General features: G+C 40.1%; 1 protein-coding gene across 3 annotated transcripts; it reads right to left on the bottom strand.

Moving 5' to 3' along the window:
- Positions 1 to 59,077: 59,077 nt before the first annotated feature.
- On the bottom strand, positions 59,078 to 142,778 carry Znf280d (zinc finger protein 280D). Of its 3 annotated transcripts, XM_059268216.1 has the most exons (22): positions 142,646 to 142,778; positions 128,113 to 128,156; positions 127,420 to 127,481; positions 124,196 to 124,342; positions 121,012 to 121,077; positions 120,772 to 120,911; positions 116,584 to 116,701; positions 111,712 to 111,879; positions 111,251 to 111,360; positions 103,632 to 103,855; positions 99,406 to 99,563; positions 98,886 to 98,986; positions 97,602 to 97,748; positions 94,865 to 94,999; positions 92,792 to 93,099; positions 92,533 to 92,673; positions 88,643 to 88,705; positions 83,946 to 84,064; positions 83,763 to 83,799; positions 70,331 to 70,376; positions 63,184 to 63,239; positions 59,078 to 60,944 (listed from the first exon to the last, which is right to left on the bottom strand). In XM_059268216.1, the coding sequence occupies exons 3-22, from the start codon at positions 127,445 to 127,447 to the stop codon at positions 60,344 to 60,346; spliced, it is 2,913 nt and encodes a 970-aa protein (XP_059124199.1). In that variant the 5' UTR covers positions 127,448 to 127,481; positions 128,113 to 128,156; positions 142,646 to 142,778; the 3' UTR covers positions 59,078 to 60,343. The 3 variants fall into 3 exon arrangements, with proteins under 3 accessions (XP_059124199.1, XP_059124200.1, XP_059124201.1); XM_059268217.1 differs by lacking the exon at positions 92,533 to 92,673; XM_059268218.1 differs by lacking the exon at positions 70,331 to 70,376 and having other exon boundaries at positions 60,737 to 60,944.
- Positions 142,779 to 144,179: the final 1,401 nt, after the last annotated feature.

The raw sequence follows: 144,179 nt of genomic DNA, 5'->3' as shown, positions 1-144,179 counted from the left end.
CTCGTAAGGGCCCTAGGATGCCATGCTGAATCAACTTGCAGGGCACAGTGGCAAGGGGAGATGGTAGCTTTGACCTTCAACAAGTCACTTAACCTTTCTGGCATCTGTTTTCCCCCCTCTAAGATGAAGAGGGTGAGTTACATGATCCTCGAGGCCTCTTCCAGCACTAACATTCTATGAAATAAAAGTCAGCTCACAGATTAATTGGGTTTCTGAGCCTCAAGCAATTAATTACACTGTGGCTGCCCTTTAGCAGTCCCATCACAGAAGAAAATTAGATTCAACTGGCAGATTGTAATCTGCACCAACTCACGTTCGCTTTTAAGTTCAACACTGTTTTTAAGATTGGTAAATTAACATGTTCGCAAGGAGTTCCAGGGAAGGAGTCGGGCCTGATAGACAAATGGTAACACCAAGTCCTCAGATCTTTCTGTTGAAAGCAGGGGCTGTGCAGACTCCTCCCCACCCCCACCCCATTCCAGACCTTGGAAGGCACTGGAGAGGTCTGTAAATCGATACAGGGGTCTTGTGAAATCCTTCATCAATTTCTACAGTGCTCAGGGCTACCTGTGGTCCAGGATTCCAGTCCTGCCTAAACCTACCTTACGATGCCTCCTTATTCTTTGCTTTTCTGTGCTGTCTGTGTGTGTGCTTTGTGGATTGTACATGAGTGTGAGTGTGCAAGTACCTGTCACTCCACACACAAGTGGAGGCCAGAGCAGGATGTCTGGCGCCTTCCTTTACCATTCTCTGACCGAGCTGCAAGCTTCCTGTCTAGGTGAGGCTGGGTGGCCAGTAAACCCTCGGGATCTGTCTCTGTCTTGGCTTCCAGTGCTGGGGTTACAGACACAACCAACTGTGCCCAGCTTTTATTAGGTGCTGGGGATTTGAACTCGGGTCCTCAAGCTTTCCCAACCAGTTCTCTTACCCACCACACTGTCTCCCCAGACCCCATTTTTCCTGTGTTCTCTCACTTTGCCTTTACCTGGACTTGAGCCAAGATGGAACTAGGAAACAAATGTTACTTTTTTAAAGAAAACCACAAAATCAGTCTTGATTTCCAGTTAAACTATTTTATTCTCTTTTGAATGCCCATCTAATTAAACAGTACTGATACTGAATATTATAGCTTTAATGTTATATATATAACACTATATATAATGTTATATACACATATACACACATACACACACACACACACACACACACACACACACACATATATATATATTAGACTTAAGAACTTAAATCCCAACTGGGTGTAGAGGTGACATCTTTGATCCCAGCGCTCACACACATCATACATACATACACAATGATAATCACTAAAATTAAAGCATGTGACACCATTTTACATATATATATACACATATATATACATATATATATTGTTTGTTTGTTTGTTTGTTTTCATGACAGGGTTTCTCTGTGTAGTTTTGGTGCCTGTCCTGGATCTCGCTCTGTAGACCTGACTGGCTTTGAACTAACAGAGATCCACCTGCCTCTGCCTCCTGAGTGCTGGGATTAAAGGCGTGCGCCACCACTGCTAGGCCTCATTTTACATATCTTAATTAAACTGACTGGGCATCTACATCAAATCGCCGTCAACTCTCTATTGGGTTTGTGAGACAACTTTCTACCACGGCATGCAGACCACTGTTGCACTACACTGTGGCTCATGTGTGTCTTTCTCGAAGATACTTTTTAGTGCACAGAAAATTTAAGTTTATTGTAGTAAAGTTTACCAAATGAATTTGTTTAGTTTTACTCTTAAGATTTCTTTGAAAATGTGAGATGATGAAGCTTCTAAAGACATAACTTCAACTCACCTGAGACTGTACACATTTAGAATAATATGAGCCAGGTGCCCAGTTTTACTCCAGGCACCCTGTGGACACACTGCAGGTTTGGTTTCTGACCACCAGAATAAGGAGACCAGTGTAAGGGTTTTTTTTGTTTTGTTTTGTTTTTTGTTTTTAACTCTTTTAGCTCTTCTTTGGGGAGGCCTGCAACCCAGCTCCTAAATAAATACACATGGAGGCTTATTCTTCTTTATGACTGCCTGGCCTTAGCTTGGCTTGTTTCTAGCCAGCTTTTCTTTTTTTTTTGTTTTTTTTTTTTGTTTTTCGAGACAGGGTTTCTCTGTGTAGCTTTGCGCCTTTCCTGGAACTCACTTGGTAGTCCAGGCTGGCCTCGAACTCACAGAGATCCGCCTGGCTCTGCCTCCCGAGTGCTGGGATTAAAGGTGTGTGCCACCACCGCCTGTCTATCCTTTGCCTCTGAGCTTTTACCTTTCTCTATTTCTGTATATCTTTTCTTTCCTTCTTATTCCATGACTGTCTGTGTGGCTGGGAGGCTGGCCTGTTCTTTTCTAGCTCCTTGATATTTTCCTCCCAGATCTCTCCTCCTATTTATTCTCTCTGCCTGCCAGCCCTGCCTATCCTTTCTCCTGCCTCGCTATTGGCCATTCAGCTCTTTACTAGACCAATCAGGTGTTTTAGAAAGGCAAAGGAGCAATGCTTCACAGAGTCAAACAAGTGCAACATAAAAGAATGCAACATATATTTGCATCATTAAAACAAATGTTCCACAGCATAGACAAATGTAACACCTCTTCAAATAATATTCCATAACAGACTGGTATCATCAGTAAGCCACACACAGCTTTGCTTCCTAGAGGAGATCAAAGTCACTTGTGCTCTGTGTGTAGTACGATTCCATTGCATGCAATAACAGCATGTCTAAAAACTGTGTACATGCCTGGCATGATGGAGCACATTTTTAATCCCAGCACTGAGGAGGCAGAGGCAAGCAGATCTCTGAGTTCAAGGTCAGCCTGGTCCACAGAGTGAATTCTAGGCCATCCAGGGATATACAGAAGCCCCTAATTTAAACACACACACACACACACACACACACACACACACACACACACACACACACGCACACGCACACGCACACGCACGCACACACTTAAAACCACTTTATTGAATAAAGATATGCTATTGTCTGCACTTTTACCATACTGTATCTTTTTGATGGTGAACAATCTTGTCTTATGTTGATGACTACAGATTGAAGGCTGGGCGTCTGTGGCAATTTCTTAGAATCAAACAGTAAGGACAGTTACCTTCCTTTCATAAAACAGTCCCTTGTGGCATGCAAGACTATCTGGCAGCATCTCATCCTCATCTTCAAAGATGGAGTCTGTTCTCACAGAGCCACCAATGTTTGATCAACTAAGTGTGTGTGGTTCTATTTTGTTGTTTCTGGGGTTTTTGGTTTGTTTGTTTGTTTGTTTTGGTTTCCCAAGACAAGGTTTCTCTTTGTAGCCTTGGCTGTCCTGGAACTGACTCTGTGGACCAGGCTGGCTTCTAACTCAGAAATTTGCCTGCCTCTGCCTCACAAGTGCTAGCACGCACCAGTACCACTTTTTAAATTTAATTTAACTTTTAAAATTGTATGAGTGGTTCTAAGCCCTCGTATTTCATCAGTGTTCACAGCACCTTCAGAAGGTGATTCTGCCCCAGGAAAACCACTTTCTTTGTTTGTCTATGACACAGTTCTTTCCAGAACATTTGATGATGAGCTCACCTTAATCCCATCTCTTCTCTCGTCATTTCCTCCACATCTGAAGTCACTTCTTCCCTAAAGTCTTAAGTCTCTCAGAGTCACACATGAGGACTGAAGTACGCTTCTGAAATCCCATTTTTTTTTTAACCCTTGCCCCATTGTGACGGATTGGATGAGAACGGCCCCCATAGGCTCATATATTTGAATGTCTGGTTCCCAGTGGTGGACTGTTTGAAGGATTAGGAGCTGTGGCATTGTTGGAGGAAGTGTGCTACTGGGGGTGGACTTTGAGGTTTCAAAAGCCCATGCCAGGCCCAGTCTCGCTCTGTGTAACTTACAGATCAGATGTTAGCTCTCAGCCACTGCTCCAGCCATGCCTGCCAGCCTGGCACCAAGCTTCCTGCCATGATGGTCATGGACTCAGCCTCTGAACTTGTGAGCAAGCCCCCAGTTAAATGCTTTCTTTTATAAGTTGACTTTTCATGGTGTCTCTTTACAGCAAAAGAACAGTAATCAAGACACCCATGAGCCTTGTGTCCTCAGTGGCATCTACAATGGTGGACTCTTTCTAGAAGGTCCAGATCCATCAGAGGAGTCCCTGCTCATGGCTGCTGTGGCTCTATGAAATGTACTTTTTATTTGGTGTGACTGAAAGGGCTAGCATGCAATGGGTAATACATATCTTAAATAAGACTCAAAAGCAAAAGTTCTCTTGAGCTGTAGGCTGCAGAATGGATGTTATGCAGGAAGGCATGAAGACAACATCAGTGTCATTTTACATCCCTACCAGAGCTCTCGTGCAGTCGACCATGTGTGCTTCAGGAAGCTGTAACGTTTTGGAAGGACTCATTCTTCTGAGCATGTCTCCAGCATGAGCTAAACACAGTCAATATAGTGTATATATCAGCTACTTTCCTGTTGCTCTGATAGAATACCACAACCAAAAACAACTTATGGAAGAAATATTTTATTTAGGTTTGTGGGTCCAGAGAGATGAGTCCATCATGGCAGAGTGGCATGGTAGCAGGAAGCTGATTGGTCACACCTAAACTTCAAGCACCAAGTAGAGCAACATGGAAATCGGGTGAGACTAGAAACTCTCAAAATCCTCCCCCAGTGACACACTTCCTCCAGCAAGGCTTCCTCCTAAACCTCCCCAAACAGCACCACTGACTAGGGACCAAGTGATAAATACCTGAGCCAATGGGGGACATCCTCATTTGAACCGCCACATTGTGGCATCATGCGGGCTGTGGGCTTCATTTCCAGAGCATGTGCAGAGTGATTTCCTGTAATTCATAGGAGCCTGAAGATGTTCAGGATGGTAAGTAGCATTTCAACTTTACCAGCTGCGTTAGCTCTTAACAAGAGAGTGAGCCTGCCCATTCAGAATCTGAGACCAGGTACATGTCTCTAGCTAAGGAACTCCTGATGGGATCTTCCAGGCTGGGGCTGGACTTTGAAAATCCATGTTCAGTATGGCTCCAGGCATCCACTGGTGGCCAGGCCTTCTGGGTAATCTCCTGCCAGTTCACCTGTCAACTGTATGCTATGGAGAAGGTGCCGTTCTTTAAATGACACGGAGTGACTTCTGCTACCTTCAACTCCCGTGGAAGCATCCCCACAGCCAACAACGCACATAAAACCTGTTCTCAATGACTATTTTCATTAGTTTAGTTGTATAAATTCAAAATGCTTTCAGATTAGCCGAGGCTGGAAGCTCCACCCTTACCCCAGAAATGGCACAAGTGTCTCTTGGCATCATCCTACACCTCTAAACCCAACCTCAGCAAATAAAGACCTTGTGTTTACTGGTCTTACTATGCGCTGCCAGCACTCCATATTTATTGCCGGATTTTACCTTTGAGCCATGCTAGGATTAGGTAGTATGGTTGTTGCTAATTTAGAGTTGGGAAGAAAGACCCAGAGCCGCAGATTTAGAATGTGTCCACTCATTCACCTGTGAGGTGGTAAAGCTAGATTTGAATGTCCACATGACAAGCCAGTGGGCCACACTGCCATCCTAACAAAACACTGATAGCAACGGCAGAGGCTGGAGGGTATCAGGTTAACTTCTGACCTCATCTCCAAACGCTTAGGGCTGTTCAGGGAGAGAAGCCCGGACCGAGGAAGCGCCTGGTACCAACTCCTAGCCCAGACCACAAAATTAGATTTTTTCTGGCAAGTAGATCATACCTAAAAACCTGTGATACACTGATTCTAGGTCAGAAAGGGGCAGAATTTACTAAACAAAACTTGCCTTTTCGTGCTCAGGTTTTGCAGAATGCTGAAGACGAGATGCAACTGTGTCTTATTTCAGAGACTAAACTTTCCATGGCAAGAATTCACAGTAGAACATTATCTCCTCTGGGCAAGCTGAGAAATAAAGCCCACAGCCACACTGGTACAGGAAGAATCCAGGGTTCCTTATGCAGGAACCTCCATTTTCTTTCCCTCTGCGCTACAGAATGATTCACTCCCAACCCTGCTTACTCGGTTCCCGGTCTGTGACTCTTACACAGGTAACTATGAGATGTCCAGATAATCAGCCTTCTGACGTCATCCACACTGAGTAGTTAATTTTGTTTATTTTGAAGAAAACTCGTAAGACCTGAATTCGGATGAGTTTGCTCATTACTAAGAGTTGGATCTCATTGTTCTAACCAGACTGGCATCCCAGGACCTGAGATTCTGCATATGCTGGGATGGAATGAGGATGGGATTGCCATCAGAAACACTCCTGCCTGTGTATGACTCTATTAGCACAGAAGACAGAAGGTGTCTTGGAAGGAGAGCACCAGCACGGAAATAAAGCCATTTCAGTGGAGACGCTACACAGTTTACCCAAGACGTGGACACACGGGACGATGGGTGTGAGATGAAGCCAGAATGGTGAGAACAAAAAAGATCATCGAAGAGACAGAAAGAAAAACGGTGCAGCTGCGTCCTGGAGGCTTTGAGAGGTCTGGATAAAACGGCAAACAAGGCCAGATGCTGACGAGAAGCTAGGAGAAGAGGGCTGGCCAGGTGTTGGGGACAGAGACATGAGAACAGTTGTCAGAGTGAAGGCCTGCTAGCCACAGTGTGGACACTGAAGACATGATCACAGCTGCTGTCTCTGTGTCCCGCTACCTCAGATCAGGATCACCTAAGTCCTGGACTCACTTTTAGTCTCTCGGGCTACCTTTAGTCCAAGGGCTTGGACACTCAAGTGCCTTCAAATAACACTATCTCAACAACTAACTCAAGCAACAGGTATTTCTCAAACTCATTCAGTATGTTCAGCTAGCTCATATTGCAAGCTGCCATTTAGATATATGTATATGTACACACACACACACACACACACACACACACACACACACACACACTAGGGGCTAGAGATATGGCTCTACAGTTCAGAGAGCATACTGCTCTTGCAGAGGACCCAAGTTAAGTTCCCAGAGCCCACATCAGGCAGCTAACAACTGCTTGTAACTCCAGCTCCAATGGATCTGGCACCCTCTTTTGGCCTTCATGGTTACCTGCACACAAGTGCACATACACACACATACAAACAAAAGTAAAATAACTTTAAAAAAATAGATATACTTTTCTTGTTCTTACAGAATTTCCAGTTCACTGACACACAATGTAACAGGTAGAAGGCAATGATCTTGGTACCCATTGTGCAAATCTGTTCTCCACACTCATTTCCACAAATCTAGTTCTGGCCTTGACATTGACAAGATGTCCTCACCCTTCCTCTTATATCCCTTCTGACCTGCCTCAATATATAGCTAAAAAAACATTGACAGTTTCTTCTTTCTACATCACAGTTCTGTTCATATAATTTGTTTATTGAAGAAGCATTAAATGGGGACCTACTAAACACAAAAATAAATTTTAAAAAATCTTCCCAATGTAGGCCTAATTTCTATTTCAAACATCTTAAGTATAATCAGATGTAACCTTAGTGGGCATCTGGTTCACTCATGAATCTACTTTTTAGGAATCTCTTTGTAAATAAGCAGAAAGCTAAATAAACGCACATCTACCTTAAACTCCCCGAAGGTGCTTTCAGGGGACCACACTTCCTCCCTGTTCCCACAGAATCCTACACATCTTGCAAGGTCAAGTTTTAGGGCCACCAGCTCCATGAGACCCTCCAGGGCCTCTGAGCTGATACCACCCTTCTCAATGGAGTTGATGTACACATCCTCTTCTCTATGCCTCCCTGAAAGGTCTGAGAGGCCTGGGCCAACCTACAGACACCTGTGCCTCCTCTAGTGAGGTGACTTCAAGTTCACTGGCTTCACAGACTTAACACAGCAGCACTATGCACCTGGCTTCCTAGTTTGTGGAAGGAGGTGACCGCATCACAATTCCCCGTAACTCCAGCTTTTTCTGGTCCCTAAATTTAAAGTGCTAGGTACTTACTACCTAGCACTGGAGTCCTCATTTCAAAGGTACAGTTGTGATTTCTGGGGGTAAGGGGATAATGCACAAGAAACAGAGACATTAGTTAAATAGATGTTCGTTGAAGTAGAAGACGTTAGCTGAAGGTAACAGGTTCACACACAGTCGCTGTGGATAGATCAGCACCTAAGACCCGCTGCAGAGTGGGAAGAAGCAGCTGAAGTGGGCTTTGACTCCTCCATTAGGTAAAAGGTATAGATTCTGAACTCTTTAATCCTGTGGAACACAGGCTGAGCCAAGGACACTAGAGGGAGCCAGGGTATGCGAGCTGGAGCAAAGGCTTCCAGCTCAGTGAGCCTCACGTTCACCGACTCCAAAATAGTTATTCACCATACATCCAAATGCTTACTCTTTGGGTCTCATTTCTATTCTCACTGGTGCTGAACCTCTTATGAGGAGACAAATGTTAACTATTTAATGTCTGTGCTGTTAATGTTAGTTTGGCCAGTAGCTACCTCCTGAATCTTAACCATTAACTAATCTGACATTAAGCAATACCCTGTTAGGGGTTGTAGGGAGTGGGAGCAGTCACTGTACCTCCCCATACAGACTAGACTAGCTCAGAGCTGGGCTATCCCCAAATGCCTAAATCCTAGATGGCCACACCCTAGCAGGGCTGGAGTCTAGCCATTTCTTTCTACATATTCTGAAACAAAGGTCATAGGACTGATGGCATGGAGGTCAAGTTATCCCATTGCCTTTTCACACCACCCAAGCCCACAGACAGCCCTAGGCTAGCAGTGTTTCAAAGGGTCTGGATGTTCTGGGCAGCGGGATGAGGTCAGCCTGTCCATCGTCACAGACAACCCTGGTCCTGGGTCTTGATGGACAATTCAGACCAAGGTTGAGGCTCCTATTAATGGTCAAGTAACACAAATAAAGAGCATTTGGGAGATGAGGAAAATTGAATTGGGCAAATCTTGACATATTGCCCTCCTTCAGAGTGCCGCCTTAAACAATGTGAAACTATACATCTGCTAGAGCATTTGATTATTATTTTTTTCAACTGTATAAAGGTGGATTTGTCCTAAAACTTGAGACATAAAAATAAAAGATGACATGATACTTGGACCCTAAAGTCCAGCTTCTTAAACTGTGGGTTGTGACCCCCACCTGGGGGTAACCGAATGTGGGATTGAAAAAATATGGGCAACAATGAAAGATTTCTCTACATGCAGCAGTCAAAAAATAACTCATGTGGGGCAGTGGTGGTACAAGCCTTTAATCCCAACACTCGGGAGGCAGAGGCAGGTGGATCTCTGTGAGTTTGAAGCCAGCCTGGTCTACAAAGCAAGTTTCAGGACAGCCAGAAAGGTTATATAGAGAAACCTTGTCTGAGAAAACCAAAAAAAAAAAAAAAAAAAAGAAAAGAAAGAAAAGAAAAAGAAAGATAGAAAGAAAGAAAGAGGAGCTGGAAGTTTTCCTGTGTCCTGTAGCCACTGGGTCCCAAATAAACACACAGAGGCTTAATATTAATTGCAAACTGTTTGGTCTATGGCTCAGGCTTATTGCTAGCTAGCTCTGACATCTTAAATTAACCAATTTCTATTAATCTATATTTTGCCACGTGACTATGGCATTACTGGTCTTCTGGCATCTTGTTCCTTGGGCAGTTGGATGGCATCTACCCTGACTCCATCCACCCTCTTCTCCCTGTCTCTCTGCTTGGATTCCCCGCCTGGCTCTATTCTGCCTTGCCATAGGCCATAGCAGCTTCTTTATTAACCAGTGGTAGCAACACATATTCACAGTGTACAGGAAGACCATCCCACAGCAAGAAAGAAAAGAAAAACCTCACAATTAAGCATGAAATACATCCTCATGTTTCTGGCAGAGAGCGTCTTTGTTGCTTCATACGACTTCGTTGTAGTCTCGGATCTGAACACACAGTGTTCCAATCCGTACCAAGCGAACAGTCACACTGTGCATCACCCATGATCACTGTCTGAATAACCTCAGCTCAGGTCAGAGGTATTGTAGGAGTTATGTTTTAATGTATCCGTACATTAAAGGACATTTAATAGTTTTGTCTCATAATTCCTCACCATGTGAGTGTCAAATTAGCATATTGGTTTGGATTGTGTTAGAATACTTGATTTTTAAAACCTGCTTGTATCAATTGCTGGACTGAGTTTCATAAAAGAAACCAACATAGAAATTTTGGCTTCAACACTTCTGAAATGGCTCTAAGGATGCTTCTAACATTTTGTGCTACACATTTATGCAAAGTGACATTCTCAGCTTTTGACAAAAATGATAAAACCGAAGTACTCACCCCACGGAGCAAACTCTTATGACTGAGTTCAGATGTCACTGCCCCTATAAAACCAACCAAGTCCCTCAGATGACCTGTTATTTCCCTGACTGAGCTCTCTCTGATGTCTTTACCTTCCCTAGAGGGTTCCTCCTCTGACGATCCATTAACACATCCTCTTTGCCAAGCCGCATGGGAAGGCCTGAGACCCTGGCTCACCTCTCAGATGCCTGTTTCCCAACAGCACCCAGAGACACTTCCCTTAGGACAGCTCCCCATCCTGGTAAAGGAACAGCTGCATAAACGTTTCCTCAAATCCTGTGGAATGAGCCATATATTGGTCCTGTGCGTTTCTGACGTCAAAGACACACAGACAGGACAAACAAGGGACACTTTGATGTTAAGACGGAGAATAAAGTGGTGAATGACACAACCCTAAGAGGGGCCGAGAAACCGGAGCGAGGCACGGGGTCCGAGGGAGCCGCTGAGAGAGAGCGGTGAGTTGAGCTCTTGAGTGGGGAGCTGCAGAGGCGGTGGCAGTCCTTGCCTCTGCTGAGCGGTCAGTCCAGCACTTCACTGATCACTGACGCTCGCTCTGACCACCGAGAAAACTGAAGGGCAGCCCGGAGCCCAGAGTAGCCCCTGGCAGAACAAGACGTCTCATTCTCGGGCTGGGTAGTAAGCCCCCAGTAGGACTTTGAGCAGTTATTGAAAGGGTTCAAGGCCTTTTTTGATTTCTCTCACAGAGATCTGGAGGAAACCGGCATGGTCTGATACTTGGTCAGAGCAATGAGAAAAGTAACCAGGACAGACAACATCTCTGTCTGCAAGTTCCTAGCAGCAAGTCTGGCACTCAGCTTCTAGATGATACTGAATCCCAAGGGAGATGCCTGGCAGGTGAATGACACCAGCCAACACAACCTGAAAGGCCTCGTGCCATGCGATGATAAAAAATAAGTATCCTCTATCTCACTTCAGACAGTCCCTCTGAAGGCCGTCTTTTGGAAAAGCGTCATCCCCATTGAGAGGGTGCCAATGGTCCTGCTTTAACAAACTCCGCTGTGCGGGTGTGGGAGGGGCACCTCTGGGTCACCGATTTACCTTAAGGGGTTCAGTCACATCCAGTCACATGCTCGGCTGGCAGCCTGTTTATCAGGGTGAAGCATTCTCTCTGGAGCGAGCCTGAAGGCAGGATGGGCTGAGCTCAGACGACAGTTTGCCCTGTGGAGATTGGCTTTAATGAAGCAAGAATAAAAAGGGAGATTAAGTACAAGCGGAAACCCGTGACAAGTTCTGAACTCACCTCTCTGCTGGAATTGAAGGCCTTTCTGCAGCTGAGCACCATCTCTGCTAAGAGGGAGGCGTCCTCTGTTCGGTCGCTAAGGATCCCATTATCCACATTGGCTCCTGTGTGAGCAAAGAAAAGTTTTCTCTCAATGTAGAGAGCAACTCCTGTGAGATTTATTTAGATCTGCCCACAAGTCAATTTTTTTTTGAGATTGGTTTGAGAACATATTTTGTTGATTGAAAATGACATTGTATTAGGGATTAACAATCACTGGTATTACTCTGCTGTCTACACTGAGCACTCAGGCTTAGCTGTTCGTGGCATACACATGGCTAGTTCTGTAGGGACACCTTTTAGAAGAATGAATATCCTAGAATAAACACACAAACCAGCTAGTCTTCTTCATTAAAAGCTATCTCCCAGGAGCCTACCCCATCCCAATACCCTACTGTCTCTGGTTCTTCATTTCATGGATGGTTTTTGAAAAATAAACTTTAAAAAGCTGTGTTGCCAACCAGCCAGTGAGCAAGTCTGGGATTCCCACCCACCTTTTGGAGATGGAAGTTTCATTTATCTCCTGAGTAGAGGTATTTTCTTTTCTTCACTATTGTTTCCCTATTGAAAAATAAATAGGTCTTACTAAAATGGGAATGAAGTCTGACTTGGCTGTAGCACATTTCATATTACTTAATTCATCTGGGAGATGGTTCATGACTGAGAGTGTGTAAATGTGTGCCCGAGACACCTGAGGATGCCATGTAGCTGGCGGTGCTTGGCGCTTGTACCAGTAGATGGCACTCCAATCCAGACCGATGCTCTACCCTCCCTCTGAGAAGGTTTATGGGTGGGTAACTAAGCAGGACACTGCTAATCTATCAGTGTGTACCCAAGTGAACACGTGTGGTAACCCCAAAGCAGACCAAACATTTGCTGACTCCTTTATGAAAGCTGATGTGTGCAGCCCTGCTATGCCCACATTTAGCAGAGGAACCAGAATGCCCGTAACCAGATGGGACCGGCCGAGTGTGCTTTTCTGGAAGGGGTTGGTTAACCAGCCTTCTCTGGATAGAACAGAAGGGACGTGAGGCCTCAAGGCAGACATTCTGGGTAGAAGTGGCTTCTAAAAAGGTTTGGTGGGAGCCAGAGAAGTACGTGTGAGGAAGATAAAACAGCCTGGGCCTGCTTCGAGCAAGCCATGTGAGACCCACTCACAGGGTAGCCAAGCTTCCTCTAGTGAGAAGGAAGAGAAGAAGTGGGTAGGAGATACAGCCAGATAAAGTTCTGTCTTGCATTTTTGTTTTTGATTAGCAGGAAATAAAATTGAAATTAGCTCAAAGTACTTACATTTTTACTTTACATTGTATAACTGGAATATAAACATATATACATACATATGTATGTATATATGTATATAAAAAATTAAACGTCTAACAGATGGCTGGAGACATGTGAATTTTTTCATTACTATAACAAATGATTTCCTTCTAACTGCATCCTGCAATCGTTATGTGTGCTTTTTTCTGTGTGAGAGTATAAGTGCATACATGTTCACATGTGTTCATGCCTGTGTTAAATATAATAAAAGAAGTAATAAGAAAACAGGAACATTCAGTCCCTTCAGAAGATGCATTCATTAGGAGAAAGGGCCTAGAAGCCAAGAAAAAAAAAATCGTACTTTTATAAGTTTTGGGGAGCAGACGGGAAGTTTCACATCATGTAATTTAGTTCAACATACTGTATGTGACAGAGTATGGAAGAGCCAGTTATCACAAATTAAGAGCTGTCAAGGTACTGCACAGACCGTTTTTTAACTCTCTGTCCCATAGAGAGAACAGCAGGAAGGTGTTCCCTGATCTCTTCAGGCTGTGCATCTGGTCCTTTAAAAGCGACTATTGTCTTGTAGGGGCGGGTCTGTGTTCTAACAGTGTAAATGTGAGTGTGAGTGTGTGCACGGGCCCGTGTGTGGGGGTGGGTATGCACCAGAGGTCAGCGCTCAGCATCTTTCTTGTTCTCCACTTACTCATTTTTAACACCAACCTGTGCCTGTGGAGGTCAAAAGACAATCTGCAGGAGTCTGTTCTCTCCTGTCCACCATGCGGGTCCCCACGATCAAATTCTGGGCGTCAGGCTTGGCAGCAAGTGCCTCTCATCCCACCACCAGTCAGTCCACTTGACTTCTTGTGAGAAGGCCTTGCTGAACCTGGAGCTTGCTGATTGGCTCGACTGACTAGCCAGCAAGGCCAAGGGATCTTCCCGTCTCCTCGGGGCCGAAGTTTCAGGAGGGTGCCACCTACACTGACTTTCTACACAGGTGCCGAGGATCTAACCTGGGTCCTCATGCTTGCACAGAGAAAGCCCTACATGTGGTTTATTTATTGTACCTCAGCTTGGAACAACAGAAAGGTCACAAGCGAAGACAGGTGTCACATCCAGCATGGCTCCAGGGATTGACCTGCCTGGGGCATTGAGGGAATGAGGACATGAGAGAACACACAGATTCACCCGGAAAAGCTGGGATAGGGCGGGCTGGGTGCTGACAGAGACGCTGTGGTACCCATGAGCTCAGCGTGTTTATTATCTACAGTTGAGCACGAAGGCAGGGCTATTGCACACAGCTGGATCAAGGGGACAGATAGCTAATCGTGGTAGGAGCAGTGTCTATAAGTGAGCAGTTTTCAGGCTGTAAACATCTGGGTGGAGAAAGCTATGGTGGACGTTTTCTGCACACACGATCAACATCCATCAATATCGACACTAACAAAATCAATATTGCAGCCCAGAGGACGGTTTTGCCATTCCTCTGAGCCTCACTGGGTCAGAGAGGGGCTTTGCTTTTCCCATGGGGTTGAAGGACTGGGGTCCTTGACATGGTTGCACGTGTCAACAGAACACATTCACTCAGGGCTTCCTCTGTTCCCCATAGGTGTGTGTGTGTGTGTGTGTGTGTGTGTGTGTGTGTGTGTGTGTGTGTGTGATTAGCATTAGCCGATTCTGGTTCTGAGAGCCCTTCACGGGTGGAGGAGACTTAATGGTATGGTACTCTCTGATGTAAATTCAAAGCTAAGGCAGGAAGGTGGGGCTCTCAATAATCCAGCAGAAATGACACACACAAAATGACTAGTGAAATTAGCACCAAGTGAATGAAATGTCTTTGGGATTTCTAAGACAGCACAGAGTCAATTCACCTTCTACAGAAAGGGATTTCTGTTCCCGGTGGAACCAAGACTATTGTTAAAGTGGTCACTGGCAAGGACAAGCCTGTAAAACACTGTGCTGGGGCCCCCAAGTTCTGGAACCACTGGCTGGGTCAGCATTTTGCTTATGGCTTTGAGCAGTGTTATGTTTTTGGTAGGAGAAAAAAAAAAGAACAAAACAAAAACGAAGATCATTAATTCTTGAAGCGCCTCCAACTAAGAAATCAAGTACTTACCCTTCCTCTAGAACAGGGTGGGGGAGCACCCTTTAATGGGCTAGATATGTCATTGGCTAGCCTAAAGAATAGCAGCTCCCTGAATGCGAATGGATGTTCCAGGTTGCTTCATTACAAAGCATTGGGGTTTGCTGAAGGAGGGATTCATGGCTGCCTTCTGACCAAGAGTCTGCAAGATGGAGCAATGTTAGCAGAGTCTGTGGGAAAGGCGAGAGGAACAGTTGACAAGCTCAGGACCTTCGGCCTAGTCAGCCTTGTTCTCTTGAGCTCAGAGCTCTACCCTACTGTCACAGTCCTGTGTGGTTGGTGGCCTAGGCACTCCTCACACAGTTACTCCCAAATACCCAGAGGCCTCACTGGAGATGTGGGCGGAGTCAAGGGCAGGGGGGGCGATGAACAGAAAGACAGGCAGGAGGTGTCCCACTGCCGAAGGCCTCTGCTACCCAAGAGTTTCCTCTCTCCTCTCTCTCTCTCTCTCTCTCTCTCTCTCTCTCTCTCTCTCTCTCTCTCTCTCTCTCTCTCTCTCCTTCCCTCCCTCTTTTTCCCCTCCTCTCTCCTTCTCTTCCTTTCTCTTTTCTTCCTTGCTTGCTTTTCAGGGAGGGTCTCATATCCTGGGCTGATCTCAAACCTGCTTTGTAGCCAAGGTGATCTTGAACTTCTGTTTCTTCTGTTTTCACCTCTCATGTGCTGGGATGACAGACTTGCACCCCCATGCTCAGTTTGGGGTGGAGCCTAGAGCTCTTAGCATGCTGGGCAAGCACCTGAGCCACATCCTAGTCTTGGAGGAACAGAGTCGGGACCAAAGCCACACAGACTTTTCGTCTTGGCAGTTTATTACGTATTTGCCAAAGCACTTGCAACCTAAAATTTTTATTTCCAACCATAACCCACAAAAGAAATTGTACAGCCCCTAAAATATTCATGTTATTGCTGCTGCTAGGATTTGAGGGCTTGCTTTTGGCGATACCTTAGCATAAAAGACAATGTACTGAAAATCACTGGCATGAAGCCATCCGCCAGCTCATTTGCTCTCTTTCACTGTAAGACAATAAAAGAATTAAATGATGTCTCATTTGGCTTTACACATTTGCATACTTACATGTTTGGATACTTCCCTGTTAAGTAAATGGAGCCTGATAAGACAGACTGCTAGCGTGTGAGTACCTAACGTCTTCAAATGGATTCATTCTTCCTGGCTGTAGATTATTAGCACTTTTTGACTGTTATACTATGAATGATGTGTTGTTGAATATCCAATGCAAGATATTATCCAAGCTACACATAACTGTGAAAAAAATTATGTGGACGTTTACATTTTTCTAAATACATGCAGCGTGGAAATACACACTTAAAACCACCGAGTCCCCGATTAAGCCATGTTAACATTTAATAGCAGATGACAGTGGCCCTGAGCCCTTTTCCTGCTTAATTACAGAGGTTTGCTTTGACCCAGGCAAACTCTCAAAACACATCCAAGAGTCCCCGGAGTATTCATGGGCATTAAAAACAAAAAACAAAATTAGCTTCAGGCCCAGCCACCCTGTTGATGTGGGCTGCACACTACATCTGCATTTCTGGTGAATTCCAGATTAGTTAACATGAGGCAAGAACTATTACGAAGACAAGTAGACGGACTTTAAATATCCAGTTCAGCCACCTGAAGTCTAGAACTATCTTAGGCATCGGTACAGAGGGGACATGAAGATTTTTCTCTTCTCTTTCCTCAACTGTCTGCTGGTGTCCCCATGCAGAGCCGTGTGATGCCCACCTGTTCTAGCTCACAAAAGGCACACACACTCACATACACATATGCATACACACACTCACATGTGCCTATGTATTACTGTCTCTCTTCAGACTGTGTACTGCTCACATATCCTGGGCTTCAATGGGAAACCTAGAGGGTCATTTAAGCAACTTTTAAACACTTTCTTGGTGGAGCCAGTGAGACGGCCAAATAAAAGTGTCTGAGATGCAGGCCTGATGCCAGAGTTTGGTCCCCAGAACCTACAAAATAAGACAGTGCCCATCTGTGGTCCCACATTCCTAAAGAAAAGTGGAAGACAGAGAGACAACAACTCCCCAAACCATCCTCTGACGCCACACATGTTCTGAGGCACACACACACACACACACACACACACACACACACACACACATTGTACACATACATTAAACACACACACTGTACACATACATTAAACATAAGTTTTACACCCTCTCGAACGCCCCATGGAGACATTCAGTAAATCTTCTTTACATCCCCTCCTTCCAAAACAAAACCCACGAAGCACACACCTCAATTTAGTGAGCTCTCAATGTAGCAGACTCAAGTTGGATAAAGAGGATAAAAGCAAACAAAGAAATTCAACCCCTTCCTGCATCTCTCAGCCCACAGTCTGTGTTTTCTCCTATACTAAACTCTTGGATTATGAGACTTAAGTTCCAGAGGCCACTTTCATTCCGACAAAAAAAAAAAAATCCATAGAAGGAAGATTTACATAATAACATTAAGAACTTGGGTCTGTTGACATAGCATTTGTGTTTGTTGGTTGGTGTTTTAGACAGACTGGCTTGGAACTTGCTACACAGCCCTGGCTGCCCTGGAACTGGATTTGCAGACCAGGGTGGCCTCGAACCTGTGGTGACCCTCCTGCCCCTGCAGCTTGTTGGATTACAGGTGCAGGCCACCACTCCTGGCTTCAAGTTACCGATTATGTATCTATCATCTTGAAAAGAAAACACACTTCTGTTTCGTGTACAACTGAAACATTCACACTCATCACTATATAATAGAACACAGAGGAAGTCACAATAAACTCCGAAGACTCAAATGGTGTGTTACCTGACTATAGGCGATAAAATGCAAAACCAATAATATGAAAAATTTAAAGACACATGCCTAGAAAAAAAAATGTAACAAATCCCTTTGGAAAATGAAGTGGTATGCACCAGAGAAAACCTGTAGGGCTCATTAAATCATGAGTTAGAGGGAAATGTGTAGCTTAAGTGCTCATCGGGGGGAAATTCTCCAGGTTAGCCTGGGAAGAGATAGAAAAATTTAAAAAAAAAATATTCTGGGGAGAGAGTTGGAGGTAAATAAGATCAAGATACTTTGTATACATGTATGAGATTTTAAAAAATGAAAGTTTCTTAAAAATAAATAATAAAATATTGGACAATGGTAAAACACACATACAGAGAGAGAGAGAGAGAGAGAGAGAGAGAGAGGCAGCCAAAATAAACCTAAATTTTAAAAGCTCAGCCAAACAAGCTTATAGCAAAATTAATGAAAAAAGACATTGCTAAGGCCTGTGGGGCTCAGCAGGTAAAGGTGATTGCCGCCAAACCCGAAGATCTGTTGGACCCATATGGTGGAAGGGGAGTACCGACTCTCACAGTTGTTTTCTGACCTCCAGATGTGTGCTGTGGCACACGCCTGCACACACACACACACACACACACACACACACACACACACACACGACACTGCAAATAAGATACAGAAAAATTACAGATGTGAAATTACATAGACATACAAACACATAATGTAGTAAAACATAGACAAAAGCAATGTGTTAGAAAGTATGCAGCACCAAAAATGATACAAGATAAAATATAGAGAATAGACTCAATGAAACTGGAAACATAATTCATTCTTCTTTTATAAACCAAACCAAACCAAACCCCTCCAGCTCCAGAATCAGACAAGTTCCACCAAATTTTATAGAAATACCAATTCCCACCGCATGATGGGCAGAGGGTCAAGGAGTAGGAAAAGAAGCGGGCTGCTCACATACCCTGGGCTTCAACACAGAATGGAAAACCTAGAGGGTCATCAGCCTGCCAGAATTCTAAAAATCAAAACGGTTTTTAGAGGTTTGCCAAATACGACATCAATTCATAAAAACCCAATAGTGTGTCCATCATAGCAATAATAATTAAGGAATATGATTTGAAAATGATGTCATTTATGATCGCAACAACTGCTAACCAATATCTAACAGTGAAATAATAAAGCACATAGAAGACCAATGTGGAAAAGGAACTAGCTCTTTTTTAAGAGTGTGTGTGTGTGTGTGTGTGTGTGTGTGTGTGTGTGTGTGTCTGAGGGGACCAGAAGAGGGCATCAGATCCCCTAGAAGTGAAGTTGAAGGCAGCTGTGGGCCACCCTACATGCGTGCTGGGTCATTGGCGAGAGCAGTACTCTTTCCTAACTGCTATTGGTCTCCAGCACTGTCCTAGTGCTTCTACTGCTGTGAGAGACACCATGACCACGGCAACTCTTTTTTTCCTTTTTGGTTTTCGAGACAGGGTTTTTCCCTGTAGTTTTGGTGCCTGTCCTGGATCTCGCTCTGTAGACCAGGCTAGCCTCAAACTCACAGAGATCCGCCTGGCTCTGCCTCCCAAGTGCTGGGATTAAAGGTGTGTGCCACCACCCTCCAGCAACCATGGCAACTCTCATAAAGGAAAACATTTAATTGGGGTGGCTTACCGTTCAAAGGTTTAGTCCATTATCTTCATGGTGTGATGAGGTCATGTGCAGGCGGAAATGGTGCTGGAGAAGGAGCTAAGAGTCCTGCATTGTGATCCTACAGCAACAGGAAGTGCAGAGACACTGGGCATGGCTTGAGCATATGTGAGATGTCAACCCCTACAGTGACACCACACTTCCTCCAACAAGGCCGCACCTACTCCAACAAAGCTACACACCTCTTAATAGTGCTGCTCCCTCTGAGCTTATGGGGGTCAATTACATTCAAACTACCAAGAACTAAAACCTTGAAAGATCATTAAAAACACCTAAAGAAATGCAAAGACTTACTTGCTAATGGGTGGAATACTTACTATTTTAAGATAACAGTTTTCCTCAAGTCAACCCATTAAAAAAATAATTCAGATCTAAATTTCAACAGCAGTTTTTGAGGAACATGACAAGCATTGCAAGTATACCTGCTTTAGGACAAGGCTGCATTTTTAGTTATTTCGTACAGAGTCTCTGTTCGCTTTTTTCTGTCATTATAACACAGGTGATATTTAGAAACATGTTAATGTGCTCACTTTATTTGCCTTGTGAATGTAGTCTTCCCCCCACCTCCTTGGGACACGTGGGCATAATAAGCTCCTGCATGTGTGTTGGAGAGGAGTGTGGTTGGTTCCAAACATGTACAGAGAGGGGAGGAATTGACACTTGGAGCTTTTGATATTCAGAACAGAGTTTGGCAGAAAGATGTCAGTCCCCAGATCCAACTATTTAATCACAACAGAAATGTAAGAACTCTTACTTCCCTTTGAACATGTTAACAATGAAGTCTGGAGAAATCACTCAGAGCTCTCAAGTTACACAGAAGATTCTCTCATTCTGTTCTTTCCCCCTCACACACACACACACACACACACACACACACACACACACACACACACACTCATACTCACACACACACACACCCCTTACTCCACAGCTACACCTAGAAGTATGTTGCTTTATGCTGAGGAGGAATATGCTAGAAAAAGAGGCTCCAGGAGGAGACTCCTTCTCACATGGAGAAAATGTAAGAAGAGAATTAGACACTGGGGGGCTGTAGAGTCTCTTCCCCTTCTCTCTCTCCCCCATACACACCACGCCCTCTTTTCCTGGGAAAGTCATTTACTCGGGATAAGTCACAGAAATGCCCAACTAAACTACATGGTATACTATGGTCTCTGGGCCAGAGATGCCAGCTGAGCCTCTCATTCAGCCATACCTGACTGCTGAAAGCGCCCCTGGCTGGGCAAACCATCTCCACACCCAAGGAGGAAACATGTACCACACACTTAGGAGTGTGGGGAGGAGGGGTTACCTACCTACTGCTGGATCCAGCTTAATCCTGTCTGCCTACACCAGCTGATTCCCATTGAGGTAGACGCTCCTGGGAGCCACTGGAACCAAGGCACCGGGCTCTGGCATCCACACAGGTCCTCTGGTCACCCTGCATGGTCCCCACCCCCACCCCCCCACTTTGGGAAGCTGCTGCTATGGTTCTTTCCGCCATAGGATCTCTTACAGTTGGCACAATGGGGGCTCAGCAGTATTTCCCTAGTGTTTCCCTCTGGTTACCAGCTGTGGGCTTTAAAGCCTTCTAAAGATCACCGCCACTGGCTTCTGTCCATGTCCCCCAATTCAATGCAGATGCTGCTGCCACATGTACTTTTCAGTGGCCCAGAGGGTCCCTTCACTGCCTTTTTCTTTTTCCTTATGCACTCTTGATTGCTTTTGCACTTTACAAACCCTCCTCGCATGTCAAAGTCGCCCGGATCCTCCAGGTCTCTCAGCTGCCCTATTGAAATCACCGCAAGGCTCAGCAAAGCCCCCCAAGCTGCGGGGCCCTCGGGAACTGACTTCCTTCCTAGTCGCCAGTGCACACCATCTGGCTGGCCCCCGTGAACTGACGCCACACATCATCTCTCATGCTCGCTTCCCACACAACCACTTCTACTTCATCCCCCCTCCACCCTGTTCCAGGTTCTTCCCATGGGCTGTTGCGGGATATTTGTTCCCACTGACACTCCGAGACTGTCAATGAAGTTTACCTTGAATCATGGGGTAGAGATGCCAACTAGTTGACCAGAATTAGCCATAGATGATCTGGAGGACCCAGGATACAGATAGAGACACAGGAAGTGGTAAGGAGGGACTTAGAGTCTTGGACCTTTTGGATCGGGGAAGGGGAGAGAGGGGAGGTCATTGGTTACTTCTCCCACACTTCTCTGATCAATCAGGTTTTTACCCTGATAACTGACTCCCAAGTTTTATTTAATAATGGAACAATATAAGTAAATGCTTCAATGGGCTCCAGGTTTTAGGGTCACATGGAGTGTTAAAACGGACGTATAGCATGGTCTTTTTTCTGTCACCTCAGCATTCAGCAATGCAAGCCAACATCTCCATTTCTTGCTCCCTTCTCTTGCACTGATGTTGTCATTTTGGAGGCTGGTGCAGGGTGGCTTCATGTCTCTTTCTGTGCTGTGTACCAGTGAGTTCTCTCTAGGCGGACCGCTCCGTCCCAACTGACGTCTTACAGGAGCAGGGTAACGTCTGTGTGAGCTCCCTGGTAACTCCGCTCCTTGCACATAGGTTCAGAAACTGCAGGTCTGGTCCATCAACCGTTCTCAGGGTGGTGAACCTGAGGACTCAGCAAGGACTCAGAGGTCGGAGAGGAAGATGACCCCGCTGAGACTTCCCCCCGGACTTCTTCCCAGCTTCACTTTCCCTGGGAAGACAGCCTTGTTGCATGTCATACCATCTGCTCAGGGCAAGGGTCACCGGTAAGGAGACACGCCATGCCGCACTCATGGAGAGGTCGTGCCGGGATTCCTTCTGTGGATGCGAAACCTTAGCTTAGCTTTAGTGACATGTCTTATCTCCCACAGCAGGAACAATGCAACTGCTCTTCCCCAACACATCCTGGCTCTGTCCTGTCCCTGTCTGGGCATCAAGTATTGTAAGAACCTGTCCCGGAGAGATGTAAAACACTCACCCTAACAGGTACCAGTGACAAACCAAAGGATTCAACCCAAGTCTAACGTAATAAACCAATCAGTTTTATTGGGTTTCATTACAGGAACCTAGTGCCCCCCCCCCGCACCCCCAACAACTGTATCGCCCAAAAATCTCACCCCGGTGTGGATGATGACTTCTCTGCAGCTGCAGTAGAGGGCATTGTCCCCGTCCTCCTAAATTAACCTCCCACACTCTCTACACAGTGGTTCTCAACCTTCCCAATGCTGCGACCCTTTAATACAGTTCAAGTTGTGGTGACCCCCAACCATAAAATTATTTTTGTTGCTACTTCATAACTGTAATTTTGCTACTGTTATGAATCATAATGGAAATATTTTTTTGGAGATAGATTTGCCACAGGGGTCATGACCCACAGGTTGAGAAACACTGTTCTTCATCCTGTAGCACCTCCCAATACTACATGTAGCTGGGCCAGAATTACATACAGTTGGATGCTCAGGAGGGGCAGGCAGAGTATCTGGATTCTCAGCTGGGATCCAATGTGTGAGCCAAGAAAGCTCTAGGGGTAGATGAAATAAGGCCTGTGGGTCAGACCCATTTCTGTAAACAAACACCCCCTCCTTTCCATGTTATGGACAGGTGCTCTGGGGCTGCAGAATTAGGTGATTTCAGCAGAGATCCCATAATCCTCCAATGCCTAAAATATCTCTTCTCCGACCCTTTGTGCCCCAGGCCTTATGAAAGTCAGCAGAACAGACAGACAGGGCAAGAGATGGGGGGCCGTGGAGAGTCAGGAGTCAGAGGACATAGGAAGCCTAAGGAGACGGACTCCTTTCTTCAGTCATGACGTCATATAACCAAAGCAGTGCCCTGCTCCGGACACACAAAGCCTTCCATGAGAGCAGCTGGGGTTCCAGGCCTGTCTGGCTGACACAGCCAGACCCTAAGAGTAAATGAAGAATGATAAAAGACTGAGCATTTTTACCTATGAAAGTGTTGCGCTGTCACGAGTCAGCCTGCATATATTTTCCCCAGCGAAAGGGTGGAGGCTCCCGCGGAAGTCCAGATCAGTGACAGGTGAAAGAACAAAGCTATGAACTTCCCAGATGTAAGTTTTATAGTGTACAAAACACCTGCCAGTTTACAGATTCTGAGACCTGATGGAAGCCTTAGTAGACTTCAGACTCTGTCTCCATTTGCAGGTCAGACATGCCCAGGAAGGCCCTTGTTCTTTGCTAGGTAGAGAGTAAACTGGGTCTAGAATTCAGTTTCCTGATCCAGTAGTTTCCAAAACACCCAGTGTTGGGGTCTGATGAGTGCTGCATCTTTGAGGTCTCAGAAGGGAAGAGCCCATTTGAGCATCACGGAAATTCGGAGAGTTTAATAAACTTTGCAAGGCACACCCACAAAGTGGAAGCATGTGCAGGGCATGCAATAGAGCAGCATTTTTACCTGTTGAGGGCTGTGAAGATGTGTGCAGGTACTTAGGAGAGGCAGACCAACAGGAGTAACTCATCCATGATTGTAAAACCAGGTGTTTACACTCTAACATTCCTGTTTGTCTCAGTTTTCATTAGCTGAATCCAGAATACATAGAAACCCTGAAGAGCAGAACACAGAATCCAGTCTTCCCAGACACAAAAGGATGAACGTGAACCATTCTAGAGAACCATGCCTGAGCCACGACTACAGTACAGGAAACACACCACTGTGTTTTGCATGGAAGCATGGAAGAGAGAGACAGACAGACAGACAGACACAGAGAGAGAGAGAGAGAAATGGAGAGAGAGAAAGAAAGAGAGAGGAATGTTACTACTGATTAGGAGACCCTTTCGAGGTTTGTAGGGTTATTGAATAGTACAACATCCAGCAAACAAGCCACTAGTCCCAGAAAGTTCTAGAAAAAGACTTTTCTTCCTCTTTTCTTTCCTTCTCTTCCTCATCTCCTTTGTTCTCCTCCATTTCTGTCCCTCTTTTCCCTCCCTAACTTCATTTTTTTTAGACAGGCTCTTGCAATGTATGCCTGGCTAGCCTAGTACTATCTGTGTAGCCCAAGCTGGTACTGAACTCTAGACAATCCGTTAATCCTAAAGATTCGAGGAGAAAGACCACTGACCCAAATCATCATGGCCAAATTAATTAAAGCAAAATTTTTTATTCATGTACACAGGCTGTCTCCTCCTAAGGTGGGGTGTGGTGGTATTGTGTTCCCCAAAATATTCTTATCTGGGGTCAGAGAACAGAAAAGCCACTAGATACTTAGGATAGGCAGTGGTAGCACACGCCTTTAATCCTAGCATTCCAGAGGCAGAAATCCATCTGTTCAAGGATACAGCCAAGCATAGTGACTCACGCCTTTAATCCCAGAAAGTGAGCCTTTAATCCCAGGGAGTGATGGTAGAAAACAGAAAGGTATATAAGGCGTGAGGACCAGAAACTAGAAGCATTTGGCTGGTTAAGCTTTCAGGCTTTTGAGCAGCACAGTTCAGCTGAGAGCCATTCGGATATGAGGACACAGAGGCTTCCAGTCTGAGGAAACAAGATCAGCTGAGAAGTTGGCCAGGTAAGGTTAGCTGTGGCTTGTTCTGTCTCTCTGATCTTCCAGTGTTCACCCCAATAACTGGCCTCAGGTTTGATTTTATTAATAAGAACTGTTAAGATTCCTGCTACATTGGGGTTTGAGAGAACAGCCTTGGATGTAAGGAAGACAAAGTTTTTGTAGCTCGGGGGAGGGGTTTCCAAATGGGGGATTTGGCGGGCAAATAGGCAGGGTTACAGAAACAGAATACAGCAAGGTGGCTGTAACAACTGTTTTAAAAACAAAAGCAGGGTTGCAAAATGGCCATTACAACTTTTTGAAACAGAGACACAGTTGGCATTTCCTGAAACAGGCTGTAGAGAACCATTTGTAGTTACAGTTACAGGTGGGGCATAGCCCAATCCTTGAGAAACAGATTTAGTCATAACCAGGAAGGAGCCTAGCTTGTCTTTACTACAAGATGGCTTTCAAGCCTAAGATGGAGGCAGGCTGGTTCATCGGTTTCTCCAGCCTCAGCCTCCTGGAGCGCTGGGATGATGGGCACGTGCCACCCTACCCGGCTGTAGACGCGGGCTTCGGATCTGTGATTGTATTTTTGTTTTCTGTTGCTGCTGAACAAATGGTCACTACGTGACTCATAGCAACAAAACTGCACGGGCTCCAGGTTTGGGCAGGTTAGGAAGCCAGTCACAGGTCAGCAGTTTTTCAGTTCACCAGACAAATCAAGATGTTGACTCCAGTGGGGTCTCATCTGGATTGTGGGGTCTTCAAGTTGTTGGAGACTTTCCTCTCCTTATGGAGAGAGGGCTCTGGAACCATCACCCAACCCTACCCTGCAGCTCCTGAACATACCAGGGGAAAGAATACGGATCAGAAAAGGCGGCATTCTCGATTTGCAAAGGGTCTAGCTCCTAATCTTCCCTGCAGTATCCGTGGCCCCCTGTTCAGCTTCTGTGAGTCTCAGGCATGTCACGGACTCAGTACAGAGGGCCCCACGGTGCCAGAGTGTAGAACTTACAAGCGACAGTGAAGAAGTGGTTGTCACAGGATGATGAATAGCTGCCCTCAGGAGTTTTGTTTTGTTTCTGAAATGACAAAGCCAGACAGACCCACCAAGGCAACTTGGTCATCTTCTCAGCTACAGAGTGGCCTCCCGGTGGACATTGGGTGTCAGCCACCAACCCTCTGGTAGTGGCTGACACAGCAGCTGTAATTATAAGAAGCAGAGAGGAGACTCTAAAAAATCTCTTCTGAGTGGCAAAATTTCTGAAAAATCAAGATAATTACAACCCGAGCTCGCCCTGATTTGCATGGCTATTTATAGCTGGGAGGCGCTGCTGCTCGGGGAGGGGGTGGGGAGCTCTCCCTTCCTTCCGATTTTCCATTTGCATGAAATCCTGTGTGGCTCTTCTCTGAAGTGTGTGCATATGCTGAGTCCATGTGAGATGCCACCACGGGCACTTGTCATAAGAATTAAATCCCTCTCAAGGTTGTTTACAGCTCAGTGCCTGTCATTCTGCTCCCTGGAGCTTCATAGCTGGCTGGGCTCTCCCCCACCCCCAGCTCTGCGGAAGATTTAATTTCTTTTTTTGTTTATGTGTGTACTTACCCTCGCAGGTGCAGGCTAGGAAAAAAAAAATTGCTGTACCCAGATGTTTTGAAGCTGCAGCAGCATACATACAACTCAGATTAAATAGAAAAATTGCATAAGATACGGCAGGCATTTCTAGAACAGTAGCCTATAGGGTATTTAATAAGCCCATCATGTTTTCTTGACAATAAGACTCTCAAATATAACTTCAGGAGCAGAGGAATAGTTTAAGGCATCGTTACCTCAATTCATTTACAGGTGACTGTACAATGAAATGTGTCATTTCTGAGTGGAACTCATTACAGGGACCCCATTTTCACTTTGCAAATATCTTCCCAGAACAGAAGAGCCTGGGAATTGGGTGGAACCGAGGCCCATCACGCTGTCGCAGTTCATTACTGCATTAGTTAGACCGCAGGGATCCCAGGCCAGATTGCACCTTTGCTTTGGAACACAGCAAACATAATCCAAGCTCAAACAGCCCTCTTGCTGCTTGTTGGGATCTGCACTAATATGCAAGAGCCATGCCCAAGCCGCAGATGGATAATGCTTGCATGGATCCCGATTGGCTTTTCATTCACCCAAGGCGCTGGGTTAACTTACTTTGTACATAGCAACTAACTGTCAGATAAAAGTGGACTCGCTCAGGAGAAGAGGCGCATGCTTAGAATTCTCAAGGAGGTCTGCCAGCTTCCAGAGCTTATTTCCCAGGACTGCATGGAGGGTGGCTCAGCCCCTTTGGCAGCTAGCAGTTGTAAATATTCCCTCACAGCCAAAAGCTAAGCCATGGAGCTAGTCATCAAGCCTTTCTGATAAGCCCTCCCCTCCACCCAGGACAAGCTACTGTGTGTAATTTCTCCAGGGGACCTGCCTAAGGTGTTAGTTTAAAAGACAGCCCTTTGCTCATTAAGCAAAGACTCTCAGGAGTATTAGAGAGTGGGAATTTTGGACTTCTATTTCTTTGTGGAAGAGGGGGTGGTGCAAAAGGAGGAGAGAGGAGCTCACATGCTCATTTTAACTTCAGCCTCCGTCCTGGGGCCCAGCTGGAAAAGCTGTTACCGTCACTTCTTGGCCCACAGTTCTGCTTCTGCAAGATCAGAGCTAATTAGCATCATTTCTTACTTGTTCCTCCCAGTTCTGCCAACCAGGGACCGTGCAGGGATCAGATCGCACAAGCTGAACGTTCCCTAACTGTCACAATGCAGGTTTTCTGCTTGCGCTGAGAGACCTGTATTCCCCGAGGCAGACTAACAATAGTACACACCCAGATTATCTTCTACGTGTCTTCTAGAACCTCACTTAGGACTCAGTGTGTGGTGGGAATCTACATCTCTAGAAATGGCCATGTGGGGATTATTATTTAGGGTTGGTCAAAGATGGCAGGATGAGCCAGGCAGTGGTGGTGCACACCTTTAATCCCAGCACTCGGGAGGCAGAGGCAGGCGGATCTCTGAGTTCGAGGTCAGTATGATCTACAGAGTGAGATCCAGGACAGCCAATGCTTCACAGAGAAACCCTGTCTTGAAAAAAACAAAACACACAAACAAACAAAACAAAATAGCAACAACAAGGCTCAAAAAAAGAAAAAACCAAAACACACACACACACACAAATAACAACAACAAAAAAGGCAAGATGGCAGGATGTGGGAAGCATCTAGATTCTGACAAAAATCCTTCTGCCTGAAAACCATGGATCAAATTTTATAACAAAATCATCATATACTTTAAACACTATTTCTATTTTATCTCTTTAATTCACTCAAAGTATCCCATCAAATATTAATTACTCTCAAGATAACAAGCCATGAAGTCTTCAAGATATAGATGAGTTTTATGGATGAAACTTTTTGTTGTTTATGTAGTTAGTTGAGGGTGGCCTTGAACTTCTGGTTTTCCTGCCTCCACTTTCCAAGTACTGGGGTTACAAGTATGCATCATCTTGCCCTATTGTTCTGAGTTGAGGATCAAACCCACAGCTTCACACATGTGAGGCAAGCACTCAACCAACTGAGCCAAATTCCCAGTCTTTACTACCTCTCTGCATATATGTGTATGGTGTGTGCATGTGTATGTACAGATATATGCACCCGTGTGTGCGTGTCCTCAACAGTTGCTCTCCACCTTATTTTTGAGGTAGGGATTCTCATACCGAACCCAGGGCTTCCCTTTTTTGTTAGACTGGCTGGTCAGCAGCCTCCAGTGAACCTTTCGCCTCCACACTCCAGCACTGGGCTTCAGATCCACATCCCTGCATCCAGCTTGTTCATGGGTGCTGGGAACCCAGCCCCAGGTCCTCATGCTTGCATAGCCAGCACATTAACCCATGAACCCACCTCTCCAGAGCTTTCCTACAGCTTGAATAGAGCCCATCAGGGATTTCAGAGACAAGAACCTTCTACGCCAAAACCCCGTTCGAGCACAGCTATTTACAGCCCGACAGTCCACAGGTGACTGGGCTACAGCCAAATTGGACATCAAGATGGCAGAGCTTAGAAGGCAGCCAGCTCCTCACTGTGGCATGCAAATCCAAGTGATGGATTCAGACCAAGAAGTGTCTTTTTTTCCTGTCCCCAGAATATCTGCATAGCCACGCACACAAACACGCATGCACCTAAGAACTAGATCCAAAGTTTTACGCAAAGCAGTGAACACTTCTGCTAAGATTCAGATATACTGGCTTCAGAAGTAGCATGGTGAAGGCACTGTGCTTCTTAATGCGCTTACCAGATTCGTTTCTTCCAGAGTAATGGAAAGCCAGGGAAGGGGGGCGGGGGAGTCTGCAGCTGGCTGACTCAGACCACAGAATAAAAGGACCAGGAAGGTAGATGGGAGACAGAGGATACACTTGGGACGGATGGAAGGAAAGCAGAATGGGACAGAGGTCTCACTGAACCCGGAGCTTGTTGATTTGGCTAGTCTGGCTGGCCATCAAGCCCCAGAGACCCACCTAGCTCGGCCTCCAACGTGCTGCAGCTACAGGTGTGCACTGCCAGGCTTTGTGGGAGTGCTGGGGTCCTCAAATCTGGTCCTCGTGACAGCATGCTTACTGACTGAGTCATCTCTCCAGCCCCCGCGCTGCCCTTTTTAAGAGACAGAGTCTGATGAGATATTAACACGTGAGAACGCGTTGCTAAGGTGCCAATCCAAGCGCCAGCTTCTTTGTTTCAGAAGTTCAGTGTTTCCCCCCAGACAGGTGATTCTCAACACTTCCATGTCAGAGCTCTAACCCCGGTTAAGTGCCACAGCCTGGCAAAACCCTGGGAAAAGGCTCGAGACCCTGACAGTTCGGAGGAGAATTTAATACTGCTAGCTCACGTTGCTGCTTCGTGCGTTTGATGGCACGGCTGCGTCTCGCACCTGGCTGCGGCTCCGTCTCTGATCTCCTTGGTCTCTGATCTCCTTGGGACCGGCTGCAGCACCTGTTGACCACAAGGGTGCGGTTCCTGTCTTGGCCTCATCTTGCTCTGACTGTTGCTGCGACGGTCTAACCACAGCCTTGCAGCTGCGGTGCTGGCCGCCGTCCCAGGTACAGGGGCACACGGCCCTCAGTGCGGCAGATGTCTCCCTCCCTCTTTGTTCATTCTTCGCCTGGGATGCTTCATCACACTTCATCAGTCACTTATGCGCGCCTCTCCCTCCTGGACCGCAAACCGTGTGAGGGAAGCATCGAGCACTATCCAGCTTTTTTTTCCCCCCTCACACTGACCAGTGCTGACATTGGAAGGAGGAAGGGAGAATGAATGAATGAATGAAGAATGGAAATGTCCTGAGAGTTGTTTGTTGAAACTATAATAACTCTTCATTCCTCCCGTATGGCAGATTGCCTTTTGTTACTTTATTTTTCCCTTTGCCCTGGAAACAATCGCTCTTGATTATTGACTACGCATATCAATAGAATGAAAGACAAAGGCATGTGATCATCTCAACATGGCAGAGAAAGCATTTGGTAAGATTTAACATTTCTGTATGGTGGAAAGGAAGCAAAGAGGAATGCAGCTCATCGTTTTAAAAAGGGCCACATCTGATAAGTCAGCATCATACTGAACGCAGCAAAAAGCGGAAGGCTTTCTCAGTGAAGCTTGGAACTGATAGGGATGCCGGCTTTCACATCTCATGCAAAACAGAACCGGAAGTGCAAGCCAGAGCAATCAGGAAAACGGGAAATAAGAAGTCACGCTGTCACTGCTGTAGTTGATGAGAACTCTCAGAACTCCACCAAAGGCCTACAGAACTGATACACTCAGCAACATTGCTAAGAGTGGACTATCTGGAAAAGAAATAAGAAAAGCAGTCCCATTTCCAACATCTACAAAGTATATCCAGCTTTAAATTTAACCAATAAGGTAAAAGATGTCTACAAAAACACTGATGATTATTAAGAATATGCATGAAAACATGGAAAGACCTCTTGTGTTCATGGGTTGGCAATATTATTAACATTCGTACCACTCCAAGTGATCTACAAATTCAATGAGATCTCTATCAAAATACCTACTACATTCTTCTCAGAGTTAGAAACAATCGCTAAAAATTGTATGGCATCACAGAGCACCCCCAAATAATTAAAGCAATCTGGAGTCAAAATAAAGAAGCCATTGCACTATCTGATTTCAAAATATACTTACTACAAGATACAGAAATTGTGCCGGGCTGCGGTGGCACACACCTTTAATCCCAGCACTCGGGAGGCAGAGGCAGGTGGATCTCTGTGAGTTGGAGGCCAGCCTGGTCTACTGAGCAAGATCCAGGACAGGCTCCAAAACCACACAGAGAAACCCTGTCTCAAAAAAAAAAAAAAAAAAAAAAAAGGTATGGAACTCGTGACAGCGCGGTGCTGGTGTACACACACGATAGGGCCGACGGAAGTAAACCCACACACCTGCCACCCACAGATCTTCAGCTAAGGTGTTAGGAATGTACACTTTAAGAAGGGCAGTCTCTTCAAGTGTGTGCTAGAAGAACTGGGTATCTAAAAGAATAAAATTAGGTGTCTATCTCATCACAAGTAAAAATCACTTTAAAAAAGTTTTAAAGACTTAGAGTTAATACCTAAGTAAATGGAACTACCAGAAAAAACAAGGACACTGGAATGATTAAGAATTGTTTTGGATAAGACCCCATAGTCACAGATACCAAAAGCAAAACCACACAAATGAAATTCTTTATCAAGCTAAAACATTTTCTGTATGGCAGAATGGGAGAAAATACCTATACACTAGATAGAAGGCCAATATATAGCATGAACCGTAATCAATAGCAAAAATAAAAACAATAAACAGAATAAATAATTATGTAGAACTAAATAGATACTTCTCAAAAGAAGATATGCAAATGTCCAGTGGGTACATGGAAAACCATGTAGGACCTCCAGTTACTATAGGCATGCAGGGCTGGTCAGTGGGTGTTAGTACAGACAGGAGAAATGGGCTCTGGTATTCTGTGGCATAGAGTGATCATAAGGAAATGACAGTGTGCTGTATATTTAAAATAAAAACAACCTAAAAGATGGGGCTGGAGCGATGCTCAGTGGTTTGGGGAACTGGCTGCTCCTGCAGAGGACCCAGGTTCAATTCCCAGCACTCAACATGGAGGCTCACAACAGTCTCTAACTCCCGTTCCAAGGGATCCAATGCCATCTTCTGTCCTCTGTGGGCATCGGACACACATGTGATACTCATACAACCATGCAGGCAAAACACTCATATGCATAAAAATATAAAGCATTACTAAAATAAAAAATTGAGTGTTTTCATCACAAGAGAACAAGGAGTCCTTCTGGAGACAGATGTGTGCCCTGCTTTGAATGTTATAAAATGCACACAAATGTTGAAGCACCACGTGGTACCCCATAAATCCTATCAGTTTTGTGTGTTCAATAAATTAAAGCCAAGTGTGGTGGCTCATGCTTGAAATCCCATCACCCAGGAGGCTGAGGCAGAAAGATCACAAGTTCAAGGCTGGCTTCCACTACACAGTGAGTGTGAGGCACTGGCTGCACACACACACACACACACACACACACACACACACACACAATAAACACATACAATAGTTATTTAAAAGAGCTGCTGGGTTTCAGTTTGTCTAGGCTTTTTTCCTTATGTGAACGGGGTGATGATGTCTAAGACAATTCATGTCTTACCCAAATGCTGCCTCTTGAACACTTTTTTTCATGCACTTAGGACCCATTTGCACATCCCCTTTGCTTATATTTTTTTAATAAATATGTCCATGTTGCATTTCGATATTGAGCTGTAAAATTTGGTTCATTTTACATGTATTATTTAGAAGTACTTTGCCCAGCTTGTAGGAAGACTTTTTGTTTTTCAAATAGTGTTTCTTAAAGAAGAAAAGCTTAAAGCATGGCCCACATGACCTGATAAGTCTTTGCCTAACTCAAAGTCACGAGAGTTCTGCCTGAGCTTCCTTCTAGAATCACACAGCGTTAGTTTTGCATGTAGGCCTCTGATTCCTTTAAGATGAGTTTTGTGTGTGGTGTGAGGAAGGTAAGGGCTCAAGTTCTTTAGCAAGGAAGGAGGTGGAGGAATACAGGCAACAGGTAACCAGCTCCACTCCATTTCCTAAGGACAAAAGACCACCCTTCCTTCAGAGAACTGTTTTATAATGCTGCTCCATAATCGACTGACAACAGATGCACATATCTATGTCTGGACTCTCTCTTCCTTCACATTCATTTAAATGTCTACCAGTACTACACTGCATTGATTTCTGAAATCTTGTAGTAAGTCAGGAAATCAGGCAGTATGATCCGCCCCTCTCCCCAGTTTTGCTCTTCTTTGCGACATTTTATTTACTTATTTTTGTTTGTTGTCCTGTTTGCTATTTTAAGTGTTCTTTATTTTCTTCTACATTTTAAAATCAGTTTGCCAACGACTACAAACAGCCTACTGGACTCTTCATGGGAACTTTGTTGACTCTAGTTTTTAATTTGGGGAGTATTGCCATCCAAACACAGGTAACGCTTCCCATTCATAATGTGGTTTATAACTCCACGCTGTGGCTCACTAATTTCTCCTGACAGGGGTTTAAAGTTTTCAGTGTGATGACCTTATTCCTTCATTGATTCCTAAATATTTTATTCTTCAAATGCTATTGTGAACGGGAAGGGCTTCTTAGTTTCATTATTAAATTGTCACATTGGAAAATAAATAGATAAATACGTTGAAAACTAAAAGTGGGGGGCAGAGAGATGGCTCAGCTGTTCAAAGCACTTTGCCACCAAACCTGATGACCGAAGTTTGATCCTTGAGACCCACGCAGTGAAAAGATATAACTAGTTCCTCCAAGTTGCCCTCTGACCTTCACAGGCTTGCTGAGCCTCACAGGTAGGCCTCGTACACCCCCCCCACCTCCATGGAAGGACTGTTAGAATGACCTTATATTCTGTGGCCTTACATACACAGGCCTCATACACACACCCCCGTGGAAGGACTGTTAGAATGACCTTATATTCTGTGGCCTTACATACACAGGCCTCATACACACACCCCCGTGGAAGGACTGTTAGAATGACCTTATATTCTGTGGCCTTACATACACAGGCCTCATACACACACCCCCGTGGAAGGACTGTTAGAATGACCTTATATTCTGTGGCCTTACATACACAGGCCTCATACACACACCCCCGTGGAAGGACTGTTAGAATGACCTTATATTCTGTGGCCTTACATACACAGGCCTCATACACACACCCCCGTGGAAGGACTGTTAGAATGACCTTATATTCTGTGGCCTTACATACACAGGCCTCATACACACACACCCGTGGAAGGACTGTTAGAATGACCTTATATTCTGTGGCCTTACATACACAGGCCCCATACACACACACCCGTGGAAGGACTGTTAGAATGACCTTATATTCTGTGGCCTTACATACACAGGCCCCATACACACACACCCGTGGAAGGACTGTTAGAATGACCTTATATTCTGTGGCCTTACATACACAGGCCTCATACACACACACCCGTGGAAGGACTGTTAGAATGACCTTATAGTCTGTGGCCTTACATACACAGGCCTCATACACACACACCCGTGGAAGGACTGTTAGAATGACCTTATAGTCTGTGGCCTTACATACACAGGCCCCATACACACACACCCGTGGAAGGACTGTTAGAATGACCTTATAGTCTGTGGCCTTACATACACAGGCCTCATACACACACCCCCGTGGAAGGACTGTTAGAATGACCTTATAGTCTGTGGTCTTACATACACAGGCCTCATACTCACACCCCCGTGGAAGGACTGTTAGAATGACCTTATATTCTGTGGTCTTACATACACAGGCCTCATACACACACCCCGTGGAAGGACTGTTAGAATGACCTTATATTCTGTGGCCTTACATACACAGGCCTCATACACACACCCCCGTGGAAGGACTGTTAGAATGACCTTATATTCTGTGGCCTTACATACACAGGCCTCATACACACACACCCGTGGAAGGACTGTTAGAATGACCTTATATTCTGTGGCCTTACGTACACAGGCCTCATACACACACACCCGTGGAAGGACTGTTAGAATGACCTTATAGTCTGTGGCCTTACATACACAGGCCTCATACACACACACCCCGTGGAAGGACTGTTAGAATGACCTTATATTCTGTGGCCTTACATACACAGGCCCCATACACACACACCCCGTGGAAGGACTGTTAGAATGACCTTATAGTCTGTGGCCTTACATACACAGGCCTCATACACACACACCCGTGGAAGGACTGTTAGAATGACCTTATAGTCTGTGGTCTTACATACACAGGCCTCATACACACACACCCGTGGAAGGACTGTTAGAATGACCTTATATTCTGTGGTCGTGCTGACCTTGCTTCTTGCTCATATTTTTGTTTTGTTTTTAATAGATTCCCTAGGACTCTTTCAAAGGTGAAAGAAAATTAAGATTCTTCTGCAAGAAAACAAACAAACAAACAAAACCCCCCTCTCTATCACAATGTCAACCATAACAGCTTGAAAAAAAAAAACAACCAAAAAACCTCTAAATAACAACAACAAAATCAACCCGGAGTCTCATGTAGCCCAGGCTGGCCTAGAAGGAGGATGAGCTTTGATCCTCCTGCCTCACCTGCCATGTGCTGGAATGACAGGTATGTACACACTTCTGGTTTACGTACAGTGCTGGAGGTTGAACTTGCAAGCTAGACAGACGCAGCCAACTACCTACATCATCAACCCTGAGTTTAATCTTTGTTATATGCTGAGATTCTGTTTTAGAAATAGTTTGAATACAAATAATCTATTTTCCCATTTGTTTCTTTGTTTTTGAGGGAACATCTCTCAGTGTAGCCTTAGTAGACCTAGATCTCACCGTGTAGACCAGGCTGGCCCCAAACTCACAGAGATTTACCGTCCCTTCCTCCTGAGTGCTGGGTTTAAAGGAGTTTTACCTGCTTGTCCTTTTATCTTGCAGATGAGGAGAAAAACTGGTCTCAGAACCCCTGAGTGAGTTTGATCTGTGGTTTAAAATAAACAATACCAAAGCAAAATAAAGTAAGACACAAGTATACAAAAGAAGGGAGTGAACCAAATTGTACTGTCTCGTCCCCAATGAAGCACTTCATTCTCATTCTGAGTATTAATTCGCAGCAAAGACAACTATTCAGAGTTATGCAAATTGACAGAAGAGAATAATGTAGCTTTCTCGTTTTTCTTATATCATATTGGAAAAACATTGGAAAGGGTAAAAGGCTGCATAATTACACTGTTAGGAAAGGTCACATGGACAGACACCACACAGGTCAGGCCAAGTAGCTGTGTAACCCAAGTGTTATTCCCAACTGGCTTCCCAGGCTCCCGAGGGTAGTCTCAGTAGTGCCCCAGCCCTTTGGACTTCTTTGATGTTAAGGTCAGCAAGCCTTGGAATCTCCACCCAGCCCTCATGCACATTCATAGACGGCAGTGGTAGTACTGGGACTCTCTGCCGAGCGTGGCCCTGCTGCTTATTTATAGATGGCAGCAGGGTTGTGTTATGGAGGCAGAAGGGACACAGTTCTTCATTTCTCTGGGGTAAACGGCCAGGACTACAATCACTGAGTTGTATCTCCGTGCATGCTCCATCTGTTGAGATACTGCCTAGCTGCTTTCCAGAGGGGCTCCTTCACGCTACCTCCCACCGAGCTATTCCCACTGGAGGGGCCGGGGTTTGTCCTGGGCATTTTTTAGCTGTTCTGATCAGGCGCACTGTAATGCTTTATTGTGGTTGGAATTTGCAGTTCCCTGACAATGAACGGTGCTGAGCCCATGGCCCTGTGCTGTCCGTCATCCATGTACATGTCTCTCGAGTGAAATGGATCCTTATATGGATATGACAAGGCTGAGGCCTCATGAATTCACAGCAGGGACAGCTGCTTATTTAAGAATGAGTCCGTAAGCTTTTAGTCATGGCTAGGGAAGCTTATCAGCTGAGGTGGGCTGCTGGAGGAGAGGAAGCCCTTTTCTTTAGCGATGTAGACTCTGCTGAGTTACTCCTGCTCGGGTGGGTAGTTCCACACCCACGCCACTGTGGGTGGTTCTGGTTAAACCTAGCAGGTCACCGAGCAAAAACCAAAAACAGGACAGGTAGAATGGGGACTCGGGGGATGGGCTGCTGGAGAGGGAGGAGGGTGGGAGGACAGAGGGATGTGACCAGGATGTGTTATAGACATGCGCTAAAGTATTGAAGAATAAAATGAGGAGAAAACAAAACCAAAATCCCGAAGTGTCTCCTTAAATGTTTTGGCCATTTCTGATTAGACACGTTGCAGACACTGGAGCATTCTTTACACATTTTAGGTACGGGTACTCGGAGGGACACGAGCTCTGAAAATGACTCTCCTCGGTTGTCATTTCCTCCTCTTAAGAGATTCCTAAGAATAAAACTTCTGCATTTTAATGAGATTAGGCTAATTTTCCCATCATGGAGGATACTTTGGGTGACAAATAGAGGAACTTTCTTTCGTCTATCCTACATGCTGAAGGGTTTCTCCTATTTTTCCTAAAACTCTTTTACACTGTGCTTCATGTTTAAGTATGCGAGCCATTCTGACTGAATTCGCATACATTGTGAACCGGAGGCCAAGGTTCATTGTTTAAACCTTGGATGTTCATTTGTCCCATCACTATTTAAAGGGCTGATAATGTGTTCATCTAGTCGGCTTCGCACGTTAGTCAGAACCTTGAGGGATCTATTTGTATGGGTCTATATAGCTGGGCATCCTTTTCTTTCCTCTTCATCTAGATGACCACCACGCAGCCACGCCGTGACGTCCTGGTTGTTTTCACTAATCCAGCCTTTCTTTCCACATAATTTCAGAAGAGTCTTACCTGCTTCTAAAACATGTCTTGCTGATAAGGACCGGGTACACCTGTACACAAATCCTTGGAGGACAGATAATGAGCAGGTACACCTGTGCACAGACCCCAGGAGGATGGATAAGGACCAGGTACACCTGCACACAGACCCCCAGAGGATGGATAAGGACTGGGTACACTTGCACACAGACCCCCAGAGGATGGATAAGGACTGGGTACACCTGCACACAGACCCCAGGAGGATGGATAAGGACTGGGTACACCTGCACACAGACCCCCAGAGGATGGATAAGGACTGGGTACACCTGCACACAGACCCCAGGAGGATGGATAAGGACTGGGTACACCTGCACACAGACCCCAGGAAGATGGGTAAGGACTGAGTACACCTGCACACAGACCCCTGGAGGATAGATAAGGACCAGGTACACCTGCACACAGACCCCAGGAGGACAGATAAGGACCAGGTACACCTGCACACAGACCCCAGGAGAACAGATAAGGACCAGGTACACCTGCACAGGAACCCTTGGAGGATGGACTAGGTTACCTCTTCAAGTCAGGGATTGCAAACTTGCTTGTCATTCTTCGGCATTTTCTAGTTTTCAGCCCCTAAGTTCTATATATACTTTGTTGGGATTTGACCTATTTTTCCTGTGGTTGTAAATAAAACTTAAATTTGGTGTTTACATGTTCATTTTTGGAGCATAAAAATAGCTAATTTGTTGATATTCCAAAGCTTTATTGATCTCACATATTAGCACTTGGGATAAAGATACCTGTGTATGCATCCCAGCAACAATGAATACCATTAAGTAAACTTGTAATTTTTGTTACGCTAATAGGTTAAAAAAAAAGTATCCCATTGTGTTGTTCGAATTTTAAAAGGTCTTATAATAATAATAATAATAAACCCTGAGCCAGATATTGGGGTAAATGCTGAAAGATCAGAGAGACAAAGGAACAAGCCACTGTCATGTCTTACCTCTTGGACTCCTCAGCCTGAAAAGTCCTCAACCGATAGGCCTCTAGCCAAATGAGCTTTCTCAGCCAAAAAGGCTTCAGCTAAAAAAGCCTCTAGCTGGAAGGGACACTTCTGCCGAAAAGCCTCTGGTTTCTGCCTCCTCACGCCTTATATACCTTTCTCTGCCCCGCCTTCACTTCCTAGGATTAAAGGCATGTGTGCTTCCCAAGCAAAGGAATGAGATCTCAAGTACTGGGATTAAAGGTGTGTGCCACCACTGCCTGGCTCTGTTTTCTCTCCTAGACTCAATCAATCTCATATAGTCCAGGGTGGCTTTGAACTCACAGAGATCCAGACGGATCTCTGCCTCCTAAGAGCTAGGATTAAACACAATATATCACTACAACCACTGCCTGGCCTCTATGTTTAATCTAGTGGCTTGTTCTGCTCTCTGATCTCAGGCAAATTTTATTAGGGTACACAATGTATCACCACACTATTGTCCTTCTAAAATTTCATACTTTATATGTTGGATAAACACATTTTTATTCATGCCATTTCTACATATAAAATATGTTACTTCCCACGTTTCTTTAAGAAACATGTGTATGTGCCTGAGTGTGTGTCTGTGTACCATGTGCATGCCCGTGCTTATGCAGACAAGAAGAGGACATTGGATCCCCGGGAACTGGAGATACAAATAGTTGTGAGCCACCACATGGGTGACAGGAACTGAAACCAGGCCCTCTGGAAGAGCAGCCAGTGCTCTTAAATGCTGAGTCATCTCTCCAGCCTCAAGATTTACTTTACTTTTAATTATGTCTATGTGTCTGTCTGTGGCCCGCAGAGGTCGGAGGTGGTAGGTTATCCCTGGAGCTGGAGTTGAGGCAGCCATGAGCTGCCCAGCGCTGAGCCTTCTTCCTCGTGTTACCAGTCCTGCTATCGAAAAGACTGAAAAAAAAATGGGGTTCAGAATAAGAGCCACTCCTCACCACAAAAATCTTTAGTAAGAGGGGGAAGATTTCTACCATCTGAAGAGAAACCAGAGTGTAACTGGGAAGTTTTTATAGGGCTTTTTAAACTTTTTCTTACACTTGAATTAATCTTTCTTGTGTAAAAATCTGGTTTTATAAAACACATTAAGATTACTCCAAGCTGGGCAGTGGTGGCATTCGCCTTTAATTCCAGTACTTGGGAGGCAGAACCAGGTGGATCTCCATGAGTTCGAAGCCAGCCTGGTCTACAGAGCGAGATCCAGGACAGGCACCAAAACTGCACAGAGAAACTCTGTCGCGGAAAAAAAAAAAAAAAAAGATTACTCCAAGAGGACATGGAATGACCTGTTTCTTCCTGTGCTTATGGAGTTGTTATCTTCATTACGTCTTACTGCATACATAGTTTACTTTGGCCTAGGTTGTCTGACGTACAGGAGACCCTGTCTTTTCCTTATAATCCACACTCATCCTATACTAAATTCCCCTATTTGTGGGACCTTTTTGAAGGATTTCTTCCTATCCCATTTATCTTCTGTTTGGGTATTACTTCTAAGCACTGATAAATGAGCATGCCTCTATATATCTTCCGCTCATATCTCATGAGACAATGAGGAATTTCTCAGCTTAACTGCCCCCACTATTTCTTTTTTAATTTTTTGAGACATGGTCTCAGTTTGTAACCCTGGATGGCCTGGAACTCACTATGCAGACAAGGCTGGATTCGATCTCATAGAGATCCACCTGCCCCTGCCTCTGGAGCAGCTAGAATTAAAGGTGTGAGCCACCACTCTTGGCCTAGCTTAATATTTTAATAAACTCAAAGCAAAGAAACAGCCTTTGAAATGTCCTACTCCATCCATAATTATAGCCATGTCCACAGGAGATGGAAGTTAAAACTCCAACAGCACAAGCTGTAAAAGCCCGGGCAGGGGGCAAGCACTTTACGCCCGATGTCAGCAAAGGAGCTGGCGGCATAGACTTTATTTAGACTAATTACTTAAGACCTCGAACATAACCAAATCTTCTTGTCGTTTTTTTATGGTTCCCTCCAAGGGATGAGTGGTGATTATGTTCCGGGCGGCAAATGGGGCTTCTCTGATTGCTTTGCCGCTCTGGGTCATCAGGACGGGGCTAGGACGAGCTCACGTGCTTTGAACTACTCTGGAATTATGCATTCAAGTCAGTGAACCTTGGCACCTTCTCCAGATGAGTGTGTGAAAACGCAAAGCCGCCTTTGTCCAGAACTGCTCCTTTACATAACAGAAAAGTAGCCATACCTCTGTCCTTGAGAAGATGTAAAAATGGGAATGCAGGAGAAAAGAATCTTGTTTTTAACAATGGGATCAGAATACATGAATTCTTTGTCTGAAGAGCTGCTGTTTGGGATTTGTTATTGTTTTTAATTGTGGTGGTGAATGTTTCTTGTTTTTGTTTTGGCTTTTTTTCATTTTTTTGAGACAGGGTTTCTCTGTGTAGTTTTGGAGCCTGTCCTGGAACTGACTCTGTAGACCAGGCTGGCCTCGAACTCACAGAGATCCACCTGCTTCTGCCTCCTGAGTGTGGGGATTAAAGGCGTGCACCACCACCACTTGGCTGGTGGGTGGTTTTTTTTTTTTTTTTTTTTTTTTTTTCCAAAGACAGAGTCTCATGTAGCCCAGGCTGGTCTTGAACTAACTGTAGCTAATCTTGAACTATTGATTTTCCTGGATGCACCTCCCGAGCACTGGGATTAAGACATGAATGACCACACCTGTTTTGTGCAGTGCTGGGGATAGTAGAACCCAAGGCTTCTTGCTTGTTAGGCAAGTACTTTCCCAAGGGAGCCATGCCCCCAGCCCTAGATCTATCACTGAGTGGACTGTTTCCCATGGCCTTACCACCATGGTGCCACTGTAGATAATCCCAGTATCCACCTGAAGTCCTATTGTCCTGTGTCATCCTGTGTTCTGTGGGTTATTTTTATAAAACATATAACTAGACTGCATTTTGAAATTCATTTGTCAATCTTTGTATTTCAAAAATCATTTTAAATCTTCATTTCTTTTGATTGTTCATGTCTTAAATTTTCCTACCACAATCATACTGTTTTCTATTTTATTTGCTTTTATTTGTCTATTGGTTTGTTTGTTGTTGTTTTAATTGCTTGAGATTTACTTTTTCTTCTTTTACTGATTTCAAGATATTGAGCTATACATGATTGAAAGACTAAAGTCAGCTGGGCAGTGGTGGAGCACACTTGTAATTCTGGCACTTGGGAGGCAGAGGCACGTGGATCTCCAAGTTCCAGGCCAGCCTGGTCTACTGAATGAGTTCCAGGAGAGCCAGGGCTACTCAGAGAAACCCTAAAGAAAGAAACCCTATTTTCTAAAAGAAAAATAAATAAAAAATAAAAAGAAGGAAAACTAGAATCAGTCAACTATTTCTTCTTTTTAAATTATTTTAGGTTGATTTAGGTGTTTTGGTTTTTTGTTTGTTTGTGCGTTTGTTTTCATGAGGATGAATATCTTGCCTGTGTTTATGTACGTGCACCATCTGTGTGCCTGGTGACATTAGAGGTCAGAAGAGAGCATCAGATCCCTGGAGCTGGAGTTATGGATGGTTGTGAGCTGCCCTGTGGGTGCTGGGAACTTGGTCCTCTGGAGGAGCAGCCTGTGTGCCTCACTGCTGACCATCTCTGCAGACCCTACTGTAGCCTCTTAACAATGGACAACCGTGCTGCAGTTTAAGTATGAATGACTCCATAAACTCACTGTTTGCACGCTTGGTCCCAGCTGCCGGTCTGTGGAAGGCTGTGGAAATTGTAGGAGTCAGAGCCTTGTTAGAGGACATGGGTCACTGTTGGTGGATCTTAAGGCTTTACAGCTAAAACTACAATTTTTAATGTTTGAGTAAGTTTTATGATATTGTTATAATCTATTTCATTTTTGGTTATCAAAATCTTACTGTGCTCCATGTACTAATTAAATTTATCATTGCCATCTACTCATGAGGCAAAAGAGGAGTAGGTAGGATTGGGTACTAAACCTTTGTGGTTTCAGGCATCCATTGTGTAACTTAGAATATGTTCCCTAACAGGAAGAGAGAGCCACTGTTGGGACATCAAGGGAGACAGAGGGAGGATGTACTCAGCACAGGATTCCTCTTAGAGATAATGGTCAGGGCAATGGATACAAACCCTGTAAATGTAATCATTGCCACTGAATAAGATTTTGTGCTGTGGGATACAGAAATATGAAGTAGGAATTCAGCTGACTATGACAAAGTTATACCTAGAAGAAGCCAAGGGCCTTTCCAGAGAATAAAGCCAAGGCTTAAGGAGTCTTGGTGATATTGGTTTTTTAATATTAGCCATTTCCTGCAATCAATTTCTTGTGTGCTATTGTAGCTTTTTGATTTCTAGAACAGTGTGTTTGCTCATTCATTGGGCACAATTTCCCCTATACAATTAAAGTATTTGGATAATATCCCCCAACTGTGCTAAAAGCAGTCACACAGCCAGACCCCTGATTTCAGGCCTTTCTGTAATTATCATCATTAGCAACGCCTGGCTAGGACCATCTCTGGACAAAACTATTTTATCTGAGATACCTTCCAGACTTTCTAAGGACAGACTGCAAATAAGGTAAGTATCCGGACCACCTGCTAGTCTCCTGAAATAAGGTAAATATCCGTACAGAGACAACCGCCAAGGCCAGGCAGATGTTAGGGACGAACCTTTGTTTCTTGTGCATTAAGCTTAACCCTCCTTTCTCTCATGGCCCAAATGGTATCTCTAGACCTCTCCTTTACCAATTAACTCGGAACAAAAGGGCTTTCACATACCAGGTGCATCAAGCTATGACGCGGGCTTCCTAGCTAGCTACCGAGCAGACTTGCCCCCCCACCCAGCAGAAAGGGACGGAGCCAGAGAACTTCAGATTGTATGTGTGTAAAAACTGGACTGGGGAGAGGGAAGGGGAACGGAGATGGGAGGAACTTGGAACAGCGAGAGGACAGGAGAGGAAGGAACAGGGAGGAGCTAAGTGTGAGGATAGAACTGAAGCTGTGCAGATAGATTTTGACTTAGAAAAGTAAAGTGAATGGATTAAAGAGCTCGGTGTACTTAGATTCATTTGAGTATCCCTCAGATTAATTAATTCGCCACTGGTAGCATCTCTTCTGGAACTCTGGGAAAAGGCTATTTAGGGGCTGGACCCTAATAGTCTTTGTTAATTTTGCTTAATGTTCACAGTGGTGAAGTTTGTACTGCATATATTTTATCACACACATAAAAAACCATTATTGAGTTAAAAGCAAATCTGATGAAGGACCTAGATGGCACTACCAAATTTTAGGGAAAACAAGAAACAGAATAATGTGTTCATTAACACTGTTGGGGTAGAATAATTTCACAATTTAAGAAACTCAGTATAACTCCGACCAATCTGGTTTCTTCAACAATAAAAATCCATGGGAGAAAAAGGAAGTTAAACAGGAAACTGGAATTAAAAAAACAACAACCAATACTTTTATTGTATGTGTCTGAGTGTTTGCCTGCATAGATGTATGCGTGCCATGTATGAAGTGCCCAAGGAGGCCAAAAGAGTATCAGATGCCCTGGGAATAGAGTTATAGGCATGTGTGAGTCACCCTGTGGCACTGGGGATACTGAACCAAGATCTTCTGCAAGAGCAGCAGGTGCACTTAACTACTGAGGTGTCCCTCCATCCTTGAGTTAAAACTATAAAACTCTTAGGAAAAAAAGTTTATGATACCAGATTTGACAAGGATAAGACATCAAAAACACAGGCAACAGAAATAAAGATAGACAAATTGAACTACCAAAATTTAAATTTTCTAGTCATCCAAAAACACAATCAGCAAAGTAAAAAATGAAACAAAACAAAAAACCCAGCCCATATAATAGGAGAGAATATTTTAAATAAGTTATGTGATAAAGTAGTAATAACTATAATTTAGAAATAGTAAATTAAAAATGGAAACAGACTTGAGTAGGCACATGCCTAAAGAAGATATAAAAGTGGCCAGGAGATACTGAAAAGATGTTCAACACCATTAATGGTCAGAGAAATCAGCAGCGTGGGATATCCTTACTCCCTAGGACAGCCACTACTGAAAAAACAGCAACATCATTGACAACAGCTGAAAAGCAAAAGGCACTCAAACATCCACCATTGGGTGAATGAAATAAACAAATTGTAGTATGCATATACAATGTCCTGTCACGTGCTGAGTAAGGCATCGGTGGTGATTTGAATGAGCGACGCCCCTATAGGCTCACATATTTGAATGCTTGGTCCCCAGTTCGTGGGACTGTCTGGGAAGGATTAGGAGGTGTGTCTTTGTTGGAGGAGGTGTGTCACTGGGGGTGGGCTTTGAGGTTTCAAAAGCCCACACCAGGCCATTCTTTCCCCGTCCCTTTCCTCCCTCTCCTCTCTTTCTCTCTTCCTCCAACTTGTGGATAAGACATAAGCTCTCAGCTACTGTCCAGTGCCATGCCTGCCTGTCTGCGGCCATGCTCCCCCACCCCATGATGGTCATGGACTTACCCTCTAAACTGTAAGCAAATCCCCAAATAAACGCTTTCTTTTATGCATAGTCTTGGTCATGATGTTTCTTCACAGCACAGAAAAGTAACTAAGACAAAAGTTATAGGTAATGAAACAAGCCAGTCTAAAAGGTACATACTGGTAAGAGGGCCTTGGTGCAGTTATCCTTAGAATTGTAAAAAGAACAGGATTCGGGGCCGGGGGGGATGATGGGGATGGGTAGTCGTTTGATGTTTCAGTTCCCCATGGTGGAAAGCATTTTGGAGATTGGTCACACCACAGTAATGTGCTTAGTGCTACTAAACTCTATAGTCAAATGATCAACGTGGTATGGGTATCGACCGTGACTTATTTTTAAATGTTGAGTTTAACAATTAACCTTTTAGAGGGGTAGGAAAGGGTTTCAGTTAGGAAGAGGTATGTCTATTTGTTGTCATTTTATCCCTTTACTGTAGCTGGAATGGCCTTCTGGAAGGAAGGCAAAATACAAAGTTAAAGTATAGAAGTTCACAGGCTTAATTTTTATTTTTCTTAGAGATCTACCAATGTGTGAAGAATATGGTAGCATCGGAAAACCCTGATGACAATGGGGACCTACTTTTGGAATGAACACTGACAAATTTGAATATACAAGGAGGAGGGTCAGTTAGGATATATTGGAATCAGGTAATTGGCCATATGGCCTTTAAGAATATTTTCAAATTAAATTTTTATGTATCAAGGATACCTCACCCGCAGCCCTCCTGCTTTGCTTATTTTGAACAAAACTCAAATTGCCTATAATTTAGCTGTCAAATACCGTTCCCAGTAGCCACCAAAGGCCCAGATAGAAGAGCATCTGCAGATACCTGGGTCCCTATGGAGTGGTTTCATTGTAAGGGCTTCATTAACATGATCACAATGTGAATTTCAGAGCTTTCATTACCTACAGATCTGGAATCGAGGCTGGGCATACAGAAAGGGACAAGTAGCAATCCCCTGTTCCAGGTCCAGTGCGACAAGAGCAACTGTGTGCATCTGGCAGAGGACGTTCCCATTGAAGGGTCCATTGGGTTGGGTCTTAATTTCTCAGGATTACTTTCTATTGGAGGATTCAAATAACTCTGACCACAAGGGTAGTTGACTAGTTTGGCATGAAACTAGGCTAAAACAGCTGCCCACAGGGACTTCTATTTCGGGTCAACCCTGGCCAGGCTAAGGAAACAACGGGCAGTTCTTATTTCTCCATTACTACCAAGACATCTCTCTTGAGCAGCCACAAAACTGCCTGTGGTGATATTGTGTTCCCCAATATATCGTGCACCCTAATAAATTTATCTGGGGTCAGAGAACAGAGCAGCCACTAGACAGACATAGAGGCCAGAAAATGGTGGCACACACACCTTTAATCCTAGCCTTCTGGAGGCAGAGATCCATCCAGATCTCTGTGAGTTTAAAGCCACACTGGAAACAGCCAGGCATGATGACTCATGCCTTTAATCCCAGGAAGTGAGTGAGCCTTTAATCCCAGGAAGAGATGGCAGGAAGCAGAAAGGTCTATAAGGTGTGAGGACCAGGAACTAGGGGTTAAGCTTTTAGGCTTCTAGCAGCAGTTCAGCTGAGATTCATTCTGGATGAGGACTCAGAGGCTTCCAGTCTGAGGAAACAGCATCAGCTGAGGAACTGGCAAGGTGAGGTGGCTGTGGCTTGTTCTGTCACTCTGATCTTCCAGCATTCACCCCCAATACCTGGCTCAGGTTTGATTTTATTAATAAGATTCTTTAAGATTCATGCTACAACTGCGTGCACCGACCACCCAGTTTTAAGCTTGAACAGCATGAGTCTAGAGTTCTCTGACTTACTGCACCCTCCTTCACTTCCTTTCAATGTCAGAATTTGGTTGGGATTATTTTTCTTTGCCAAATATAGTTCAACCTCAGGTTCCGATTAGTATCCATTATTGCCCAACTTATAGGTTTCGAATATGACAAAGGAAATTTGGGAAAGGATAGGACATGGCACGAAATTGTCAGCCACAAGGAAGAAACCAAGCAAACTGATCCCTTCTCAAAAGAGGGCTCTACATGTGTCTCAGTTGGCAGAGAGCTTACCTCATATGCATGAAGTCCTGGGTTCTAGCCCTAGCACCACATAAAACTGGGTGTTGTGGATCACACCTGTAACTCCAGCATTTGGGAAGTGGAAGCGGGAAGGTCAGAAATTCAAGGTCATCTTCAGCTACACAAACCCACTTTGGAATACACAGGTTCTGCCATGTAATATTTGTGATAACCTTAATATGTATGTGTGTGTGTGTATGTATGTATATATATCACACACATATAATTTATAATTTATATTTTATACACACATACTATGTATTATATATTATTTATAATATGTGATACATACAACTATTTCCTTGGAAAGCCTTAATAATTCTCAAAATTCGCTAATTCAAACAGAGTGAGAAAACACTTCAAACTGTACCTGGTTGGTGTGCTCTGATGCTCCTGTCCTGCCTGGAGTGGTCAGTTCTGAGTGGATGGCGCTTGGTTAGAACCAAAGACACGTGTGGCATCTGTCTTTGGTTGAGATGAGAATGTCCAGTTCCCATTTTGTCGCATCCATCTTCTCAGTTACTATGATGAAGCAGGTCTACACTTGACCAGCAGGAACCAGGATTCACTCAACAGCTTGACTTTGGCTCTTACCTTAACACGGAAGAGAAGCAGATATAAATTCTGTATTTTGAAATTTAGGTTGTAGAACAAAACATCACAAATTCAGTAACTGTGTTTGTGTGTTGAGTTTATTCTTGTTGCCGAACGACAGAGAAAACGGTAATGATCATTGGGTTTGCATCAATCCAGACCTGGTGCTTACTTATTCATGAATGCTACACCGAGTTCTCCCCCCAACTCATCAAAGATTTATAAGCATGCAAGCGGGAACATACTGAAAAGTTTTTTAAATATTTAGTAATCGAATGGCAAGTTTTCAAATTGTGCTGGAAAATTAAAGTCGTCTTTCTTGTTTCCTGTAACAAACCCGCATTAGAATTTTGAAGTGGTTTTTTTGTTTATGTTTTTGGAATCTTTCCTTTCATGAGGCTATGCCTCTAGATTCAAGTACAGTGAAAGTTTCCTAGAGTTTCACTTTCCTCTGATTTCCTCAGCAGCCCAAACGATCTGTTCAGTCATTCTTTAATTTCTGTTTTTAAAGAAACCCAGGGCTGGAGAGATGGCTTACTGGTTAAAAGTGCACACTGCTCTCCTTGTGAGTTCCAGTCCCAGCACCCACAGCTGGCAGCTGGCTTACAACCCTCTGGTAACTCCAGCTCTGGAGAATCTGAATCCTTCTGGACTCTGCTGGGCACCTGCACTCAATGCACACATCCCCTACACACATATATACACATTTAAAAATAATAAAAATACTTTAAAAATGTGCACCTGACCATTTGGATAATTGTTGGCCCCTTGAAGGCAGTTCAAGCTTTAAGCACATCCTTGTCAGAGCCTTAATGGTGGTTCTCGGCATGGCTGATGGCAAGAACTAGTAAAGAGAACTAGTTAATTTTAGATGTCAACTTTACCATCCATGAGGTACCAAGAACCTTGGCTACACATTATTTCTGACTGAGTCTATGAGAGTGTGTCTGGATATGATCTGCATTTGGATTAGAACAAGGAGAGCAGGTAGTTTGAAGGTGGGTAAGTCTCATTCAATCCAGTGAAGGCGTGAGCAGAAGAAACCAAATAAGGAAATGTTCTCCCTCCTGTTTCCCTCAACTCAGATCAGACTGGGGATTTCTCCCTTAGCTCCCTGGTTCTCATCCTTCAGATGTATACCGCATCATTGCCTCTTGGGGTTTCCCGACTTGCAGATTACAAATTTTACCCTTGTCTGTCAGTTATTTCTAGTTTTTCAGTGTGTGTGTGTGTGTGTGTGTGTGTGTGTGTGTGTGTGTGTGTGTGTGACTGGATGGATGGATGGATGGATGGACGGATGGATGGAGTTGTGGTAAGATGGGAAGAGAAGAAAGAAGAGTGGCAGATGACCATCAGGAATATAAAATCAAACAGGTACACTAGGTGTAGTTTGTGGTAGATTATTTGTCTAACGTGCACTGGACCAGGTCCTGGGTTCAAGCCCAAGCACTAAAAAAAGTTTTCATTGTGATACTAATATAAGGATAAACATATGGACCAAGGGAATGAATTGTAAGTTCAGAAGTAAGCCATGTATCTTTGATTATTTTCAGTTTTCAAATTGTGGTTAAATACATATATACATATAACACAAATTCACCATTTTGAGGTATAAAGTCCACAACATTTATTGTTGTTGAACTTTCACAAGATTTATCTATAGAATTCCTTTCAGCGTTGCAAAGCTGAACCTTAGTACCCTTTAAACAATAATTCCAGAGGCTGGGAGATGGCTTAGTGTGTCTAGCAAGTGTCTTCTGTGCTAACATGAGGAACCGAGTTTAGATCCCCAGAACAGACGTGAAAAGCCAGGCCCAGTAGTACCTGCCTGTACCCTCTGGGTGTAACCACAGGGCCGGGGCTGTGGAGACAGGCAGATAGATCGTAGAGGCTCATTGATCAGTCAATCTGTAGTTTCAGTAAGTGATACTGTCTCAAAACAGATGGCGGAAATGTGATGAAGGAAAAGTATGTGACGCCAGCCTCTGGCTTCCCCACTTGGCTGCATGGGTAAGTGAACACACACACACACACACACACACACACACACACACACATATTAATTACAAAAAATTAATGTTCCTTGCTGTTCTTCTTCCTAAGCTCCTTGACACCACCATTTTACACACTCCTTCTATGAATTTTAATACTATGTGCCTCATACACACAGACCCATAGAATATTTGTATCTTTGTGACTGACTGTCTTAATTACTACCCTTTTGCTGCAAAGAGACACCAGGACCAAGGCTGCTTATAAAAGCAAGCATTTAATTGCAGGCTTGCTTACAGTTTCAGAGATAGTCCATAATCATCATGATGGGGAGCATGGTGGTGGGCAGGCAGGCATGGCGTGATATTGGAGCAGTAGCTGAGAGCTTATGTCGATTCACAGGCAGAGAGAGACAGAGAGAGAGGGAGACAGACAGAGACACTCTGGGCCTAGTGTGGGCTTTTGAAACCTGAAAGCCTGCCCCCAGTGACAGACTCCCAAGGCCATACATCCTAATCCTTCCTAAACAGTTCCACAATTGGGAACCAAATATTCAAATATATGAGCCTATGGGAACCATTTCTCTCTCTCTCTCTCTCTCTCTCTCTCTCTCTCTCTCTCTCTCTCTCTTTCCCCTCCCTCCCTCCCTCCCTCCCTCCCTCCCTTCCTCATTTTCTTCTTTCTCTTTTTCTTTCTTTGAGACAGGGTTTCTCTGTGTAACAAACAGCCTGATCTGTCCTAGCACTCACTCTGTAGACCAGGATGGCCTCGAACTCACAGAGATCCGCCTGCCCCTGCCTCTCAGGTGCTAGGGTTAAAGGCGTGCACCACCACATCAGCTGTATGGGAGCCATTTTCATCCACTGACTTATTTCACTGAGTATAATATCTTCAAGACTCATCCATGTTGCAGATGTGACAGAATTTCCTTCTTAAATTTCATTTTTCATTAAAAAAATCCCGTTGTGGGTGCTGGAGAGGAGGCTGAATGACTGAGAGTGTTCACGTCCTTGCTGAGGTCCAGATCTTGCTTCTCAGTGCCCATGTGCTCACGGTTGGCAACTCCAGCTCCAGGTCACCCAACACTCTCTTCTTCTCTGTGCAGGTATTGCGCTCGTGTGCATACATGCATGTGCGCACACACACACACACACACACACACACACACACACACAATTAGTAAGAAAACAGACCTTAGAAATCACTTCGTTGAGGTACAATTAACACATACCAAGATATAACAATGTTTACAATTTAGTGAGGTTGAAGGTGTTTACTCATGAAACCACCACCGCAATCAATGTTCCTCTCTTTATTGGAACTGGTTTGTGTGTGATAAGCATACATCCTAGGAAAAAAATTCAAGTTTGCAACTCTACCTTGCTATTCTGTCCAGGTGTTTACTCTCTTACTTGTCGAAAGTCTAGCATTTCTGGAACTTTATACACTTTGGGCAGTATCAGCACATTTTAACATCTTTCTACCCAGCTGGGAGACCTCTTTTCTTCTCTGTGTGTCTATGAATTCCCTTATTTTAGATTCCTTACGAAGGATGTGTATCCCTTATCTGAAATGCTTGGGACACAAAAAGTTTTCAAAATATTTGCATAAACATGAGATATCTGGAAGATGAGGCCAAATTCTACATATGAAATTCATTTATGCTTTGTATATACCTTACATGCATTGGCTGAGGGTAATTTTATACACTATTTTGCTCACCTATCCATTTAATAAATAAAAATAAAAATAATAGCATATTGCAGCTGATGGAGCCAGGAGGTCTTTTATCCTTTGGGGGTGCCTAGAAAACCATGCTGTGCACTTGTATTTTGTCACGTGATAATCAGGTGTGAGACTGCTCATCTGAAGTGTTCTATAAGCTCAAAAACTTGATTTTAGGCCAGGTTGGACTTCAGACTTTAGACAAGTGTAGCTCGGTCTGTACAACTGGGACTGTGTTGTGTTTGTCCTCTGTGACTGGCTTGTTTCACTCAGCATGTCATTGATGTCTTCACAAATAACACGATCTCTCCTTCTCCTTTTGAAGTATAATGGATCAAAACCAGAACACACTCTATGCAGGTGCTCGACCGCTAAGTTACTTACCCAGCCTGAGAGTTCTGAAATTTTGCTTGTTTTGTTTTGTTCGAGACAGGATTTCTCTGTGTCGCCCTGACCCCGAACTTGCTATGTAGACGAGGCTGGCCTGGAACTCAGAGATCTGCCTGCCTTTGCCTCCTGAGTGCTGGGATTAAAGGCATGTGCCACTTGGCTAAGTTGTTTAATTTTGAAAACAAAAAATTATCATGGTGTGTGTGTGCACACACATGCAATTGTAAGGATATGGTATCAGAAGATAACTTCTGTAAGGTCAATTCTCTCTTTCCACCATTACATGGGTTCTAGACATGGGACTGGAGTCATCAAGCTTTCAAAGCAAGTGCCTTTACCTGCTCACATGTCCCTAGCCCAAGAGGTCTTTCTTTTAAAGGCTCAATAATATACCATTGTATTTATACTCACATTTTTCGTCTGTTCATCTGTCAGTGGGCATTTAGGTCGCCGCCATGTCTTCTCTACTGTGAATAGTGTTGAAATGAACGTGGGAGTGAAGTTAATTCTGAGATGTGGCTTTGATTGCCTTGTGTGTATGCCCAGAAGTGAGTGTTGGGCACGTGGTGGTTGTTTTTGATGTTTTGAAGAAGCACCATACTGTCTTCCATAAAGGCTGTAGAATATTCACATCCAACAGTGTACAAAGAACCCTTTTTCATTTCTCTATGACTTTGTCAGTACTTACCCCTCCCCCAATAGATGTGAGGAGCTACCTCATGTGGCTTTGACTTGCAATTCCCTGATAATATCTTACTTGTATTTCCTGTTGCGTTGATAAAGCACTCTGACAAAAAGCTACTTAAGGGAAATATGGCTTTTTTGGCTCACAATTCAAGGTTACAGTAAATCATTTTAGGTTAGTCAAGATGGCAGTTAGTCAGATTACAACCATAGTCAATAGCAGAAAGCTATGAATTAATGCAGGCATGCTTGTGCTCAGCTGGCTTTCTCCAATCATATAGTGCAAGATCCATTATCCAGGGAATGGTATCACCCACAGTGGGCAAGGCTTTCCACTAATCAAGATCATCCCCACAGACACACCCACAGGCCAACCAAACCTGGACAATCTCTCATGGACTCCCTTCCCCTATGATTCTAGATTGTCTCAAGCTGGCAAACTAACCATCACAACCAGTGATATTGAGTATCTTTTCATTTACCTACTGATCAATCAGATGTCTTGGTTGACAAACTTTCTATTCCGTTCCTTTGTGTAATTTTTGGTCACAAGGGCTGAAGAGATGGTTCAGCAATTAAGAACACTTGGTGTTCTTCCAAAGGACCTAGGCTTGATTCCTAGCACCCACATGGGAGCTTACAGTTCTAACTCCAGTTCCAGGGGATCCAGTGCCCTCTTCTGACCTCAGTGAGCTTCACATCTATGCAGTACACAGACACATGCAGGCAAAGTACCCATACATATAAAACAATAAAACAAAAAATAATTTTAATTTTCAGTTAATAGTATTAGTGCTCCACTATTGAGTTGCATCAACTTTTTGACTACTTTTTTTTTTGTCAGTGTCTTTTTCTGTTTTTTCTGTTTCTTTTTTTTTTTTTTCTCCGAGACAGGGTTTCTCCATGTAGTTTTGGTGCCTGTCCTAGATCTCACTCTGTAGACCAGGCTGGCCTCGAACTCACAGAGATCCGCCTGGCTCTGCCTCCCGAGTGCTGGGATTAAAGGCGTGTGCCACCACCGCCCGGCACCAGTGTCCTTTTTCATTTCACTGTCTCCTGTGCTGTTCAGATTTCCAGTCTGATGTAATTTCACTTGGCTGCTTTTTACTTTGTTGTCTGTGCTTTTGCTGTCATACCCAAGACGTCACTGTCCGAAACAATGTCAAGAAATTTTTTGCCTTACATCATCTACTTTAATAGTTTCAGAGCTTGTATTCATATGTTTTTGAATATTTTATTAATTCTCTGAATATTTCTTACAATGTATTTTGATAATAGCCACCCCCAACTTCTCCCTTATCCACCCATCCTGGCAACAACTTTGTGTCTTTTTAAAATGTAAAACCCATTGACTCCAGTTTATGCTGTCCACACTATTCTGGTTGTGGGGCCACCTACTGGAGTGTGTTTGATTTGCTAGGACATACACCCTTGAAAACAGACACTCTCAAAGAAGCCATCACTCTCAATGCGGTGTGGAAGCTTGCACTCAGCGTGAGGTCAGGTCAAGCAAGAGTCATGCCTTTGCACATGGGTGTCCACTCTCCCAAGCACAGCTTACTGAAGAGACAACCTTTTCCCTCTTGTGTATTCTTGGGGGAAGATCAGCTAACTGTATATGGCTTGTTTATTTTTGAGTTCTCATTCCTTTGGTCTGTAGGTTTACTTTTACATAAGTATTTTGACTGCTGTAATATTTTCTAAACTTAGGGAGTATAATGTTTCTAGTGTTGTTCTTGTCCCAAACTGCCTTGACTACTCAGTGATGTTTGTGGTTCTATAGATTTTTAAATGATATTGATCTATTTGTTTTTAATGTCACTGTGATTTGGCCAGGGATTTCATTAAATCTGTTTGGGGGCATGAAGGTTTTGATAGCATTAACTATTGGCGAACATATAGGTACTGGATACCTTTCCAGTTATTTGTGTTTGTAGGCTGCAGATGTAGCCCAGTGACTCCAAAATGTCACTTACTGTATGGTATTACCAAATACCCAGAAGAGATACTAGTGGTTTCCAAGACTGAGGGAAGTGGGCAATGGGGAGAAGCTGCTTAGTTGGCAAGACAGTTTCACTTTGGCTAGAAAGGTTGGGAACTAGATAGAGGTAGGGTTGCACAACCCAGTAAACACACTAAGTGCTATTTCCATGTTTCCATCACTCACCTTAAAATGCTTAATTTCCTGTTATATGGTTTTACCCTAAAATTTTGTAATAGATTTTTTATTTTTTTTAATTAAAAACACAGCCCGGAAGTGGCGGTGCATGCCTTTAATCCCCAGCACTCAGGAGGCAGAGGCAGGAGGATCTCTGAGTTCTAGGCCAACCTGGCCTACAGATTGAGTTCTAGGACAGCCAGGGATACACAGAGAAATGCCATCTCAAAGAACAAACAAACAATAACAACCAAAAAAAAAAAAATAAAAATAAAAACTCTGTATGGCCGGGCGGTGGTGGCGCATGCCTTTAATCCCAGCACTTGGGAGGCAGAGCCAGGCGGATCTCTGTGAGTTCGAGGCCAGCCTGGGCTACCAAGTGAGTTCCAGGAGAGGCGCAAAGCTACACAGAGAAACCGTCTCAAAAACAAACAAACAAACAAACAAACAAACAAAAAACAACTCTGTATGTGTAGGTGTGAGCGAGCGTAAATGCTCTTGGAGATAAGAGGCACAGGATTCCCTGGAGCTGGAGTTAACAGGCAACTGTAAACCACCCAACAGGAGTGATAGAAACAGAACTCAGGTCCTCTGCAGGAGCAGTATACGTGCTTGACCATTAAGCAAGCCATTTCTTCAGCCTTCACCTTAACAAATTTTGAATGCCACTCATGTTGTTGTGAGATGGAGCTGAGCTTGCAGAGTGTGCATAGGCAGGGCTACCCCAAAATAATAGTGATGTGTCATTGTCAAAAGATTATTGCTTCATCACTCCTGGTTCATTACCTCCAAGTGCTGAAGGAGCACACCTATATAACTGTCATAATCAAATGCCCACACATCAATTCAAGGGGCTGGGGAGGGAAGCACTCTGACGTCTTTTCTGCATTCACATATATAGATAGGCCTTGCATGACTCATAGGTCAAAAGTTACTCAACAGAAGTCTTTCCCTCCAAAGCAGTAAATGTGTGCATATGTCCAACTATTTCAGAGGACCCAGTTTGATACTTAGCACCCACATCATGCAGCTTACTTACCACCTGTAAATTCCAGATCCATGGATCCAATGCCCCTCTTCTGGCCTCTGGGGGATCTCTCTCTCTCTCTCTCCCTCCCTCCCTCCCTCCCTCCCTCCCTCCCTCCCTCCCTCCCTCCCTCTCTCTCTCTCTCTCTCTCTCTCTCTCTCACACACACACACACACACACACACACACACACACACGTTTCTTTTTCTGAATTTTAGGAATTGGCATTTCATTTTTCAGTTGAAAAGACACTGGCATTGTAATAATCTAGTAAAGACAGGTGTTTGTAATCCCTTTGTATAGCCTGTAACATACATATGCCTGCTTTATGGTTAATAAAAGGAAATAGTCTTGAAGTAACAACTGTGGTGTGCGTGTGTGCATGTGTGGGAGGCCAAAGGGCCTTTCAACTGAGCCCAGAGCTTGCTGATTTGGCTAGTCCACCTAGCCAGCTCACTCTGGGGATCCCATCTCTGGTACTCCATCCTAAGAGCTGGAATTCTAGGCTGCGACCATGCCCACCCTGCATTTATGCAGCTGCTGGAACTCTGTACTCTGGTCCTCATCCTCAGGCATCAGATGCTTTCCCATGGAGCCCCAGAGGAACAGAAATAATCACGTTAACCACAAAAATAACTATTTAACAGATGGCTATAAAAGTGTAGTATGTTAAAATTTCAACAAGTTATAAAAAACGGATCTTTAAATGACTGACATACTTCCTTTTCATAGTATATAATTATATGCTAACCTCCCCCCCGAGGTAAAGCCCTCAATTGCTGTCAACAGGAAATCCCACCAGGCCCCTGTCTTGAAGACCTGCTGCTGCTGCTTCGTTCATCTCACCCTGGAGTTAGGCTGGCCTGGAACTCGATCCTCCTGTATCGGAGAAGCTAGCTTATAAGGCCTGTGCTACCATGCATGGCTGGTTAAATCTTTGATTTCATACGTATAACTACTGAAGAATGATAAACGAAACTGTAATCAATCACCAATAAGTTATCTGAAAAATAAAAGCTCCTTAATCTTTAGTGCTAGTAATCGTAGGTGTGGTTGGAAACACCAGCTTTTGAACCAGGTCATTTGGCCAAGTCCTGGCATTGTGACCTTACACAGTAACTGCCTGGGGCATTGGTTTCTTCTTTTGGGTGTATAGCCAAGGTAACATAGCTCATTAGTTTCTTTTAACAAATGTCTAGAATAATCTTTACATTTTCATGGAATAAGAATTGGAGAGATGGTTGATCAAGTAGACAGGCTTGCCGCACAAGCCTGGTGACCTGAGTTTATCTCCAGAACCTACATAAAAGTAGAGAGATTTGAGTTTTCCTCTGACTTCCACATACCCACCAGCACACTGACATGCCCGAACCCTGCATCATGCACACAATAAATATTTTATTTTATATTCACAGGGTGAAAATCTTACAAGGTCTTCCCTAAAACAATGAATGCTTGAATGGATGCAAAGGGGAAGAAATAACACAAGGTATTCAGTTTTAATATAAATTAAAAAGAAAACCCCACAAAACAATGTAATGCTTCTTAATGTCATTGCACTGTACCTACAAGGCAAATGGACCTTCTGAGGTAAAGTCACTTGAGTGCATCGCTAGTCTTTACCCAAACTCAGAGCAGGTCCATGTGAACTTACGGCCTGCATCTACCCAGTGTCTGGATCACAGACACATCTCCACTGCTGTCTTCATGCTTTAGGCCACACAGTACCTCCTGTGTCCCAGTTTGATTCTTGATTGCTCACTACTCCTCCAAGGCTTGTTCTGTCTATCTGAATTGTTAGTTCCTGACTGGGAAGGAGGGAAGGAGGTTGTATAAGAATGTACAGCATCGCCGGGTGGTGGTGGCGCACGCCTTTAATCCCAGCACTCGGGAGGCAGAGCCAGGCGGATCTCTGTGAGTTCGAGGCCAGCCTGGTCTCCAAAGCGAGTTCCAGGAAAGGCGCAAAGCTACACAGAGAAACCCTGTCTCGAAAAACCAAAAAAAAAAAAAAAAAAAAAAAAAGAATGTACAGCATTGTCTTACCAAGTACAAAACTTAGTTCATTACCTTCCTTCCCTGGCTGCTTTACTTTCTCAAGGAAGCACCTAAGAGTCCAGCACCAGTTCCTTCTCATCTAGGGCAAGCACGAACAGGTCACTCATCAGTGACTTTGACTACCACTGCTCTAAAGGTGTAATGGGACGGAGGCACAAACTCTACAAGACTCAAGGGGTTGGGTAATCTGGAGCCTTACTTTGGTTCTAAGTGTTTTGTACACTAGAGTTGTATAGCATAGGGATACAGGTTTGACAAGAAACTGAGTGCTACTGAGAAAGTGGTCTTCAAGTCGAGGAACTTCCTTCTATGGCCTGGCTCTTCTAAAGGTTTACATAGTTCCAAGGTCATTCCCTGGAGCAGATTTGTGTTACAGCTTGCCTGGGAAGCAGGAAAGAAAAGAGCAGCTCTCTTCAAATATTCAAGAAAACAATTCTATTATGTTTTTCTTATTTAACCTCTTTTAAGTTGATGAGAAGACAATGTATAATAATATTGTTTCTCTTGATGTGAAAGAATTACTCTCAGAGGTTAAGAGCACTGGCTGCTCTTCCCAAGGACCCGGGTTCAATTCCCAGCACCTACATTGCAACTCACAACTGTCTGTAACTCCTGTTTCAGGGGATGCTCATACAAACATAAATGCAGGCAAAACACCAATGTACATAAAATACAAATAAATGAATTATTGTTTTTAAAAGAATTCTCTAATTATTGGCAATACGTCCCTTGCATTTTCAGTTCTCAATCCTGTGTGAGTGAAGAGTGTGGAATGGCGCCTGCTGTACACAGAACTACTGCATATGGTGCACATAACCGCGCCAAAGACAGACTGACCAAGCAGGGATCTGAAAATAAAATGATCCAAAGACAGGCTTTTATTGCAAAGATTTACTCAAAAACTACTATATACAACAGAATTTTAACAGGCATTGAAAACATTTAACATTCAGTGAAACAGTTTAAGAATTCAAAGCACATTTTAAGAAGTAAAAATGCAGCATTTAAAATAAAAAATTCTTAGTACTTCAAAGCAAATTATTGTTTGTTATATTCATTTCTATATCTGAAAAATCAATTTAGTAGCTGACTTAGGGATAAATTAGGCTAATTTCCACAACCATTTTTAAAAAATCTGCTTTAGGGTCCAATTTGAATTTTCTACTTTTATAATTAAGAAAAGTCCCTTAAACATGGTCGAGTACATGCAGAGGCATGTTTTCAGTTCAATGCTTTTCACCTACACTCTACCATACTTTGGTTTGGCTCCCAGACCATTTTTATGGGCCTACTGCTAAAAATCATTGAAACAATATTAAAAGCATAGTAGCTACAAGAGTTTCAATAACTGATTTCTACTTTATACAACTAGCCCATGGGGGCAGGGTGGGGTTCTGCACAGCATATACACTGACTAAAAGCACAAATATAAACTTACATTTTCATCATTTCACTTTCACTGAAAGTTTTAGATAAGTAAGCTGACAGTCTGGCCGGCTAACACTTGTATGGAGGTGCACAGATTCTAAAGTTCTGTTTGCATGCTTCCGACAGACTGGAATGTTATAGTAAATCCAAACTTAAGTTTATATTCATCCAAATTCTCAACAGGTCAATTTAGCACTCTAGGCATGCTTCATTACCAGGATCATATTAAAAAATAAAGCCTTCATTAACAGTAACAACTGATTGGCAGTTTAAAGGTGTTTTCAAAAAAATGCATGGTTTCAAATCTCTTCCTTTAAGTTTATTAAAGGGAATATACAAGTGATAAGGATTTTAAGTTCAGGACTAATGAAAGTTTGAAAAGTCTGATTAACATAGCTAATATTCTTATAATAATTTCATACTGGTGTACAAGATTTCTTCAGAAAGTGCTAAGAGACCTTTGGATGGCAAACTCAGTTTTCGCTAAAGTTCTGTTGTGGTTTTTAAAAACTTGGAAATCCGTATTAACCATGCTATTTGTGGCAAACTGACTTATAAGATTGAACACACAGATGAAGTGTGTGCAGGACCTCCCTCAGATCTCACTGCTGACCTCTACCTCGGCACCACTGAGCTCACCGCACAGCACCGCTCTAAGTGCTCGCTCTCTGTAGGGAACTAAACTTGGAATGACTACATCACTTCAGATTCTTTCTTCCCCGTCTCCAGGTCTACTGCTGTCTCTGCTCCACATCCTCCAGGACTGCCACCTGTCAGATCAGACACTGTGCCACTGGCACTGGCTGAAGAATCATCACCCTGGTGAAGAATCTCTGTGGCCTCATGCTCAAGTAGCTCTGACGGTGTCAAAGGTTCCAAGCGAACACTGCCTTGCTCACTAGTATCAGAACTCACAGATTCAGGTTTGTCTCTTTGCCTCAGAAACTCGTCAATGCTGATGTCCCCTGACGTTAATTGCAAATCCTGACCAGTCTCTGAAGAAAACTCAGCGGCAGGGGAGTCATGCTCTTTACTCTGATCACATGAATCTGTACTTTCTGAATGCTGGTGCATCTTCAGCTCCAGTTCCTGACAGGTGTGCTGTCTCTGTTCTTCCTTTCCCATATTATCTGCTCCAACATCTGAATTGTGACTGAAGATGTTCTTTGACCTGCTTTCATTTTCTGTATCTGAAACGGTTACGTTTCCTTCACAGTTTGCTGCTGCTGGAGTTTCACATACACTTGCATCACGCCCAACGTCTTCTTCTGATGAAGGAGCTTTATCTTGCTTACTGAAAAACAAAGCCATTTATTATCCATTCATAAAACAATGTAATTCAAAACACAGCCATACTCTAAGTAGTAAAACAAGTTAAAGAGACTTGTCTGCCCCAAAAGATACAACCCTGAGCCCTGGCTATTCTCTTACAACTTGTGGGAGAGCTGTTTGCTAGCAAAACTGTAAGAAATGCTGAAGGCACAAATCAAAAGGAACTGGAACCTGAGTGCCTACTTTGTCATAGCTGTGACTGTTGTTGTCTGCTCAAAGCTCTGCCTGTGTCTAAGTCACATTTAAATGTCCCTAATAGTAAGTAAAAGTACCTAACATAATGGATCTATGGAAAAGTTAATTTCTTTTGTTTTATACACTCTATGCTTTCCTATATAAAATCAAATGTCTTTCCTATATAAAAATCAAATCAGCACTCATAAACATTACCCTGATTTTTGATAACCTCATATACTTGAAAACATGCAAAGCATACATATATGCATGAGTACATGTCTATCTACATACATATTTAGGAATGTTTTCTCTGACCTTGGTGTGTAAATTGGAATAATTCAATGACTCCTAAAGTGGTAGATACAGCTTTGTGATAAGGAAGATTGTTGTGGAATATTATTTGAAGATGTCTTACATTTGTTTATGCTGTGAAACATTTATTTAATGATGCAAAGATATGTTGCATTCTTTTATGTTGCATTTGTTTAACTCTGTGAAGCTGTGTTACTTTGCCTGTCTAAAACACCTAATGGTCTAAGAAAGTGCCGAGTGGCCAATAGTCAGGCAGGAGAAAGGATAGGTGGGGCTGGCAGGCAGAGAGAATAAAATAGAGAAGAAATCTGGGAAAAAAGATTGAGAAGAAAAAGAAGAGAAGGAGAGGAAGATATCAGGGGACAGCTACTCAGCTACATAGCAAGCCACAGAGTAAGAAGTAAAGTACAGAAATAGAGAAAGATAAAAGCCCAGAGGCAAAAGGTAGATGTGATCATTTAAGTTAAGGAAAGCTGGCAAGAAACAAGCCAAGCTAAGGCCAGGCATTCATAAGTAAGAATAAGCCTCTGCATGTGACTTACTTGGGAGCTGGGTAGTGGTCCCAGAGAGTAAAGAGTGAAAAAACAACCAACTACAGATGATTGCTCTAACAACAATAAATCAGCACATATTCTTGTCTGTAGTACTAATATGTCTGGAGTTTACTCTTTCTCCATGTGTGAGGCTCTCAGGTGCCATCTACTATGAAACCACTGAGTATACAGCCAATTTCTTTGCAGCTTACTTTGTTTTATTGATCTGCATTCAGACTGATCTTGGGGCAATTCTGTTAGTTTCCAAACCACGTCCCACTGAGATTTTCAACTGAACATCGATTAAATGAAAAAATTCCTTTGAAAAATGTCTACCATGAAAGCTAGCTTAGTAAACATCTGCTTGTCTCCACAAATGTCTCATTTGTGTTGCTACTGTGAAGGATTTTTTTGTCTATACATCATGCAATTACATGTTATTAGTCTCTCAGAAAGATTTTGATTTTTACATCCAACCATCTTAATTAAAACCCAATTACCCGCTCTGAGCTCATTTTCTTATGTTTACTAGTCACAGATAAAAATCTACCCCTTTTCTCCTTTCTTATTTGTAAAATTAATTTTTTGCTCAGCTCACATTGGACAGACTAGAATTCATAGAAAATCTGAGTAATGCACAGATGATGCACTTATTTCCTGACTGCTCAGAACTCTAGGACAAAGGTATAAGGAGGCTAGATTATCTTACTATTGAAAGCTCAAACAACATTGTGACGAGGACTTTTATTCAATATTTATTTTTAGGAGGGAGGAAGATTATTCTCAACAGATTAACAAGTAACCCACTATAAAATATAAAGACAGAAATGAGAAACTTACATAATTTAACTGTCTAACCTCATAATCTGTAGTATCCTATGACTATTTACATTTAACAGAGGCCATTACTTAACAGACATACTATTTAAACATTAACATTTTACTTATAATAGATAGTTGAAGAACTTAAAATTTATAAAATATCACTGACATATTTTAAAGATTTTAAAATCATGAATCTTGTTAAGTTTGAAATTTCAATTAAAAGTCATTACTAAAGCAGTATCATATACAAAAATTTAAATAACTCTTCCAGTTGCCAGTGAAATGTAATTTAGGCCAAGTATTCATTTATTTCAGTAAACTGGACTAAGAGACTCATTTATCTCTTATTCTTACCCTTCAGAATGTGATGCTCCTGTTTCTCCTTCAGCTGTATTATGTCTTGCTGTTTCCTGAAACAATAACACTTTTACATTCATGGCTAAACTTAAGTATTATTATAATAACACTAAACATCCTGGATAGGAGGAACTTATATGTACAAGCTAGTACCCTAAAGGAACAGGAAATGACTTTTCTGATCTTAAGTGTACACTAGAGTAATTCTTGTAATATATAATAGGCATTTTTTTCAAATCCATTCATTTCAGTGTACCAAAAAAGTTTTGAATCAAAGTCAAGAAGCTGAACCTAACTTTACTAAGAGCTACTTCTCAGCTAAATGTGGTGACTCACATCTTTAATCCCAGCACTCAGGAGGCAGAAGCAGGTGGATCTCTGTGAGTTTGAGGCCAGCCTGGTCTACAGAGTGAGTTCCAGGACACTAAAGACTACATAGTGAGATGCTGCCTATTTCCCTCACCAAGTTTTCCAAATGTGGACCATAGTTACTTGGGCAGAAAACTAGTTGAAACCTGAAAATAAATAATAAGAAGATGCCCCTAGCATCTTACATAAAATTCTGATACTTAGAAAAAACACCTTTGAAATTTTTACTTCAAATTTAAGAATTATGATAAAAATATGATAATAATCTACTGTCAAGCCAAAATTGAAGAAATATTTTGCTTATTTCAAATGCTGAGGAAGGAATAATAAAAAATCTCCGTCTACTAGATAGAAGCTGCTCAGCATCCCCTAACAACCACCACTTCCCAAGCACATATGCTGTGTGGAGTGTACTAAGAACTTTACATTTAGTTTCATTGAGCCCACAGGTAAGAGATCACAAATGATATCTGTACAAATGAGAACTAACTGCAGAAAGCACAAAGTCCAAGCGATACAGCAAGTGACGGAGGTAAGTCTAGGTCTTGGTCTTGTAAACCCACAGCAGACCGTGACAAGAGTAATGGCCTAACTAGTCATACACAATTAAGTCCTTATTCTCCCCCAATTCTGCAAAAATTGGAGCAAAGAAATAACAGATCTTCACTCATAAAAAACAAAATACCAAACATGCATTTCGACCAAGTTTTAGAAGATGGAAAGTGGTTGAAATAGTAGAAAGACTTAGGATGGTAGCAGTGACAAGGAGGTGTCAGATTTCTTTTAGAGAAATCTGGTCTAATGTTGAGCTTGTAAAAGGGAAAACTGAAGCACAAGAACTGCTGGGAGCCCAGCTGCTCTTTCTCCAGCACACACAAAAGGTAGTGATTTCTTCTCTTACCACAGAGACCAACAGCAGCTCTCTGAACTACCTAGTCAAGACTAGTGAGTACCAGGAACAGCCAGGGCCAGCATGAGGGACCGAGAAAACAAACAAACAAACAAACAAACAAAAAGAAAGATCTGGATTTCTCCTTGCAGAAAATAATCAGTCCCAAAGAAACATTTCTCATAAAGACTGTGGGAAAAATCTCTTCAGAGACTCCCTCAGCTCAGCTCAGCACAGCACAGTACACCTCACTTTACTACAACGAAGTCTAAACACTATCCATGCACAGTGTGAAGGTTGTGTGCACACAAAGCCAGGAGGCAAACTCGAATTCAAATTTGTATCAGTGGGTCTGAAAGTGTGATTCACTCATCCTCAGGGAATCCACGTCACTTGTCAGGAAGTAAGTGAAGTTACAACGCTTCGTATAATACAAGAGCAGTGGGGGCTAAAAGTGCTGGCGCTACAACGAATCAAGACAAACACCCAAACTGGCCCAGAAGTCACTGCATTCCCCATTACCACACACACAAGCAGAACTTACTATGATTACTGCTGAGGATGAACCATGGCTATGTGCACTGTTAAGTGGAGAGTGGTGCTCTACTGAGCTACACCCCAGAGCCTTAGGGGTCAATCTCTAAACTCATGTCTTGTTAATGTTCTGTGCATATGTTTAAAGCACCAGGGTCTAAGACTGAGTTGTGAACTGAACACAGACGTTTCCCCCCACAGAATATCACTTTTGTTATAAATGAAAGCCAAACTATGCATATTTTGATATTCAGTAGATATTTTCATAGTAAAGTGAGTTTGTCATACAAAGGAAAAAAATCATGTATTTACTGCTAGCAATAAAAAAAAAAAAAAAACAAGCAAAAACCTCCTACTTGTGGCAAATTCCTCTGCATGGCAGCTAAACTTAGTGTCAGTGTCAAGGAATGAGACTGACACTATATAGTGTAACATCTAACTCAGTGAACCAACAATCAGCAGTACAAAATTCACACACAGATAAATTCAAAATATAGTATGGGATATCTGGGCTACAAATGGCAGAGTTCTTAGAACAACCTACCCTGATTCCATAAATGACAAGTGGATTTTATTCTAAAGAGACGAAGAGGCAAGCATTAGGAATTAAGAAAGATAGATAGCTGTAGTGCTGGAGACACGAAAGGCCACATAAGGGACAGGAGCAAACAAGCCCCTGCAATAGTACATCCCTCAGGGAAGGAAGCAGAAGCTCTATCCACAAAGCCAGGCAGGCAGCCAGGCAGCCAGGCAGCCAGGCAGGCAGGCATTTTGTTGAAGACTGGATGGCCTAGGCACAGGAGAAGTCCACAATCCGCACAGGCCTTAAGTCCAGGATGGTAATTGGTAGGATGACGACTCCTACTGGGTGGCAGACCAGCAGTATATGGAGAAGTCCATTGACTACACACCATATTGTATCACAATAGAGCCATCTTGAGAGGGAACCTACTTTTTGGGCCCGAGCTATTCTGAAGAACTAAAACAAGGGATAATCACAAGTCAGGGTAAAGAGGCACTGCCACAGAGAAGAGGATAAAAGATGGACATGCTAAGCAGTTTAGGCATCAGGGAGCTCATGTTAGGAAGGGACAAAGGTCAGTGACCCACCCCCGCCCCCTACAACAAATTCAGGAACCTGCAATTACTGGGGAGGTGATAGTCCTCCACCTGCAGTTGGCAGATTTCTCAGACTCTAGAGATGCCCCATTGCTATGTGAGGTCTGATCTAGCAAGAATGAGAAACTTACGGCCTTCCCATGCCCAGGGTGGCACCTCTGCAGGCTCTGAGACTGTTGGGTTCCCTCAGATCTCTTCAGCACAGATCAGTTTAATTGTTTCCTCTACTCTTTGATGCCCTTGAGAGAATTCCATGACTTGGAATTCCTCATCCACGAGCACACATGCTGGAAAATCTCTGGAGCAAGAACCTTCCTAGCCTTCAGTCCACAAGGGTAAGACGTAGCCAGCAGTGGGTCTGAGTACACAAAGAAAGGAAGCTTCCACGGAGAATGAAGGCCTGGGCAACACTGGGCTCAGGACAGAATACAGAAAGAGAAGGGACTCCAGATCCACACCACAGCTACAGTCTCCAGTGTTGGAGGACCCAGAAAGAAGGCTCTAACAGTCTTCATCCTTTAAAACACTTGTCTTCTTTTTATTGCATTCTGTTCTTTTTTCATTCTTCTTTTACAGTCACCCAACTATATTTACATCTTTGTTTTATTTTTTGCTGTGTAATCTGATTCTCTTTATTTTGTGCTCTTTTTGCTTTTTCTTTACATTCTTTCACCTTTTTTTCTTTTTACTTAAGCCTACCGCTTCTTTTATTTATCCTTTTACCATTTTTTATTTATCCCTTTACTTGCCTGATTCTTTTATTTCGTTTGTTTATTCTTATTAACCAACTATAATTTCTAAGTTCAAGGCCTACTCAATACTATTTCTATTATTTTATTTTATTTCATTGTTTATTTGTGTGTATGTGCATGCATGTGTGTACCATGATGCATGTGTTGAAGTCTGAGGACAATTTGCAGGTCTAAGTCCATGGACCAAAGACCTATGGACTAAACTCAGGTCATTTGGGCTTGGTGGCAAGAGCCTTTACTTCCTAAGCCACCTTGTTGGCCTGTGCCATTTTATTTTCTATTAGTTACTTGTGGCATAGCGGTTGGCTTTAGTTGATTTAAATTATATTTCCAGGCCTGGTTTTGTTTGCTTTTAAGGTAGTTTGTTTTCTTTTCTTGGAGTAGTACTACATACTGAGCCCTCAAAGAGAAGACTGCCTACTTCTAAGTAAAACTGGGAAAGATATCCAACCATCCCAACGGACACACAAGCCACAACTCAGAAACACAAGTAACGTGAAAAAGAAGGCAACATTAGAAATGAAAAATGTGATAAAATAAGAACTCATGGCAATCCCTGCCACGCACCACCAGGCTAACAAAGGTAGTAGGTACTGCTATAAACAAGTAATAGAATAGACAAACACTCCAGGAAGCTCAGTTTCCTAGAAGCCAAGAGCTGAGTATGTGAGCAAAGAAATTCTATAGCAATGTAACTCTTACCCTCAGGACTTACTAATAACTGAATCTAGTATGGCCTTGCAGTAATCACAGCAATGAGGAAAACTCAAATTGAGGTCAATCCTTGACTAGAAGGACCCAGGCCTGATATAAACGGCCTAAAACAGAAAAAAAGACATGTAATACACAGACTGTTTCCTTCAGTCCTAAACATGTCTTTCAACCAACTATGTAACTGAAAAACAAGGGGAGGGGGTGCACTATCAGGAAACAAAGAACTAGACTCCGCACAATCCAGATACAGGATTACCAGAGGGACAAATTCTACTTGCGTGCATGAGCACATTCCTGGAGGAAGGTATATATGAGCCAACATGTGGAGGCAGGAGTCAACATCAAGGGTTTTCCTCAGATGTTCTCTACTGTACTTTTTTGAGACGGGGTCTTTCTTTGTGACCTGGGGCTTACTGAGGAGGCTCAAAACAAATCCCAGGGATTTTACTGTTTCTACCTACGTGGAGCTGAGATCAGAAGTGTGTGCCACTACAACTAGCTCTTTATGTGGCTGTGGATTAGACTCTAATTCTCATGCAAGCCTGACAAACACTACTAGCTGAGCTAGCTTCCCAGTACTTCAGACAGGAAATTATATTCATTCGAGATTTCTTTTTTAATTTTTTAGTACATGAATATTTTGCCTGCGTGTATGTATATCGAACACATGCAGGCTTAGTATCCACAGAGGTCAGATAGTTGTAAGCTACAAGGTGGACGCTGGGCAACAAACCCAGATCTTCTGCAAGAGCAGTAAGTGCTTTTAAGCACTGAGCAATCTCTTCATTCACCACCACCCCCTTTAAAACTTAAAATATTTACGTGTACAGGTATTTTGCCTGATTGTATGTCTGTGTACTACATGCATGCCTGGTACCCATGGAGGCCAGAAGAGGATATTGGATTCCCTAAAACTAGAATCACAGATAATTGTAAGACACCATGTGGCTGCTGGAAACTGAACCTGGGTCTTCTCCAAGAGCAGCAAGAAAAGTTTAAATTACTACAATGAATGGGTTAAATGCTTTAACTGAAAAGGGTACAGCATGCATGAGCAGACTGTGAATTTCAGTAGAGAATCATAAATGATAATCAGAAAATACTCAAATCAAACACTAAAAGTTTTTATAGCTAAAAGTGCATTGATGGGCTCGTCAGTATAACGGCACAACTGAAAACTCAGTTGCACGATTGTGGGTGGTCAGGACACAGAGAATACCCAAACTGGAAAACAAAATGAAAAGAAGAATAAGTTGGGTAGTGGAAAGCAGAACAAGGCTTTTAAGAGTAGGAACTAACATCAAATGGCTTTAATAGATATAAAACTGGAAGCTAGTAGATAAGGGACAGTCGAAAAAATACCAGTCAGCATAAATGCCAAAAATAATTGAAGATACACATCAGCCCATAAATAAGCAAATGCATCAAACAGACTCTGGCACATCAAATTCTAACAGGTGACAAATGAAGATAAAATTTTGAGACAAACAAAAGAAAAATGACAAATTACATATACAGAAATGATCAGACATCTTGTCAAGAAACAGGAGGTAACAAATCCTTTAAACAACTGAAGAAAATGACAGAACTCTTCATTCAGAAATCTATACCCAACAAAAATATCTTCCAAAATGAAAACTTTTCTACAAACAAAAACAGCAAAAAGCTGTATGACATGAGACGTATGAAAGGAAGAAAGGTCTTCAAGTCAAAGAGAGAAACAAAAAGGTTTACAAAGAAATGAAAAACATTAGAAATGGTAAAATAAAGAAAAACATAAATTGACCTTTAAGTTTTCAGTAACTCTAAAAGATTAATCATGTAAAGCACAAAATTCCATTCTTACAACGGAGGGTCAATTTTACTATGAAGAGCAAAGAAGAAACATCACTGTACACCCACAAATATTAAAAAAGACAAACAGAAACACCACAGGTAACACTGTATTCAACATTGTTCAGCATCTTAGGTAAAAATGTACCGATTCCTTGAAAACCACAATACAGAAAGTCACTCAAGAAGTCAATTTAAAAATCTCCTGTCCAATAAAGAAACATATTTGTAGCAAAAAAACTTTTAAGCCAAAGAACACTTTCTATGGTTTAAAAAAAAAAGGCTAGTCAAACAAATCTTCAACATGACTTTCTTCATTCTACTCATAAAGAGGCAAAATCATTAAAGGATTAAAACAAACCACCATTAAAAAAGCAAAGGCTAGCTCAGAACTGCCTTTAGATGATCATGAAGATCCAGACTGTCTTATCTAGCAAGTGATGCTTACATGATGATTCTAGGCTTCTATCCATACTAAAAACATAATATACACGCAAGATACCTTTTTTTCAATATATATTTATGTTTTAATTTAATATCATATATAGGTACGCAAGATACTTTTATTCTAAAAATGTGTTACATGCTATTGCCGATTTAAATGTCTCAAAATATTAAGTCAGCTGGAAATATTAATTTTTCATGGTTTCAAATGCCTAAGGTTTTCCTGATGTTGGGATTTCATACGGATTTATCACCTTCACTCAATAGTAAAACTAAGCAATAGACAAAATCAAAACATATGATCTCTTTGTCAAAACAGAAACACCTTACAATTTACTTTAAATGAGACTTTTTAGTCTCAATTATTTTCATCCTACTAACAGTAATAATTGTTACTGATATTCATTTGCAGTTGAAATTTTTGAAAAATTGTGGCAACAATTCTTTCAAATAAAAAAATTATGAAGTTATGAAATAAAACAAACTTTACCTTAGACACAGATTCTTGTCCCTTAGTGGGAGCTTCAGTTTTTAATCTTAAAAACAAAATAAGTATTGATTATTTTATATTATACTTACAATTAGAAAATATGAAATAGGTTTTTGGCATGCTTAATTAAAATGTAAATCTAAAGCAATGTACAGTCTATAGTAGACCTGAATGACATTGTAAGTACTTAATGTAAAAATAAAGTCCTGAGAACCAATAAGAGGCTGAATGGATGTACAAAGTAGATGAATGGCATGTACTTCAGGACAGGACCCTGGCTCAGGGGAGAGTGCTCGCCAAGCCACATGTGAGGCCCTCTGGTGTGACCCCCAGAACTAGAAGAAAGGCATGTATTTCCTTCCTCTCTAGGAACAACAGAATTTAAGAAACGGTTTCTTTGCTAAGTATAGTTACAAAAGGAAAGAAAATAAAACATTAGTAAAACAATTTCTAAGAAATACTCTAAGAATGAAAAGCAAGCAAAAGACCTGTATGCATAATTTGTACTAGTGTTTATAGATCTTAGGGCATAAAAATAGAGATGATTTTGATCTATTACAAAACTCAATGTGACAAACCTACTGCAAAATATATTATAACAACTTATTCTGAAGGCAGAAAAAACAAGGAAAATAAGAACTTTGAGGGTAAATCCTCATAAAAATCGCCATTCAAAACACATTTTTAAAATTCTTGACTGCTAAAAATGTTAATCATTCTAATTTTAACAAAGACTCGTGACATCTCTATCATCTTTAAAAAATCAACTTATTGGAAGGCAGAGGCAGGTAGATCTTTGTGAGTTCAAGGCCAGCCTGATCTACAGAGCAAGTTCCAGGACAACCAGTGCTACACACAGAAACCATGCTTGAAAAAAACAAACAATCAACTTAATATAAAGTTAAGTTTTTCTAAAGAACCTTCGTTTTAGAAACTCTAAGGACACTGAATTTGATTTTAAATTGCATGAGTAGGGTACCTACTGACCTGAAATACATTATGAAGACTTAAGTGATTTGTAATTTTATAAAGACTAACTAGTTACACATAATGTATAATATACTTAACATAAAGCTATTATGACAAATTTCATGTGTAAAAATAAAGATATCTAACAGAACTATCAACTACCCTAATGGCCTTTTCCATGGTTAGTCCATGATACATGGAGTTAGCATACACCCTCCTTTGTAAGGCTACAATTTAACAACCAAGTATATGCAGATGGGTATAGCTAAGTGCTAAATAATCTGCCTCACCTACACAAATCTCTGCACTTAATCCATAGTCCTACCACCAAAAAAAAAAAAAAAAAAAAAAAGGGAGAGAGAAAGCTGTAATTGTTTCCCTAGATATTAGTAGTGAAGTATTGAGATTACTTATCTATATTGTACTTAATAGATAAAATTGTAACAAAATGGATAATGAACTTTTTTTAAGAAGGTATATTATTTAGAAGTATATTATAACAATTTATAATTAGTTCAAAATTGAAAAAATAAAATTTGCACAAAAAACTGAGAACTTAAATTTCTATTCTTTTTTTGGGTTAAGACTATTTAATTGTTTTAAATATTTAAACGTTAGCAACAACATGCATAAAGATATTACGTAAACTATATAGTGCAACTTCATTGTTTTAATGAAGTACATAGGAGAATTTAAAAAGCTTTAAGAATACTATGTATGTATAGCCGGGCGGTGGTGGCGCACGCCTTTAATCCCAGCACTCGGGAGGCAGAGCCAGGCGGATCTCTGTGAGTTCGAGGCCAGCCTGGACTACCAAGTGAGTTCCAGGAAAGGCGCAAAGCTACACAGAGAAACCCTGTCTCGAAAAACCAAAAAAAAAAAAAAAAAAAAAAAAGAATACTATGTATAAGTAAGAAAATAAAATAGTTGCCTGAAAAAGCAAAAAATTATATTTATGAAATTTTGAAATTAAATTTGTCTATTGCAACTGATTTCCATTTCTAAGCATTTAAACATCTTGAATTCAGTCTGAAAAACTGTAACAAACCACTAAGAAAGTATTTAAAAGTACTAAGATTTTTTTTCCATTTTACCCTACTATTGAAAATGCTAGCAAATCCCACTGTTAACCACATTGACATGTCTCTAGCATTTCACTAGGTCAAGTGAGTCCTCTCAATACCTCTGAAACACGAGGCTGGTGAAAGACTTTCACTATTCATTCACTAAGAGACTAAGAGGTCAGAATATAAGAAGTTATTGAAATAACTAGCACTAAGAGGCTTATTATCTCAATCCTGTTTTGTGCCTTTACTATACTAGTAGACTCTTTATAGGACAAAATTGTAATAATCATTAGGATTCAGAAAACCAATTCTAAAATAAATTAGAAATGTACACTGTAAATTTCATCACTATAAACTTATCAATGAAAAGCACACTATGATTTTACAACAAAAGCATACTTTAAGATTCATAAACTTAAATACATACTAATACATTATTCATACGTACAGAAAAAGAATTGTACCTAAATTAAATACATTAAAGATACTTGCTGAAACAGCTGTAATTTGAGATGTAGTCATTTTCCTAAGCTCAAAGTTCAGAGCTAATGACCTGCTACTAGGCAGTTACATGGCTCAGCTATGAATGTGTACTATGTTTTTATAGAATGTAGTATAGTATTTTAAATAAACATTAAGATTTCACTACAAGGAACAGAAGTGCTGATTTCAACACCAGTAACCAGATTTGCAAATAAGTAATTTTTATTCTCCATGGAAACCCACTGAAATAGATCTGTGATAGATTTCTACAGGTTAACCCCCTTTCTCTATTTTCTGCAGAGCATGTGCTCAACACAAGGCTATACATGAAGGGAATATTCTGGTTCAATTATAGTACTGTGCTCCTCTGAGATTTATTCATACTATAAACATGCCAGAAGGCAAGGGAGGGCCTACAAGGACACGAACCCTCAGGTTCATCTTAGGTGGGCCACACACTGTTTCTAAGAACATTTAAAAACCCACGACTTCTATGCTAGTTTTATACAATGTAAATTTCAATGTAAAGATTGTTTAAAGAGGGCTGTGGAGATGGCTCAGTGGGGAAGATGTTTCTGCTCAAGCATGAGGGAACTGAACTCAGATTTCCAGCACTATGATAAAAGCAAAGAAACACACATCAGTAGTAAAGTGAAGCACGTCAGACAGTCAGGACTAAATAGGACAGCATCAGACTAGGGATGAACAGCGAAACAGCAAGAACATCTTTCTAACCATTTTCTCGGAGATGTGTCAACAAACTGCTGTATGAACTAGATGCCTGAACTAGACATTTACCATATTCTGCATAAACCTGTGTTGTAAGTGTTCTGGTCCCAAGAAACAGTCTCTCCTCTTGAGAGGTCATTGTCAAGGAAATCTACTGAAACAAATACTTAGAAAACTGTGAAGTATTAGAAAAGAAACATCTGTGTCTATGCTGGCTTCTTAAAGGACCGAGACACTATGATCAGGAGACAGGAAAGGGGCAGCAAAGAGCACAATGAAACTTGGCTCTTTGCGAGGAACAGAAGTTAGCAAAGCAGAAGACCAACCCAAAAGAGAGGAAGCAAAAAGATTAAAAAAAATAATAATACCATGAAAAGAGCTAGCAGTGACAGAACCGAAACAGTACGGACTCGTCTCACAGAAACACGGGACAAAACACAAATAAAAAAACAGCAGTCAAAAGACAAAACCCTGGAGACAGCAGAGGCCACTCACTTCAGGGAAGACCATGACGGTTAAGTGTCCATACTAAACCTAAGACTTTAGGACACAATAAGTAAATTGGAAACAACAGAATTTAAGTCTGCCAGACAGAGGTATATGAGGAAAAAGAAATACATCCTTGGACTAATCAGAACAATGACAAAGGCCTTCACTAAGATAAGAAATTCAGGCCAGGCGGTGGTGGTGCACACCTTTAATCCCAGCACTCGGAAGGCAGAGCCAGGCTGATCTCTGTGAGTTCGAGGCCAGCCTGGTCTACAGATCGAGATCCAGGACAGGCACCAAAGCTACACAGAGAAAACCTGTCTTGAAAAACCAAAAAGAAAAAGAGAAAAAAGAAATTCAGAGGATATGAACCATTTCTGCAGAAGATAAATTCAGTTTGGGGCACAGAGAAGTTGTGATGCCTGCAGAACATCCATGTGCAACTATCAGTCACTCCCAACATTATTTCTATCCAGGTAACTTCAAAATCAACATCCAGAGCAAGATGCCTCTATTTTTCTTAGTTTTCCAATCAGCTGATAATTCAATTAAAAAATACATGTTATTCCCCTGGAGTCCTAAGATCTCATTATACAACTGCCTTAATCTTACAGATAAAAGAATCTGAGGCCTGAATGCTAAGCTGAGAAGCCACAAAGGCAGGTTAAACATACCCCACTCCTATTGCACTGTTCCCAGCAATCCGGCCCTGTTCCTGATAATTAGGCTCTCTTATGACCATGCCAGGAAAAACGAAAAGATAATTTCTCTGCCTCAGAATGTTTTCAACCCTAAAACATGAGTGTGGCTGTCAGATTAATCTTGCCAAAAGACTGACTCCATGTGATCTTTGCTGTTTTGTTGCCATGCATTAGAAATGCTACCCTAAACCTGGGGGATACATTAATGTCCCAGTGCTATGAATGCGTCACTTGTCGCCTGCCCTTCTGTTGAAAGAGAAGCTGGGTTTGCCTTATCCAGTTCCTTGGGTAATCAACCAAGACAGAAGAAATGCACCTGTAATCATAGGTACAACCAAATAAACAACAGTACTTAGTAGTTTTAATTCTGAAGTAAACAGTCAAAACTGAAATGAGATCATCTACTTAGAAGTCACATGACTTATGGCAAACTATTTGGCTTACTATTCCCCAGTTTTCTTTTTTTTTTTTTCTTTTTTTTTTTTTTTTGTGGTTTTTCGAGACAGGGTTTCTCTGTGTAGCTTTGCGCCTTTCCTGGAACTCGCTTTGGAGACCAGGCTGGCCTTGAACTCACAGAGATCCGCCTGGCTCTGCCTCCCGAGTGCTGGGATTAAAGGCGTGCGCCACCACCGCCCGGCTATTCCCCAGTTTTCTATAAGCTCAGGATAATGAGAGCACTTAACAATTTCTCAGAATGAATGAATAAATAATTGCAAAATACTTAAAAGACTGCCTTGTGGGCTGGAGAGATGGCTCAGAGGTTAAGAGCACTGGTTGTTCTTCCAAAGGTCCTGAGTTCAATTCTCAGCAACCACATGGTGGCTGAAAACCATCTGTAATGAGATCTAGTTCCCTCTTTGGGCCTGCAAGGATACATGCAGGCAGAACACTATATACATAATAAATAAATAAATCTTAAAAAAAAAAAGACTGCCTTGCATACCTAATGCCATCAATAAATGTTACCTATTATTATTGCCATGGAGAAAGTCTAAAACGACTTTTCTGGCTCAGAGCCTGAGTGTACTACAAGGGCTACTTTATCTTCACTGGTTGATTCTTCTGCCATGCTCCCACCACACCCTCAAACACAGCAGGCATTCATTTTGACTGATAGTCCCTAGGACTAGTCTTATTTTCTCTAGTACAAAAATGATCCATCCATTCTCAACGTGAGGGTTTGATCTGGTCATCTAAAGTTAGACCATCACCTCAGCTATTCGGTAGGCAGGGAACATGGTCAGTGGTGGGACACTTTCTCTAGCATGTGCTGGGCTGAGGCTACTGTTCAGTAGTAGAGACACGGCTTTGGTACTTGGCTGGGAATACAGTTGGAGAAGTAGCCAGCACGTTCCAAACTCTAGGTTTGACCCCCAGCACAGAAATAAATACATGTTAAGGAACAGAAATATCATTCTAGATACATTTTTTTAAGTAAGTGACATAAGGAACAAACAAAACAAAATGTGCACAAAAATGTAAAAAATTAAGATCACCACTGTATGCACAGCTCCAAATTATTTTTCCCACTGTTGATATCCCATTTATCATCTATAACAAAGTCCTCTATCAGAAGGCTGAAAGAAGGGCACTGACCTCAGAATCTATGGTAGAGATTGGTACAGACTGTCTAAAACAGACTGACAACAAGGAAGTTAATTTATCTTTCCATCTCACTCTTCCCTGCTTATCACAGGATGCCATGGCAGAAAACTAAGCTGCAGAAACCATTTTATGTTCATGTATGTTTCATACTATTTCATGTGGAGCCCATATGCATTATATCTACTCTGATAAGGAAACATAGCTTGAGTTCCTGAAGATTTGGTTTGAGATCTTTTTTTTAATTTTTTTTTTTTTTTTTTAAATTTTCCAGAGCTGAGGACCGAACCTAGGGCCTTGTGCTTGCTAGGCAAGCACTCTACCACCACTGAGCTAAATCCCCAACCCCTTGGTTTGAGATCTTAATGACTGAGATCCAGGAGGAAGATGTTCCAGTATCTCCAATCACAGTCACCACACAGAGGTTCACAGAAGAGCCCCAAATGACCTCACAGACAAGCCTGGTTTGCACTTTACCCCTACACTAATTTAAATACATGAAATGAATATGACATTTAACTCTACAACTTGGATTATGACCAGAGTCAGACCTCTAACTGAGATTAGAAATTAACAAGAAATAATGGACTAGCTCCTTACATATTATTCAACACTCACAGATTCAGTAAGAGTGCTTTTTAACCAAAACAGTATTTTCAAATGTAAGGCTTAAAGAAAAAGGTTGCCTCCACCAATAAAAGTTTACTTACTATTTGCACACATGAAAAATGTTGATAACTGATTTAGCTGACAGTAATATAACAAAATGGCATTTCACTTTGGGTTCCTTCTGATGTAGTATTACACAAAAATCATACAATGTGACTTATATGTGGTATGAAATATTTGAGTAATTATGAAATGAGCTGACCATGTGTCCCTGTGAGGACATGGATTCATTGCAGACTTCCTGTTTACTGTTCTGGCTCCCTTTTCTATATTACCTTGGTGCCACAGAGCATACCCTTCAGTTATGTTTCTAAGTCCAATTCCTGACACAGTCTTGGGGTCATTAGCATCAGTGTCATGAGTATACAGGAAATTACCTATATCGTACCATGAAAGAGTTACTGAGTACCACTGATGCTAAGCATAAAACTCAGTACTCAGTAATTCTGAAACCAGAGAAAGAAATTGAAGAAAAGTCAGTTTCCAATTTTCATTCCTTCCTTGTAGTCTTTATATTTGAGGGGTTAATAAAGTATAATAAACATATTTGTATCTGAAAATGCATTTTACATCATTTAAATCTTCAAAACAAAGACAACTTTCAACCTAATTTGAAGAAACTAGAGTAGCCTTCCCACAGCAGTAAGACAGCGGGTTTTATACTTAGCACAGACTCAGTAACCATGCTCAGAACTAAGCAAGCACTGAAAACTATTTCAAAAGGTACTTTGTAGGATATTTTATTCACTGAACTAGATTCTCTTTACAAGCTTGAGTTATAGATAATATTTTACTACAGGTTCTTCTGCTATGAAGAAGGCTAAGAGACTTTCTCTCTTTTTCTATTTTTGAGAAAGAATCTCACTATGCAGTCCTGGCTTGCCTAGAACTCGCTATGTAGACTAGACTGGCCTCAAATTCAGCGATCTGTCTGCCTCTGCTTCTTGAGTACTGGGATTAAAGGCATGTGCTACCACACCCGGTAAGAGACTCATCTTTCTATTCTTAACTTTTTCAGGAGCACAAGCATCACAGAAAAAACAATAGTTGACTTCAGTTCTGTTTTATAGTGAGTCTATTATAGGCACACTGGAGAACACAGGAGGAGGAGACAGAGAAAAGGGGAACAGCAACTTCATGCCTAAGTTCAGCATGACCTAACACTAGAAAAACACGTACTACTTTCCAAAATTACTTCAGTGCTACAAAAGAAAGAACAACATTACTGCTAACTAGTACAATGAATGTATTTTTATAAAACTGGGTTATATAAACAGCCAGAGAATTTTGAAAATGTCTACTTGAAATCAATTAATAAAAAGGTTGTCTTTAAGAAAGAAATGTCAGTTTAAAAGGACTGTTGTCTTTCTAAGCAGAGAGGGCTCTGTACTAGATTTCAATAAGGCAATGTTGTTCCACAGTCTTCAGACAAAGCAAGCAGAATCACACTCAATTCTGGTGTTAGAAAATTTCATAATATTTAATTAAAGCACTGTGATACCATTCACCAGTAGTTGAGAAGAACATATTGCAAGACTGAACTGTAAGTCAAAACTGTAAATAACTACAGTACAGATGGACTGTCACTAAAACTCTCAACCATGAGATTCCACACACAGATATCCAGTCGCCAGGGTCTCCTGTCATCAAGAAATAATGGCACCAGCAGAAGAAACAGCTGGAGCAGCAGCAGGAGCAGAAGCAGAGACAGCAGCAGCAGAGGTGGCAGTGGCAGCATTGTACATTTACTAAGTGCCTAGTTTCCCCAGGCTGTGCCAAAGAATAGAAACGTTTAAGTAAATTATTTGAGTTAGTAACACGACCCACTGATTTCCACACATTGTTATAGCTGTCCTACAAAGAAATACTGTTTCTTTTAGTGATGAGAAACCTGAAGATTAGCAAGGGTTAAATTTTACTGGAGCTACAGTCTATTTAACTAGGATTTAAGCCTGTATCTGTCTATTTCAGGCAGACATTCCTTTCATTAGCACCATCCGTCATAGTGGTGTGGATAAACAGATTTTCAGTGTGGAAGATTAAAATCACTAGGGTCTCCTATTTCAGTCATAGATACAAAAAGGAACAGTAAGCCTCCCCAAGTAGTCAAATACCAAGTTGGTAAGAGTAAGGCTGAAGGATCTCAAAAATTACAAGTGCACTAAATGTATGAGATGGGCTATAAAGTATTAAGTTACAAGGCAGTATAGTTTAGTGGAAGACTGTGATAAAATTAAAAAAGACAATATTATCAAAACAAACCTAGGATATTCATAAATATTCCCTCAAAATATAATGTAGTGCACTTAAATACCAGAATCTGATGGTGTGGCTGACACATTCTGCAGCATTAACTCTGTACACAAGGTAAGAAAAGAGAATTAGCAGCAATGTTTTGTGAAATGATATGGGTGGGCTAGAATGACAAACAGGTTGAAAATCAGGGTGATTATCTTTCAGTAAAACGTAGACAGAAATAAAACTATGGATGCTAACATAACAATAGTAACAACCACACAGTCACTTTCACACTGTCTCCTGTGTACTCGGCACTTCCAGAGACCATAAGCATATACTAATTCCTTTAAATCCCTCAACCTTTGAACATAGCCTCTTTCGTGATTTACATTTTAAGAATGAGGAATTGGGGCAGAGAGGTCAGGTAGCTTAACTAGAGACACTCATATCTAGTAAACAAGGCAAGAATTTCAAACTCTGAAATCTACTACAAAGCCTACACTCTTACATCACAGAATCTGTTTGATGGTCTGAGAAAGTTTAATATGGAGCTGGGCACCAATTCTGGAAGCCATTTAGGGAGGAAGCAGAACTTTATAAAGAAAAAAAAATATTAAAGAAACTTCTTAACAGATGATGTAAAGTCTAGAAATAATAATAGTCTCAAATGGTTACTAAGGTAACCATGCTCTGGAATAACAGCATCCTTTGTGCCTACAATCAGAGGCAGAATTAGCTAATAATTGCTCTGCCTCTGTTATGTACTACTTTGATTTTATAAATGAGGATATCATTTTTCCTGATATAAGTGGGAGAGTGCACACGTACTTGCTAGTATTTAATTATACACTACACTTTATGTGATTCAGGAACATTTTCTAGGAATCCTAAGCCAACTATTTATACAAATTATTTTTTAGATTCAATTAAGAAAAATGATAATTCTATACATTAGGATTTTACATGATTTATTAGATTTTAACATGATTTTAATGTCAAGTAAATATTGAAGGAAAAGTGGGCCAATATTCTCTAAAACATTCACTATAGAATTAAAAACAATACATTAATCTCCTCCCCCCTTTTCTCTTTCATTTCTTTTTGAGACAAGGTCCTGGAACTCATAGAGATCTATTTGCTTCTGTTTCCCAAGTGCTGGTACTAAAGATATGTGCCATCACACTAAGCTAATTTTAACCTACATTGCCTTGATTTATTTGACTCTTGGATGATTTTCCCCCAGATCATGTGTAAATTATGTTATACAGTTCACATATGGAGCCAGTCACCTTTTATAAATATATGAGGACCCTTTTTATAAGAATACATGTAGTACTGAACTGATCCAAAATTAAAATGAGCATTTAATTTTTCAACATCAAGCATCCTGTTACTATTTTTGGGAAGAGGGATATGTCGGATTCTGAATTCAACTCCTCTTAAGAAAAAAAAAAAAAAAAAAAAAAGACATGTAGGCATAACCAAGTTAATGCCCAGACCTTATACTTCCTCACCTACTTTGTGTCTTTACTCAAATATTGTGTCTCAGTGGGGTCTTTTCTGATCATCAAAACTAAAATGGCACCCCCTTCCAAATCCCACTTTATATTTCCTTTACCCCTTTACCCTACTTCACTTTTCTTCCTAATACTAGGCACATTCTAGCATGTTGTTTATTTTACTTTTTAATTGCCTGTTTTTACCACTAAAGTGTAAACTCCACGAGAGCAGCAATTCTAGTCTCTGTTTCTACCACACAGAAAAGAGCCAGGCATAAAGTACATATTCAATAAATAAATTATGAATGAATAAATGAAGTATAAGAGATAGGATGCTGTTCCAGAAACATTAAGAATTCAAAACTACAAATCTAAGAGCGGCAATGGATTCAGTGTACAAACTACGTTTTATTCAGTAGTAACCCCAAGGCACATAGGCATGAGATGGCTTTATGTGACCAGTATATAAACTACTTTTTAAAACTTAACAGTAAAGTCAGGTTAGAATTAAAGAGCTGACAAGTACTAAACAAATTTATTAACTGCCTATAAAGTTTTGTGTTGCTTTAAAGCATTTTTTTTTTTAAAGTTACATTTGTCAGAACTTTGAGAGAAAAATGTAGCAGGGTATTATGGCCATGCCTGTAATCCCAGCACTTGGAAGGCTGAGGCAGGACCATGAGTTCCAATAAACTACACAGCAAAACTGTCTCATTTAAAATTGGGGAAAATGGGGAGAAAAAGAAGAAAGGCAGATAAAGTGAACTTGGTGTACATTATAAAAACCAGTTCTGTGAAAGAGGAGATAATATGCAAATACTCAACCATGACCAAGGGAGGACAGATTCTCTGGTCTGAAAATGACAGACAATTATTGTTAAATGAAAACAAGACTTTTTTTTCCTGGTCAATTTTTAAAAGAAATTATAAAGCAATAAAGACGAGGGTATCAAATCTACCACAAAACAACAAACTGTTGTTAGGGATTTTAGAAATGCTTTCACGTATAGTATAAAATTGTTCAGAAGCTTAAAACTAATATGGAATTCACCTCTTTATTGTTACTTGCAAGGAAACAGAAAACAAAAAGTAGTCATCTGAAAATGGCTTTATCTCTGCTCTAAAAGCACATATAAAGCTCTGCTATTGGGGTGGGTAAATACATATTTTTAAAATGCAAGAAAAATAAGCCTTTCAGAGCCTGCTGATTCTAACTGTTAAGACCACAACAAGCACTTCATTTGTTTCCAAAATCCACGAAATCAGTGCTGCAAGAACAGAGGCCTTTTAGTTGGGCTGAGGGGAACACAAATGTACTAAGTGTATATACTCTCAGTAGACAAGTCAATCAACCAAACTCCATACAGAAGTTAATGCTCCTATTTGCAGCATAAAATTTAGTTTTATGTGAAATTATTCACTAGGAAATAATTTCTGAGACTAATACAAGATTTATTAAAATAATAGATCAAAACGGTTGATTTGAACTCAATATAACTAAGATAAAAAGTTACAAGGTTAAGTAGGAAGAAGCTCATGGATACTGGTTATACTTTTAAATAATTTTACTTTTACCCAAAGGGATAAGATGTTAATGACTCAGCAGCAATTCAATTAAATGTTACTTTAAAACTTGTTTTTAGAATCTTCAAGAAGTCTCACCAGTTTGTTACACCTTTAAACTCACAATTACTTAGATTAATAACCCTCAACTAGGGAAGAAGACATAGTGGTCTAAGCAATACCTTAATTAAAAAGCTACAAACAAGCAGCCTACATGAACTTTTGAAGTTCTGGACAAAATGAAACAAACATTCAAGTATTTTTAGGGAATAGAAAGACAGACATCAATAAATTCAGAGAACAGAAAATCAAGCTATCAGAATTAACTTAAATTTTAAAAAAAGAATCTGAGAATTATATTAAAATTATAGTTAACATGGGACAATAGATTTTCAGTGACAGTAAAAATAACTGCAATTTTAGAACATGTCACTGAGAAATGTTGTCTGAGGACTAGACACTGCCATCATCTCCCAGCTACCAGGGTGTCTCAGTGTCCTGGACTGCCTGCCTTTGTGCTAAAGGAACATTTAAGGGCAGCAGCCAAAATGACCCAATTTTAATTTGGGTATCAAAACATTAATTTGATGGGCTTTTCTTGTTCACAAGTGGCCCACAAGATTAAGATCAAGAGCCAAAGCCACCAATGGGAGCCATGCTCAATTTGGTGGGCTTTGAGGCTGCCTCTGGCTGAATCAGCCTCAACCCGATGGCAGGCCAGGGCCTAGAGCAAGTCCCACAGTCAGTTCATTCTCATTCCTGGGAAAGAGAAAACAGGCAGCACTTGTGTCCATCGAAGGGGACACTGTCCAGATACACCCTGGACATGTTTTGAAATCTCTGGGCTGCTTCTGCATCTGAAAAATAAGAAAAACAGCACAATGACAGACAACGAATGAGGGAAAAGACAACCATCTGGCCTAAAAACTCAAGGCATAAGGTATGAAGAGAGCAGACAAAACAAAAAGCTATATTATTTGGAATACATTACTCTGGAGGCAAGTACAGCAGAGAAAACACAAATTATTTTAAGCAAAGAAAAGAGCACAGTAACAACAGTTATTTTTAGAGAGCCAACCGGAGGGAAAAGGTATGTTAAGCCATGTGAATCTGACATAAGATAAGGCAGAACAAGAATTTGGACCCCTGCGAAAGCTGGAAAGAGCTGAGTAACGAGCACTGGTGTCATGGACTGTGTAACTGCCTTGTGTAAGAAACATCTCAGAACTTTGAACTTGGGAAATTCCAACTTCTCTTGCACCAGGTCATGAGCTCCATAGAGCAGGAACCAATTTCAACAAGCAGCTTAAAAACAAAAACAAAAAACCTTCAGTGTTTTTTCACTCCTGTTAAAGGAACACTTAGAATGCAATTGTGCTAAAATCCACCAAAGAAAAACACACTTAATAAAAATTACACTTACTCAGAAAGATGTTCAGAAGCTGGGATACAAACAGAAACTGAAATCAGAAGAAAAGTTTCACATTTACAAGAGTATATGAACAATGATCAGTGAAATCAAATTACTTAGTAAAGAGCCCCTATTTTAGCTGACCAAAATAGTAACAAATACAAAATATTAGAAATAGTAGTTATGTAAACATACCTTTCTCTATTAGAACTTGGCAAGTATGAGTTTCATGTTGACTTAAGTGTGTAGCCATATTATCTAAGCCAGAAACATCAGTTAGGAAATCACAATTAAGGCACACTAGAGAAATGCCCCTATTAAAAAAAAAAAAAGCAATAAAATAAAAGGTTTTATTTTTTATGAAACCATACACAGGTTCAATACTATTTCCATTTTTTGTCATAACTTACATTTTGTTATATAAGTTTGATATAACCTTTAGAAAATGGTATAGCCACATCCAAATTATAATGTCATTTATTTATATAAAGTATTCATGTTTAAAAGATAGAGATAAGGCTTAGTGCTAGAGTGCAGGCCTAGAATACCCAGTACCACCTCTTACCCCAAAAAGTATTTGTTTTAGGAACATTCACCTTTTGTATCCGCTAAAAAAAGCTACCAATAGGTAGTCATGGCTCCGCTAAGAGCTTGCATTAATATAGTTAAGCCATACTGTTTCTTTGCCATCAAAAGTGAGGATATATTGCCGGGCGTTGGTGGCGCACACCTTTAATCCCAGCACTCGGGAGGCAGAGGCAGGCGGATCTCTGTGAGTTCGAGGCCAGCCTGGGCTACCAAGTGAGTTCCAGGAAAAGGCGCAAAGCTACACGGAGAAACCCTGTCTCGAAAAACAAAACAAAAGTGAGGATATAGCATTTATTCACTTAATATACACTGAATAAGGCTCTTTTACATACTATACCACTAGGTGTTATGCATATATAATGGTGAACAAAAAACAAGTGTAGTTCATGTTCTACTGGAATTTACAATCTAGGGTTTCATTTAGACAAAGATAAAATTAGAAAAACAATGCAAAGGCGCTAAAAATGGATCACATGACAGTTACTATCAAATGCATGCTATGCATTAATGTTCTCACCACCCTTGGTGCTATCTTCACTTACCCCTGAATTAACTAAAGTAGCTAATAAGACACTGGAGTGTGCATGCCTGAATATCTTTTCATGGCAGCATCACTAACTAGCCCACCTGCCTATCTGCCGAAGTCATTAATGAAATGTGTGATAATTATAAATTTTTAATGTATAAACAAATTTCTTGATTTGGGAAAGCATGGGAGGTTTGAAATGTTACATTTGGGTCTTTAATAGAGAAAGTTGGTATGCTGAAGGTAAAGAAAATCTAGGCACAGAGAAAGCAAGACAATACTCAGTAGGTCAAACTAGAGAAGACTAAAGTTGGTTCCTAACGACTTTCTTTTATTAGTTCTGGTTGTAATTCTTCTGCTTTGAGGGGGCTGGAAGGTTCTTTTTGGTTTTTTGAGACAGAGTTCCTCTGTGTAACACAGTCTTTCTTGGCTGTCCTGGAACTCACTCTATAGACCAGGTCTGCCTCTACCTCCTGAGTGCTGGGACTAAAGGAATGCGCAACCATGCCCAGCCAACTGTAAGATTCTTTAGAATCTCTTTAATAAATTACTTTTGCTTAGGTGAAAAAGAAATGATCATGCACTGTAGTCATTATTACTGTTGGTTAAACAACAAAGCATGCTTATTTGAAGTTTGTCACAGCATAATGTTTTATAATGTGAAACTAGCCATGTGTGGGAGTGCACGTCTTTAGTCCCAGCACTCAGGAGGCAGAGGCAGCCAGATGTGAGTTTGGGGCCAGCCAGGTCTACAGAGTGAACTCCAGGACAGCCAGGGCCACACAGAGGGAAAAAGGTATGTTAAGCCATATGAATCTGACACAAGATAAGGCAGAACAAGAATTTGGACGCCTGCGAAAACAAAAAAAAAATTTTTTTAAAGTTAAAAAAAAAAAAAGTGAAGCTAGGGGTAGGAGGCAGGAGAGATAGCTCAGCAAAGCTACTCTTCTGGAGGACCTGGATTCAATTCCCAACACCCATAGGGAGGCTCACAACCATCTGTAAAACCAGTTTCAGAGGAGCAGAAACCATCTTCTGGCCTCTACAAGTACCAAGTATGAACACGGTGCATAGAAATATGAGGGTAAAACATCCATACACATAATAATATATTAATTTTTTGAATGTAAAAATAGGTCACATTATCTCCCCTGAAATTCTAACATACTGTGCATTCCACCTACAGGCTGCACTGGTAAAACAAACTAAACCCCCCAAACTAGTTCTTCCTGACTGGTTTTTTTAATGACATTTCACCTGACATTGAGGCTCCAACTAGTCTCTGACTCTCTACTTTCCTAAAGTATTTTCTGTGAAGCACTTCATATCAGTAGTGTATAGCTGGTTACAGACATGTTATCTCATCTAAATTTTACAACTTGAATAATTAGATGCTATAATTACCATCTCTTTAGCTAGTATTAGCTTAATAGTCTACCAAAGACAAAGCTGGTAAGGGTCAAAATTAGATTTTAAAGAAAGCCCATATTCAGTGCATTAATTCATATCATGAGAGCCCCAAGCTACATGGTTACAACTCACCTCATATACAGTTGAACTCAACTTCCTTCAGTATTTGAGTAAGAAAAGTAAGAAGACTATGTATTGATGTAAAGCATTCCAGTGCTTTAAAATTACTAAAAATTGAAGGGGGTTGATGAGATAGTTTAGCAAGGAAGAGCATTTGCCATGCAAAGCTGATGACCTAAAGTCAACCCCTGGAACCCACAACAGAAGGAGAAAACCAATTTCTGAAAGTTGTCCTCTGACCTCTACATATGTGCTATAGTATTTGTGCATGCAAACACACACAATAATACATAAAATTTAAAAAAAAAAACTTGTATTATTTACTTTCCTATATATCTGTTTTGGTTTTTTTGTTTGTTTGTTTGTTTGTTTTTGGTTTTTTGAGACAGGGTTTCTTTGTATAGCCTTGGCTGTCCTGGAACTCACTCTGTAGACCAGGCTGGCCTGGAACTCAGAGAGATCCACCTGCCTCTGCCTCGAAGTGCTGGGATTAAAGGTGTGCACCACCATCACTGTGTTCAAACTTTTCTACATATACTAGCTGATACTGCAATATTCAACTATTGGAAAGCTTTATTTTTGTTCTCATCATACAATGCAAATGTCCTTCATCTGGTCCCCATCTGTCACTACTACAATGAACTTACCATGAGTACTATGACATTCCTCTGATCTAATGATAACACAACCCTGAGACATCTGGTCACAAGCACTGACATTGGGTTAATTAAAAAGATATAGCAAACCACAATGACAAAGCACTTTGTATCTATTAGAATGCCTATAATATCAATTCTTGGCCTTTTGGCTAATATCAAGTGTAGAATGCCTGTAATAAAAAATAAGTAACAAGTGCTAGGAATGATAGAGAAAACTGTAACTCTTACAGAGTACTAGTGAGTATGTAAAATAATGAAACTATGATGAAAACAATCTATCAGTTTCTCAAAGGCTTACCAGGGAATGAGAATGTAATAACCAAGCAAACTTAATCCTATTTACACACAAAAGAGAAATGGGTGTTTGTGAAACCTTATACATAAGTGTTCAGAGCAACATATCTATAATGACCTCAAAATACAAAACTAACCAATGAACAACCTATGCTATATCCATAAAGTTAAATAAAATACTACTCATCAATTTAAGTAAGTACTGCTTTATTCTACACCATGGATGAACCTTGATAGGCAGTCACTAATGACCACCCCTTTATTTACAAAACACCCAGAATGGATGAGTTTATACCAACACAAAGTACATTTACAGTTGCTTGGGGATGGGCAGAACTGAAAGAAAATTGGAATGATTACTAATAAATGGGATTAGTTTTTAAGTACTGAAAATGTACACATATAACTATGATGACTGATAAACAACATATTAAAATTTATTAAGATTATTGTTAAACACAGGAAGAATATGGCATGTGTAATGCTTAATCTTGATTATTAATCTGAAAGGTTTAAGAAAACAGCCAGGTGCCGGGCGGTGGTGGCGCACGCCTTTAATCCCAGCACTCGGAAGGCAGAGCCAGGCGGATCTCTGTGAGTTCGAGGCCAGCCTGGGCTACCAAGTGAGTTCCAGGAAAAGGCGCAAAGCTACACAGAGAAACCTTGTCTCGAAAAACCAAAAAAAAAAAAGAAAAAAAAAAAAAAGAAAACAGCCAGGCGGATCTCTGTGAGTTCAAGGCCAGCCTAGTCTACAGAGCGAGTTCCAGGACAGGAACCAAAACTACACAGAGAAACCCTGTCTTAGAAAACCAAAAAGGAAAAGAAAGAAAGAAAGAAAGAAAGAAAGAAAGGAAGGAAGGAAGGAAGGAAGGAAGGAAGGAAGGAAGGAAGGAAAGAAACAAACGAACAAATGAAAAAACCTCCGGCATCTCTGTGAGGGAGTTTCTAGGTTAAGTGAACTGGGATGACCCACTTCTAAATATAGATATACCATCCCACAGGTTGGATCTTGGACAGAACAAAAAGGAAGGAGCCAAGTGGTAGTACTCATCAGACTCTGCTTTCTGACTGCAGACACAATGTAACCAGTCACTCCACCTCCCCATGACAGACTGTACCTTCAAATTAAGCCAAAAATAAACCCTTCCTTCTTTAAGGTGGTACAGGTATTCATATCATAGCATCAGGAAAGTAACTAATACAGTATGCGAATTCTAGCTTTAAAAAGTTACCACATAAGGCAAAAATTACAATCATTGTTCAACAGAAAGACTTTACAGAAGTCACTCATTTACCTGAGATTTTCTGAATGCTTCTTAAATATACAAAACCTTTTACTTGGACGGTTACTATGAAAGCTGGAAAGACAAAAATGGTATCAATACTTTTACTGGACAGAAAGTCACACTGATTTATAAATACATTTAAAGCCTATACTTAAGGTTCTATTTTTAAACAAAATAGCATGATGAGAATACCACTTTCATTTCTGTTTAAGTCATTATCGCCCCTTCCTCTCAAGATGGGACCTTTACACACTGGTCTCAAATTTATGGGCCAAGGGCGTTTCCTACTTTGACCTCTGAGTAACTGGAACTGGTGTACCACCATGTGTGACTATATCCTTTGTTTCACTTTAAATTTTTATTTTAGTTTATGTATATGGACATTTGGCCCATATGTATGTTTGTAAAGTATGTGTGTGCCTGTTGCCCATGGAGGGTTGTAACTGCCACATGGATACTGGGAACAGAATCCTACCATTCTGAAAGAGCAGTGAGTGCTCCTAACTGCTGAGATGTCTTCCCAATAATGTGGGTGACATCCTTGTGTTTTCTCTATTGACATCTATTTTCACTAATCATATTCCCAATCAATATCTCATTGTTACAGAAAAAGGGAAATAAAAAAGTACAGATCATTAAACTAAATTTTTTTCTATTAAACATTGAAAACAATTTTAAGTTTCTGCTAATGATATAGTTTCACTATAATATGAATGATTATCAGTAATAATTTACCACTTTGAAGTCTTAGCATGCTTACATAGATGGAAGAGTATTCAAATGAATTTCAAAAAATTTAAAAGATACAGAAGTAATTACTACTTGAACTTTAAGGCTACTGTTTATATTTTTAAAGTCAAACATTTCAATAGATGTCTTTGAGATTACCAGCAGCAGTTTAAAAAACAAACTGAAAATAAGGCCTTCTAAGTTAAAATGATGCCTCCACGCTACACAGAACAGAAAAGGTCACTAACTACACTTTTAGCCCCATGATCACAGGTCTTATATGTCCTTTAACTCTGCCTTGTACTAGAAGCCAGGGCTGGTTTAGCACAGTTATTTCTAAAAGTGAAGTCACGCACAATAGTACCAGCATCACCTGAGTACTTATCTAGAAATGTAAAGTCTCAGGTTACCCACAAACCTACTGAATTAATCTCTGGCAGTGGGGGCTTTAACAAAGTTTGATTATAATGCACACTCAGGTAAATGGTTATATATAAAATAGGTTGTGTATAAAGAAAAACAACTATTCTGGCTAGCTGCAAACTTGGAAAATATTCTTCAAAGATTTCATATTCTCAGAAGAGTTCAAATGGTTATTTCTTCAATTTGAGTAAAAGTATTAGTAAAGAATTTATGTGTATCTGTATGATGGTATCACAAAAACAGCTTTTTTTTAATATCAGTAAGATGAGAAGAATCAAAATTATTTTGAAAAATTTGCATATATGATTGTTCCTTTGAGGAACTAGTCTAAGATTTTGTCTGATTCATAAAATACATAAATCAAATATTATCTTAAAAATAAAATTCAAAAATGATCTTTCTTCAGCTAAGAATACAATTTTTGTTTTATTACCTATTAGGAAAGTGAGATTAAATTACACCTTAAGGTCTTTAAGGTCTTTTGGATGACTTTCAAATATGCCTACAATTTGCATCATTAAAATATTGATAACAATTTTTAAGTTATCTGACCCCCTAGCTATAAATAAAAGAATTTATATTGCCTCTCTTTGTATTATCTAGATTTAAAACAAATTCCACAATTTTGTATATTAATAAAAAAGGGGAGAAAGTCAGATGTGGTGACACACACCTGTAATTCTAGTACTTGGAAGGCTGAAACAAGAGAATTTTAAGTTCAAGGCCCATGTGGGCTATACAGTGAAACACCTGCCTTAAATTTAAAAAAAAAAAAAAAAAAAAAAAAGCCAGGCGGTGGTGGTGCACGCCTTTAATCCCAGCACTCAGGAGGCAGAGGCCGGCGGATCTCTGTGAGTTCGAGGCCAGCCTGGGCTACCATGTGAGTTCCAGAAAAGGCGCAAAGCTACACAGAGAAACTCTGTCTCGAAAAACCAAAAAAAAAAAAAAAAAAAAAGAAAAGAAAAACATGCTGAGAAAGAAAGAAATCAAGCAGAAATAAAAGCCTTAAAGAAACTAACAAAAATCTTGGAATAATCATAACAAAGGAACTGAAAGACCTCTCCAATGAAAACTTTGAAACATATAAGCAGCTGAGGAAGAAACCTGAAGATGGAAACTTTCCATGCTAATGAATTGGAAAAATTAATATTATGAAATGGTCATTTTACCAAAAGCAATATACAGATTCAATGCAATCCCACTAAAAAAATCCCAATATCATTCTTCAGAGAAACTAAAACAAACAAACAAACAAACAAAAACCTTAAGATACATTTGAAAACACAAATAACCACATAGAGTCAAATAATGCTGAACAAAAATAGAAAGGCTGACTGTATCACTACACCCTCCCCCATGCTCCTGTGTACAACCTTAGTACACCCCTAGTACACCCATGCATGTGTGTGTGTGCATACATACATGCACACAATTAAAATTTTCTATTATGAAGTAAGACTGGTATGAATGACACATACATTTCAGAACTGAACATAATATAAAGAAAGGGGAAAGGAGAATAGATTCAAAGTTATGTTGTCCCTTATGACAATGAACATGACCAAAGAGTAAATGAGAAAACAAAATAGGACTGAAAATAATGACCCTTATGATAACAGAGACAACAGAGCTTAACAGAGACTGAACACCACAGGTTCATAGGCATTCAAAGGAATGATGCACAGGCAGGTATTCAAATGGTTCTAGTAGGTGAGAAAGAGGACTTCAACACTGATGCCAGTGCAGGGACTGTATATGATAGGGCACCAGGAGGCCAGGCTGGTCACCAAGGACAGAGAACTGGGAAAAGTACTGAAGCCACCTTCAAGGTAGAATGACACTTGAAAGCAATATCTGGCAACAATCAAAAAGTAACAAGAAAGCCAGACTATGACTTAAACTCAGTTATACATGAATTTTATCCAAAAAACCTCAGAACAGTATCATTTTGGATAAGCAATATATCAGGTTTATTTATATGGAGACAACCATGACTGTTCTTTAAAAATAAAAATCCACGGTGCTTCTTTCTCTTCAGAGGACCCAGGTTAGGTTCCCAATACCCATAAAAGCAGCTCACAACTGCCTATAACTCTAGCTCCAGACACCCTCTCTGGTAACCACAGGCACCATATACAAGTGGCATACACTCACAAAGACAAACACACATATGCATAAATAAAAACACAATCTTAAAAGATACATACTTTAAAAAACTACCCAGGAAGAAGAACGAGTTCAATAACAGTAATATCCAAATGCGACTCCTGAGAATTCATCTATCAGAGCACAAATGACAGGCGCAGAATGGATACACTATTGGAAAGAATGCCAACAGTGGCATCGTGACATTCACTGAACAGAGGTAAGCACATAACGCTTCAGAGATGGACACATGGCTGACAGACAAATGAACTACAGAGAAAGATGTCAGGGAACAAACCCAATGAAGTTCCTAGCATCACTGAAAATTCTCAAGTCTCTGACTGCTTTGAGGAGAAGGACAGTCACAAGAGTACATGGATTTGTCAGTTAAACATACTTAAAACATTTAAATTTATGTTTGAAAATAACCATTTTAAACATTTTCAGGGAATTCATACAGTAATTTCTTGATTTGCTTTGTTATAACAGAAAAGACTACTAGGCTTCTAATACAGACAATTTGTTTTGTCTGTATTAGAACAAAACAAAAGCTTCGTCAATTGTAATTATAATAGGCAAAACACTGACTGAACTCATCTTACCTCATCATATGATTTACATAGGCTTTGCTACAGCTAGTGTTGTATCTGCAAAAACTACAGTGGACATATGTAGGAAAATGGTTTGCAAAATCTTTTATTTCAGAACAACACTCAATACACTCGTGAACACCTCGACGTAACCTTGTGGAGACATAAAAAAGATATTTTAAAACAAAAATAGTCAGAGAGGGCTATTACTAAACATATTGTTGCTATACTGAATTTAAACTGGGAGTGTCTACCAGGAGTACAGCATTACCTTAAGTTCCTCAGTGCTGTATTCACTTGGCTTTTTCTATTACTATTAGCCACCGTGCTCTGTCTCTTGTGCGTGGTACAGACTTTGGACTTGTTCTTAGATTTACTTCCATTAGGCTTGCTTTCGTTAGGCTTACTGGAGTCAGATACAGCTGTATTCGGTGTACTTGTATTCAATTTAGTGGGGTTTTTAGAAGTGACATTTTCAGTCCTTGGAGGTGAGAGCTGGAGGGTGGAAGTGCTTGCACTGATGAAAGGTGTAGTTGAAGATCCTGACTGAAGAGGTCCAACTGAAGCTCGAATAGTAACCTACAAAAATGAAGAAAATATTTACTTAAAAAAATTAACCACCATATAAAATAAACTCAATCTCAAGTTGTTTTTAAAAAGCACAGATAACTAACTAGGTTTAGTCATCTATTTGCTTTAAATATTCAACCAGTTAAATGAATTCAATTCACTTAAATTATCGATTCATACATTTCAAATTATAATCAGTTGTATGCTTCATATTATAATCAGTTGTATGTTATCGTTGTATTAATTAATAAGACTAATACAAATTGTATGACTCTAAGAAGATCACCTTTCATTGCTCTGATGTAACTAAAAGTAATTTCCAAACACAAGAACCCAAAACTTAAGTAATAAAGACTGAAAAAAGTAACTCTAGAAAGGCCTGTTACCCTTTGAAATTATTAGTATCAAACAAATATCGACTTGTTCTTTCTGAATCACACTGCCTAGTATTTATGCAAGTGGTTGTATCAATTCATTATACTGTAAGGAAAAATAAAACATTTAAAATTCTTTAAAAGAACTAATAAGGCTTATTATTTCCTGTTCAGAAACAACATATTCTGTTACATCTGTTGGTTGACAATGAAAATGCAGTCATCTACCAACATTTTCATTAATCATTTGACTATACTCTCCTCATATCTGAGGGACAGCCAATGATGAAGTCCTATTAACACATGCTTGTGTGATGTGCAAGAACACTAGACCAAGAATCAAAAGACCTGAAGTTAAATCTGCCTTCCTAGCTATATTGGCCTTGCAAAAGTAACTGACTCTTAAGCCTTTTCATACCTGTCACATAGGGTAATACTAGCTTTATGTATATCATTTACGCTGTATGAAGTAAGTAATAAAATACATGAAAAAGTACACTTAGAATTAGGTAATTCTAAGGTGCTAGAAAAACATTTAGTATCATTAATATTATTACTATTAATATGGGAAAAAATGAGAGGACTGCACTGCTTACATTAGTATTCTGCATGTGTAGTCCCAGCATGAAATGAATGGACTGCAGGGAAGGATGCTGGCTAGCTCCTCTTGCTCTAAGTCTTCAGAGCATGGCTTTATATTATTTAGTCAATTCAAATAAAAGACATACCCACATTCAAAGGTAAGTACCCAAAGGCAAATATAAATGTTTTGGGAATTGTTTCACTTTGGATTATCCATGCCTCTGTTTTCCCTCCACTGGAGCAAATATTCAAGAGCTGACTGTATATAAAGAAGTCAGAGAAAACAGATGTATATAAGGCAAAAAGGGAACAGTAAATTACAATCATCAATTTACAGTCAGACAAGTGTTTGTTCACAATGCTGTCCAGCAGCAGAATTTGCTTTTTTGAGAGCAGACTCAGCAATAACAACTTCAACAAACATCTGAGAACCTGAAGCATTAGGCACTCTAAAAGATGCTAGAGATACAAAGATAAATGAAAAGTATGATTCCTGATATCAAATGGCTTGGTGTACAGCTATTAAAAACTAATACATATACTACTATCGAGAAAAGCTCAAATAGCCACACAGTATTGAAATAACCCATTGATCAAGGGAGCAGTTTATTCAGCTGCACTTTTTATGAAGGAATACTCCCACCACTAAACTCAAAAAAATGGCTAGATGTTTTTCTAAGCATAAAAGCAGTAAAATGTAAAATTAGTCTTAATAAAAATCAGAAGTCATTTTCTAACGTATTTTGTTCCATAAATAAAACTAGGCAGGAGTTAGTTTTTAGTATACAAATGAAATAATACCACTCATTTGAACATACTTTTGTTCCAGGGGGCAGTCCTTCTAGCTGCTTGGGTTTTACAAATGTTCGGTGATGTTGCGTCTTGTGATCCATTTTCTCCTTGCATGTCAAAAACTGTAATCTGCATTTGGTACAACGATGTATTCCCTTTTTCTATTAGAAAAAAGAAAATAGTTTCTATAGCCACAAATTCTGTTCTGAAACTCTTAGTTTTAGTGATACTTTACTACAATAAATAATATCAAAGAATCATCTCATTTCCAACTGGAACTCAAGAGCATCTGTTACTCAGCAATCAAACGTGAGGGTTCAAGAAACGGCTCCATGGTTAAAAGCACTAGCTGACTAGCTGCTCTTCCAGAGGCCATGGGTTTGACTGCTAGCACACAAACGGTGGCTAGCAATTGTCTGTTAACTCCAGTTCCAGGGAACCCAACATCCTTGATGGCCTCCGCATGTGGTGCATAAACATACATGACAGCAAAACATTGATACATATAAAATAAAAATAAATAAATCTTTAAAACAAAATTATGAAAGTTGTATAAACAGGTTCTGATGAGAATCCTAGTCAGGTGTGGTGGGGCACACCTTTCATCCCAACACTCAGAAGGCAGAGGCAGGTGGATCACTGAGTTTGAGGCCAACCTGGTTTACATAGTGAGTGAGTCCTAGGACAGCCAGAGCTACATAGTGAAACGCTGTCTCAAAAACAAGCAAGCAAACAAACAAACAAACAACAACACCCTAAAGGGAGAATCTTAAAAATTGTGATATGAAATGTCTTTTAGTCATAAGCCAAACATTTAAAGACCTGACACTGTAAAAATTAGTTATTCTATGTTTTTATGTAGAAAAATGTTATTTGGAGGCTGGAGAGATAACTCAGCAGTTAAGTGCTCGTACTGCTCTTCCAGAGGACCCAAGTTCAATTCCTACCATGTGCACATACCCACACACATACATCATTTTTTAAGTGTTATTTTTAAAATTTTGCTATTTCCCATTGGTCTGTACATGGATAAAATTACCTCTCTAAAACTAAATTTAACTGGCCACTTCTAAGATATGAAAGCAGTGTTATTCAATAAACTTCCTGCAGTAAGAAAACATTCTGTGGCTGTGCTGTCCACAATGATTACCGTTAGTCACCCATGATTACTGAGTACAAAGAAGTGGTAATATTAAACGTCTAGGGAAAATGGCATTACTCTGACCTGCTTATTGCACACTGTATAATTGTACCAAATTAGCACTCCAGAACTAGGTGAAGTATTTGAGCAAATACGATTAAAAGCCTTATAATTAAATAAGAGATTTCTTCATATCTATTCTCCTTTTAAAAATTAAAACTCAAAGATGAAACAGAGTATCAAGAATAGTGTCTCTTTATGAAGATTCAATAATAGCTATTCCTCAATTAAAGAATCCAGTGGTCGCCGGGCGGTGGTGGCGCACACCTTTAATCCCAGCACTCGGGAGGCAGAGCCAGGCGGATCTCTGTGAGTTCGAGGCCAGCCTGGACTACCAAGTGAGTTCCAGCAAAGGCGCAAAGCTACACAGAGAAACCCTGTCTCGAAAAACCAAAAAAAAAAAAAAAAAAAGAATCCAGTGGTCAGGTAAACTGGAGAATGATACATACTATACTTTTTTTTAAGTACTGAAAAATCCTATTTTAAAAGACAAAACTCTTTAATTTTGTAAACCTGGCATTTGTGAAATTTACCAGTTCCTCAGTATTTGAGGAAAAACCAATGGAACAATGTTGAGAAGATTCTAGAATAGAAGAACTTGCTGGGACTTTTCAAGGATGTGTAGAATTTCAGCCACAACACAGCTGCACCAAAATTTATTGGAAAATTCGACTTTTATACTCTCTACCAAATAAAAACACAAGTTAACTTCATGCTTTATCTAACTGAACCTGACAGACAAGTAAATAACAATGGGAAATACGTGATGTGAAGACTTAATCAAGTGCAAACACACTAAGCTTTGTAGTGAGCTGGCAAAACCTAACCACACCAACAGATCTAGTGTAGACACGAGTTTCTGATTCCAACAAAGGCATTGTGCTAAAGACAGGTTTCAGTGTTGCAGCAACATTTTTAGCTCAAAGGATGGTTTAATTGTTCCAGGAAAAGAACCAATAAGCATCACATCAGAAATCCAAGGAAGGATCCAACAACTACTAAGAGTTCCAGAAACTAAAGCTAGCAGAAGTCATTCAGGAAGCAAGCTATGCTCGGGCAGTTCAAATACTGGCTGAGCACTTGTTTCCTCTGACATGTAACTATAAAACATTACTCTAGGTCAACAATGACAACATGTCTTATTAACACCAGGGGTCTGGACAGTGGGGGACACAAGACAAAGAGGAAACAAGATTAAGAGTTCTATCTTGAGTCTTTCTCAATTCTAACTCATTTTTCTCCTCCTCTTGAGAGTGCACTTCAAAATCATTCCCATATCTACCAAGACCTTGAGATAGCCAATCTTTCCTGTATTCCATTTGCCTTCTGTTTTGTCTCAATCATAGACTTCCTATTTCTTGTTATCTTTGAGACTCATCACTATTTATATGCCAAGAATCACTGGAAAAGAAGCAATGAAAGAAGTAGAAGTTTTACAAGTGATTCTGTACACACTCTAAATCATCTGTATATGTGGAACAACTTGACTCCCTTTGAAGAACAAACTTAATATTCTGAGTGATAATCAGGTAACATGAAAAAATAAGAATTATTAAACTCACCTGATGCTTCATGTAATGATGCATATAGGGTGTGGCAATTTTAATAACTTTGAGGCAGAATGGACATAGCAAATTCTTAGTGTTTTCATGCGATGTTCTAAAATGAGATTCTACATCAGAAAATAATGATGATCTGTAATTGCAAACCTAGAAATAAAAATGTTATGTTAAAATAGAAAATTTGTAACCAATTTGCAACTACAAAGTAACAATGATGAATCTTTTTTTTTTTTTTTCCAAGACAGTTTCTCTGTGTAGTTTTGGTGCCTGTCCTGGATCTCCTCTGTACACCAGGCTGGCCTCGAACTCACAGAGATCCGCCTGGCTCTGCCTCCCGAGTGCTGGGATTAAAGGCGTGTGCCACCACCATGCGGCAATGATGAATCATTTGTTAGATTATGTACTACCAATCCAGCTCTGATGACTATGCATGCAAGAAGCACACTAATGAAGGCACCAAAAAGCAGAAAAAGGTGACCCTTCAGAGCTCAAGACTGCTTCCCAAAATAATAGGTACCTTCATTTTTATCAGATCATTCTCTATCGCCCTATTTATCTTGAATTTTGAAGCTCTGAAACCTTCTGGAGGATTGAGTTCTATAAAATACTTTATCTCTACATAAAACAGTACTCGCCATCAGATTATAAATACAGCCTCCAAGCTGTGACAGTGGCAATTCATCTTTCTCTTGCTTTACTATTCCTTCAATTCTGAAGAAATACTTTTCCCAAGCACTTGACAGAGGTCTGTATAACTAAGCATTTGCACACTGGTCATATGGGTGCATTATTCCCTCTAGGGAAAGGTAAATCCACATTTATTTTTCTGGCAGGGTTCCTCTCTTTCTAGTGCTTAGGAGCAAACAGCAGTCTCTGGCTAAATCTAGTTCACTACCTTCTCCTCATATAATGTATTAGTTATGCCAAGAAACTTTACACTAGTAAACTAAGTAGGAGGGACTTTAATTTTAACTATCATTTTACCTAAATGGCAAAAAAGACGAATATATTTCACCACATATGAAAATTATATGAAATTCAAAAATCAGAATCCTTAAAGTTTTGTTAGAATACAAACATATCCATTCATTTTCTCACTCTCATTGCTGACTTGCCACAAAGGGAGAGTTGACTGGCTGTGACAGAGACTGTAATCCCTCTAAAACTCAATGTTTACCGTTTGACCCCTTAACTAAAAGAAAAAATTCTAATAATTTATCTAATGCCTAAAAATCTTAACACCAAAACAACAAAGAGTTAATAACATTGTAAAGCATGGATTACCTGGCAGATGTATGGCATTTCACCAGGTTTATGATTATCCTTCATATGTTGTAAAAGAATCTGTTCAGTTTCAAACGATAGCTCACAGATTTTACAAATGGCTATAAATCGGAGGAAGAAAGTTATTACAACACTTTAATACATATAAATAGAAAGGTTCGTTTTGAATAACAGTATCAACAGTGTATCAGCAGAAACAGCAGTCAGAGATCGTGAGCAGTCATACACATACATAGCTCAGGGCAATTCCTCTAATTCCTCGTCTAGCATTACCGCAAATGCATGTTCATCATCCTATTGTCTCAGTACCAAATAACCTGCCTGAATTCATGTAGCTATACCAAGACACACAGCTGCGATTTGAACTGAAGAGGTTGGAGTAAGTTAACTTTTTCAATTTTGCCTCCCAAATTCAAAGTCTATTTCTTGTTCTTATTTCTGTAACACTTTTCTCAAGATCTGCTCAGCTTCAGCAGTCAAAAGCAGGAGCATTCGACCCTGAACCGCAGCTGGAACTTACTAGAAAAGTCCAGGAGCGTGTGCGTGCTCTCGATGTGGCACTGCAGCTGGAAGGGAGTGGGGAACTGGCGGTAGCAGTGCTGGCAAGTGGTGTGCTTCTCCCAGCTCTCGCTGCTCTGCTTCTCAAGTTCTAAATGGTGTTTCATATGGTTCATAAACCTGGAAAGATTGTCAACAGGTGCGAAGATTCCAATTAAAACACTCAAAGAAAATCCCAAACCCCACTATAAATTGTGACCATTACTCAAAATCTGGAGTCTTCAATCTCTCTAAAAAAGTGCATGTTTATATAATGACCTGAAGTGGCTAAGTAGACACCTTTTTTCATCTTTGTTTTCAAATGTCAAGTTTTAGTTGACTGTTTTTAGATAAAACAACAGGCTTCTTTGCCATGTGAAGTACTATTAACATTGTAAAATTTAATACTGGAAGAGAATCCTATCAGCAAAAGCAGCTAGTCATGGGAAAAATCCTTTAAGACCTTGAAGATACACAATAAATTCCAGCTACTAGTATTTTTACTTGTATCTATGTTTTTAAATACATATAATAGCAGTTTTAATGCCTACAATTACAAGAACTTTTCATTTTATTTACTGACACTGTTTACTGTTAGCATAAACTTTAATTTGCAGACTATACCCTTTGGAAGGCAATCTCCATTTTTCAGTTTTATACTTTGCTATTTCAGCATCCCTACAAAGCTTCTTATGAGCAGAACTATAACCCTCAGCTCAGTATGATTTAAATGGGAATACCTATTTAAAGGAACTTACTGAAGCTTTTGGCTGAATTAGAAAGTAATATCACTTGATCAAATAATTTTTAGACTGGGTCAACTACTAATAAAATTATTCAGTTGGAGGCTCAAAGGAAATGATCATAAAACTATATGATAATGTTATCAATTCAGAGAACAGCCATCATGAAGGCTATCTTTTTCCTATCTCTAAAGAACATCTCTGCAAAGCAGGTTGTAATACACTTTGAAATGCCCTTTTTTCCTTTGGTTTTAATACTAGCTCTACAAAGACCCACAGAAAACCCTAATCTTGGTTAAATATTTACATATATGCAAAATACCACCAGCCAGTAAACTTTCAGCTCACACCTTGAAGCTAAATACACTAAAGTATATTTATATAAAGTAACGCATTAACTAGCTGGTTAATTTCTCTTAATGTTTACATAAGACCTAACTGGAATGCATAGTTCTCGATCAATGTATGGGAACAGGGGAAAAAGGCAAACATCTTACAATGACCTGTTTTTAGTGACACCGAACAGGAGACAAAACAGTAATGGAAACCTGTAATAACAAGTCAGGACAGAAATCTTGATGTGCTTCTTACCATTACAGAAATTATAAACAACCGCAAGGCCACAGGCATGGTGACACATACCTATCCTAGCACTTGGGAGCCAAAAGGCAGATCTCTGTGAGTTTTGGGCCTGCCAGGGCTATTTAGCAAGCTTTTATCTCAAAAACAAAAACAAAATAACAAAAAGCTACTTCGCCTTCCCAGATTTTAGAGAGAAAAATTGGGGCAAAATACTATGTATTTAATTCCTTTGATCATGAGGTATTTACCATTAAGGTTACATTTCCTAATTAATAGTTTTCAATGTTCAGTTCCTGTTTGTTAGTAAAGGTAATAGGCTTAAATTTTCTAAATATTCTAATAATATAAATATATGGAACTAATGTCCTGAAATAATTTCTAGAAAAAGTTACTTTTCATGTTGAATATTAAATGGGCTAATCTTAAAAAACACTCTGTTAAGTAAATTGCATCATGTATTATCATATTTAGCAGGGAATGAAGACAGTGAATCACACTTGTACACTTTATGACCTATCTCCTAACTGACTCTTATAATGGTAAGACTATGGACCTAAGTGGTGGAGCTCCACTTCAATACTGCTTCAGCATTACCTCCAAAGCAGTTTCCCTGTTAAACCACTGGGACCACTAGCTCTTGAAGGAGGTGAAGTAGTGTACTGTAAGAGCTTGGGGAATGTACAAAGCATTAACTCAAAGAAACCTGTGAGCATCATTGTAGAGGCAAGCCACAGAAGGCAGAGAAATGAATGAACTCTGGAGCCTAAGAGGTAATTGTTGGTGTACAAAACGCTAATTCCACAAGATCTTTAGCAAATGTAAAAGATGTGTGTATGTTTGTATACAATATCTTCTTTTAATTTGAGAGTTGAGTTTTGTATATATTTTTATTATATTCTCATCTCTCTCCAAATTTGTCCTACATCCTCTCCTGAAGTACAACTAAAAAAAAGTATACTCATGTCTGTAACTTATTTAGAAATGCACATAAAAAGAAAAATCCATTTTTATCAACAGCTTAATTTTAAAAAATCAGATTGTTTAAAAGAAGAACAAAGAAAAATAACAAAACAAGTATAATAAATACAGGTAGAAAAAAGATGGCAAGTGTCCAATGTAAAACTTGAAAATTTTTGATGAATTTATTTTAAAGTTTTTATTAAAAAGAGTAAAAAACTCTTACCTAATAAAAAGTTTAGACTATATAATAAATGAAAACTATCATTCAGTATATCTTCTTGTTATTTTCTTTTTTTTAGAAGCATAAATACTTATTTGTAACAAAGGACTTTGTGTACAGTGTTGAAAATCTGTAACTTCTTGTTAAATTCACATTTCACCTTTTTAAACAAACATTTACAATCATTATTTTATACAGACATAGATATGTAAATACAACATTGAATTCAGTGACCTTCAGCATTTTCCACTTAAATGTTTTTTGTTTTTGTTCTTTTTTTTTTCAACATAAAAACAGGTTATAATTCCAAAGTCCAGAGTTATTTGAATTTGGAAAATATTTTCTCTGTAGAAAATAGTAAAAATGATAACATTTCCCAATAAGCCCTTTTAAACCAAATATTAGCTGAATTATACATATAAATATTGATTAGATTCTGGGATACAGAAGAAACCTATCTTCACCTGTTCAGAGAGCTATGTTTTACTTAAGTTGTGTAAGTGAGATTCCTATTCATCTTCCCCTTCACTGATTTATGGCAGACATTTTTCTATAGGCTAATCCATAATCTAAAAAGATTTTAGCCGGGTGGTGGCGGCGGCAGCGGCGGCGGCGCACACCTTTAATCCCAGCACTCGGGAGGCAGAGACAGGCGGATCTCTGTGAGTTCCAGTCCAGCCTGGACTACCAAGAGAGTCCCAGGAAAGGCGCAAAGCTACACAGAGAAACCCTGTTTCGAAAAACCAAAAAAAAAAAAAAAAAAAAGATTTTAGCCTCCCCTCCTGAAAGTACGGCCAGCATATTCTTTCATCAGCTTGACACGTTACAAATTCTTATTCTAATAGTGAAATGTTTCACTAAAGCTTGCCCAGTGATTGGGCAAAACCAAAACTTACTATAAGCCACAGGCATCCTAGGGTGCACCACCAAGCCTGGCAAAAGTGGTATTTTTATAATATATATCTCTCAAATATTAGAAGTATAAATTCTTAAAATTTAAAACATTTGTATATAAAAATTTTTAAGTTCCACTAAGAATGAAATACCTAATTTTTATTTAAATTTGAAATTAAAACAGACATGTCTTCTGTGATTAGTACATCTCTAAAAAGATGACAATTCCCATAAGATATATATTATAAAGATGACAAATATAAGCTGGGCAGTGGTGGCACACACCTTTAATCCCAGCACTCGGGAGGCTGAGGCAGGTGGATCTCTGTGAGTTCGAAGCCAGCCTGGTTTACAGAGCGAGTTCCAGGACAGGCTCCAAACCTACACAGAGAAACCCTGTCTCGAAAAACAAAACTACAACAACAATAACAACAAAAGATAAATATAAAATGGAAGATTTCAGCATCAAATAGTAATAGTAAGGAGGAAATCAATCCAGGAACTTTTAAAGAAGTATTTCTAGTATTGTGAAGAAATTATAGTATTCAGAGACATTAGAAAATTAAAAACACACAAATATCTAGAAAACTAATAGATTCATTTTGCTCCAAATTAAACTAATCTTTGTCCTTTCTTAAGCCATATGAAAGAAAGAGAATCAGCAGATTTAAGAGGAGAATCTGGAAACACAACAAAAGAGAAAGTCCTGGAATTGCTTCTCTGGAATGGCAAGACAGTGTATGATAAAGACACAATGGTCACAGCTCTCCTATTTCAACTTTCATTAAGTAAAAATACATATTTACATACCTAATGTTATTTTTGAGAACTTTCAAACAACTGAAGCACTTAAAGGTTGTGTGAGTCTTCTGTTCTTCCTGAACATCTCCTTCATGTTTTCCATAATAAAAGTCATTAACTAACATAATCAATTTTCCTTTCTCTGAATCAATAGTCTTGGCTTCGTTTGCTGTATTTGAAATTTCTATTTTAGACAATCCCCAAAAGTTATTTATCATGTCTGGACAACAATACTAGAAGAGAAAAAAAAAGATGCCTTATTTATTACAAAATAATAGCAAAAACAATTATGTTTTCAACTAAAGTTAAACCACATAAAACTATGCTTGATAAGATATCTAGGAGAAATAGTGAAATTCTATGGTGGATATTCTAAAAAGTTTAGAAAAGTAAACATCTTTTTTTAAGTAGATTATTTATTTGTTTAGAGTATGTGTTATGTATGGGCGTGTAAGTGCTACAGTGCACTTGTGGAGGTCAGAGGACAACCTGCGGACGTCGGTTCTTTCCTTCCACCATGTGGGTTCCAGGGATCAAACTCAAGTCGTCAGGTTTGGCGGCAAGCACCTTTAACAGCTGAGCCATCTCGCCAGCCCATAAACATTATCTTAACAAAACAAAAATTTAAAAAGAGATGAAAAAAACCTTAAGACTAGGACTTGGCTATAAACTTTTCCCATGCAATTTGCCTGCTTAGATACATGTTTAATAGTCATTTGTTTCTTAATCAAAAATCATTAATTTCATAACCATGTCAATAATACAGGAGGAAGGTTAGTGTTACATGCTTTGATGTATCAGGCTATATGAAAACTTCCTGCTGGATGGTAGTGGTGCACACCTCTTTAATCCCAGCACTTAGGAGGCAGAGGTCAATCCTGGTCTACAGAGTGAGTTCCAGGACAGCCAAAGATACACACAGAAACCCTGTCTCAAAAAACCAAAAAAGCCACACGTTCCTAAGCCATTGAAAACTAGACTTTTACACAGCTAAACGCCATTCCATAGATTCATGGTACTAAAAAACATTGGGGATACAAAGACAAATGCATCTGGTACATCTTGGAATCCAGAATGCTTAAACATTTGAAGAAGAAATTTACTTCTCAGTAATAAAATCAAGTTGTCATATGAAATTTTCCATATATGCACTTTGTAAATAAATATATAAGTAATGTATTTATTGTACTTAATGTATAGTTGTAGGGCTTTCTTAGTAAGTTTTTCTTTGAGGGCAAACCTAGAAAAATCTACATTAAAAAATTCAGAAGTGCTTATTAAAATGGCAATTCCTTCCAGGTAGTGGTGGCACACACCTTTAATCCTAGCACATGGAAGGCTGAGGCAGGTAGATCACAGAGTTCAAGGCCAGCCTGGTCTACAAAGTGAGTTCCAGGATAGCTAGGGCTACAAAGAGAAACCCTGTCTCCAAAAATGCAATGAATAACTAAATGACTGGAAGGAAAGAAGAAAGGGAGGGAGGGAGGGAGGGAGAGAGAGGAGGGAGATTTTATACACACACACACACATGTATATACACACATATATACATATATATTATACACACACACACACACACACACACACACACACACACACACACACGGGGGGGGGGGGGGAATTCCTGGGACTATTTCCAATCACCTAAACTGCAATGCCTAAGAAGTTTTATTGGCTTTTTTTTTTTTGACAAGAAACACAGGTAATTGTTTTATAATGTAAATGTTTCTAAAGTATGCTATTAAATCAGCATCTGAAAATCTTAACACAATTATTCTATGCTATGGTTAAAACATCCACTTCCTCTTTTACCACAAGTTGAGTCTCTAGATCATTAGCATTCACGAAACATTCAGTATAACACGAGGTGCCAGGCCTGTGATAGAAGACAGAGGTACAGCATTTTCCGCAAGGTTACATTATTCCTACTACATTTCATTTTCAACTTTTATCTTTTATACTGTGTGTGTGTTATGTAAATGCAGGTGTGCACATATGGGTGTGAGCACACCTACACACACATGTCTATGGAAGCCATACACCAAGCCTCTTGCCAGCCCTCAAGCACCAGCCACCTAGCTTGTACTACAGCATGAACACCACCCCGACCTTTTTGTTTTGTTTTGTTTTGTTTTTTTGAGACAGGGTTTCTCTGTGTAGCTTTGGAGCCTATCCTGGAACTCAATCTGTAGACCAGGCTGGCCTTGAACTCACAGAGATCTGCCTGCCCCTGCCTCCCAAATGCTGGGATTAAAGGTGCACCCTGACTTTTTTAAACGTGGGTTCTGAGATTAGGTACTCCTGTAAGGAGCTGATTGCTTAAACTCTTTTCATAGCCCACTTTTCAATTTCTAAACCCACAAAAGTAAAAACATCAACAACATTTAAAATATATCGTGGAAGTAGGAAAAATACTGAATAAATCTGACTCATAAGAGAGAAACATAACTAACTTACATTTATCAGTTGAGGTTGCACTCATAAACAAAATTAAAGTAAGTGTTAGCTGGGCATGGTAGCTCACACCTTCAATTCCAGCACTCAGAGGGCAGAGGCAGGTGGATTTCTGTGAGTTCAAGGCCAGCCTGGTCTACAGAGTGAGTTCCAGATCAGCCAGGGCTATATAGTTAGACCTTATTTTGAAGGATATGCATATTAGTATCCTAATAATATCATCTTTTTCCCTCTGATAAAATGGAACTATAGCCCCCCTACCCAGTTGGTTTTTGTTGTTGTTGCTGTTTTGTTTTTCTTTTTTGAAACAGAGCTGGCTGGTAATTTGCTAAGTAGACCAGTCTGGCCTTGATCTCACAAAGATTTGCCTGCCTCTGCTTCTGAGTGCTGGGATTAAGGGTCCAGCCTTATTTCTAGATTTTTTTTCCTGAGGTATGTGTTAACATATATGAACTCAAAATTAGGAAAATCAAACTATTTCTAAGGACTTTTATAAGACTAGTAGAAATAATGCTACTCCTAATTTTAAGGAAGAGAAGCATGGTATGAAGCAAAACCACTCTACTATAGAAAATCACTCCAGATCTATGGCACGTCAGTAGTAGAGCACTTGCTCAGCATATACAAGGCCCTGGATTCAATCAAAGAAAGACAGGTGTCCGGAGGGAGATTGGAGGAATGAAATCACTTAAAATTTATGTATTATGTATGTGCATCAATGGCATTATTTTAACAGACAAAGCATTATCCTTATTTAAAACCCTCCTATGTGGAAAGAAAATCACAAAAATCACAGGAAAATTGGAATTTATAAATTCTTTAATGCAGCGTCTTCTAATGTATTAATAGGCTAATGTTACGGCTTAAATGTTAGGTCTGGCTTTTAGCGGAAGCCACTCCATGTTCTACTTGGTATGGGATTCTCTTCTGAACCTATGAAAAGACTTACAGAAAGGTATGGTGCAAGGCTTGTGTTCTCCAAAAATGTCTACTTCACTATTTATGAAAGTTAATGGTCACACTAACATACTCAGAAATTATGATATACATAACAGATGATAAACTACTTGCTATAATATTTTCTATCACAAGACAGGATCAGAGTTTTAAAGTTAGCACAAAATCCTTGTTCACAATACCTATCCCATAATATTTTAGATTCAGGTGCCCAGGAGAAATAAACAGATGAAAAAACATGGCAAGTAAAAACAGACAAGGTATAGTGAAAGGAGTAGGGGATTGTTCTTGAGCAAAATCAAAATATCCTAAAACATTCAAAATGCAAGTACAATGTTAGAAACAAGAATTAAGTTTAGATTTTGGTTTTAATGTCAAAGATAGTAAGATATGGAAGGCACAATACTAGGATCCAAAATCAATTACCCAACTTTATTTGACCATAAAATGACTCTGGCTCTGAGCCCTGTTCTACAGTCTTTCACTTAGGCCTTCTTTTGATGAGTTAAGCCCTCCTGTAAACATTAAACACCTTCAGTGCTGTAGTTTGTAGTTTAACAAGTTACCAGATACCATTTATACTTCGTTCTTGTCAAGCTAGAAAGTTAAAAGTTCCTGTAACTGAAATGTTTATTAAAAGATTTATTTTTATTGTGTGTGTATCCTTTGCCTGCTTTTATGTATGTACACATGTATGTGAGTCCCCCTAGGGGCCAGACTAGAGTGTCAGGGTCCTTATAGGACTGGAGTTACACACAGTTCTTAGCAGCTGTGCGGGTGTGGGAACCAAATCCAGGTCCTCTGCAAGAGAGGAAGTGCTTTAACCATTGACCTCTCTCTCCAGCCCCTAATCCTTTTTCTTAAAGTGGGGACTAGAACTGGAACTTTTATAAAGTTTAGTGTAATGTTTTGACTCATGTTTACATTGGGTAATGATCAAATAACAGTAATAATTATAACCATTACCTTAACTTTTATCATATCCTTATTAGCACATTTAAAAAGCCTTTCCTCAAGCCGGGCAGTGGTGGCGCACGCCTTTAATCCCAGCACTCGAGAGGCAGAGCCAGGCGGATCTCTGTGAGTTCGAGGCCAGCCTGGGCTACCAAGTGAGATCCAGGAAAGGCGCAAAGCTACACAGAAGAAACCCTGTCTCAAAAAAACCAAAAAAAAAAAAAAAAATCCTTTCCTCTTTTTGATAAAATGTGTTATGTGTTGCTTTTAATTATATTCATCCTACCATGTTATGTTCTTTTACAACGTAAGAACCTCCTATCTAGCTATATAACACAGTACTGTTAACCTCTCTATCCTCTTCTTCCTTAACCTCCTTAGCCTCAAATAAAATATTTTACTTTTTTTAGATCGAGTGTTTGTCTTTCTGTACCTAAAGAATTGCCCAATGGTTTTAAAATTACCCTTCCTAAATTTGATTACTGTGTATATATCCACTATGAAATAAAGATTATATACAAGAATAAAATACATACATTCACAGATGAATTATGTTATTTTCACAAAATGGTATGGGGATCTACTATTTGAATATTATATAACATTTTGGCAATTTCCAATAAAAGTAATCATAAATAATGCTAAAAGATATATATATAAAAAAACCCCACATTTAGGACAGAGGTCACCAATCTCTCCAAGTGCAAAAGTGTCCTGTCAGGAGCCAAGTAGCCTAACTGATTCTCATGGGAAAAAGCTGTGTACCCAACCTTCCGTTAACAGTTTCAATAGCAACCATTTTTCAATAAGACCACAGTATGTACCTTTTGATCGACTCCCTGAAACATAATGGTTTACTGTATGGTCCGTTGATCAGGCCCTGGAACAAAGAGACCTTTTCCTGAACCCTACCTTACCCTAACTTCCTCCTAGTAACTTTCCATACCCCTATCTACTTCCCCTAGCTCCTAGCATATATAAGCCTGACTCCCCTTGCAATAAACGAGACCTTGACGCAACTCAGACTGACTTTGTCTTCCTTTATGCACCTGGTCTCCTTTCTCTCTCGCCCCCATTGATCTTTCAGGAGGTGCCTCCTTGGGTCTCATCAAATAACCTGGCCCGCGGGACGGGTCAGTGTCCTGACCAGTTTTTTGTAAACTTGACACAAACTAGAGTCATCTGGGAAAAGGGAATCTCAATTGAGAAAATGCCTCAATCACATTGACTATAGACGAGTCTGTGAGGCAATTTTTTTTATTAATGCCTGATGTGAGAGGGGCTAGTCAACTAGGGTCAGTGCCATACCTGTGTAAGCAGTCCTGTGTTGTATAAGAAAGTCAGCTGAGCAAACCATGAGAGGCAAGCCAGTAAGCAGCATTCTTCCAAGGTCTCTGCTTCAGTTCCTGCCTCCAGGTTCCTGCCTTGAGTTCCTGCCCTGACTTTCCTTCATGATGAACTGACTATAAGCTGACATAAAACCTTTCCTTTCTATATTGCTTTTGGTCATGACGTTTCTATCACAGCAATAGAAAGTCAATTAGGCCAAGAAGACTATACGGTATAATACAATTTGTACACATAAGAGGGAAAATAAGAACATTCATATTTATCTATAAACACAAAAAGAAAACCAGAGAGTACATAAAGCAAACTAATATGAAGTTATTCACTTTGAGAGTCACCTTAGGAATCAGGTAGATATGAATTGGGGCCAGACTCCTCATTTGCATCCCTGTGTAGGCTTTTATGAATCATGTGGTTACAACACTTAATCAAAAAATGAGTAAGCCAACTAATGTATTCCCTTTTGCCCCTCTATCTCTAATGTCAAACATATAAACCATCATAAGTCTCATTAAAACATTACAAAGAAAGTGGAAATCACTTTAACAGGATAATTTTCCTGTATGAGCAAAGCACAAAGTACAGTTCTCAAGGCTACACTCTGGGAGCTACAAGTAGTATAAATCAAATACAATTCTGAATAAAGAGACTAGGTTTGGAATTTTTCAAAGTTTTTTTTTGGTCTACATTAATTATTCATGAGCATGGTTCCACTATGACATTTTCATATCTGTACATAATATATTTTGATCACATTCAACCTTCACTATCCACTCTTGTCCCTGTTCCTATTCTGCCTGCTCCCAAGAAGTAGTAAGTCCTCCTGTCTTCAGCTTGTTTTCTCTTTTTTTTTTTTAAGCTCAATCAGTTTGACTGTGATTACTTTGATGAGTGAAGGGTTATTTACAAGAGTATGGACAACTTAACCAGTGGCAACACCACTGACAGAAATGTTTCTTCTTTCTCCATAAACTGCCAGTGAGTTCCTCCTGTTTTCGTTTTTGAAAATGATGAGTTAAAAAAAAGTCAGTCTCTGAAATAGCCATAGCTACTTAATTCTTTTCTTTCATTCTCTTCCTTTTATATTCTATATTGCTCTTTTTCTTATCTTCTCCGGCCTTCTTGCCATTTATAGTAGGAACAAGAGCACAGAACATTTTTATAAAGGCACAGCAGAGCACAGTAAAAGCTAATATTTGAAGGAATGTGTTAGCTAACCTTCATACTTCATAAATACTTTGAAATTTTCTTAAAATCTAAATCAAAAGCTTCTTACCCCAATAAAAACTTTAAACTAATTTGTAATAGTTGTACAAACTATATTCTGGGCATTATCAAAACAATTATTTCATATGAAAAACATGACCATTTGAAGTTTATTTCTGAATACTGACAATATGTATATCTTAGATTATCATCTAATGAGGAATGCACACATTACCATATATATACACTACAGAATTTTTAAGTTATAAAAAGATTAAATTTACACTAAAATGTTTTACAAATCTGAATATGATTTAATCAATATATTGTTTAAAACCAGAATACAATAAGCAAATATTGTAAAATATATGGACTAAGGAATTTCACTGTCTTCTTTTTGGTTTTTTGAGACAGGGTTTCTCTGTATAGATGTGACTGTCCTATAGACTAGGCTGGTCTCAAACTCACAGAGATCCGCCTGCCTATGCTTTGCAAGTACTGGGATTAAAGGCATGTGCCACCATGCCCGGCAGAATTTCACTACCTTATAGAACCATTTTGAATATAAACTTTTATCTAAGCACTATGGATATATCCAATATGAGATTTCATACCTATCTCGTTAGAACAAACCATCCTTTACTATAAACCAGTCATTAACATTTTTAGAGATTTTCAAACTTTTTAAAATTAGATCTTAAAAATTTTACCGTCATGTGATTTTTCAGAGGATCCAAAAGATTGAAGTGAATATTACATTTAGGACATGCTCTTGGAAAAGTTGTTCCATTTTTAGATTGATTTGATGAGCAATTTACACCTAAAAATAAATTCAAATCAATTATGAAACAAAAAGCACTTTTCAGGGTTTTTTTTTAAATGAATTATTTTTAATTATTACTCGGTGCACACACATGTGTACAAGAATGCCACATTTCTGTTGGTGGCTGTGGGGCCAGATGAGAATGTCAGGCCTCGTGGAGCTCGAGTTGGCTGGTGTTAGTAGCCACTCAGTGTGGGTGCTGGGGTTCTCTGCAAGAGTTTTAAGGCTCTTCACCAATAAGCCATCAATTCAGCACTTTTTCACTGTAAATAACCACTATTAGTTTCTAAATCTGTAACAATCTGCAAACCTTATCTTTAACTACCACAGTATTTTGTCCTCGTTTACCTTGCGATGTCACCACCTGCAGAGACGATACTGATGGGGGCTTTTCTGGGACTACAGAAGAGGCATCTGCTCCAGGAATACTGTCACTGGCTTTAGGCTTTTTTGGGTTAACACTGCTTATGTCAGAACCAGAAAGACGTTTTGATGAAAATGAACTTTCATTCAAACCTAAAATGATTTAAATAGTGGGAAAAAGATTTTAAAATATTATAAAATACTGCTCATAACTAGTTAAGTCTATGTGTGGGAACTAAAATATATAATTATCAATGATAAAAATTAAATGATAATGCTGGGCATAATGGCACACACCTTTAATCCCAGTATTTGGGAGGCAGAGGTAGGCAGAGCTCTATGAATCTGAGACCAGCCTAATCTACCTAACCAGTTCCAAGCCAAGCAGGGCTACATAGTAAGACCCTGTCTCAAAAAAAGCCAACAAATTAAATGATACAAACTTAGAGAGTATAAAGAAATAGCATAAACACTTACAAAGGACTACATTTATTTGATCAAGCTGTGAAATCACCTTTCTATGCAAGAACATTCTCAATATGGCTTGAAAAAAAAAACTGTTGAAAGATATTCTGAAGTTCCTAAGAACCAATATTCTTCAGATGCTTAAATACATTTAAGTTTGTACTACACTCACGCATACAACACACACATACACACATATGCACGCACACACAATAATTTGTTCCAAACATTTATAGATTCTAAAATTTCTTTCTTCTTTTTTTTTTCCAAGACAGAGTTTCTCTGTAAATCCCTAGATGTCCTGGAACTCATTCTGTAGACCTGGCTGGCCATGAACTTGGAGATCTGCCTGCCTCTGCCTCCTGAGTGATGATGGGATTAAAGGCATGCACTATCATGCCCAGCTAAAATTTTGTAACTACTTAAAATGCCTAATGTGATATTAGTCCTTTTCCATCTAATGAACAAACTGATCTTTTTATAGCTTGTGACATTACACATTACTGCTATGTACAAAATAGAAACTTTTATGCCTGAAGACTATTTTACTCACTCAAATGAAAGGGCATATAAGAGCAGGAGTTGTGTCCCATTTTAGGGAATATATTAAAGAGTGTCTGACCAAAAACAAACAAACAAAAAACTCTCCCATTTGATTTATTAGACTTTTGCACGAATCTTTGTTTACATAGATTTTATTCTTTTTTTTTTTTTTTTTTTTTTTTTGGTTTTTCGAGACAGGGTTTCTCTGTGTAGCTTTGCGCCTTTCCTGGATCTCGCTTTGTAGACCAGGCTGGCCTTGAACTCACAGAGATCCGCCTGCCTCTGCCTCCCGAGTGCTTCGCCACCACCGCCCGGCCCATAGATTTCATTCTTAAAAATAATTTTCCATTTGAAAAAAAATCACCATAAAGCTAAAAGATTAAACAGTAGAGTATTAGCAAGAGATTGAGGGGCAGTTAGACTATAACTAGGCCAAACAAAGTATTTTTTTTTTAAATAACACATAATGTAAATTGTACAAAGAACTCCCTACCTGTGTATTAAATAGTCCCATCTGTACATTAAATGTAAAAACAACAAATGTTAAAGATATTCCAGGCATTTAAGTTAGATAACTTGAGTTCAAACCCAGACTTCTGTCAGTTTCTCTTTATGTATTCTTATTTAACTTCTGTCAGTTTCTCTTTATGTATTCTTATTTAACTTCTCTGAGTTTCATTTTCCATTTTGTAAAGTACGTTATACCTTATTTTACAGTTACTTTAAGGTCAAACAATGTATTCAAAGAACCTTAAAATACTTGGTACATAGAAAAATAATAAATAACAATTATCATTACTAACAAAACACTTTATACCTTAACTTGCTTTAAAGGGTAAAATTATTCCAAAAGATTTGCCTATCATTATTTTTAATGAGGACAAACTTGCCAAGAAATAAGAATGTTATACTAGCTTATTTCACTGTTTCATCTTTCAAGACAAAGTAATAATGATTTTTCTTGATCTTCAAAACACTTGAAGGCCAGGTGGTGGTGGCGCACGCCTTTAATCCCAGCACTTGGGAGGCAGAGCCAAGCGGATCTCTGTGAGTTTGAGGTCAGCCTGGTCTACAGACCGAGATACAGGACAGGGAACAAAACTACACAGAGAAACCCTGTCTTGAAAAACAAAACAAAACAAAACAAAAAAAACACTTGATCAGAGACAGACACACTGCAGGTACATGAAAAAGATCTCTGGTAGTGTAATCATATTAACATGTTTATGTTACTTGGAAAACAAATGAGTGATAGCATTTTTAATTAATCAACTAATTACAAAATAGACTGGATGGTAAAAATAGATGTCTTCAATGTAAAAATTTAACATGAGAAATCTCAACATTAAATAAAACCACTTTGCATTCATTCCAATCTTTTTTACATTTATTTATTTATCTCTGTGCATATGAGTGAAGGAATGCACAAGTCATGGAATTTCAGTGAGTCTGTTCTCTCTTTCTACCATGTAGGCTCCAGGGATCAAACTCAAGTTGTCAGACGTGGAAGCAAATGCTTTTACCAACTGAGTCATGTCAACTGGTCCTGCATGTGTTTTAAAGCTGACCCTTTATCTGTTTTGTCAGGCTTGTGCTATGCCCTATCCCCAAACAATTCTAGCACTGCCAATAAAAAATGCTACTTTCTTTCACAGTCCAACTCAAACCTCATAATCTCCAGACAGTAGTCTGTCAATCACGCTACTGGTATTTGTTATCAAATCCTTTGAACCTTATAAATTTATTTTCACATTTCACTTATTTTGTTTGGGCATCAAAAAAGTCCTGTGTGAACTAGAGCAAGAGTCAAAATGATATCTTCAGGTGCCTTGCTCCAGGTGTGGAGAACTGAATGAATTACAAAAGATAAATGAATAGCCCCATCTCTTAATATGAAAAATTGAAAGTATGAAGAGGTCAATTGATCTGATAAAAACTAAACATTCCTAAGAGCAGAGGTTCAAACCTACAACTTCCTAGTTATCCCACTTAATGAAGTTTCACTCACTGTAGTAGAAAGCTGAGAGGGAGAATAGGAGTCTTTATTGGTTCTTTCTTCCCAGAAGTTTCAAGACTGAAGACTTTTCCTATGAGTAAAGTCTATGAGCTTCCTAATGCCAGATTTAATACAAATATTTTTTTCTCCGTTTCTTTTCGCTTGTACCTATTTTATTAACAAGATATTAGTAAACATTTTAGTAAACTATGTATGTAAGTGACATTCAGAGACGTGTTTATCAAATAAGGTATTTTTAAAATGGAAAAGCACTTTAAGCCCTATTATGAAAAAACAAAGTACAGGAAATCTGGTAAATACCTCATTAATCTATCTAGTAAACAATCTAAACATTCCAAAATACCTTGTACATCTTAGTTAAAATACTTGAATAAATACAAATTGCTACCATTCAAGAATTAACTTGCCTTAATTATGAGGAATTTTCAAAAGACAAAATTCCTCCATGGTACACTAATATATTTTAAATTAATGAAGAATACTTATCATATGCACTAAAGGAACTTTAAATCTTCAATAGGTAAATTTCTTTACTCTTGTTAGGGTCCGAGAGAAGCCCCCAAGAAAGACCATCAGTCATATATGCAATCAACAAGAGCATTTATTATTTCCAACATGCTGGGGTGGCAAATAGCGCCCCAGAAGGGAGATGGCAAGCTTCTTTTAAGTGGAGTTAGGGGAATTCCAGGGAGGAGGGATTAATCTGGTGCTGACTGGTGGAGGAAAGATTAGTCTAGGGGCTGATTGGTGGGAGTGGTTAGGGCCTTGTTGAAGGGAGGATAGGAAAAACTATCTTTAGCTAGCAGAATGTTGGGAGTTGGGGGGGGGGGGCTACTGAGTCAGCAGAAGGCTGTGGGACACCTGCTGATTGGCTGCCCCTGAGTTGTGATCTCCCCGAGAACTGCTTGCTCAGCTCCAGCCAGGCAGATCCAGTAAATGGAAACTAAGGTCTGGTCCCTGGCAGGGCTTTTAGAAACCTGTCATGGATCTGCTCTGGCTCCACGGCCCTCTCACTCTAAAGACCATTTTTATTATGTTTAAGTTACTAATAATTTGTCTGTTTTGGGGACACAGTCCCACTATGTAGCACAGAATGGCCTTGATATCATTACATAGTCCAGGTTGACCTCAAACTGACAATAATCCTCTGCCACAGCCTCAAATGCTGAGATTGCAGGTGTACACCACCACATTCAAGAACTACTTCTTTAATTACCTTTTATTTATGAGAGGAGGGGAGGGCAAAGGAAGGATGGTAGAAACACACATGTGGAGGTCAGAGGACAACTTGCTAGGAGTCAGTTCTCTCATCCCACTATGTGGGTCCCAGCGATGGAGCTCAGGTCATTATGCTTGGAAGCAAGTCCTTTTGCCTGCTGAGTCACGTCACTAGTCTAAAAACTATTTAATTGTGGCCACTTTATAGCACCATAAAGTCATACTTAACTATATACTGAAATCACTTATTGAACTAGAGGCATTAACCTAATTAAGAATTCAATTACAACCATATACCTTTTTACACTAGTGACCACAGAAACTAATTTTTCTTAACGTTTATAGTATCTCAAGCTATCGCTAATTCACTGATGTTTTTTAAGCATTTTTAAGGTTGAATCCACAGGGGGGGAAAAAAGAGTACAATGTGGTTTAGTGAAGATTGTACATAAAACTGCCTCAAAAAGACACTAAAAACTATTCACAGCAGTCCATATTACAATATACAAGTACTTTCACACCAAGGTACGGGCTTCAAAACACAACGTTAATTCCATATGGTTATCCATCAACTTTCTTTTAACTATTTTAAAGAAAAAAGTAACGACACCAACCTGTAATAGAAAGTGCTGGTCCCCCTTGGTAATGTGATAATCCTGTATCCTGGGTCAGGTCAAACAGTAACTCTGAAGAGTTATTAGACAGAACTCGTGGAGAGTTTGTTAAATAACCCTGTTAAATCCAAAGAAAGAATATTACATGAACTGGACATAAAACTATTGTTTTAAACACATGTATAAAAGCAATTTAATGACATACCTATATAACCTTTGATGATTCAACAAGTTAGAAAAACACAAAAGTAGTTGGACAAAATTATCAACTCTTAAAATTGAAAGCAAGCTAACAGAGCTCATTTATTCCTTTGTGCCCAGGTAAAACTGATCACCTAACCTGGGCAGCAAGTTCTAATCCACTGTTTTCAAAGTAAAAGAAATGCAAACTTACTTTATGTCTGTAAGACCAACACATGCTTAGAGGTTCTAAAATTGCAATATATCATCAAGAAGTAAATAACAGAACTCAGTAAAAACTCTGCATAAACAAAGGAAAAACGAAAACATAGTGGCATGAATGTGAAAAAATTAAAAGCTTCAGTAACTCTTACATCCTACTCCCAAAAATCACTGTTGAGGGTGAATTTTTTTTTATATGAAATGAATTTCAAGCGATGATTTGGAGAACTTTATAACTATGTAGTCATAAAGAAAAATAATGCATCCTTACTTTTCTAATTGTTCCACAGAAACTTATCCTAAGCCAAGGAATGTCAAATGTCACAGGGAAAAAAACCAAAGCAACTTGGGCCATAGAATGAAGTACCAGTGCCAATCAGAAAGAGATTAGGATAGAAGCAGCTGATAAAATACCTCAGCCCATGTGCCTGCTCCAAGAGTGTTGTAGAATATTATTTTAAGATGTGTTACATTTGTTTATGCTGTGGAACATTTGTTTAATGATGCAAAGATGTGTTGCATTCTTTTATGTTGCATTTAAACCTGTGAAGCTATGTTACTTTGTCTAAAACACCTGACTCAGCTAATAAAGTGCTGAATGGCCAATAGCAAAGCAGGAGAAAGGATAAGCTGGGCTGGCAGGAAGAGAGAATAAGGAGGAGGAGAAATCTGGGGCGAGAGAGATCTAGGAATGAGAAAATAAAGAGGAGGACATGAGGGCCATCCACACAGCCAGACATGGAATAAGAAGGAAAGAAAAGATATATAGAAATAGAGAAAGGTAAAAGCCCAGAGGCAAAAGGTAGACGGGATAGTTAAGAAAAGCTCCCTAGAAATAAGCCAAGCTAAGGCCAGGCATTCATAAAAAAGAATAAGCCTCTGTGTATATTTATTTGGGAGCTGGGTGGCGGGCCCCCCAAAGAGAAAAAGAGCCACAGATCAAAGAGTAAAAACAACCAACTACATACACTAGAGTTCAAAGGAATTTTTAGCCAAGCTAGCAAAATCTTAAGAGCATAGTAAAAAGTATGAGATGGACTGTAATGTGGTCAAGAATAGAGCAATATAAGTTTCTATTAACTGTATACATATTCAGTATAATTATGAAGTAGTCAATACAACTAGAGATATAAGCTCCAATACTATATAACAAGTTTACTAATGTATGAGTAGTATTTTTATAAAAAATTACTTGCAGATACATAAAAAAAGTAGTATTTTATATCTTTGCAATTTTTATTTTCATTTTGGGAGCCAGGGTCTCCATTATCCCAGGTTAGCCTCAAATTCACTATGTAGTTAAGGATGGCCTTACACACCTGATCCTCCTGCTTCTACCTCTCCAGGTGTTGGGATTAGTTGTATGTGCTTGAACCCAGAGCTTTGCAGGCAAGCTCTCTTCTCTAATAACTAAGCTAAATGCTCAAAAGAGAATATGGACTCATGACAACATGTAATGGAAAGGAGCATTTCAGTAGTGTGAATTACCACTGTTGATATACTACTTTGATCCTATCAAAACTCATCAGGCAGTACTTTCTTAAAGGTATATCACGATGAAATCTGAAATTTTCATCTGTGAACTTTTGATACCCTGTGCCATTAAAATTGTTAGCCTTTTATTCAGACATTTATTATTATTCAGACATTTCAGTAACATATATACTTTGGTTAGTTACAAACTATTGGTTTCATTAAACTATTTTAAATATTGAAAAAGTTCACTACACATCATCAAAAAAATCCATTTATTTATACCACCCATCAGAAAAGTCTTGAAATACTAGGGAGCTGTCAAGATCAAAATGGCAGATTAAAGATTTCCAACATTTTAATTTTTTTCTTGACAGCTCAAATTTTATCCTTGTTAAGAAAGAACACAACTATCAGCCATTTCCCATAAATGGAAGGTGCACTATGTTCAAAATTGATGAAATCTGTACCAAACTGAGGACTGAATAACTTCATTCTAAAGTGGACTCCGTGATACCATCTCCTGATATTCATATCCTGTATGATTCCCTTCCTTTTAATGTGGCTAGGACAGCTGACTTGATTCTTAACAAAATAATATGGTAAAGACGACAAAGTATATAACATCATTTTATGAACATAATTGTTTCTTAAGACTAAGAAAATCAACTCAGGCAGTAGTCTCAACACTCGGGAGGCAGAGATAGGCAAATCTCTGAGTTTGAGGGCAGCCTGGTCTACAGAGTGAGTTCCAGAGGGCTACACAGAGAAAAGCTGACTAAAAACAAAACACCACCACCACCACCAACAACAACAACAAAGAACTCTCCCTTACTTTCAGGAGCCAAGTAGTCATGTTGGGAAGACCCACATGGCAAGGAATAAGTCAAAACCTAGAAGAATACTGAGACTCACTCTGACAATCTTTTAGGAAACCAATGCTACCAACAAGCATCTGAACTTGGAAGACACTTCCCCAGTAACGCTTTTGATGAGAATGCTTTGAGGACCGATTCTTGAATGGTAGTCCTATTAGGCCCTAAAGCAGAGGATCCAGTTAAGCTACGATCTGCCTCCCACCAACTATAAGACTATAAGATAATTAATATATGTTAGTTTATGGCAATATGAGGAAATAATATATCACAACTTGTCAGTCATTATTTCAAGTAAAAATGCATTCAATTAAAATGCATCAGGTATTTCAGCTTGCTAATCACGCTAATGCTTTTCCTAAAGACAATCATCAAGATATTTCAGACACAGAAATGCTTTATGTACACTACTCACTTCGCCACACAGAACATTTAAAAAGACACATATTCAAGGGTATAGTTAACAAAATAACATGTTTAAAACATTGCAAAACTTTGTTGAAAAACTGGCTATAACTGGAGTACTTCATTGGGCGTGCATGGTGGGTGGCTAACCCACAAACTTTGGTGCAGATGAGTGCTTTTTTTGACTCACAATAAGCCATCAGCAGCTTGGTCAGCACTGTTTTTGTGTCGTCAATGCAAATGTCAAACAGTGAAAAAGAAAGTGTCTTCAATTACCTTGACAATGGTGTTGAAATCACACACCTGAAAGTATCTTAAGGAACCCTCCAGAATTGCACACCATCCTTAGAACTGCTGAGCTGAGGCAATACTGCCATTTTTCAAACTATACACTCATATACAATATATACACATGTATATATATGCATATACAGATAAACTATGGATTAGCCTATACTGAGATCTGAGATCTACTCACCTATGAGTCCTGAGTGAATCATTTAATCACTATAAACCTCAGTATTTATTTAACTATAAAATGGAGGAGTAACAATACCTGCTTAATATATCCTAGGTATATTTAAGAATTAAATGAGATTATTTTATGTATGGCATTTAGTACAAATATTTGTCTATTAGTAGCTTAATAAATTTAATTATTACCATTATCTATTACTTTTTACTAAGGATTTTTAACTAAAGTATGAAGGTACATGTCTCAGAATAAAATGCTATCAAGGCTTCTCAATAATTTTTCAAAATTAAAAATACCTGGCCCAGTTTGCAAGCATAAATATTTTGCTATCATGTGACCTTCACTATAATCTTTTTATTCACATTTTGAGAGTCTTTGTTTTCAAAGCTATACCTAACCAGTTTAAGCATATTCCCCATCTGACTAAATGGTCATAAAGATGGTAACCTTTTCTGGTATCCATTATGATAATAGGTGATTTCTTGTTGATAATCTATAATTTTAATTGGGTATTGTTAATATTCCAAACTGATTTTAAATAGTTTTGAAAACACTTACAGGTTTAGAAAATGGTTGAACAATAACAGAGCTATCTGAAGATCTAGATTCAGGATGAAAATTGACTGGCAAGGCAGCCACAGGATTTGATGCTGGATTCGGAAAGCGTTGACTTGTAGGCTTGAATGAAGAAGTAAAACCTGTATTTTAAAATCACACAACACAATGAATGCATTTCTATATAATCAACTTTTTCAAAATATTTTAGTTTAAAATTAAAGTAATACAATAGTATTATACCTCGATTAAGTGCACCATTCTTTAGTCCTCGTGAGTGGGAGCTGGGGTTAACTCTGTTCAAAATATCTAAAAAAATACATAGATATTTTAAATTTGTTTGGGTGAAATAGAGATATTAAAATTATGAACTGAAAACAAATATTAGAAGGAATATTACCACTAATTTGAAAGTTTTTGTTTGTTTGTTTGTTTTCTTTGTTTTGTTTTTTTTTTTTGTTTTTTCGAGACAGGGTTTCTCTGTGCAGCTTTGCGCCTTTCGTGGAACTCACTTGGTAGCCCAGGCTGGCCTTGAACTCACAGAGATCCACCTGGCTCTGCCTCCTGAGTGCTGGGATTAAAGGTGTGCGCCACCACCGCCCCGGCTAATTTGAAAGTATTTTATCAGCATTAACTGTTTTATAAAATAAACACAATCTTTCTCATTATAACTAAATGTCGAAAGGCCAGAAGTATAAATCCAAATGATAAATCCAAATGCATATAAGCCAAACATTCTGCAAGGCAAAGAAATTTTTGTCCCTATAAAATCTTCCAAAAGCCAGGCCTGGTGGTAAACGCCTTTAATCTCAGCACTCAGGAAGCAGAAGCAAGCAGATCTCTGTGAATTTCAGGCCAGCCTGATCTAGAGTTCTAGGACAGCCACGGACGTCACAGAGTAAACTTGTCTCAAAAAGCCAAAAACAAACAAACAAACAAACAAAAAACAAAAAAAAACCCAACCTTCTAAAAACATATTTAAATATGGTTGCATGGAGTTGGTCTATACTTTCTTTGGTATGGTGACAGAATTGTATATACATTTGGGTTCCTATGATTTAAAATTAAACCCCGATCCATTCTCCACATTCTATTTACAGTTCTAAAAGCACTGAAGTTGTATAAAGGAAAATTTCCATGGACTATTTATCATTATCTTTGAGTTCCAAAAGGGAAACTACTAGAAGTTACAGACTAAAATAAATCTAAAGTTTACCGGAATATCTTATAAGAGGATTCAAATCTATCATCATATCAGAAGTTAAGATTGACATGACTTTGAGGGACTGATTTACAGTTCTTACTCTTACATACATATGAATGTGCAAAGTTTTTAACATCTAGCTTACTCAGTAACTAAACAAAAACTTGAAAGAATGAAAATTTGCTCTTGCACAGTACACAGGTTCAAGTCCCAGCACCCACATGGTATCTCACAACTACCTGTAATGTCAGTTTGAAGGGATACAATAACCTCTTCTGACCTCTGTGAGCATCAGTTACTCATTAAATACATACATACATGCAGGCAAATACATATACACATAGATTAAAACTAAACAGATCTTTTTAAAATAGTTAAACTAGCTAATATTTTTTCAGTAATGTTAACACAGTGCTTACTAATCACTTACTACATTAATTTATAAGAAAAAGAAGCTACTCAAACACCTTGACTTTTTTCAATCAGAAAACCAAGATTAATATTTAAACTATCACTGGTCAGTGGTGGCACACACCTTTAATCCCAGCACTTGGGAGGCAGATGCAGGTGGATCCCTGTGAGTTTAAGGCCAGCCTGGTCTACAGAGCAAATTCCAGGTCAGGCTCCAAAGCTATACAGAAAAACTGTCTCAAAAAACCAAAACTTTAAAAAGAAAAAAAAAAAAAATCAAACTATCAAATAACTATTGCTATACTATTTTAGTGGTTGTGATCTATAAAAGACAAATTCTTACACATCTAATTCATACTTCATATGTTGAAACTCCTATGGCCTCCAGATAAAATAATATAATCATTTTAATTTTTCATCTTCACAGTTCAGAAAAAAAATCTAATGTCAATCTCTTTCTTACAGAATCATCTTAAAACTAACATACATTGTTATAGTTGAGTACAGTTAACAGTCATCTCTAATCAGTATAAATTCAACTTGAATCCTGTCATATTTTCATTGAGATTTTGAATAATAATTTTGCAATATAGTAACATTCAAGTGTAAGACAATCAATACCTAGGAAACGATAAATAAGAAAACAGACCATTCTGATATTAGCCACATACACACTATCATACTAAACTTATTTTATAATCCAAATAGCATCTCACTTAGCATTCCATGGGAAATTACCTATCTATCACAGGAAATGATACTGACATTTCATTTGGTTAAATTATTCTATTATAAAACTGTATAAAAGTACCAATCCAATCCTATACAAGAGAAGCAAGAAGTACGCTTTCAGAAAATTTCATAGTACTCTCTCACTGTTAACTAAGGTAAAATAAGAAATACTAATATACTGGACACATTAGCAATCTTTGATAAATTTTTCTGGCTTAAACATATAATTAAAATGAGAAAGAATCTTTTTATCTTTGAAGTTTATACACTTTGGATTTTTTTCCATTGAGACAGGTCTCACCATCTAGCCCTGGCTGGCCTGGAAGCCCTAGAGATTCACCTGCCTCCCCAAGTATCTCCCTAGTGCTGTGAAGCTACCATGCCTGGCTCCATTTAGACATTTCTGAGTAGACAGCTTAACAACTATCAGTTTCTTACCTTAACACTGTGACAATGTTAGGTCCAAACATTCTAACTGAAAGCTAATAATCCAAAGGCTATTCTACTAAAAAGCCTGAGATGGGAGTGTACTAACTGTGACACAAGAAAAACACAATGGCTTGAGGCAATACCCTCAGTATCACATACATAAGGTGCTGCTGAAAGACAGCTGTGGTCAGAAGCCATAAGCCACTATCACACACTCTCTCTGCATTTTGTAGCCAACTGGAGATGACAGTACAGTGGGGCCTGGACATGAGATTCTCATCTCAAATTAACACAAAATTTATTTAGTACACCTCAAAAATTAAAGCTAAGCATTCTAAATTTTCTCTTTAAGCTGGGTTTAAGAGAGAAAAAAGAAAAAGAAGCAGATAAACTGGTTTATTCAGCACCACTAAAATTTTAATTCCTGCTCTTAGAAGAGCTCCAATGCCACCAGCAAATCCCGTGCATTTCCCTGTTTGCTCTGCTGGTACTTGGCATCTACCCCTTCTTAAAGCTCCAGTCAGAGTCAACCCTGACCAGTCTTCCAGTAGGTATCTTATTCCTAACTTCTAACGGTGGGATGAGGACATTTTCACAACAACCCTGAGAAATAACCTTATCCAGCTGCCTTTACTCAAAGCAAACGCTTACTTGAAATTGCTGGTTTTGAACTTGCTATCTCTGCAACAAAGATGGGCTCGTCATCATCATCCTCTTCAACTTCTTTCACTTTCCTCTGCCATGGTTCTAGCTCCTCTTCTTCACACTCCATGAAGAGTTCTGCCATTTTTAAATAATCTAATTTTTAAAAGAAGCAATTTTCTTTTAATTAAAAAAGTTATTTGCTATACATAACATATTAGAAATCTACTTTAATAACCCTAGTAACAATTTCTGAATTGGTGTTTGTGATGAGTACATAACAGTAAGAAACTGAGATCTTACTTTCTAAGCTCTAATAAACTAGTAGACTTCAGACAGACAATGGTTATTTATTTACAGCAGCTAGAAAATCGAGTCAAAATGAGTTTCAGTCATACATATAGAATGATTGATTATCTCCACAAAAAGGATTATATCCTATCCATTGCCTAAAAAAAAAGACTTAACAAAAGGGAGGTAGACTGTAATAAGAAGCCACAGATGAGAAACAAATTATAATTAATGAACCAGACTTACAAATGCAAGGCACAAGAGCAAAAAAAAAAAGGGATATGGTGCTAGAGAAAAACAGAGGAAAGGCCTGAAGCTTATCTCAAGTAGAATAAATTACACATTTCTCCCTAAAGAAATTCAATAAAGCAATGCATACAGAAAAAACAACTTAGAAATTCTGACCAAGTAACACCTCTCTTTTTTTTTTTGTTTTGTTTTGTTTTGTTTTGTTTTGTTTTTTTCGAGACAGGGTTTCTCTGTGTAGCTTTGCGCCTTTCCTGGAACTCACTTGGTAGCTCAGGCTGGCCTCGAATTCACAGAGATCCGCCTGGCTCTGCCTCCCGAGTGCTGGGATTAAAGGCGTGCGCCACCACCGCCCGGCTAACACCTCTCTCTTAAAGGTGGATGGATAAGCACCAGGAATTTTAGGAAGGAAAATTTCCTAAAGATAGTAAAACAAACTAAAAGGATTCTAAGAAAGAGATAACAAAAAGCAAGAAAAGTAGAGAAAAGAAACAGAGGTACGAAACAAAGAAATTAATGTTTGAATAGAAATAAAACTGAGGGGGCTGGAGAGATGGCTCAGAGGTTAAGAGCACTGACTGCTCTTCCAGAGGTCCTGAGTTCAATTCCCAGCAACCACATGGTGGCTCACAACCATCTGTGATAGGATCTGGTGCCCTCTTCTGGCCTGCAGTCATACATGCTGTATACATAATAAATTAAATCTAAAAAAAAAAAAAAAAAAAAAAGAAATAAAACTGATAGGGCTTAGTGGGTAAAGACGCTTGCTGCCAAGTCTGATGACCTGAGTTTGATCCCCAATCCCTAAGTAGTGGAATAGAACCAACTCCCACAAACTGTCCTCTGACTTCCCTCCCCATACATCTCAGTACATATGCACAGTCGTGAACATGCACACAGGTACACACAGACAGAGACACACACATACACGCAGCATAATGAAAAAGTAAGACATAAGGAGCACAGGACATAGCACTGGATACAAAAGAAAGTCCCAGAAGAGAGTAAGTCAGTAGGTCTAGAGAACAACAACTAAATAGGATAGATGCAGGATAGCAGTACTTTAAGAGGACTTCTCCAGGAAATGACAGGATTAAAAAGTTAACTTCAAGCCGGGCAGTGGTGGCACACGCCTTTAATCCCTGCACTCTGTAGACAGAGGCAGGCGGATCTCTGTGAGTTCGAGGCCAGCCTGGTCTACAGAGTGAGATCCTGGACAGGCACCAAAACTACACTGAGAAATCCTGTCTCAAAAAAACAACAACAACAAAAGTTAACTTCAAGATCACCTCACAGGCCAGGTGGCAATGGTACACAACTTTAATCCCAGAGGCAGAGGCAGGTGATCTTTGAATTCAAGGCCCACCTGGTCTAGAGAGCAAGTTTCATGACAGCCAGGGCTACACAGAGAAACCCTGTCTCTGGAAAACAAAATGAAAAATATAAAAAATAAAACAGGCTGGAGAGGTTGTTCAGCAGTTAAGAGCATGTAGTGCTCTTGAAAGATGGCCCAACAGATCTGGCACCTTCCTCTGGAATTTGTGAGCACCTACATTCACACATGAACATAACCCCCCTCCCATACACACACACACACACACACACACACACACACACACACACACACACTACACATAATTAAAAACAATAAAATAAGTACATATATAAAAAGAAAGCTAAATCAGGGGCTGGAGAAATGGCTCTACAGTTAAGAGCACTTGCTTCTCTTCCAGAGCACTCCAAGCTCTATGCTGAATATCCACACTGAGTGGCTCACAATTCCCTGTAACTCCAGCTCCAGGGAAATTCAATGTCCTCTTTTGGTCTCTACAAGCACTACATACACAAGATATAAACTCAGATACACACATACACATAAATAAGAAATGAAAAGGATACTTTTTTTAAAAAGCTAAAACATCCATCTTGAATTATCTAACATTGTTAGTAAAATTGATGCAATAGTATACACACATACATACACACAAAACTTCATGAAACTTTGGCAGAGTCATTAAAGCCTTTTTCAGACTGTTCGGCTCTTTAAATTACATGCATATTGATTCACATTGTAATGGAGAAAGACGGAATGCCAAGAACAGAGGGAGGCAAGGTGGGGAAGGAAAACAGTATTAAGAGCCTCAACTAATAGAACAGCTATGTACATGAACATCAGTGGAACTTGTCCAGACATGAAGACAGTAATAATCTGAGGTTCTACTTTAAATAGAATCTTTATTATTTCTAAGTATTTTTTTCTATTATACCAAAAAAGTGTCATTTCTACTTTTAACTCAATATTAGGACACTATTCTACCATGTTCTTAGTAATAGGGTCGTCATCAGTCACAAATTTAATGTGGCCATTTATAAGAGTCCTGGAGCTTTTCTCTCACCACTCTCAGAAGACATCAAGTCTAGCAATACTCTAGTCCTGACTTTCTACACCCAAAAATTTTTGGGCTGGAGAGATGACTCAGAGGTCAAGAGCACTGGCTGCTCTTCCAAAGGTCCTGAGTTCAATTCCCAGCAACCACATGGTGGCTCACAACCATCTATAATGAGATCTGGTGCCCTCTTCTGGCCTGAAGGCATACATGCAAGCAGAACACTATATACATACTTCTCACCCTTTATCATAAAGTATAATTATACATCAGCTGCATATGAGTATCAGTTATTGAAGCAATGCTTACCTGTTGGTTGAAAGGAACTGTCACCCATCAAGTTGCAGATTTGACTTTCTATAAGTTGTCACCTAAGTATTGACATATGACATCAGTCAATTTTTAGTCATTTTAACTGCAAATACTGAGATATAAAACTTGGAATTAAGAAATTCTTAGCCAGGCAGTAATGGCACACACCTTTAATCCCAGCACTCAGGAGGCAGAGGCAGGTGGATCTCTTGAGTTTGAGGCCAGCCTGGTCTACAAAGTGAGTTCCAGGATAGCCAGAGCTACACAGAGAAACCTTGTCTTGAAAAGCCACCACATATACTCCCACCCCTAAAAAAAAAAAAAAGAAAGAAATTCTTGATGAAGGAGATGCAACAATGGCTAAGAACATTTATTTGTTGCACAAACAGGAAGACATCAGTTTGGATCCCCAGCATTTACACAAAAAGCCAGGCATGGTACCCTCAGTGTTAGGGGACTAAGACAGGTATATCCTGGTAGCTTGCTAGCCCAGCAGTCTAGCCAAAACAGTGAGCTTCAGGGCCAGTGAGGCCCTGTATACAGGGAGTAGGGCAGAGAGTGACAGAACAGGATCACATGTTATCTCTGACCTCTGCCCAAATGTACAGAGCATGCACCTGCACTCACACAACACAAAAAATACATAAAAAAGAAGAAATTCTTGAATCAAATTTAAATATTTAAACTTACCATGTGACCACAAAAAGCAGCAAGTTATATCTCAGTTTGCCTTTCTACAAAATAAAGATATCAACTATTAGGGCAGATTTTATCAATGTATATACAATTTACCCTTTTTAATAAAAAAGTTTAAGATGGATGTTTGTTATGCATATAATTTATTTAAAATAACTGGTTCATTCCTGAATAATTCCAAATTTCAGAAATAAAATTATATCAAGTACTTCCAATTTCAATAAATCCAATAAATTAGTAAATTAAACTAAGTTATTTGTGACAAGCATGTGAAACATATCTGTAATCCAGAAGCTTTGGAGTCTGAGGCAAAGTTTGATGCCTAGAATACACAGTGAGACAATATCTCAAACAAACACACAACAAAATATATGCACAAGTAACATCCTTTCATAAAAAGGAATAATTTCCTCATAATGCACTGTTTTAGTAAATGTCACTTCTCAAATGCTAAATGACACTAATCTGTTACCTATTCACACTCAAAAATATATTTCAGTACTAAGACATAATTTAAAATATATTTTTGTGTTGCAGGATATTTGTGCACTGTATGAAGATGTGTTGTGATTGGTTTAATAAAGAGCTGAATGTCCAATGGCTAGGCAGAAGAAAATAGGCAGGTCTTCCAGGCAGAGGTAGGAACACTGGGAGGGAAGAGAGGAGACACCAGCAAGATGCGGAAGAAGTTGGACATACAGAATGCAAGAAAGGTAAAAACCCACATGTCAGAATGCAGAATAGAAGCAGGTTAATTTATAATCTTAAGTTATAAGAGCTAGTTGGGAACAAGCCTAAGCTAAAGGCCAAGCTTTCATAATAAAAAGGTCTCTGTGTCATTATTTGGGGGCTGGCACTCCAAAAAAAGTCCAACAAGAAAGACCTGCTACATCTGTCACCCCATTTTGGGTACCAAATGATGTTTTTCTGTCCACTTAGTGGCTGTACATGAATCTACTGATATTTTACTTATCAGCAGATTGAGCACCAGTCAGCACCCACTGGCCACTCAGGCCATGGCCTGGAAGGCCTTCCAGTCTGGCAGCCCCAGTAAACTAAGTAAGTCTCTATCATTTTATTTACCAACAAAGACTCGGGAGTCAGATGTTGGGGTGAAAACCTGCTAGATCAGAGAAGCTGAGAGGCAACCAGCTGACTGTGATTTTTGGCTGGAGAGACAGCAAGAGACACATCTCTTCACTCATCCCAAAAACTAAGAGTGACAAACTCTAGTCCTGCCCTTTCCTTCCTTTTCTTTTTTTTTTTTTTTTTTTTTTTTTTTTTGGTTTTTTCGAGACAGGGTTTCTCTGTGTAGCTTTTGCGCCTTTCCTGGGACTCACTTGGTAGCCCAGGCTGGCCTCGAACTCACAGAGATCCGCCTGGCTCTGCCTCCCGAGTGCTGGGATTAAAGGCGTGCGCCACCACCGCCCGGCTTTTTTTTTTTTTTTTTTTTTTTTTTGTTTTGTTTTGTTTTGTTTTGTTTGTTTTTTTGTCCTTCCTTTTCTATCCAAATTCCTGGCTTTTCTATGGCTAATTCTGGTCAGCTAGTCACTGGCTCCACCCCGATTCAAGGTTAACTTTATTAACAGTCTCAGAGTGTCACAATGCAATCAAATATCCTGCAACATTTTAATTCATTATTTTTCTGATTTTATCAACTAACTAAAAAGAGACAGAAAAACAGTTGGATATAGCTTCTCAGAGATTTATTCATTCAGAATATAGGTAGTCTTGGCCAGCTACATGAAAGGCAAATATGTTAAAGTTTTAGGTGAAAATAAAGATTTGTAAGAAGTTTACAATTAACCACATTTTATAACTCATTGGTCTTCAAGAAAAAAGTTACAATAAACATTATCAAAAATTCATAATTAGCCAGGAATGATGGCATATGCTTATAATCCTAGCATTTAGAAGGCTAAGGCAAATCATTTCTCGGCCTTTTGGCTAAGATCAAGTGTAGAAGGCTAAGGCAAAAAGAAGATCAAGTTCAAGGCCACCCTGGATTACACAGTAATTTCCAACTAGTTTGGACTTCAAACATTTCAAGACCTGTTTCATAAAATCAAAACCAAACAAACAACTGAATGGCTTCTTAACTGCTTTAATTCAATTATTTATTGATTTTTGAGACAGGATTTCTCTGTATAGCCAGCCCTATCTGTCCTGTAACTAGTTCTGTAGACCAGGCTGGCCTCAAACTCACAGAGATCCACTTACCTCTCCCTACTAGGTGCTGTGATCAAAGGTGTGTACCAGCACCCTGGGCTCTAACTCAATTACTTAAATAGTTGCAGTTTGCCCCTCACTTACAATCTATGTAATGCTCATGATAATTCTTGTTCAACATTAAGGACTTACTAATATTAAGTATCACAATTTTACTATCTGTTGTGGAATATTACTTTAGCTAGGCAAAGATGTGTTACATTTGTTTATGCTGCATTTGTTTACAATGTAAAGATGTGTTGCTTTGTCTGCACAAGGCACCTCAATGGTCTAATAAAACACTGAACAGCCAAAAGCTAGGCAGTAAAGGGATAGGTGGGGCCAGCAGGCAGAGAGAATAAGTAGGAGGAATCTAAAATGAGGAGAACAGGAAGAGAACAAGGGAGAAAGAAAAGAGATGATGATGCCAGGGCCTGCCAAGCAGCAGCCAACAAGCCAGACATGGAGTAGGACATACAGAGTGAAAGAAAGGTAAAAAGCCTTGAGGCAAAATGTAGATAAAGAAAACAGGTTAAATTAAGTTATAAGAGCTAGTGGGACAAGCCTAAGCTAAGGCCAAGCATTCATAACTAAAACTAAGTCTCCATGTCATGAGTTGGGAGCTGATTGGCAGCCCAAAAGAAAGTATGCGACAACTATCAGATTAATACACTAATATTAAGTAGTCATGAATTCCATGAAAAAATGCTTCACAATTTCGGAGTGAAGGTATATAATTCAATGAATAACTAAATCACCTGAAAGAGAAACAAAATATTCAGCAAAGAGATCAGCTTGCATTTCACAGCTCGAAAAGTTTTCTTGCCTCTTCAAGCTGATTCTAAAATAGCCAGAAAAAGAAAACTATACTTCAGCTACTGAATCAGGCACAGATTTCATGCTCATGTTGATTACAGTGTTTCTATTGGGAAAATGAATTCAAATAACTGTTTTAGTTAAGACCCTTCAGTAGCCATCAAAGTGGTAGATGGTTTGGTGCATAAAGGGACTTGGAGCGAGCCTAAAAACTTGAACTTGATCCCTGGAATCCACATGTCCAAAGAAAAGAACTGAGTCCTACAAGTTGTCCTCCTACCTCCACAATCAATATGTGTGCACTGGCAGACACACAGACACACACACACACACACACACACACACACACACACACACGTAAATAAATAAAATATAAAATAAAAGTTAGGACTTCAAAATACAATCTAACCTTTTGTAGATTAAAAACAATCATAATTTCTATTTTATTAATATTTTTAGCTTTTACCTAAATAAGATTAAACTATGCCTTAAAAGGGTTTTTTATTAGAAATCAATGGAAAATTTAAATACATATAATTTCTTATTAATGTTTGGCAATTTATAAAATTCTGAACTAGAGAGATAGCTCAGGGGTAGAATGTTCGCCTACCATGCAGGTGGTTCTGGATACAATCAAACCAAAATACCAAATCTCTTAACTATGAAAAATTACCAAAAACACTGAGTTACGAAAAATTTTATTGATTGTAGCTGAGAGTAAAGCTTTAGGGTAGAGTGCACACTTAGCCTATTTAAGACCTCGTGTTTGATCTCCTGCATCCTCCTTTCTTCTCAGCTTTTAATAGCAAGATAAACTTTGAAATCAGTACACTTCAATACAGTTTTAAACCTCCAAGGTGCCTCAGAAAGCAGAGTGCTTGCTATGTAACACTGGCAACCTGAGTTAAAACCCTAAAACTCATGTAAAAGTGAAAGAGAGAACTGACTCTATAAAGTACATGCATGCTATGGCATGCAGGCACACATCGCACACCCACACTAACAACTAATTTTTTAAAAAAAAGAATATCGCTGGGCTGCGGTGGCACACGCCTTTAATCCCAGCACTCGGGAGGCAGAGCCAGGCGGATCTCTGTGAGTTTGAGGCTAGCCTGGTCTACACAGTGAGTTCCAGGACAGGCTCCAAAACTACACAGAGAAACCCTGTCTCAAAAAAACCAAAAAAAAAAAAAAAGCTGTCAGAGTCCTCTTGCTCTCTGCTTCAAACAAATAAATGGGAGACAGAAACTGATTAAAAAAAAATCATTGTTTTAAATTTTTAAACAAACCAAAAACAACAAATGTCATTTTAAAAAGATTATACATTTGGAGATCTTAGCAGTGACAAGCAAACAGAAAAGAAGAAAAGTTGGGACTTAGTCCTGACAAAATACATATATATACAATTATGTACTATCATAATACTTGACAATGACAGTAAGCAACACTGTTATATTTATTTGTATATATTTACAGCATGGGCTTTTTGTACATTTGTATATTTACTACATGGACTTTTTTTAATCATTATTTTAGAATACTCTACTTATCATTTAAAAAATAAAAAACAAAAAACTTGCCATGAATGAAACAGCATCCAATGTTCGGCAACCAGCAGCCATATACATCTTGTGTTGACAAAAATCCCTTAAGTGCATGGAAAGTCATATCAAATAACTGACAGTAGTGGTCAAACAGCCTAGATAAAACTCCTCAGAATCGCCAGGCGGTGGTGGCACACGCCTTTAATCCCAGCACTCGGGAGGCAGAGCCATGCGGATCTCTGTATCTCTGTGAGTTCGAGGCCAGCCTGAGCTACCAAGTGAGTTCCAGGAAAGGCGCAAAGCTACACAGAGAAACCCTGTCTCGAAAAACCAAAAAAAAAAAAAAAAAAAAAAAAAACTCCTCAGAATAACCCCCACAGCCACTGTATTCTAAAATTTAGTATGAGGGAAAAAAGGAGAGGGTCATTTGTTCTTATTTCTCAAATGTGATTGAGACAATTACAAATTAAGTTCAATGCCAAGCCTGAGCTACAGAGGAAGGTCCTATCTCAACAACAAACCATTATCATCTTTGAGTAAACTATACAGTTTCATTCTTATTGTCAAGTTTCAACATTCTTAAGGTCAAGTTTCAACACTACTTCCATTCATTATATTTTACTACAAATTATCATTGGGATTTATAGTTATAAAATAATTATAATCATTATACAATTAGAGTTGCCCTAATTAAAACATTTCATCTAATGCTCAAACCATATCACTGTGAAAAGTGAGTTATAGAGGCAGGTAAGTACTTGCTCTAAAGTAATACAACTAAGTGATGGGGGAAAAATTCAAGGGTTGGGGAAATTGCTCAGTGGTTAAGGTACTTGTCTTGCAATCAGGAGACCTGAATTCCAATCACCAGAACCCATACCAGTAATTTTTGAGTAAGCTGACCATGGACTAGCTTAATCAATGAGCTCTTGGTTTGGTTGGGAGACTCTTCCTCAGAAAATAAGGTGGATGAGCAAGCTAGAAGATTACCAACATCAACCTCAGGCCTACACACACATCTGAGTATACATAGACACACACACACACACACACACACACACACACACACACATAAATAAATAAAAATAAACAAACAAAATTCAAGCCCATTCATTTCAGAGGCTAGAGATGTCAGACACAGCAGTATTTCAATATTCACGAGGAATAAAAGACCAAAATTACAGGAAGGAGGCAGATTTCATCCTAATGTAACAGTTTCAAAATGTAAGAGGTTTCAAAAAAGATGAATTCTAAAGAACACACATCACCAAATGAAAAGAAATGGAAAATTTCAACCATTATGGAATTGGAAATTGCCACTTTCAAGATCCCCTTAAGGAACATGCCAATTCTAATCTCCTACAGGAATAGAAATTTCTGCCTAAATTGGCAGATGAGGGAGGATCTTTCATTTGGTCACTTTTTTGAAAAAAAGATTTATTTATTTATTATGTATACATTGTTCTGTCTGCACATATCCCTGCAGGCCCTACACCAGATCTCATTACAGATGGTTGTTAGCCAACCAAGTGGTTGCTGAGAATTGAACTCAGGACCTTTGGAAGAGCAAGCAGTGCTCTTAACCTCTGAGCCACCTCTCCAACCCCTGATCACTTTTTTTAATGCCATACTTAGAACTTAAACATTTTGGTTATCAAGCTATTGCCTTCATTTTTTTTTCTAGAAGCTTCTAGGTACAATATAATGAATGAAGAAGTTGGGTTGAAGTCCAACACTATACCTAAGTCTATTCAAAACAAGCAAATTCCTAGTGAAGAGGAAAGAATAATAATTCATAATCCTTTTTTGGTTTGTTTGTTTGTTTTTGTTTTTGTTTTTGTTTTGAGATGGGTTTTTCTGTGTAGCTTTGGCATCTGTCCTGGAACTTGCTCTGTAGATCAGGCTGGTATCACAGACATCTGCCTACCTCTTCTTCCCAAGATTAAAGGCATGCACTCCACCACCTGGCAATAATCCACAATCTTAAATAAGCAGCACAGATTTCATTTTAGCAAAGCTCCATGATGGTTTAAATTAGAACTCCCAAAAGAAACAGAGGTAGATCAGAGAATTCTTCCATAGGGCATGTGGCTAGGGTTAATGGCTTTATTAAACACTTCAGAATATTAGCTTCCGAGGTCCTGTTGCAAGTACCACTTGGGAGTTGGAAGTAGGGGTTCCGAGTAAAATTGTTAGCTCTTAAGCCCTTACTGATAGCCATCATATCCTTCCTTTATGCTTCTCTACTGCCGCCCATCCCCTTTTTTGTTGTTAAGTGCTAAGACCCTTCTAAGGGCTGTGAACCATCTGAACCTGAGTCACTTTACAGAAAACTACTCTAGCAGCAATAACCAAGGTCTCAATGCTGCTGAAGCCACACCTGCTTCATGTTAAGACTTGCTCCAGCCATGACTACCCCAGGTAATCTGCTCTAGATTTAGAATTTTCTACTGCAGAAAAGAGAAACCTCAGTATGCTTTAGAAGACCTTGCTCATTCTGCAGTTATTCTCACTTGGGATGGGAGATGTACTACTCCTGTGATTCAATAAAAAGCCTATCATTGGTACAACATGAGGTTTGTGCAGAGCAATCTCCTCTGACTAACTTAGTATGTTTTTTTTTTCTTTTCTGTTCTCTAAAAATTCTTAGAGTATATTTTGATCATATTCTTTCCCCTCCTCCAACTCCTCCTAGATTCTCCACCACGTCCCTACCCAACTACCTTCATGTTCTTTCTCTTACGGAAACAACCCCCACAAAAAAATTACATAAACATAAGGAGTCTGATATATATATTCCATTTACCTAAAATATTCAAACTAGGGAAATTTCAGAGACAAAAAGCCAATTAATGGTTTTCAAGAATGGAGGGAGGGGGAAAAAGAATGGGGGAAGGGGGGAAAATGAGGAGATTGCTTAATGGGAAGCAAGTTTCCTTTTGAGGACTTGAAAATATTCTGGAATCAGATAGCATTAATTGCTGGATAACATGAAGACTACACTAAAAGCCACTGACCTGTATGTTTTAGAATGGTTAGTTTTGTATTATGCGAATCTAACTACACTTGACAGCAATTAGTTTCACCTCTGTATTTCCCTTTTTACTACTACGTCATGATGAATCTCTGAAGTTTTACTTTTTCTCAAAGTATCTCTTTTATGCCTATCTAGTAATTTTTCTTTTTTTTTTTTTTGGTTTTTCGAGACAGGGTTTCTCTGTGTAGCTTTGCGCCTTTCCTGGGACTCACTTGGTAGCCCAGGCTGGCCTCGAACTCACAGAGATCCGCCTGTCTCTGCCTCCCGAGTGCTGGGATTAAAGGCGTGCGCCACCACCGCCCGGCTTTTTTTTTTTTTTTTTTTTTTTTTTAGACAGGGTTTAACCTGTGTAACCCTGGCTGTCCTCGAACTCAGAGATCCACCTGCCTCTGAATGCTGAGATTAAGGAGTGTGCCCCCCAGCTTCAATTCTTCAATCTTATAGCTTTCCTTCAAAATCTGTATTCACTCAGTCATATTCAGGTGCTTAGAATCTTTATATCAAAAGTAAACAGGATTTACTTTCTAAGATTCACTTTATACTTTGTCTCTTGATCTACACAGATCACTCTGTGTAGCTTTCAGCCATTCAATACAGAATCTTAACCAGTATCAAACATGAATAACTTTACACCAACCCAGGCACAGCTGGGCTATCTTACTGATAAAGTCTCCAGCGTGCAGTGAGAGGAAGGACAGACCACAAACTCCAAAAGACCAAACTTTCAAAGGTGATTTATACTACTAGACCACTAGACTGTTCTGTTGAAATGCAGAAAATCCAGCCTCATAAAACAGATGGAGGGCATGATGGTTAATCTTCATTGTCAACTTGACTGGATTCAGAATCTCCAAGTATGTCTGGTGTCGGACAGGACTAGCTGAGTAGGGAAGACCTATCCAAGATGTGGGTGGCAACATTCCAGGTGCTGGGAAGAATAGGGGAAAGCAGAGCAAGTGAACTTGAACAATTTCCTGGCCTGCCATGAAGTGAAATGTTAGTCTCTGCTACACTCCCTGCCATGATGGACTGAACTCTCTGAAGCTGTAAGCCACAATCAACCGTTCCTGTCTTGTTCTTGTTGAATGTTTGGTCACAGATACAAGTAGGAAAAGGAAAACAAAGCAAATCCCTTCCAAGTGCCTTAAGCTTGCACACCTGCTCCATGTAAACACAAGTCAAAGCCTTTGTGAAATAGAGAGAGTGAGCTAAATTACTGTAGTTAGTGGTCAAAAATCCAAGGAATAAAACAACAATGTTGTTAAATATTAGAAGGGTACATAAATTTAGTTAATTCTCAAATAAACAAAGACATTCAAGTGGTAAGAGCAATACTCTTTACTGAGTATTTTCTGCGTAAAACTGTGTGTGTATCCAAATCACTTGTGTTCATCATTTATGTTAAGTCAAAGAACAGTATTGTTTAAACTAAAAATGACTTTTAAGATATTTTGGCTTAGTCTCATTAATCAAAAAACCTAAATATAACATTTTGATTCTAAGATTTCAGTTAATCATCTTTCACTATGGAGGACCTCTGAAGGGAAGGAAGAACTGCTAACAAGAAAAATACTTCAGAACAGATCTCTCAAGAACAACTTTCTAATACTGCCTAAATTTCTTAACAGATGTAATACAGTAAGTTAAAAAAAAAAAAAAAAGCTAACATAGGTCAGATAGGTTTAATTCATGCATTAGAGGTAGAACTCTGTACAACTAACTACTAATTATTCCCATACTATTAGTGTCCACACAACACTTTTAATTTTTTTCCTTCTTCAAACATTAATTCATGACTTTTGCTGTTTCCTAAAGATTTTCAAACAAGAAGGGGACATTTGCTTACTGATTTAAAATAAAATTGATTACATTGTTTGTGTACATGCATCACAACACACACATGGAGGTCAGAAGATGCTGCAGGCCGCAGGAATATATCCTAAGAACTCACATGGTTATGGCAAAGTCACTACCTGGAGGGATCAGGGAATTCCTCCAGAGGAAGCCAAATTCCAAGGAGTTTTTGGTGTTATTTGGCTTGTTATATATCAGCTGTATTCTGTTATGAAAATCATGTGTGCCTTCATAGTTTTCCCAATTGACCTTTCCCTTAGAAGGGCTAACAGTGTGGACTGATCACTCTCTGGACATACACATTCCAGGAATTTGGAGAACAGCCTCAGGAAAGGCTTTCTCTGGAATCAGATTATCTCCCTTAGCCACTTTCAAGGACTAACAGGAGACATCGCCCAGGTGGGCGCCCAAGTTTCAAGGACTAACAGTGATAGCAGCCCACATGCAAGTCTCCTGACAAGGTAAATTCCACAAGGAGACACCGCCTAGGTGAGGTGGACATTAAGTAATAGCTTTACACAATTTAGCTCAGACCCTCCCTTTATATACCAGGACTTCCAGGGCATGGCACAGAGAAAAGAGAATGGAAGAACTAGATGGGTAAGAACTTAAGAGGAACCAACTGAAATGGGGAAGAACTAGATTGAAGGGCTAGAAGAGAGTACTAGAGGAACGAGATGAAAGATGAGGAAGAGTCAGATAGGAAAGTCCTAGCTGGGAAAGAACAAGGTGAAAAGGACCTAGATGAGGCAGAATTAAGATGAGAGAATTAAGATAGAACTTAAGAGGGAGTAGTAGATAAACAGAGAGAAATCAGGCAAGAAAGGAGCTAGGCACGAAAATAGAACTGAAGCTGTGTATATAGGATGTTATGCCAGAGGAATTAAAGCAAGTGGACTATAGAGCTCGGTGTGCTTAGATTCTATTTCCTTAAAATAGTCCTCGCTGTTAGTAGTTCTCTCTCCTGAGTCCCTGGGATGTATAATATTAAGGCTGGTCCTGCTAAAATTATACAAGAAGAAGACAACCTGTAGGGTTAGATCTCTCCTTCCACCATGTTGGCCCAAAGAATCCAACTCACATCAACAGGCCTGGCAACAAACACTTTTACCCCTGAGCCATCTCATTGCCCTTACTGCTTTAAACAGAATCAAACTCACTCTAGCTTACATGGTTCTGTAGAAGTATCCTTTCACATATTAAAACACATTGTGGGGCCTTACTGATTTCCATCTTTCCTACATCTGGAATTTTTCTGCCACTTCCACCATTCTAGGTTACCATTGCTCACTCTCAACTATGCTAAAAACAAAACCAAAGTTGAAGAATGATTCAACTGCCTAGAAAAAGGACACAGGAGTGAAGTAAATCTGACTAATGCAAGATCTTTCCAGCTTTCTTATGGGTTTTCACAAAATGTTACACTGATTTTTAACAGTATAGAAGACAGACATCCTTGTAGTCTGTGTCAGGGAACACAAACCTACTCACACAGAGATTCAGTACCTAGTGGCCTGTGAATTAAACTTAAAGAAAAGGCACACAAATGTGGCTAAATTTGGAGATTTGCATATCATTTTAACAGAAACGAGCTTAGGATCTGAGCAAGAATAAAGTACTAGAAACTGGATATGGAGTCATATGCCTTAAATTTCAGAACTCAGGAAGCAAGGTCATCTTGGCCATAGTACCAGTACTAGACCAGCCTGAGCTACATAAAATTCTGTCAAACAAAACAAAAACTAAAACTAAAAGACTGAAAGGAGACTAACAAAGAAAAAGAGCTATTTTAGCAAGGTATGTTTATGCAAATTAACCTCTTTCAGATAGCGAAATTCAAGTCCTGTCCTAAGGCAAAGAGAGAAGAATTCTTCCTCCATCTGTTGATTCTCAATTGCCTTTAACTCAAAACACTCTTAATATCAAAGTGACATATTTTGTGATGGTATGTCTCGAACTTCATCTGCTTTTAGTTTTCACTGAATGTGGTTAATATTTCAGGTTTTTTTATTACTCTTTGCCTATATAATGGAAAAAACTGACAATTCACAATGACATAAAGCAGAAGATAATGAAAAGACAGCAGCGAGACAGACTCTGACTGTGATATGTAAGTGTGCCTTCCTTATAAAGGAGTCTTGGAGGCTTCTTAAGAGGTATCCAAGATAAACTTCCTCAAACTCTTAACTATCAATGAGTAAGTTAGTATTTATTTTTGTTTTGTCTCTTTTCTCAAAGGCATGCGCCACTGACACCTGGCTTGTTTTTGTTTTTAAGCAAGGGAGAATATGCCAAGAGCTGATGCCTTTAATCCCAGCACTGGGGAGGCAGAGGCAGACAGATCTCCGTGAGTTCAAGGCCAGCTTGGTCTACAGGACTAGTTCCAGGACAGCCAGAGCTGTTATAGGGAAACCCTGTCTCAAAAAACAACAAAAATGTATAGTTATAAATTTTCTATTGAATAAATACAAGAGGCATGCTAATTATTTATTCTTCTACTTACTCTTCTTTACTAAAAAAGGTAAGTAACAAGGTAACCTTGAGAAGAAAAACACTCCACTAATGGTGTACATACTAGGCTTAAACTAGAGAAATGAGATACTAAGATCTACAGTTCACTCACAGCAAATCTCCTTAGATTTTAATTCATCATAGCTCACTATTGCTACAAAACTCCAAACTCTCAAAGATGTTTTCCAACTGTTCTCTCCTTACCTCTTACAGGGTAGAAACAATTCCAAGGGTTTTTGTTTGTTTGAGAGAATGTCTCACTACACCACAGTGCTGGCCTAGTCCACATAGGAAGATCCACTTGCTTCTGCTTCCCAGAATGCTGGGATTAAAAGCAAGCCCCACCACATCTGGCCAATTCCAAGTTTCTTTCTTTCTTCTTCTTCTTCTTCTTCTTCTTCTTCTTCTTCTTCTTCTTTTTTTTTTTTTTTTTTTTTTTGGTTTTTTGAGACAGGGTTTCTCTGTGTAGCTTTGGAGCCTATCCTGGAACTCAGAGATCCACCTGCCTCTGCCTCCCGGGTGCTGGGATTAAGGGCTTGCACCACCATGCCCAGCCAATTCCAAGTTTCTTAAACTGAGCACACTCTACTCTCCAAAACTGTTCCTCTTCTTCCTGAGTCTCCTCATTCCTAGAGAACGTCTCCATTTTATCAGACAGATGCAGGTAAATTCATACTAAGCACTAAAACGATGCCACAGATTACATGCTAATTGCAAAAGAAAAAGTTTCAAGAGACAACATTTTAACTAAGAGACCAAGGCTAGGATTACTAATAGTCTCCCACTTTACGTATCCCTCATAATTTATGAAACAGTATAAAAAATATGTACTACAAACATGTATCAAATTACAGCAAATATTCTTATCCTTCTTGGGTATGACTATCATACTGTGTTATAGTACACAGGAAAATGGCTTTTATCTTTTATTCACTGATATACACATCCAGTACTTAGGGGTGAACTGTCACATCTGCAAACATTCACATATTCAGCAGACAAAGCAACTGTAGCAAGATGGTTACAAATAGTCACACTAGGTGGTAGGCATCTGAACGCACTATATTCAAATTTCCATTACATTTGAAACAACTTGATCACTAGTAACATCCAAAGATACATATGATCTCAAAAATTCAAATGTAACTGAATGGTAAAGCGAAGAGAATGTCTTCAATATGGAGGCCTATGCCTCCTCGCCTATTCTCACCCATCTCATTGTAACGAAAATGGGGCACACAAATAGTGAGGTGAGCACTGAAATTGGCCCCGGGAGCCAAGGTTTTCCATTGAAGTCATCTCTGAGGCTGACCTTCAAAACAGCTCTCCCCATTGGAAAGGGGCCCAAAGGAATACATCAAGTGACATCAATGGCAGATACAAATGCAAGAAACAATTACAATGACGTTAGTGCAGACGGTGGACAACCAAAAGCACAAGGTGCTCAAACCAATCCCTTCACCGTTCTTTATTTACATCCCAGCAGCCTGAGTCGGTACAGCCATCTCCCAAAGCAGGCTACCTCACAAATGCCAAGGGGGGGGCTTTTGTACTTTCTATTTCCCTCGCGTGATTTTCTGCTTAAGGGCACTAAACGACGTCCAGTTATTTAGAGGATTCATTCCAAACTTGGAAACAACAAAGCAGAATGTTTAAGTATGGCAGACTTCATGGAAAACCTGATCTTGGCGAAGTCAAAGGTCCCCATGCTCGCAGCAGGTTAACGTCCATTTTTCTCTCTCTAGAATATTTCCTAATGCTCTAACCACTGCAGGTGAGTCGTGAAAACACCATCTCTTCTCGAGCAGCCTAAAAACCTCAAAATGCAATCACTCGTTTGTGGTTTATCAAGTGAAACCTGCAAAGCTCGGCGGGGGTGGGGGGGTGGGGGGGGGCGGGGAAAAAAATCTGTCCGACTCGCTCCTCTACGCCCCTCTCGTGCAGACAATAACGGGAGTTGTGTGACAGAGCGGGGACATCCCTTTGACAAGAGAGAAGGCTGTGAGCCTGCCCAGGCGCGGTCGTCCAGCCCAGGCCGGCCCTCCTCGGTGGCTGTTACTGCGGACGCCATGGGGGTTCGGCTCTTGCGTCAAGAGTCGAGCGGACCCGTTTTTGTGAGGAGCTCGGGTCTCCGCCACACACACACACACACACACACACCCGCGGACAAGGTACAAAGGACCGAGGGGAGCCGTCTCCGGAGAGCCAAGCCCGGCTGAGGAGAGCGCGACGCGCGGGGGGCCTGCGCTGCGCGGCGGCGGCGGCGGCGGCGGCGGGCGAGCCGAGGCGGAGGCCGGGCGGGCCTGGACGGTGGGCCGCGCCGCTCAGCCGTCCGCCTCGCCTCGTCGCGCCGGGATCCCTCCCGCGCCAGCCAGGCCCGGCAAGATGGCGGGCCGGCCCCACGCGCAGCCGGCCCCTGCCCGGCCCGGGCGCTCCCGCCGACGCGCCGCGGCCCGAGACCCCCCACCCTGCGCCCCCGGAGTGCGGCGGCGCGGCCGCGCGGGAGGGCCTTCGCGGGCGGGCGGGCGGGCGGCCGCGCGGGGCGGGGGGCGCTTACCGTGAGCGGAGCGGCTCGGCCTGACTGGAGCCCTGAGGAGGAGGAGAAAGAGGAGGAGGCGAGGGAGGAGCGCGGGGCCGTGCGCCGCCACCGCGGCGGCTCCCATCGCGGAGCTGGCTGCCGGGCGGGCGCCGCCAGGAGGGGGGGCGGGGAGGGAGGGAGGGGGCGTCGCGAGCCGCGGCGCGCTGCCTCATGGGTAGGCTCCGAGCCGGCCTCGCGCGTCCGCGCTCCCCGCCGGGTTCCCGCCAACGCGGGAGGCGAGCGCGGGCATGTGCGCCCGCGTCGCGGGCCCTCGAAGGCCACGGGGCCGGCCGGGCCACCCGGGCAGCCCGAGAGGCCACTCCGGGAGCGAGCGGCCTGAGGTCGGCCACCTCGGGCCTGGAACCCGTGCGCACTCAGCCGTGGGTTCCGGACGCCCGTGGGCGAGCGAGGCTTAAATGGAAGAGGGAACCTGAGAGGAAAAGGAATTCAGTTTCTGTGATGCTGGCAGATTTTTTTTTTTTTTTAACGTACGCTTTTGTTTGGATATCTTCTTCATTCCTGTCGTAGGAATGGTAGCCTGTGATTGGAAAAGAGAGAGAAAAAAAAATGGCCGATGCATTTACTATAACACTTTGCAAGTCAGATCTGTAAGGAAACTGACTCCGAGCTTGTCAGAAACGTAGATGGACGTCTGTGTGTTTTCACGCTGTCAGTTTTTAAAAATAACACTGGATTCATGAGAGCTGGAGATAGGCTCAGGGGTTAAGAGCCCGTATTGCTCTTGTTGCTCTTCCAGAGGGCCCAGGTTGGGTTCTCAGCACCCACGTGGCTGCTCACAACTGTCCGGAGCTCCAGTTCCAGAGGATCTGACGCCCTCTTCTGGCCTCGGCAGGCACCAGGCACTAGAGTGGCGCACAGACCCATTATGCAGGCAAAACACAAACACACATAAACGCAAATACTCTGAGGGTTTCATTAGCTATTTTCTGCCAAGCAGCCTATATTTCCTCGTAGGTAGCAGTCTGTTGGCAATCACGACTTCTTTTATTCCGGTCTTAATTACTAACACAATACATTTCACACATAGAGAATGGTTACAGAAGGTTTAAAGAGGCCACAGCAGATTTCAAAGGAGACAAAAGCAGAAAGCTGATATCGATGCAAATTGAGTCACTGCAGGTGGTTAGAAAAGGTATCTGGGAACCCAGCAGGAACCCCGCAGAGCCGGGGCTGCAGAACCAGTCTGCAGAGGCATAGAGACAAGCAAGGAACAAGACCCATCAGAAAGATAGAAGGATGACATTGGAAGTCAAGCAGTGTGAATTGTTAGGAGTTGTCTGCCTGTCACTTCCTGGAAACAGACACCAAGTGGTCAGGTGACAGGTGGCCAATGCTGTCACTATCTCAGTGTTAGGTGCCTGTATTAATCCGGGTTCTCTAGAGTAAAGAACTTATAGAATGAATCTATGTACAAAGAAAGGGGTTTTACTAGAATGACTTACTAATCCAACTAATCCAACAATGGCTGGCGATGGACAGGAAGTCCAAGAAT

The sequence above is a fragment of the Peromyscus eremicus genome, chromosome 7 (genome assembly GCF_949786415.1).
Source record: "Peromyscus eremicus chromosome 7, PerEre_H2_v1, whole genome shotgun sequence".
Lineage (NCBI taxonomy): Eukaryota > Metazoa > Chordata > Mammalia > Rodentia > Cricetidae > Peromyscus > Peromyscus eremicus.
Note: the sequence above shows the minus strand (reverse complement) of the source record. Positions and strands in the feature narration are given on the sequence as shown.

Excerpts from the sequence above, each read along its gene's own strand:
- Znf280d (XM_059268216.1), bottom strand. The coding sequence starts at position 127,447 with ATGGGTGACAGTTCCTTTCAACCAACAG. Across the intron at positions 84,065-88,642 it reads AAGCATTCAGAAAATCTCAG|GGGCATTTCTCTAGTGTGCC; the intron begins GTAAATGAGTGA and ends TTTTTTTAATAG. Across the intron at positions 70,377-83,762 it reads GCTTCTGAACATCTTTCTGA|ATTAAAAACTGAAGCTCCCA; the intron begins GTAAGTGTAATT and ends TTTGTTTTTAAG.